The following is a 144,179-nucleotide window of genomic DNA, read 5'->3' on the forward strand; positions in this document are numbered from 1 at the left end:
ATGACATATCATTCTGGATAATGCTTTGCATAATCGAGTTGTAAGTATTAAGAGAGATCAGAATTGGTAATGAATAGTGGAATTCAAGACTTCCTCAATTGATAGAAAATGTAGGGTTTAAATAGCGTGTCAGAAGTATTGTAAGAGATCAGTTTTGGTAGTGAAAAGTGAATTTTAATAATATTTTCTCAATTATTCATAGAAAATTCAGGGTTCTAAAACAGTTTATTTGTTGCATCTCGATTATCATAGCCTAGGCTACTTGACTCAATTTAGGTAATCTCAATTCCCTTTTAATATGACATAGCATTCTAAATAATGCTATGCATAGTCGAGTTGTAAGTATTAAGAAAGATCAGAACTAATTGGTGATGAAAAGTGGAATTGAAGACTTTCTCAATTGATAGAAAATGTAGGGTTTAAATATCGTGTCAGAAGTAGGAGATCATTAACAAACAGTTTTGGTAGTGAAAAGTAAAATTATTGAATAATTTTCTCAATTATTGATAAAAAATTCTGGTTTCTAAAACATTTTTGACCGAGCGAAGTGAGGTCTAGGATTCAAGTCGACGGTTTGGCATTTCTCTTAATGTTTAAATGTTTATATGTTGCGCATTTACGGCGAAACGCGGTAATAGATTTTCATGAAATTTGACAGGTATGTTCCCTTTTCAATTGCGCGTCGACGTATATACAAGGTTTTTGGAAATTTTGCATTTCAAGGATAATATAAAAGAAAAAAGGAGCCTCCTTTATACGCCAATATTAGAGTAAAAATCAGACTGGAATTATTCTACATAAATCAGCTGACAAGTGATTACACAGATATGTGGAGAAGCCAGTCTATTGCTGTATTTCCTTAAGGTCTACAGGTTCAATCGGGTACTTGTGGATGAGAATACTTCGTGAGGTCTACTGGTCACAGAACTACTAGTATTTGTTGCATCTCGATTATCATAGCCTAGGCTACTTGACTCAATTTAGGTAATCTTACAATTTGAAGAAATGTGGACAATCATGCTAAAATCTTAGTTTCCATATACAAAAAGTATAGACAATTTTCAATAATTTTGAAAATAAATATACGAGATAAAACAGGAAAATGTTCTAGATAGTATACACATGAAGACTTCAAATTCGATTTATAAAAAATTGTAGAAAAATTACTCACTTGACGATTGTACCGGTTCGAAAAAAATGTTGACAACTCCAACAACAATCTCGATTCCGAGCCGATTTTCTCCGAAAATTTCCAACACACTATTGAGAGCAAAGCTTGGGGTGAACTGACTAAAACTGAAGCTTCGATGGAAAACAAGCTGCTGCTCGCATCTTCAGAAAAGAGACAGACGCTTCCCCCTCCATCGCAATTAGTCAATCCATCTCTCTCTGTTTGACGTCACCAAGCGCTCTCTTCCTCTCTCAAAAACTGACACACCCTCTCACTCTTACAAATACATATTCTCTCACTATCTGTTTCTCTCACACACACACACACACACACACACACACACACACACACACACACACACACACACACACACACACACACCACACACACACACACACATTAACCCTCCCATAATCTTTCACTATCACGCTCTCTCTCTCTCTCTCTCTCTCTCTCTCTCTCTCTCTCTCTCTCTCTCCTCTCTCTCTCTCTCTCTCGCTCTCTCTCTCTCTAACTCTTCACTCTTCATTCTTCTCCCTTCCTTTCCATTCTTCATTCCATTCATTCATCCATTTTCCACATCCCATCTCCATTTTACACAATACAATATATTTTTTTTCCTTTTTCCTTCGTCCTGGTACCCCCAAAAGAAGGGAGTTTATTATAGAAAATATAACAAACGAAAATGAAAAATACACTTATAAAAAGAAATCTTACAAACAAAACAAATGAAGAATAATAAAAAAAAGCAAGAATGACAGAAGATAAGAAAAATTCCTTTTCAGTGGAAAATTTCAAAAATTATAAACCAGACGAAATATAAATTCTCCAAAACCTTCTAAAGAAGGTTTGACTGGAGGAGTCAAGTTTTACATTATATTAAAAAAAACCATAGAAATAGTACATTGATATAATCAATCAGTGATCTTTAAAATAATAATTTTCAATTCAAATCATACCAAAAGAAGAAATAATTGGATCAATCTTGAGTAGAAAAAAAATTAATTGATACATTGATAATAATAATAATTTTTATTCCCATTAAGATGTGTACAAAAGAGCAAAAAACAATATTATATAAAATAATATTAATCAAACTGTATGAATAGTTAAGTGATACAAAAGTCTGTATATAGCTAATGTAATACATATTCATCTTCCCATCTCTGATTCTCTGTTCTTTAGTATTGTATATTGTCAATATTACTCAATCAATTTCTAAAATTTTAATTTAAATCCCACTCTATAACGTTTGATCAATTTATCTAATTTTATCAATGCAATATTGTATTCACTATTACTCACTCTAATTTCATTCATTCATTCATCCCATACTAACATTCAAATAAACTACTTTTCAACTTATTAAGTAGAGTTTCTTATTTGAACATTACTTGTTATGGGAGTTATAATTCCCAACAGCTCTAATTCATCACAACCCGGTCGTGTGTTGATAGGGAGGATATTATTTTATATCCTTCTCAAAGATCGACAATTATTTGTTGAAACACCACCGATTTATGAAGTTACATCACATTATTATATTATCGTCATTTTAATTGAATTCAATCTTTATTCTCATTGATAAATTATTTATACTTTGTAAAATTCTTTGAATAACTATCATTATCGTTATTTAATGTAAATTAGTGTATAACCCAGTAAATATTGTAACATACATAAATAAAGAAATCTAATCTAATCTAATCTCTCTCTCTCTCTAATATTCTGTCCGCAAAGTATCTTCCAAACAGCATTTGGTATATCAAACCTAGCCTAGACCGTCAGAATCTATTAGTGGCGCAATCCCAGAAATAATATGCACCAAGTTCCTTGCTCGACCTGTTAAGTACTCAATAAAGTACTCAATCAATCAATCAATCTCTCCCGGTCGTGTGTTGATGGGGAGGATATTATTTTATATCCTTCTTAGAGAATCGACAATTATTTGTTGAAACACCGCTGATTTATGAAGTTACATTACAATTTTATATTATCGTTATTCTAATTGAATTTAATCTTTATTCTCATTTTTTAATTATCTATACATACTTTGTAAAATTCGTTGAATAATTAGCATTACCGTCATTTAATGTAAATTAGTGTATAAGCCAGTAAATATTGTAACATACATAAATAAAGAAATCTAATCTCTCTCTCACTCTCTCACTCTCTCTCACACACACACACACACAAGCACACACTTAACCTCCCATAATCTTTCACACTCTCTCACTAGCCTTCACTCTATCACTCTACCCTCTCATAATCTTTCTCTCTCTAACTCTCACTCTATCAATCTCTCTCACTCTATCAATCTCTCTCTCCAACTCTCACTCTATCAATCTCTCTCTCACACACACTACCCCTCTCTTTCTGTCTCTCTAACTCCCACTCTAGCAATCTCTCTCTCTCTCTCTCTCTCTAACTCTCACTCTATCCATATCTCTCCCTCTCCAACTCCCACTCTAGCAATCTCTCTCTCTCTCACTCTATCAATCTCTCTCTCTCTCTCTCTAACTCTCACTCTATCAATCTCACTCTCACACACACTCTCTCTCTCACTCTATCAATCTCTCCCTCTCTCTAACTCTCACCCTATCCATCTCTCTCTCTCTCTCTCTCACTCTCTCTCTCTCTCTCTCTCTCTCTCTCTCTCTCTCTCTCTCTCTCTAACTCCCACTCTAGCAATCTCTCTCTCTCTAAATCTCACTCTCTCTCTCTTTCTCTAACTCCCACTCTATCAATCTCTCTCTCTCTAACTCCCACTCTAGCATTCTCTCTCTCACTCTCTCTCTTTCTCTCTTTCTCTATCCTCACCTGCTTCTCCAACAACAATTTCTTCCCCTTGTCTTCTTCTAATCACTCCCTACTACAGTGAGATTCACCTATCATTCTGTCAGCATTCCCCATAATAAGCTTCAATACTTCCTCCATTTAGCCAGTGCTGACAGGTGCAAGTGACTCACACTCTCCAGTTTTCATTCCTCCAGAGCAGACAGCCTGTAATCATCATTCGAAAGAAGATTCTGAAAAAAATCGAATCAAATGAGTTTTGTGTGTTCGAAACGACCAACAAGTCACGCTGCTACATTGTGCTCTTCTTTTTTGAAAAAATCAACTTTTTATTCATCTCTATTCAGTTCAAAATGTCAGCGTAGATTGAATTGAAAACATTGATATTTATTGATTAGGAATGCTGATGTGTGCTAGTTTAAGGTCAGGCTGTCAGTATTAGTCTAATGGAAAGCACTGTTGTTATTTGCAAGGAATTGCTGACAGTTTGAAGTCAATCTCACTATCCTCTAGATATGAAGACTCGCAGACATCTCTCGATTGTTGGGTGATGAGATGATAATAATGGCTCTCCAAGTTTGAATGAATCGGTAATGAAAGGAAATTATAGATTGTGGAGTAAGAATATCGAGTTTGTTCTATGCGAATTCGATTTTGAATTTTCTCAACAAGTCACACTTCTCCTGGACTAGTTTCAAGCTGTATAATGGTTTTGAAAGAATAGTGTACACTAGTTGAGCTGCCTGATTTAGTCATATATATGTTGAAATATTGTTCACTCAAATTAAAAGGGGGATCAAGATAATGCCAATGCTTCAAAATAAATATCTAGAAAATCTATATATATAAAAGCGAAATGTCACTCACTCACTGACTGACTGACTGACTGACTGACTCACTCACTCACTCGCATAACTAAAAATCTACCGGACCAAAAACGTTCAAATTTGGTAGGTATGTTCAATTGGCCCTTTAGAGGCGCACTAAGAAATCTTTTGGCAATATTTTAACTCTAAGGGTTGTTTGTAAGGGTTTAAAGTTCGTCTTTTAGCATGTATATTCTTCTTCTCCCAATCTCTCAATTATAATTGAAATTTCCATATCATATGTTACTATAGAACTATAATCTAGATAGAGTACCTCTTCGAAACAGTTGTTAACTGGCAACTAAATTAATAATTTTGACAGGTTGGCATTAAGTTGAGTTGACTTTGTTAGGTTGGTACCAAGTTGAAGATTTAAATGCATTTATCGCGGAAAAATTGATTGGGCACTGCTACTGCAATCCTGGGAATATTATATTACTAGACGTCAGGCTCGCTTCGCTCGCCATATCCGTTTAGCCAGACGTTTAGTCTGGACCCCCGACTGGATTGTCCTAACATAATTATGATAAAAATGCTCAAATGAAAAATGCGAAGCGAGCCTGCTGATCTCATTCTTGGACGATCCAGTCGGGGGTGCAGGGGGCGGAGCCCCCTGGCTAGACGGATATGCCGAGCGAAGCGAGCCTTACGGCTAGTCGATATATATAATAATGAGTGTCTGTGTTTGTTTTTTTTTTGCTCCCTATAGACTCGAAAACTACTTGACAGAACAGCATGAAACTTTTGGGAATATTTTGTGTATATATTAGGGATGGTTTCTGACCAGAAATTCTAATAGGGCAACTAATAATAATTATTTATTAATCCATTTTATAGCCCTATGTTTTCGAATATTTCGGCCGAGCGGCTACCTATGATTTAGCATCTAAAGTTAACAGCTGTATAATAAACACGTCACCCTGTGATAAATTGTGTACTGGTATTAAAACGGTAGTTTGGAGTTGAAGTTAGTGTAATTGATTGGTACCAGCTGTAGATAATCGTTCCTTAGAAGACCTATACAATTATCACTCCCCTGTCATTGAAAAACTGGAGAATGTTGGAAAAAATTATCCATCCCATGAAATAGAGTTGTTCGTATTGCATTCATCATTACTGGAGAATGACAGACTAAATTAATTTTTTTCGAATTTAGCTTAGCTTATATTCATCCTAAAATGGAAGATGGAACGAATATGGAATTCTGTGTAATACATCGTATATCGCATATTTCCTGTACTATCTATTGATAATCAACAACTATGAAAACATTAAATTCATCTTTGGATCACTGATTTAATCTATCTATTTTTTTTAATTAAACACTTTTACTGATAGACATTACTACCAATTGATTGAGAAGAATACGTTTTCGGAATAATAAATACTGCATGACTGCAGTATACTGCACATAGGAATTCTGTATTGAGATATAAATGAAAATATTGATTGTCAGATAAATTTCATGATTCACCAAATAAAGTCAAGTGTGACATGAGATACAATGACTTTTGTGCGGTTCGAAGTTCGCCGGGTAAGCTAGTATATCATATTTTTGGAGTTTCAATTTCAATTTATTTATTCACACACACACACACACACACACACACACACACACGCTTAAGATACATCAATATGAAATAAAAATTAATTACATCATAAAAAAAACATTACAGTATAAAATAAATAACATAAATATGAGAACACATTACAATAATAGAAGACAATTTATACATGTTATGTGGTGAAGAAGGGTAGAGGATCAAAAGTTCTTCCAACTATGGCTATCCATGTCATAGGAAGGCTTTTGATCCTTGGAATTTTTGGAAAGGATTGGGAAAGGGATGTGATAGAGCACAAGTAGGGGAAGTGAGCGCACTAATCAGAAAAGTTCTCTGTTAACTTATTATAGTTCTCAAAGTTTATATCAATACAATTGAATACAAATTTCTATTTAGACCTAATTTTAATTTTCTATTGATGTTGAGTTCCTATGATAACAGACTACTGTATCAGTGACATTTTTTCACTAGAAGACATTGAAAAAATAAACCAATTGAAATCCATACAATCAAAACCACACAATACATACAATCAAATTAACCTTACAGTTGTGTTGTGTTTTCATTACAATCAAAGCCACACAATACATACAATCAAATTAACCTTACAGTTGTGTTGTGTTTTCATTACAATCAAAGCCACACAATACATACAATCAAATTAACCTTACAGTTGTGTTGTGTTTTCATTACAATCAAAGCCACACAATACATACAATCAAATTAACCTTACAGTTGTGTTGTGTTTTCATTACAATCAAAGCCACACAATACATACAATCAAATTAACCTTACAGTTGTGTTGTGTTTTCATTACAATCAAATTTATTTGAAATCTACTGGTGGAGCTTTATGGACATCAGCCTTTCAATATTGATAATGTACTTCTTACTCCAAGTTATATCAAACTCAAAACACACTTTATCACTCGAAAAAATAGTATGCCTCCTATCATGGATATGATGAAGTTCTCCATTGTAACAGAATAGTTCAATAGTGCACACCAGAGAAACGCGTTTCGTGAAAAAAGTTTCAGGAAACGTGAAACGAAAGTTGCTCGCAATCGACTGATAAGATTAAGCAGGGAACGTTTCTTTTGTATTCATGCGCGAGTGAAACGGATTGCATGAAACAAGTTTCATGAAAGAGGGCTTCACGAAATGCGTTTTTCCGGTGTGCATCCCGCCTAACACTACCGTGAATAATCATCGACTTTGAAGCCGTGTCCACACTGTGTTTGACATACATGTTCGGCAAACATGTTTGTTGAGGAGCTCAGGGACAAACATTTTAGAAAGTATGGACAATCATTGTTTGTCAAACAAAAATTACTGTTTTTCCAAACATTTTTAGAGTTGACAGCTGTAAAACATAAAACCTGTTCTCCTCACTTACAAATATTGTTTTTGGTGAAGGTCCATACTGACCACAGTCGAACATTGTTTGTCAAACATAATGAAATTTACCCAAACTGTTTCAACAAACATGTTTGTCGAGCATTTGTTCAGTGTGGACATGGCTTTATAAATCAAATAAAATGTTTCATAGCCAACGATTTATTGCTATTAATGTTTCCTTCTAATGATGTATCATACAATATTTCATTATCAATCTTAGATTCCTTATACAAGAAAATGAAAATTCAACAAAGCAAGAAGAAGAGATTGAATATTGTCACAAAATATACAGTGTTCAGTTTAGAAAGAAAAATAAAAATTTTAGTACCCTTTTTGAAATATTTGATCAAATAGTGAATTAACTAAATAGTGATTAAGATTTTTATTTTTCTTTCTATTTCTATAAAAGTAGCCCTATATGGAAAAGAGATAAATAAGTGTTCATTTTGTATTAATTTATTAAAATTAAAGAGTAAACAGATTGGCTGGATTATTTTTTGTGTGATTCATTGAGCTAATCACAATAAAGGCCTTCAGTATGTCGATTCTAATTATTTTACTCTCCTCTCAAATATTTATTTTTCTTGATTGACTTCTTTTGAATATTTATCTTTTTCTCAGAGTGTCCATTCATGATATCAAGGCTTATTGAATTTTGTGAATATTTTGTACTAGCAGGTAACCCGTGCTTCGCAAGGGTCTATTTTAAAACTTGACGTAATGAAATCCAGAAGAATTGAAAATAGGCCTATAAGAATCCTCTGTTGATTAAGAATTTATAAGCTGCATTTCTAGTAAATCAGTCCAGTAGTTCAGACGTGATGATGCGTCAAACATAATTTCCCTATCCTCTACACGTGCATACGTCTTTAAGCCAGTTCTTTCCTCTATTATAGTAGGTATAGAAGATGATAGATAGATGGATATATCATCCATTTATCTATCATCTTCTATACTATAATAAAGGAAATGAATGAGAATAAATTTTGAAAGGTTGAGATATCAATGTGCGGTTTTCACCATACCTTTTCTCTGGAAATCCTATCATATGACCACCTTTCATTAAAAAAAAGAAGTTGAATTCAAAGTGTTGGTTCCAAAATGGCGGAAAAAATTTGGGTGTGACGGAAAACCTGTTTTTATCATTCGAAAAGGATCCCTAATCTTACCTATCTTCTAATTACCCTTTTAAGAGAAATGTTCTGAACTGAAAATTGATGTAATCAAATATTGAAGAATTTAAAATAGGTTTGTAACCATCCCCGGTTAAGCAAGAATCTATTTTATCTAAATTTATGCAAAATTTCAAGTTAATCAGTCCAGTAGTTCAGACGTGATGATGCGTCAAACATAATTTTCCTATACTACTTTACACCTGTATACCTGTTTAATAATATTTTTTAATTCCACCATATGATTTGGTAATTTTTTTATGAAATCGTATGTACTATTAATGAATTTTGAACATTAATTATGAAAAATCTAGAAGGAAAATTGAAATTCGGGCTTCCAGGTGCACGAGATTGATATTTTTAGAATCTATGTTCAAAATTTGGAGATCTAAATCATTCCCGTTTTTCCAGTATGCAATCCACAAGTTGACATGTCTTGATGCGAACAAACGAACAAACGAACACACGAACAAACACAACCCTACTCTCTCTTATTATATAGATGAATTTCGAGTGAATAAATTAGATTCGATTATATGTAGATTATAATGGGAAGGATGATAATAGGAGCTGAATACTTTTCCTTCAACGTTATTCAATTATAGTTGATTCCAACATATGGTAGCAATATAGATAATATTGTCAGAGTGTTAAATTATCTATCAAATAAACATGAGCTCAGATTATTTAACAAATAATACTATTCGTTGGCCTATCACGTAGAACACTACGCCTGTGCAACAGAGAATATTGTCAGACAAACACTCCTATCTTTCTGATAACAGATGGTTTTAATTCTTGGGAAATACTCTATCACTTTTACTTTATCACGGTGACACGTACATGAAATCACGTAAGTAAACTTTACATAAATAACATTAGAGTTGACTTTGATAAGCCGTTTTTTATCAGAAACGGAGACAGCCATGGAAAGTTTGAGACCGCCTTCACCTAAATTTTCATCAGCGGGAGGTGTTACTTTTATTTGAACTAGCTTGATCACATAATAGTGCAAAATTAGTCACATTCTTATCTAATACTGTACCAAAAAATATTGCATGAGGTAAGATATTTAATTCGCGTGAAGTTTGGCGGATGATAAAGAGTAGACTGAAACTTAGTTTGTTTAATTATTATTTTTCTTGATTGAGATTATTTAGTTGAAAAAATGGAAATTTTTAGGATTTGTTCTTCAAGGACACAAATTTTCCCCTGCATACAGAAATATATACTTCTAAGGGGATCAAAATACTTTATAAATCTTCGGATGGACACGTTAATCCGTCGATCCCGGCTGCCTAAAAAGCAGTCGTTAGGTCATGTCACAGACCCTGAAATTGATCAGTTGCGACCTGAAAACACTGACACCAGACCTGAGCCAGCCAGGTCACACGATATTATTATTATACTTTGGTTGTAAGACAGATATTAGTTATGTCAAATTTCTTGGCATCACATTGCAGAGTAATAAGAAATGGGAAAATCATATTTTTTCATTGAGTAAGAAAATATCTAGAGGCATTATTATGTTATGTAGATTAAGAAATATTGTTAGCATTGATGTGTTGGTAGCTGTATATTATGCTTACATTCAGTCACACCTGTTGTATGGTGTTTTAGCATGGGGGAGAGATACCAATATGAAGAAACTTTTTGTTGTACAAAAAAGGGCCATAAGGATCATTTGTAAAGTAGATAGTAGAGCACATTGTCGACCTCTGTTTAAAAAACTTAATATTATGACTGTTTATGCTTTGTATGTGTTTGAATGTCTGATGTATACCAGAAAAAATCTTTCCATCTTACCATAAATAGTAATATTCACAATCATTTTACAAGACAAGCAGAAGCACTCAGATTATCACAGTGCAATTACCATTAACTTTGAAAAGTTTTGTTGAATTTGGAAAGAGGTTATTTAATAAACTGCCTGCTAATATCAAAGAATGTGATATTAATAGTTTTAAGTTTTCCGTTAAAAAGATTCTAATTGACTGCTGTCCATATGGTTATGAGGATTTGTGGTGAGTCTGTGTATTTTCTTAACTGTGATATAACTGTTTTAAAAATGTTTATTATATTATATAGAATTTGCTTATCTTTGTCTTCTTTTGTATATATTACGATGTGACTGTGATGACTATTAATGTTTATGTTATAATTTTTAGAATTTTTTATTTAATTGTTGACTTTGTCTTGCATTTTTGTTTAAGTGTTCTGACAATAAATGAATCTTGAATCTATACTCTATGAATTTATATTTTCTCACTTTTGTTATTTTGGAATAATGAAATCAAATTTGACTTGTTTTCTCTTATCGTACTTGACTTTAAATTGCACTTTATCCTTAAGCATGATGCTTATTTATCCCTTAATAAGCATCTTTCTTCAAGTCAAATTTGGATGTGAAAAATTTATTTACATTTCAAATAAAAGTGAATGGGAATCTTTGGAATGAGGCACTTGTAATGTAGAATGTCAAATTATATAATAATATATAACAATAATCAAACTAATAAATTTATTAAAAGACGTGTGAGTATCATCTTTGAGTACATACCATGTACCATGTTTCACAATCCTAAACGTTATCACGGTTTCCGTTTGCATGAATACACATAAGAATAAATTATTTCGGTGCGTTGTTTTGTTTCATAATTATGATGTATGACCATTTTTCTGTATTATTACTAGACATATTTTATAAATTATTTTTCAATGCTGTAGAGGTTAAATTTTTTCCCGTAATGAAACAAATACTTTTATTTTTATTAAATAGAAACACATTCAACATAATAAGTAAGCTTATTAGTTTCTAATTGGATATATTTATTTCACACCAAACTTTAACATTAACCCTTGGTGTGTATGCTACAATTTTTCTAGCCAGACTGTATGCAGTGTCCAACATACACTGATTGAAATTCATTAGGTCTGAAATGATTGAAAGGGAAAAGAAAGTGAATGAAAAAGACTAGATTTATCAGGTAGGTATAATAATTAAAGAAAAACACATGGTAGAGAATATTTAAATAGAATAAGAAGAACAATGTAGGTAATGCACGTAAGATCAAGAATTAAAACCTGCCCATGCTGTTACATCTCATAAAAGATATAGATATGATATTAGATAAGTGTATGCAGTGTCTGATGGACACTGATTGTCACTGTACTTTTCAAAAGCGTCGTGAGCTCACACCACTGGGTCTGTCATTCAACTAACGACTACAATCAGTTCACAAAGAGTGAAAGAAAATATACTGGAAAAGGAGGAATCAGCATCCTACATAGTTTGACCAAAATACTCATTTAAAAATTGGTGAGTGACTGTCAGACACTGCATACACACCAAGGGTTAATGCACATGGCATCATATCATTACCAGTCTTGTAGGTTGAACAAAAAGTTGAGAGTTGTTGCAATATTCAATTTATTCAGTTGAATTATAAGTTAAATTTATAATTTTGATTCATAAGTTGTTCATCACAGAGCAATTCCATAATTTATATTCCATTGTGAGCCAAATTTTTAACACCATTCCTGAAAACAGTGTTCAATATATTTCAAATGTTTAAATTGTGATTATTAAGTTTTGAGAACAATATGCCAACTCAATAAATTCTGTAAGCTAGTGTCGAAATAACTGTAATGGTAAAGTAAATCGTACTTAGTCATCATTATCATTATTGGTATATTCGTAAATAAACAGGCGCATTTCGTTTCAATTAAAAATAACTCGCTTTGAATAAGGCTTATTAAATCAAGTACTATTCAATTAGGATACTGTATCAATTTATTGTAGAATGAATTTTCATCATTTATTGGATAATTCAGGTCTTAATTTGACTATAGTGAGGACCACGTTATAATGGCAGTGGATGGATAAAAGAATAGCGATGCCGATTCTCTGCATTAATTAATTATATTTCTACATTGTCAAAAACATAATTGGCATCGTTGTGACCTAGAAAAGGATAGTACCACCGGCTTTGTCGAATGATAGACAAGAATTTATAGCAAAACCAAAGTTGATCAAATACTGTCATTATAAAGTGGACCTCACTATAAGTCCATGGTGATGCTTCTCCAACCTTCATAATTATTTGCTTTGTTGGGCGGTTTTTATATAATTTGAACAGCATTAAAGGCAGTCGAATTTGAAGACATCCAAATTTTAAAGATCTCTTGAATTATTTTCAACTTTAATCAGAAAAATTCTTGCATTTCTTTCTTTTTAAAATCAATAAATAACGGAAACCTTTAGCAGGCAAGATTCCATGGCACGCGCTAAATTGAATTTACCGGTCAAAAACAGCTGACGATTAGACCATGAAATCATCTGTTTGTATTTCAAACTTCACATAACCTCAAGGTCGCTTCAATCTTGCTTTCTGCACTGTTGCTTCTCTTTGTTTGTACTTTGCACCTTGCAGATTGAGTGTCGATAATGTTAATTTTCTCAATTTATGTGAATTATGATAAATAGAATGTCTATGTGTCATTGACCACACGTATGAGGTGCTATAAACGTGCTTTCATAAATCTTGAATCAACAGATTTTAAACATCAATAACAACTTAACCTAAAAATATGAGGAGTCGAAGTAATTCTGGAGTCCGGCTGGACTATTACCAGCGAATTGTTCAAAATATTATTATGTGTCATCAAGTAAGTAGCTAAAAAATTTTGCAATACATGTTCTATAACCTTTAAAACATAAACAGAAAGTATTGGTTTAATTTATGAAGTTGCATTTTAGTTGGCTGCTTGTCCAACAGAAGTTTATCAGAAGATTCAGTTTACTTGATAACCAAAAAAATAAAGTCTTAATCATAAAAAAGAAAAATATTACGTGAACGATATCAATTATTGAACACCTATCTTTGGCTTGCATTAAAATTAGACCACCAGTGGGTCGCCAAGTGTCCAAACAATTCTGGGTTCATTTTTATTTTTCAAGCGGGTAATTCACTATCAGGTTTATTGGCCAACTAAGTTGTACCAGTAGTAAGATTAAGAGTTGTTTCTTCTATCACTCACGCTCCGATTGGTTTACCAAGAGCTAGTCTCAACCCTCATTCCTACTCATCTCTGACTAGGCGGCTGACCTTGAAATGTTGGTTAAGTCGGGTGAACTGTTCAAGAGAGTCATTTACTATCCGATTTATTGTCAAACTATGTTTATTCATTTATTGATACACAGAATACAATTCATTAAAATGATTAGGAAAGGACCAACAGACACAGCCCAAAACTGTTCCTTCCTCGAATGTTGGACCAATAGTAAGACCAAGTTTCGGTTGTACAAAAGCCGGTTAAAATTTAATCGTGATTAATTCCACGAGAACCAATCAGAGAAGCCTTCTGATTGATTCTCGTGAAATTAATCACAATTAAAATTTAACTGGCTCTTGTGCAACCGTGCACAAGAGTCGTATCTTTCACCACTCACACTTCAATCGGTTGTCCAAGAATTAGTCCAGCATTCCCACTCACGTTCCAACTTGACTCTGACTAGGCGGCTGAAATTTGGACTAGTCGGATCATGGTGATAGGAGGGGGAAAACCCGGCAACATTCGACCTAACATTAACAACTTCATACACAGTCCGACCTCAAATCCAGCATTGAATTTAGAACCTCAAGTTGGACCAGAAATCGGATAGTGATTGACTCACTCATTAGACTAGGATTGCCAGATTCTAGTGGCCACCCACCATATTTTGGCTGTCGACTGATATTTGAGCTTGCTTTACACTAGGCCAATGGTTGCTCTCTGGCGACCCACTGCCAACCGAGACTTGTAGCCCAATGTAATACGAAACACAAGGCATTACACAGACTTGCACTACTCTAATCGTGTTATCAGAGTTGCGGTTAATCAGTGCATCGGACCCTACGACTTGGACAGTCGCTTTTCATGCTCATCCCCACCCCACTACAATTAATTGCCAGTAGCGGTTCGACTTATTCCAAATTTTAATATCGACTTTAATACCTTCAGCTTCATCCATTACCCACAATTATAAATAAATAAATAATTTTATTTCCATCATAAATTTCACTTTGACAAGTTGTGTGGTCATTGTTAGTAATGTATTTAATTGTAATTACTAAATTGTTAAGACATAGATTAATTTTTTTGGAGTTCAGTTCATCACTAAATTACTAAATTATTCAATTACTAAATTGTTAAGACATAGATTAATTTTTTTTGGAGTTCAGTTCATCACTTCACAGACATTTTAGCACACAAAATTGTGTGCATAATTGTGGGATCGATGTCGGCAAAAAATCAAAACACATTCAAAAAACTGTAACAGTTCAGGTGGCAGTGATCCAGTGCTCGCACTCTCAATAAAAATTCAAATTATCACCCATAAATTTGTTACACTGTAATATGCCTTGTCACACAGTTGCTTCCGGACGGTTCTCCTGAAGGCGGCCTCATCCAATTGCTTCACTCTATCAGGCAGCTTGTTGTAGAATTTCAGGGCTGAAATCCTGTAACTGGCCTGTGATCGGTGAAGGCGTCTCCTGGGGATATCCAACAGCTCACTGCGCCTGGTTTTGTGGCGGTGGATGTCACTACGGGCAGCTAGAGTATGCTGTATCTTCTTGACATACACCAAGCACAGGAGGATGTAATGGCTGAAGACAGTCAGTACACCAAGGCGAGAAAAGATGGGCTTACAGTGGGCAAGATGGTCGCTGCCTGTTATAATTCTTAAAGCCCTCTTTTGCAGCCTCAGGACATCAGCAGCCCCACAGGAGCAATCCATAAGTGATGTGGCAATGGAAGAGAGCGTGATACATCATTAAGAGATACCTCTCCGTCACCAGGCCCCTCATCTTGAGCAGCAGGAAGCAAATGCGGGAGAGTGGCTGGTTACCTGCTGTAAATGACTGTTCCAGCTGAGTTTGCAATCCAAGACAAAACCCAGCAGCTTTAATGGATTCTGAGGGTCACGCAGTTCTCGTGACAAGCTGCAGATGATCCTTTGGGACTTGTCCTCATTCAGCTGGAATCGATTAGCGAGGAACCATGAAGTGACTTATATCTACCAACATTTTTTGTGATATTTATTTAATCATTTGGAAACTTTTGTACTTTCCAAAGAACATGATGATTGAACATGTGCTTGTTTATTTTGACGCTACTTTACTTCAATTCCTAATCTACTTTATTAAGAATAGGCTACACTAAGCTATACTTGGTCACTTGGCAACCAGCATGTCGAGTCGCTGAGTCGTAGAGTAGTCGATACGGGAATCGCCTATTGTGAGCGGCACCATGCTGCTTCGCCGAATATAGTATGTATTCTATGAATATAGAATATAGTTGACCGAGCGAAGTGAGGTCTAAGATTCAAGTCAACGGTTTGGCATTTCTCTTAATGTTTATATGTTTTTATGTTGCGCATTTACGGCGAAACGCGGTAATAGATTTTCATGAAATTTGACAGGTATGTTCCTTTTTTAATTGCGCGTCGACGTATATACAAGGTTTTTGGATATTTTGCATTTCAAGGATAATATAAAAGGAAAAAACGCCAATATTAGAGTAAAAATCAGGGAAAAGGAGCCTCCTTCATACGCCAATATTAGAGTAAAAATCAGACTACAGAATTATTAATCATAAATCAGCTGACAAGTGATTACACAGATGTGTGGAGAAGCCAGTCTATTGCTGGAATAGTCTTCGAATACGTATAATAATTTTTATCAATAATAATTAATTGTAATCAATAATAATTACAAATTACTAAATATTTTACAGAATCCAGTTACTGGTCTGTTTCCTGCTAGTCCGGAGAATGACCACGCATGGATTCGAGACAATGTCTACTGCATTCTGGCAGTTTGGGGCCTGTCGATGGCTTACAAGAAGACTGCCGATATGGATGAGGATCGTGCTAAGACTTATGAACTTGAGCAGGCAAGTAGGCTATACTAGTTGACAAGTTAACAGAGAGGCAAGTTGACAAGTCACCATTCAAATGAGTGACACCAGCTCCAAGTTGATGTAAGTTAATGTGACAATGAATAGGCCTAATAAAAAATATATGAATAAATATATTACAGTTATCAGGCAAATCATATTTCTATTCAACAAAGAACAAACTACAGTAATTTTATCAACAAAAGTCAAATTAGCATATAGCCTGAGCATCACTTCGCTGACGAACACTAACAATCAGGTGGCTATTTTCAATTCGATTGGTATTTTTACCAAATATGTAATCAAGGTATGCCTTCACCAATTATGTAAGGGGAAAAGAACTATGAATACAAGAAAAAGAACAGAATAACTAGAACTTTTTATTAATGAATCTTTAACATATATACATCTGAACAAAACAAGATTAATTTGATTATAAAATAATATTTGATATGAATTAATGGGGAAAACACTCGCTTGCTGCTAATGAGGATTCAATGTTGTGGCTATGAAAATTTAAGAACAAATGATTCAGTAGTCACCTACCTTTTTGAAATAGCTTCCACTTTGGCATCCACTGGTATTTCGCGACTTTAGTATTTTTAAAAAAAGAACAAATATTAACTGAACCAACGATTAGGCTCAGAACCCGTCTCCCTTAACAATACAATTATTTTTATACTGCCCGATCTGTGACAGAATAATTGAACTATTAAACGAACCGAAATCTAGCCTTTTTCACTGGATCAGCCGGACTTAACTCTCAGTCCTATCGAACGAGCTCACACACTGACCACCGAGTAAAAAAAAATTGGATAGAACTCTTAAACAACAGAAGCGAGCAATTAGAATAATGTTTAACCTCAGAAGAAGCGACTCAGTAAGATCACTATTCTCTCAACTTGGGGCTTTAACAATTTATGGTCAATATGTATTCGATGTGATCATGTTTTTCAGGAAGCCGTCCTATGTATTAGAGTTAAGAAATCAGACTCACAACTATAATACCCGTTTTGGCCTAATTATTGAGAGACATAGATTGGATCTTTTTGAGGAAAAAAACAATTTTTAAAGGAATAAATTTTTTATCAATCTACCAGGCAATTTAAAGTTAATTGAAGATATCAAAATATTTGGTAAGAATCTGAGGGAATATTTGGTGAGCTTATCTCTGAATTCTTTGCAGCAGTTTGACAACAGCAGTCATTGATTTATTTTGAATTTTATTTGTGTGCCAACTATAGTTAAGACTTGACGCTTTTCATATGTATTAGTACATGTCTGATGAATGAATATTTTTCTATTCTATTAAGATTGGTCACAGAATAACAGAGAAATTAATTCTTTTCGTACTACATGCATGACCATTGTGATGAATTTTTCAAATAGATCTCATGAGAAGAGAGAAAAATTGTGATTACCTTTTAAAATGAAAGAATTTGCTAAAGGAATAGTTAGCGACCGAGCGATAAAGCTTACTTATCAATAACTGTATATTAGATAAGAGTACCGTTCTGTACTGAATATTTTTCTAGGAAAATTATTCAATAAAATTATAATTATTTTGCGAATAAAGCACAAATTATTTACGAATTGCTCACCGATTTTGAGGTTACACTTGTTTACTATCGATCAGATGTTTTTAAAACAGTTCGAACGCAGCTGACTGATTCAAAGCATTGTCAAATATCATACCGGTTCTCATGCAAGGTAAAATATCACTCCTAAAAATTATAAAACTATCAATAAAGGATCAAGAATTTCAAATAAAAAAAATAAATGTATGTATTATTGTTGAAATTATTTATTATTTAAGAAATTGTATTATACGTCAGGTCTTATTGTAACTAAATAGGTCATAGCATGAAATTATATTATTGATAAAATGGCAGAAATTAATTATAATAATCTCAAACCTAATAAAAATTGTACAAGAATATTAATTTATTAATAATTTAATTCAACTGAACCACATGGTAATTAAATCTCTTGGTAGGTCTAAACCAATCACAGTGCATAGAAATAGCACCAAGACGGTGATCGTTTGAAAGCAACACATGTTAATCTATTATCAGACACCAACCCTGCCTTATCAGTACACTAGCACATGTACATTGTATGAGAGGAACTATGTCTATAAGATTAAGCAGTTTTAAGAATTACATAAATTAAATTATTATTGTAATTAAAGGAATTGTATTCTACTGCTTGCCACTGACGTCATGTTTACGTCACAAGCGTTCTACCAATGGCAAATTTTTATGCAAATTATTACATTGAGATTCCGAGAAGCAAGGTCTAGCCTAAAAGCTTAGAGAAAAGAGCAGCACTTCCCTTTTGAAATCCTTACCGTGTAGATCTCTTTCATAGTTACCAAAGACCTATTTGTAAAATTTCTTGTTCGATTTTTAAATGTTCTATTTGTGAGCCGATATTTTAGGCCAATCTATTTGTTATTTATAAATTTCTGTTTTCATCAATCGATAAATTTAAAAGCTTAAAGTAAACTATCCCTTAATTAATTCGGTGAAGGAGATATTTAAATTAAAATTCCCCACGTGCTGAAACCGAAGCCTGGATTGCCGCCGATCAAACGATTTTTTTTTTTTTTGATCTAAAGAAGAAAACCACGACGACCAAGGAATTTCACGTGAGTTATAAATCATAAGGGGCCCCAATCTACGCTTCGAAAATATTTCAGTGCAGAAAAACATAAATTTTTCTTCGTTAAATTATTGGCCACGCCGACAAGCGCTTTTAGTTATTAAGAGCCTAAAATTTATTCATATTAATTCCTAAGAATTTGTAGTTGATTAACTATCCTCCGCTGCCTGAACCACGACCCCGAACATTTTAAAATATTTTATAATTCATTTTTTCACTATTTTTTCAAAACTGTTCAATTTTATCAATTGTAAAATTCTGTTGAATCACGCATGGTATCATGCAAGCACAAGAAAATTTTTAACTATTCTGTTAATGCTAAATTATTATCAACCTGTGAATCAAATTCTGAACCTGCACTGTATGATTGCATATTTTATTGTAATATACTTCAGTTTTGTTAATTCGCTTTCTGAGTTCGATTATTTCTTAAGCCTGTCAATTATTGTGTCTGATACGTTCTATATTATCAAGAACCGATCGAATACGATCATTGGAATAATTGAATCAAGCTGGATATTGGAACAGGTCTAAGTGGATGTAGCGAGTGGGGTCAGATCGAGATATTTATTCTTTGTCCTTACCTGCTCATATATCAGCTTTTATCTGTTACCTACCTCGACTTAGGAGCGAATGCATCAATTGTACAGCAGAGGCAGCCATAGATCATATAAATTCCTACAATAGAGCTTAAAACCCGACAAGACTCTGTTCTCGAAGTATATTCTGAACGATATTGGTTCAAATACCGTATTTTTAATCCTTCAGAACTTATTAGAGACGCAGTCCCGTAAATTAGCTACATCGGGATTTTTGCTCGACCTGTATGATTTTGTATGCTCATTCTTCACAGGTAATAATTTTAAGGTATCCGTATTCAGTGTTTAGCGATCGCTACACTACTTATAAAAATTTCATCACTATACAATTTGTCATTAGAAGAATCAAGGGTGAGCGAGCGTTTAGGCCTCCCGCGATTCGACAATTGTATTGAATCTTGTAGTGAATCAATCAGTCTGGTGTACACTCAGCGTCCACACACGCAATTACAAAATTTATAGCCGCTACACCATTGACTCAGTACAAGATTCACTCTACATGTGTGAAGCCGTTAAAAAACGCACCACATGATTTGCCGGCCCAACGTGAGGCATTTAGATTCAGCACTACATGATTTGGCAAATCTCTCTACATATGTGAGGCGAGTAAAATACAAGCTTTACATGATTTTGGCGCCCAACGTGGGGCATTGAAGAGGTGGATAATCGACTACGAGGATTATTTAGTTGCTCAGTATACTATAGCGCTGACAACGGGAAAATTTGTGAAAAATTCATGGTTGTGAATTTCTTCGAATTTAGTATTAACTGTTCACTGTTATATAAAATAACAAGTCGTACCATACCCAATTTTTGAACAGAAAAGAAATTTATCGATTGATGAATTTTTAGAGAAAAAATCGAACTCAGAATTTTATTATCGTGTTATTCGAAAATTGGTCATACTATAAGTCATAGGTATAAGAGATATCATAAGAAAGGTCATATTATTTGAAGAATATTAGGTCTATATTGAAACAATTTATAAATATTTACAGAAAAGAGGATTGAAGTTATTTACATTTTTAAAATTTTTAAAGCATAAAGAGGGAAGTAAAATTAAATCACAGATATATTGTGGAATTCAAGCAGAGCATCACTGCTTTTGTATAAAATTTTGCAAAGAACACTAGCCTATATAGTGAATTGCGGCAAGAAATTATAAGAATAAAATATTTATAATAATAATAATAATAAATTATAAGAGGCGTACCTGTATTACCGCATAAGTGTTCACTGTGTATCCTGTGTGTTCGTGTCATTTTTATGTTAACGATATTGCTAACTTGACTCATTTTATCACTGAACACATTGCTAAACCACTTTTTCTGTATTTCACTCACTACGAAGCTATAACAATTTCTATTGGATTTCTTATTAATTATTTTGTATATCACATCAACACTTTCACGTTTTTTATTCACCGCACACGTTCGTCGCGTTATTCTCTCACAAACCATGGCAGGAAACGACCAGGTCAATCCAAGTCTGTCGGACACCGAGGACATCTCACCCGATTGTTCGCCGCCATCCGCATCCATCACCGCAGCCGCCGATTTCCATCCCAATGTACTGGATGATTTATCTTCGACACAGGTGGAGGAGAGATGCATCCTAGTGGAAGATCCGTCGGCAGCCCAAGAGCCGGAGGATGAAACATCGGGAGAGCATACGGACGACGACGCCCCCGAGACAGGAACTCCCATTTCTCGTACCGTTGCTCGGATAAAAAACCAGAAGGTAACCGTTCGCCATACACCCGCTCCCGCAATGGATATGGACACCCTCCTGAAAGCAATAACCAAGATGAGCGACCAAACAAAGGAAGCAATAAACAACTTAAATGAAAAAAGCGACCAAACAAGGGAAGCAATAAACAACTTAAATGAAAAAAGCGACCAAACAAAGGAAGAATTAAAAAAGGAAGTTCAAGAAGTAAAGAAGGTAAACGAACAGGGTTTGGAGAAATTGAGTCAGCGGATGGATGTAGCATTCCGTGACACAGATAAAACCATCAAAAAATTAGCTGAGTGTCTGGATAAATCAATTTTAGAAACAAATAACCGATTGGATAGGATATCTGAAGATATGCATATGGGAAAAATCAGCGTCGAAGTCAGCATTAAGAAACCTATACATGTGGAGAAGGATACAATAAAGGTGGTTAAAGTCAAACAAGCAAGCGAACATAACACATGTATGGAAAACCAACCCACCGAGAATGTCAGGATTGAAGTCGCGCCGCACCCCGCAGAACGCCGAGAGGGACCAGCCGACATCACCCGCCAGGCCGAGGACGACATCCATCAGGTAGAGGGACTGCCCGTACCACCGCGCGCTGGACACCAGGAGTCCAAGGACGTTGCCCGCCGCGTAGAAGAGCAGCCCGGACCGCCGACCGCCCACATCACCGTCCATCCACCGAAGACAGCGCCTGCAACATACAAACCCAATACTCATGAAGATAACCCACAAAACAATAGAAGTAAAACAGAAACCCACAACAAATCAAAATCAAAACAAAAACCGAAAAACTATGAATCAAAACCACAAACAAGAAGAATTACAATACGTCCAAAAAGAAAACCAACTAATAGAGTTCATTTACACCGCCGTCATATAAGGCTGAAATCCTACATCAAATCTTTTACCAGCATTCAAGAAAACAGGAAAATAATATTAAGAAGAATCTATTCACACCGCAGTCATGTCCGGTTGAAATCAAACAAACTGTACACCGGCATGCAAAAAAGAAAAGGATCATTTGAAAAAACACACAGACACCACCGGCATGTCAGATTTAAGGATATCAAACTGCATGTTACCGGCCAACAAAGAGGAAACGAGTTTGTAAGAATCGATCTACACCACAGGCACATTCGTTTTAAGCCAAGTTTGATAAAACGGATAGTTGCAAATCGGAATTGGACCTTGAATAACACCGGAATCAAATTTAGATGGGGGCTTGAGAAAGGAATAATATTTTAATTTACTGAAGCTACGTTGTGAATTACATGAATCATCAAACTTTTCATGGTCACAGCCTACCCACCGAATCATATCTTTGCAGACTAGCATCTTTCTACTGCAGCCTAGTTAATCAACATAACCTAAACTTCGCCACATCTCAGCTAATGAGGAAAATATTATAAATCCACATCAAATGAAGAACTTATTATCAACTTTAATAACAGAAGAAAATAAAACTACGAAACAACTTTAAAAAATTACCAACCTAATCAAGCCATCCGCCTCATGTTACAGTCATCACCGAAACAATCGCCTGGTATCATCTACACAACTGAAAAATAGAAACAAGAATTATATTATCCACGGAAAATAATTATAAATTAGAAATAACATGAAATTAGTAGTGAATAGGAGGAAAGAAAATAAACAAAGTTTATTTGAAAAAATGTGTAAATCTAACCTTGAAATACAGAATCGATAGAAAAATCTATTCGGAACCAAAGCCTGTTCGATAATTTTCTTCGTCCCACCAACCAATGTGTACGAAATCCTAGAGTCAATGTTAATAGAATTCAAGCAATATCGTTATTCAATCATTAATGTAACATATTATTTAATGTGAAATTATAAGCAAAAACGCAACCAAAAATATATATTTATGTTAATTTGCACGAAATGCGCATGTTCTATGTCATATAAATGTATTGCTAAAAAAGCTAAAAAGAAAATGAAATTCTTACCTTTAAATGTGAAATTTATTACTGTTGCATCAAAAGATCATGAATTGTAATTCAAATTGATAAATATAATCTTAAGGACTTAATATTTGTAACCAACATTGATAAAAATCAAGAAAGCCATTTCAAGTGTAACCCTGTTTGTACGCAACGTACTAAGCGCAAATAAGAAATTGCTCGAGTCAAACGGTAGACGATTGTCAAGTCACCGAAGTAAAATCACACTCTCACCCAATTTATGTAAAAGCCAAACCAAAGAGTCGAAACCTGTAATAACTATGAAAAAATGATGAAAGTCTATATTTGTTGCAAATACTATTCAAATCTTAAGAAGTAATATGTGAAATTTTGTATATTTGTTATAGTTATGGGTCTGCTCATAAGCCACCCGTGAATGGAAGTTGTGGAGTTGTTTTAATGAAGGATCCAAAGAGACCTCATTAATTATTGTATTTCGATTGTATCCAATGAAAGGAACAATCATTATTTATTTTTCGTAGCCAAAAGTGCACGATATATTGTTTTTAGTGTTAAGTGTGAGTTTTCGTAGAAGTAAGGAGATGAAATAGTGTATTCATCACAATATCGGATTTTTCAAATAGTCATTGTTTCGACTCGTCTCCCAATTACCTATTAAAATATCCTGGGGGCTTTTGTGTGATGAATTTTTCAAATAGATCTCATGAGAAGAGAGAAAAATTGTGATTACCTTTTAAAATGAAAGAATTTGCTAAAGGAATGGTTAGCGACCGAGCGATAAAGCTTACTTATCAATAACTGTATATTAGATAAGAGTACCGTTCTGTACTGAATATTTTTCTAGGAAAATTATTCAATAAAATTATAATTATTTTGCGAATAAAGCACAAATTATTTACGAATTGCTCACTGATTTTGAGGTTACACTTGTTTACTATCGATCAGATGTTTTTAAAACAGTTCGAACGCAGCTGACTGATTCAAAGCATTGTCAAATATCATACCGGTTCTCATGCAAGGTAAAATATCACTCTAAAAATTATAAAACTATCAATAAAGGATCAAGAATTTCAAATAAAAAAATAAATGTATGTATTATTGTTGAAATTATTTATTATTTAAGAAATTGTATTATACGTCAGGTCTTATTGTAACTAAATAGGTCATAGCATGAAATTATATTATTGATAAAATGGCAGAAATTAATTATAATAATCTCAAACCTAATAAAAATTGTACAAGAATATTAATTTATTAATAATTTAATTCAACTGAACCACATGGTAATTAAATCTCTTTGGTAGGTCTAAACCAATCACAGTGCATAGAAATAGCACCAAGACGGTGATCGTTTGAAAGCAACACATGTTAATCTATTATCAGACACCAACCCTGCCTTATCAGTTACACTAGCACATGTACATTGTATGAGAGAAACTATGTCTATAAGATTAAGCAGTTTTAAGAATTACATAAATTAAATTATTATTGTAATTAAAGGAATTGTATTCTACTGCTTGCCACTGACGTCATGTTTACGTCACAAGCGTTCTACCAATGGCAAATTTTTATGCAAATTATTACATTGAGATTCCGAGAAGCAAGGTCTAGCCTAAAAGCTTAGAGAAAAGAGCAGCACTTCCCTTTTGAAATCCTTACCGTGTAGATCTCTTTCATAGTTACCAAAGACCTATTTGTAAAATTTCTTGTTCGATTTTTAAATGTTCTATTTGTGAGCCGATATTTTAGGCCAATCTATTTGTTATTTATAAATTTCTGTTTTCATCAATCGATAAATTTAAAAGCTTAAAGTAAACTATCCCTTAATTAATTCGGTGAAGGAGATATTTAAATTAAAATTCCCCACGTGCTGAAACCGAAGCCTGGATTGCCGCCGATCAAACGATTTTTTTTTTTTTGATCTAAAGAAGAAAACCACGACGACCAAGGAATTTCACGTGAGTTATAAATCATAAGGGGCCCCAATCTACGCTTCGAAAATATTTCAGTGCAGAAAAACATAAATTTTTCTTCGTTAAATTATTGGCCACGCCGACAAGCGCTTTTAGTTATTAAGAGCCTAGAATTTATTCATATTGAATTTATAAGAATTTGTAGTTGATTAACTATCCTCCGCTGCCTGAACCACGACCCCGAACATTTTAAAATATTTTATAATTCATTTTTTCACTATTTTTTCAAAATTGTTCAATTTTATCAATTGTAAAATTCTGTTGAATCACGCATGGTATCATGCAGGCACAAGAAAATTTTTAACTATTCTATTAATGCTGAATTATTATCAACCTGTGAATCAAATTCTGAACCTGCACTGTATGATTGCATATTTTATTGTAATATATTTCAGTTTTGTTAATTCGCTTTCTGAGTTCGATTATTTCTTAAGCCTGTCAATTATTGTGTCTGATACGTTCTATATTATCAAGAACCGATCGAATACGATCATTGGAATAATTGAATCAAGCTGGATATTGGAACAGGTCTAAGTGGATGTAGCGAGTGGGGTCAGATCGAGATATTTATTCTTTGTCCTTACCTGCTCATACATCAGCTTTTATCTGTTACCTACCTCGACTTGGAACGAATGCATCAATTGTACAGCAGAGGCAGCCATAGATCATATAAATTCCTACAATAGAGCTTAAAACCCGACAAGACTCTGTTCTCGAAGTATATTCTGAACGATATTTGGTTCAAATACCGTATTTTTAATCCTTCAGAACTTATTAGAGACGCAGTCCCGTAAATTAGCTACATCGGGATTTTTGCTCGACCTGTATGATTTTGTATGCTCATTCTTCACAGGTAATAATTTTAAGGTATCCGTATTCAGTGTTTAGCGATCGCTACACTACTTATAAAAATTTCATCACAATACAATTTGTCATTAGAAGAATCAAGGGTGAGCGAGCGTTTAGGCCTCCCGCGATTCCGACAATTGTATTGAATCTTGTAGTGAATCAATCAGTCTGGTGTACACTCAGCGTCCACACACGCAATTACAAAATTTATAGCCGCTACACCATTGACTCAGTACAAGATTCACTCTACATGTGTGAAGCCGTTAAAAAAAAAACGCACCACATGATTTGCCGGCCCAACGTGAGGCATTTAGATTCAGCACTACATGATTTGGCAAATCTTCTACATATGTGAGGCGAGTAAAATACGCTTTACACCATGAACAAACAAGATAATCTGAAAAAGCATTATATAATCAGCTGTATGGCCATATGGAGCCATACCGAGTTTCAAAGATTCATCTTAAATACAATTGGAATTAGAAATTCAATATTGATGTTTGAATGGTGAAAAGTGGTCATGCATGCAGTACGAAAAGAATTAATTTCTCTGTTATTCTTTGACCAATCTTAATAAAAATAAGGTATCCTTGAAAACTTGATAAAATTTTCTTACTTTTTTGTCTCTAAATGTTCGACACTACTTCTGAAACACCTGTATATTACAGTTATGAAGCAAATCATATTTCTATCCAACAAAGAACAAACTACAGTAATTTTATAAACAAAAATCAAATTATGAAGTGTGAATTGTTATATGGTATTCATTAGCATTTTGATAAATGCAATAATCATATTTCAACTAAGAATAAAAACTGAAAGATCCCCAACCATTTCATATATGATAGTTGAACATTATTCCTTTAAAGCCTTTCAGGTTGTTAGTGCAGTAGACTTGGGCTAGTGTTACATTAGGAATTCGAATGGTTCTAACTACAAAGCTGTACATTCCTTCTAGAATAAATAACCAATTAAACTAGCTCGAGCTGTTCGAACGATGTTTGAATTGGACGTTCTCTTGAATTTATTAGAACTTGAACTAAAGCTATTGAAATTATTGATCTAAAACTAAAAAACCTTATTAGAATGTTCTAAACATACACCAATCAATCCAATTGTTTGGAAAATATAAGTGAATTTAATATCATTTATGAAGACAGCGTGAGGAGCTAGAAATAAATTGCCAATGCTAGAATTAGAAACTCGCGAAAAAATTCGCCATCACTCATTAATTTTTATTTTGTGATATCAATTACCTCCACTTTAACAGGAAGAGCTTGTGTTAAAAATAATCTACATAATTGAGTAAAGTATTTATTTTAAAATTTAATATTTTTGTTGATTTTCATTAATTTCACTCAAATGAATACAAATGAATTGTACAAAGCAGAAAACTGTAACATCCCCAACTGAAAAATTAACCTTTCTACTCGGTGGTAGATACAGATGCTATAATTGGTAATATAATATTAAGTTTCAACTCGTGAGACTGTCCGTTTAGGCTATCTCTCTTATCATTTTGTACATTAGCAATAAATCAGATAGACGCCCACTTCATGGCTGGACTCTCAACTCAGGAATAGAGAGTCCCATACAGGTGAGCTTAAGGTAACCGTCCACTGGAACCGTATGCAACTGATCCGTTCGGTCGTTGGATCGGACGAATCTGCCGGCCGTTAATTCGGCCGAATATGGTCGTCCATTGGAACCGTTTATGTCAGTCTAGTTCAGTAGTTGGCTGAACTATTGAATTAATTGAATAAATATTGAATTAACTACTATCATACCCACCAAAGTTTTCATAAACAATGATAAACACATATCCATTAAATTAGTTATTCATTACAATAATCTCATCTTCAGATCCTACTTCTTTCAGTAATCTTTGTCCACAGATTCCTTTGAACATCACGACGATTATATCTTTTATCTCGCATATCTCACGATGGAACATGCTCTTGAACCAAACTTATAAACTTTTCATTGTCCAAAGTTACTTTATAAAACAGGATGACTTCAAAAAACAAAAACAAACAAGACTGTGAAACAATTTTAGGTTAGGAACACTTTGTTGTCTCAGCTCGACTAGTTAGTTCGGCCGGATAGAGCCGGAAAATCCCATTCAATTCGGATCAAAAAATTGATCAGCCGGAGACGGCCGTGCACGGGGGTATGAACCTGTTGCAATGGACGAGCATCTATTCCTTTCTTTGTTGGGGGATCGTTCGGACGAGTTCGGTAATTTTCGGCCGATGCTAGTTCGGACGAAAACGGTTCTAGTGGACGGCCCACCTATTTATTATTTTCCTATTTAAATTCTTCATTATTAATTCATCCAAAAGCACATCATAAAAATTATAGGGAGAGAAAAAATAAGGTAACCTTGTGCTATTCCTCTCCCAACCTGAGCTTAGCTTGTTAGGTTAGCTGATGATATTAGCTAATTGATGATCTTAGCTATCTTTGCATGAATGTATTCTGCCGTCATTTATGAAAAAAAGATGGACGGTCGCTACTTGAACATATTTTTCACAGTCGTTGCGTGATTGACACAGTGGAACAAGCCTTAGTTACTAGTCTATCTACTGCCTTGTTCTATAAATATTTTCCTTAATCCCATTTGTCTAGTAACTTATAATATTTTTTGATAATTAACAGAGTTGTGTGAAACTGATGAGAGGCCTGCTGATGGGAATGATGCGTCAGAAGGAGAAGGTGGAGAAGTTCAAAAGCACTCAGAACCCACTGGATGCGTTGCATGCCAAGTACAGCTCCAAGTCGGGGCAATCTGTCGTGGGAGACTCAGAATGGGGCCATCTGCAAATTGATGCCATCTCCTTGTATCTTCTCATCCTTGCTCAAATGACCGCTTCAGGTAGATCTCAATGTAATTAGTTATCTTTAATGTTGTTTTCCATCACGAACTGCTTATTATTAAATCACTTTTCGCTATTAGAAAAAACGACTAGCAGTCAGATATTTTCCAATAAATGAATTAATCACTCACTGTGTCAACGCGATCTTTCGGTTGTCAACCAGGAAGATGGCGGACCTGCCGAAAGATCTCGTTGACACAGTGAGTGATTAATTCATTTATTGGAAAATATCTGACTGCTAGTCGTTTTTTCTAATAGAAAAAGTGATGTAACTAGTTACTTTCTAAAATTAGGTCTCAAGAAAAGGTTTAAATATTTACAGATGGAAATAGATTTGAAGTTGCATTTGTTCAAATGCTAAAGATAAAGTCAAGTTCTGTTTCTTGTAAAGTATGAATATGATTTTTCTTCATTTCATTAAACAATATTATAATACTTTTGTATAGTAAGTTGAGAAGTTGATATTGTGGTAGTTATTCATTTCAAATGATAAAGACTAAGAAATTGTCAAAAACCACTGATCTATTGATACTTAGAAAGACCGGTTTCGGTTATTAAACCATTGTCAATCTCTGATAAACTCACAGTTTAGTTATCAGAGATTGACAACGGTGTAATAACCGAAACCGGTCTTTCTGAGTATCAATAAATCTGTGGTTTTTTGACAATTTCATAGTCTTTTTCATATATAATATTATAATACTTTTCAAATGCGTATAAGTTCATTTCATATACTAAAGTGCAGCCTTCATTTCTTTCGACTTCACATAACAAAACATTTATTAACAGCATTCAATTGGAATTCTCGTTTAGTAATAATTATTTTGTTCAAATATTTGTTGACAAAAAGTGTTGAGGATTGGAGGTTTCTTAAATTGAAATAATAATGTAAATTATATTGGTTAATAAAACAATATAAAATCTTAAAAGCACCCTTAATTTTTTTTTAAAAACTTTGAAATAGTTGAACAACTAGTTTCGGTGATCACACCATCGTCAGGTTATAAAATAAATTTCAATAAATGTTTACTAATAGTTTTGTTAATTGATACTATATAATTTCATATTAACAAAACTATTAGTAAACATTTATTGAAATTTATTTTATAACCTGACGATGGTGTGATCACCGAAACTAGTTGTTCAACTATTTTAGAGTTTTTTTTCTTAAATAAAGGGTGTTTTAAGATTTTTATATTGTTTTATTAATTTAAGAAGTAGCCCATGTGAATAAAGTGTTTTTATTATATTGGTTTTATTTTCGTTGGTGCATTTTTTTCAAATTGAAATTTTCATATTATTTGGTGAAAATTCCACTTTGTTTCAGGTTTACAGATAATATTCAATCTGGACGAAGTGGCTTTCATCCAGAATCTAGTGTTCTACATTGAGTCTGCTTACTGTGTCCCCGTGAGTATATCATTCAATTTGGCAATTGATTTTGGATCTTATAACTCAGGTTTAGGATTCAAAACTATTAGGTTATCTAAGTTATATATAGGCCTACGTTATTGAAAAACGTATTCAGATTCTAGAGTATTGTAGTGAAGAATATTAGCTAGTGTAGCCTAATTATTTCTTGAAGAGTTGTCTCCAAAGAGATATTGTAAATAAATAAATAAATTTCAAAATGCGTATCCTAATGAATTAATTCAACAATATGAAATTCAATTAGCTGATCAATATATACATAAAGCTATAAAGAATAAATAAATAGAAATGCTCATTCTTGAAAATTATATCATTTCTACGGATTGAATCGGTCTGACTTGAGTTGGTAGTTAATGAAATATTGAATTGATTCCACTTCAGTTGATTGAAGCGATTTCACTCATAATATGATAATATTTATATATGAGAATTATATTATAATTCAATAATACTTCATTCTGTGGCTTTGGAAGCTCTATATCTCTATTGTTCTAAAAGGTCTCCTTATTCAATCATAATTATAGTCATTTTAAAATATGTAATTTTAAGAAGTCAATGTATTTTTTACTTTCCTTGCCCTATTACCATAGGTAAGGAAAGTATTGCTTTCCGAAAAAAAATCAAGGTACCCCAATTTGTAAATTTCTATTCGTTTCAAGGTCCCCTGAGTCCAAAAAAGTGGTATTTGGGTTGTGGGTGGATATGGTTGTGTGTGTGTTTGTGTGTATGAGTGTATGTGCGTCTGTGTACACGATATCTCTGTATGGTTGTGTGTGTGTTTGTGTGTGTGTGTGTGTGTGTGTGTGTGTGTGTGTGTGTGTGTGTGTGTGTGTGTGTGTGTATGAGTGTATGTGCGTCTGTGTACACGATATCTCATCTCACAATTAACGGAATGACTTGAAATTTGGAACTTAAGGTCCTTACAATATAAGGATCCGACACGAACAATTTCGATCCAATGCAATTCAAGATGGCGGATAAAATTGCGAAAATGTTGTCAAAAACAGGGTTTATTGCGATCTTCACGAAAACGGCTGCAACAATTTTGATCAAATTTATACCTAGAATAGTCATTGATAAGCTCTATCATCTGCCACAAGTCCTATATCTGTAAAAATTTCAGGAGCTGCGTCCCATCTATGCAAAGTTTGATTTTAAATTCCCAATTATCAGGCTTCAGTTACAATTTGAACAAAAAATTTCAAGTGGAAAAGATTGAGCATAAAAATCTCTACAATTAATGTTTTGTAACATTTTCACCTAAAATTGAAAATAATCTCGAAATTCGAGAAAATAAGATTATTCAATTGCAAACTGTTGGTAACTGTTGATTCTATTAAATCATTCACTATGAAGAGATAGCAGACTTCGTGTGTCTGCATCGCTATTGTCCTGTCACCAGCTGGCTCAGATCTTATAATTAGTAGACTTGAGATGCGCGATAACACTAGCATCAGGTGATCAATTTTCATAACGGCAAGGAAAGTTGTGTGAGTGCGCGACACCAGATTTTTGTAAATATTGAATGAATGATGAAATTCTATTCTATTCTTTTCTACTCTGTTGCACTCTATCCTACTCTGTTTCACTCTATTTTTCTTCTTCTTCCTTGCCTGTTTCCCATTATTTTGGGTCCGCTCCCTATTCTTCTCTGTTCTATTCTATTCAAGGGATGTGCTATCTATTATCGATAAAAAAATCCTATCAACACAAGTTTATACAGTCACCGGCTCAACTCACACTTATGCGACTCAGGTCGAGAAGAGACTCGACTCTAGTCGAGAAAATGTGTTTCCAAATGGTGACACTCAGACCAGTCGATTCTAGTCTCCGCGACGTCACCATTTGAAAACACATGCTCTCGACTAGAGTCGAGTCTGAGTGTCATAAGTGTGAGTTGAGCCGAAATCTTTGCTTTTGAAACAGTCGCTTCAGTTTATTGTTTTTATTTGAGGACTACGGTATGTGGGAGAGGGGTGATAAAGCCAACCACGGCTTGCCTGAACTGAACGCCAGCTCCATTGGCATGGCGAAGGCGGCCCTGGAGGCGATGAATGAGCTGGATCTGTTTGGAGCCAGAGGGGGGCCCTCCTCAGTCATCCATGTTCTCGCCGATGAGGCTCAGAAATGCCAAGCTGTTTTGCAGGTACGTTATCAAATTTTCAAAAGTCGTCTAGTTGATTAGGTTAATATATTTTTCATCCAGCGACTTCCTGTGGAAGGGTTATAAGGATTTGTCATTTTTTTTACTAAAATCCAGTTTCCTAATTAAACGAATTAATAAAGAGTCGTTAGAGTTGAAGTCGATTCTCTGGTGCCGGCAAAGTGCATGGAATAGAAGCAATGCTTCACCAGCTTCCTCTTCAATTCCATTTTGAATCATTTCGACTCCAGCCCCTTCATATTATCAGGTTTATAAAGGCCCTACATTATAAAGATTGAAACCTAAACTTTTAGATCCGGTTTCCGAGCTCGGGATTCAGCTAAGTTCTAATCTTTAAACAGCTGGAGTCAGAAAATTGGCAGTGGTAATTAGTGGGTAAATGAATAATTTCAAGTTTATCTAAATACAAATTATTTAAAAAAAAACAACTCAGTTATGTTATTTTATTATCTGCCGCCGAAGATATGAGTTCTAATACAACATGTGCGATTGGAAACATGTTGTACATTGCAGATGAATATGCACAATGTTATTCCAATCTTCGATTGTAACCTTCGGATTCGTGCTATTGAATTTTGGCATTTTTTGTTAATGCATGAGTGTTAAAGTGATTTTTATTATGTAATTTATAATGAATTTCGTGAGAAAAAATAAAGAATTGGAATTGAATTTTGTTAGATTAAACAAATCCAAATACGTTTTTCCTACTATTACACCTCGATATAAATATTTTCGCCACATATCTCGCATCCAATTCATTCAACTTTTAGTTTATTCCCAATTCAAAAATTAACTAATTAGAATGTGTTATCATAATTTAAATCTTCAATGTTTTCCGGGGGACATAGACTATGCCATAAAAAATTGGGGGGACGCGTTCCCCGTGTCCCCCCCAGGATCGACGCACATGGGTTACATTATATGTGTGCTTCTCGTTCAATGAATTTGTTTAATATGAATTGTGAAAATGTATGGTTAGATTATATGTGTGCTTCTTGTTCAATGGATCTGTTTTATATGAATTCTAAAAATGTATGGTTAGATTATATGTGTGCTTCTTGTTCAATGAATCTGTTTAATATGAATTGTAAAAATGTATGGTTAGATTATATGTGTGCTTCTTGTTCAATGAATCTGTTTAATATGAATTGTAAAAATGTATGGTTAGATTATATGTGTGCTTCTTGATCAATGAATTTGTTTAATATGAATTGTAAAAATGTATGGTTAGATAATATGTGTGCTTCTCGTTCAATAAATCTGTTAAATATGAATTGTAAAAATGTATGGTTAGATTATATTTGTGCTGCTTCTTGTTCAATAATTCTGTTTAATATGAATTGTAAAAATGTATGGTTGGATTATATGTGTGCTTCTCATTCAATGGATTAAAACTTGTATATAAATATTATCTTGGACTAGCTAAATAGTTCACTATTTCATTCCTACTAATCTGTGATAATACATGGGAAATTAATTAAAATGTTGATGATTTGTGAATGAATGTTGATTACAGTCGATGTTACCGCGAGAGTCGAGTTCGAAAGAGCTGGACAGCGGTCTGTTGTCAGTGATCAGCTTCCCTGCATTCGCCGTCGATGACCCATCGCTCATCCACCACACCAGGAGTGCCATCCGAACCAAACTGCAGGGCAAATACGGCTGCAAGCGCTTCCTAAGGGATGGTCACAAAACGCCCAAAGAAGTAAGCATCAAATTAGATTTTCAAATGTATGTAATATTTGTAACTTGTTTAAAAATTATAAACAACTAGCTTACCCGGCGAACTTCGTACCGCCAAAAAGTCAATGTATCTCATGTCACACCTGACTTTATTTGGTGAATCCATGAAATTTATCTGGCAATCAATATTTTTATTTGCATCTCACTACGGACATCCTATGAGCTTAGTCATGCAGCATTTATTATTCCGAAAACATATTCTTCTCAATCAATTGGTAGTAATATCTATCATTAAAGTGTTGAATTAAAAAAAAATAGATAGGTTAAATCAGTGTTTCAAAGATGAATTTAATGTTTTCATTAAACGATTCATTGTACGATTTATCACGGGGTGACGTGTTTATTACAGCTGGTAACTTTAGATGCTAAATTGTATGATCTCGAATCATGATCATCTTTCCGTTCTTCAGTAGCCGCTCGGCTGACAATTTCGTAAACATGGGTCTGTAAAATGGATTAATAAATAATTATTATTAGTCCCCTTATTAAAATTTCTGGTTAGAAACCATCCCCAATATTCACACAACATATTCCCAAAGTCTCATGCCATTCTGTCGAGTAGTTTTCATGTCTATAGGGAACAAACAAACACAAATACATTCATTTATATATAGATGTGCCAAGGTCATTTTCTTCAACCACCGATTGGCCATAAATAAAACACGAATGTATATAATATTATAGTTTTTTTCATATTAATGAAAAAATATTAATGATTGATCATATTAATAACTACCGATTGGCCATAAATAAAACACGAATGTATATAATATTATAGTTTTTTCATATTAAAAGTTTATTATGATTAATAGTTGGCTCGTTGGAGTAACTGATAACGCGCCGGTCAAGAGAACCCGAGTTCGAATCTCGACCGGGGCAAAAGTTTTTGACCACAGCACAATCACATAGATACGGCCACCCTGTCTTTCGGAGGAGACGATAAGCCGCCAATCCCGTCTACCTAAAAAGTAGTCGTCATCTCTCATCATCATCCCTCTCACTCATTACCCACGCACAAGCCTAAGATCTTAAGTGGACATCACCCTCAGTATTATTATTATTATTATTATTCAACACGATTGCAGTGAAGGTTGAGGCATTTGTCACACCAGTGGAACAGACTACCAAAACACACTCACAAAATGCTTCCACCAGATGAGTTAAACTGGGTTGTGACGTTGTTTTGGAGCTCATCGTTAGTTTGTAAGTTCTGCCCTCAAAGACATATTTTGAGTTTGTGGAAAGTATGAGTTACTAGCTGCCAAGTCAGGTTTGTACGATGGGTGATCGGAATTATACCATTTGATTTGCTGGAGAAGCACTTTGAGGTCGATTTGTCATGGATCACAACTATTTCGGAAGTAATTCCAACTGACGTCTTCAATCTTCTGACTCCATTCACGTACAATATCATCACATATAACGTTTCTGCGTAAACTTGAATAATTCTTCGTTAGATTTTTGCTTGCAAAAGCAAATAATGCTACGCAACTAGCACTTGGAGCAATGTTTCGGGGTCTACAACTTGACAAAAAAATTGACGATCTGGCACCACCGATCACGGGATGTTCGGCAGGAATGATAAGTGAAAAATATCCCCTACCTCTTATGTGTTATGATATGTGATCGGAGGTTGAAAATAAATGACGCTCGTATATCCTTCATATACAGGTTGACACAGAATAACGGGAACTTTTAAAAACGACATAAAACATTAGTGGGAAGGGCAAAAATGATTTTATTCAAACTAATGTAAAAGCTCAAGACTTGCCATTTGAGAATTATTAATAGCATCTATCACTTTTTGACAATTACCTCTTTAAGATGGCTTCCTCCTGAACGAATACACTCTTGAAATCTGTGTTGACGATTCCTCATTGATATCGCTGCAATATCTGCGTGTCCTAGTCCCATGATCTGTCCACCAGCGATTTTCTGTTTGTGGAGCTATCTCAAATCAAACGTTTTCACAACTCAACCAATAACTGTGGTTGAATCATAACAGACAATTCAAAATGAAATTAACAATATCCCAGCTGAAATGTTGCAGCAATCGTTCAGGAATCTCAACACAGATTTCAAGAGTGTATTCGTTCAGGAGGAAGCCATCTTGAAGAAGTAATTGTCAAAAAGTGATAGATGTTATTAATAATTCTCAAATGGCAAGTCTTTAACTTTACATTAGTTTGAATAAAATCATTTTTGTCCTTCCCACTAATGTTTTATAACGTTTTCAAATGTTCCCGTTATTCTGGGTGACCCGGTATGTTCGATTTGTATAAATAACAATTTTGAGCTTTTATGCCTGTTGTTTCCAAAATGAGTTCATGTAAATAAAATAAGTAAATCAGGTTCTCTGAATCATGAAAACCTCATTATTATTATTATTATATTTGTTTTTGGATTGGAAATTGGAAATAATTGTTGTGTGAATATAACCTTACTTTTGAATACGTTATTCTATAAAATGCTTTCTGGTTCTTTGCCGAGCACATTTTTTAAATCCAACGTTTTTTCAAGTTATAATAGGAGATTCAATATGTAATTGACCGAACGTAGTGAGGTCTATGTTTTAACTCGGATTTTCTTTTCTTGAGAAAACAAATAAAAGTTTTTAAGAGTTAATTATGATTCAACTGAATCAACTAGAACAGGTGACATCAGATTCTTGTGGATGAGAAAACTGCGTGAGGTCTACTGTTCACAGAACTACTAGAAGGTAGGAACCAACAGGAACGAGTTAGCGAAATCCAAATTATCTTTATAAAGACGGGCACACTTCCATTCAATTCTTGTGTTTTAAAAATCAATTAATAAATGAATTACATTTTGTTCCATTTTGTTTTCAAGGATCCAAATCGTCTCTACTACGACCCGTTCGAGCTACGAATGTTTGAGAAAATTGAATGCGAATGGCCGCTATTCTTCTGCTACTTGGTTCTCGATTACTGCTTCCAAGGAGATAAGGAGCTCACTGACGAATATGCACAGCTCTTGGATGATGTAAGTTCTGCCAACATTCCAAACATTACACCACTTTGACTATCTTGATTATTTTTGCTGTCATCATACAGGATGTTCTGAAAAAAGGTGGCAGGGAGTGATTCCTCACATCAAAAGAAGAAAAAAAATTCCAATTAACATAGGTTCGAAAATGCTTAGTTACCAAGTTATACAGGGTGAAAGATTTCGTCTGAATTTTTCAGTTCCCCTGCCCTACGGGTATTTGTTGGCTGTTAGTTAGGATGTTAATTTCAGCGAGCTTCATGTAAAATTAACTGAGAAATTGAATAAAACAGTTTCCAGACCGTTAGCTACAGTAATTTTCAAGATATGTGACGAAATATGCGAAACTTGATCCCGAAAAACAAGTTTCTTAAAGGTTTGAAGCAGATTTAATATGTTAAATGTACAATAAACACAATATAGTTTCTTACAGAACTTGGCTGTTAATTAAGATGCACAATTCAGCGTACTTTATGTGAAATTAACTTAGAAAATGAATAAAACCGTTTCCAGACCTGTAGCTACAGTAATTTTCAAAGTAGGTCGAAATACGCGATACTTGGCCCTGAAAAAACAAGTTCCTTCAAGGTTTGAATCAGATTTACCATGTTAAATGTACAATAAACACAAAATATTTTTTTACAGAACTTGTAGAAAATTTAATTTCTAAGAGAAAGATATAGAATAAGTCTATAATAGACAAATGCAACCTTAAAAAAATAATCCCTAATTACATACAAAACACATGAAAAATAGACAAAAATCTGTGAATTTCTTAGTTCATTTTACATAAAGTTTGCTGAATTTAACATCGTAATTGACAGCCAAAAAATACCCGTAGGACAGGGGAACTGAAATTCAGACGAAATATTTCACCCTGTATAACTAGGTAACTAAGCATTTTAGGACCTATGTTAATTAGAACTTTTTTTCTTCTTTTAATGTGAGAAATCAACCCGTTGGCTTATGGGCACCTTTTTTCAGAACACTCTGTATATACAGTTCAAAACTTTCTTCCAGTAACCAAAATGATATCAACCAGCAACTTCCAACGAGTAATGTTGATGATGTAAGTTTTACCTACTTAGAACATACCAAACAACACACCTATATTATTGTCTATAACAATAATAACAATTATTGTCACCTTGCTATTATTGTTTATAGCCACATCAAAACTTTCTCCCAGTAACTTGATTGATATCATCAGCAACTCCTAACGAGTCACTACTGATATATCAATTCATATTTTATAGTAACTGTACATACAGTTTCATAAAACCTCAATTTGTTTCGTTTCTAAGCTTATAAAGGATTAAATTATACATTCTTAACAGTATAGTTGATTCCAAAATATACAAGCGTTCGAGTAACATAAGAATTCTTCAATGTTGTTTTCCATCACGAACTGCTTATTATTGAATCACCTTTTTGATATTTAAAAGAACGACTAGCAGTCTGATTTTTTCCAATAATAGTATCTTACGTCACAAGGATGGGAAGGGGTCTTTTGCAGGCGAGAATGATGTTTCTAGTCGAGGCGTTAGCCGAGACTAGAATTACATTCGAGCACTGCAAAAGACATTCACATCCAAGTAACGTACACTATTTTTTGTCATAATAATTCAAAAAAAAAATGTAAAATAGAACATTACCTTCTTGTGCTGAAGTTACTACATGCATTCTATAAACATAACATAGTTTACAAATTCCGAACAGGAATTTTGTGGAAGTTGACAATAAAACTTCCACCTGGAGCGCTGAAGGTGATTTTTTTGTAGCAGTTTTGCTGTTCCTATTTCGGAACTAGGAAACATACTCGACTGTAAAGAAAACATGTGGTTTCATTACAGTACAGTATGCTGTAATGAGAATCATATGTTTATTTTTTCTGCAAACAGCTGTTTACCGGCTTGATTACATGCATGGAAAACAGCTGAGATTGAATGACTATGACAAAAATGAATTAATCACTCACTATGACAACTGAAAGATCTCGTTGTCACAGTGAGTGATTAATTCATTTATTGGAGAAAATCTGACTGTTAGTCGTTCTTTTTTTTAATAGCAAAAAGTGATTCATCATAAGAAATTTGAAACTACATTAGCCGTTTTCACATACAAAGATTTTCTGACGTTGACCCCTAGAGTGTCTTCCGATATGCCATACAGCTCTATTGATTAGAATAAGTCAATCGGAGGAGGGCATTCTGTATGTCTTATCGCAACCTTAAAGGAACTTGTTTTTCAGGACCAAGTTTCGCGTATTTCGTCACATAATTTAAAAATTACTGTAGCTACAGGTCTGGAAACGGTTTTATTCAATTTCTCGGTTAATTTTACTTAAAGTACGCTAAATTGTACATCTTAATGAAGAGCCAACAAATACCCGTAGGGCTTCATTTCGGCAGGGGAACTGAAATTCAGACGAAATCTGTTAAGCTCTCTTAATTTCTTAGTTCATTTTCCATAAAGTTCGCTGAATTAACATCGTAATTAACAGCCAACAAATACCCGTAGGGCAGGGGAACTGAAATTCATACGAAATTTTTCACTCTGTATAACTTGATAACCAAGCATTCTCGGACCTATGTTAATTAGTATTCTTTTTCTTTTGATGAGAGGATTCACTCCCTGACTTATGGGCACTTTTTTCAGAACACTCTGTATACATAGAATGATATTATTAGTATTTTAATGGCGGATTGTGGGAGTGATCAATTGAACTTTTTTCCGATCAGTATAACGATCAATCTGTTCAAACTGAATTTTTCGTGTTTTGTCCAGGTGATGATAAAAAACAAAGATGGCATGAAACTGGTGCCAGAGCTGTATGCAGTGCCGGGCGATAAGGTCAATGCTGAATACAAGGATCCCGGAAGCCAGAAACGTGTGGCTGTGGGTCGATGTCCTTTCATTTGGGCACAATCTCTCTACATCCTTGGGAGACTGTTGCAAGATGTAAGATATTATTTATTTATCCTTAATTTATTAATTTATTTTATGTATTCTTTTTTACAATGAAGCACAGATAGGGAGAGAAAAACTAAGAATACCTTGTACTATTTCTCTCCCAAATTTAGGTAACATTAAAAGTCCAAATAATGATGTTATATCTTCTAAATTTCCACAAAAATGTCTGTCCAAAAATATTTATACAAACCATTCTTTTGAATTTTGAGGTTCCAAATTAAAAAAAAATCTGGTGTGGTACACTCACACAACTTTCCTTGCTCATATTTGAAACTACGATCAGACTTTTGTATATGTGTATATATAATTGTTCTCAGAGTACTTTTTCCTTTTTGTAAATTGTGAAATTCGATGATTTTTTTTAGTCATCATTTTTTTAAAGTCGTCAAAACAGCTGTTCTACATATGAAATATCTTGACTATGTGTTCTTTTTATGAACTGCGCTACCTACCTATTTCATGCACGAGAAGAAGGTTACAAAGTCCATTTCTCAAGGATGGGGTGGACCCCCCATTAGTTTCCCAGTAAGGAGACTCATGCCAGTTGATAGAGCTGATAAATAACTATACAGAGTATGAATTTGAAAAAACCGGTCAAGTTATTTTGAGAAAATCGTGGAAAACTTGGTTTTTTTTAGTAATTATCCGCCATTTTTCACAAGAATATTACGGAGCTCCGGCAATTTTCCCAGAAATGAGACTCATGTCAGTTGATAGAGCTTATAAATAGCTATCCATGGTATAAATTTGAAGAAAATCGTTAGAGCCGTTTTCGAGAAAACCGTGAAAAACATGGTTTTTTAGTAATTATCCGCCATTTTTTCCGCCATTTTGAATTAAATTTCTTATTGTCAGATCCTCATGGTATAAGGACCTTAAGTTTAAAATTTCAAGTCAATCGGTTGATTAGGAATGGAGTTATCGTGTTCACAGACATACACACATACACACATACACACACACACACACACACCACACACACACCACACACACACACACACACACACACACACACACACACACACACACACACACACACACACACACACACACACACACACACACACACACACACACACACCACACACACACACACCACACACACACACACACAACACACACACACACACGCACACACACACACACACCACACACACACACACACACACACACACCACACACACACACACACACACACACACACCACACACACACACACACACACACACACACACACACACACACACACACACACACCAACACCAACACCAACACCAACACCAACACCAACACCAACACCCAAAAATCATAAAATCATGTTTTTGGACTCAGGGGACCTTGAAACGTATAGAAAACTTGAAATTAGGGAACCTTAATTTTTTTTGGAAAGCAATACTTTCCTTACCTATGGTAATAGGGCAAGGAAAGTAATAATAATAATTTATAACACTTAGTTATTTTGATAATTCGAGTTTCAAGATGAAACTTATTTCAATTCAATCACTCATTTAATTGTTTAAAAACTTATTTCAGTTTTAATCCGATATTGAGTTATGTGCTTGTCTATTCATCATCATCAGTATTCTGCCCTTGGGCAGGTCCATACATGATTTCTCCTTCACCATTCTTCTCTGTCCTGTGCTATTCTCTTCATCATGAAGTATTTCCCCTCCTCCCTGACATCATTCACCATCTTCACTCTATTATTGTCCATTATTCAAATGTAAATGTCCACTGTAACTCAACTGTACATCTCTCAATCCAACGACCCATTTCATAATAATAGTGTGGTAGTAGGCTACCTCGTAGCAAGCTTTATAATCGATATATCGTTCTAAGTATCTGTATGAACAAAAATTTAGAAAATATTACTATAGAGAACGTGATAAATGAGGTTATTCAACAGCAAAGCATAATACAATTTTACATGAAATATTCTTTCCAAAATTTATTTTTGAAAACGAAACAAGAGTAGAAGTTACGAAATACAGTACAGGATAACGTATTAAATAAAATTGACTTTGAGGGACAACTGTCGTTTTTATAGAATGACTAGCAGGTAACCCGTGCTCTGCAAGGGTCTGATTAAAAACTTGACAAACTGAAAACTTGACTTACTGAAATCTTGGAAGAATTTAAAGTAGGCCTATAGCCATCCTCGGTAAATTAAGAATCTATATGCAAAATTTCAAGTTAATCAGTCCATTAGTACAGACGTGATGATGTGTCAAACATAATTTTCCTATTAAAATAAAGTAGGCCTATAGCCATCCTCGGTAAATTAAGAATCTATATGCGAAATTTCAAGTTAATCAGTCCAGTAGTACAGACGTGATGATGTGTCAAACATAATTTTCCTATCCAGTGTATAAGCCAGTTCTTTCCTTTATTAATAATATTTTTTATTTCCATTAGGATGTATACAAAAGAACAAAAAACAATTATATAAAATAATATTAATTACACTGTATGAATAGTTAAGTGATACAAAAGTCTGTACATAGCTAATGTCGTAAAAAAAATATCACTTCTGCACACACAAACATCTGAAAGGAAATAATTAGATACTCCCGAGGCAAAGGCCTATATGGGAGTCCTAGCATAAAAAATTAAACCAGAAACACACTTATAATTTGTATACGAGCAAAAAGATAATAATGGGAGTCCTAGCATAAAAAATTAAACCAGAAACACACTTATAATTTGTATACGAGCAAAAAGATAATAATAAATTGAGGTAAACTTATGTACTATTTACATTAAAATATTATGTTTGACTTAATTTGTTATTTCGTAGTAACGGTGCTTGGTCGGGCTACAAATTATAATTTTGTGTCAACAGTATTATTCAGAATCAGTCCTTTACTTAAATTATACATTATTGGAATCAACTTTAGATTTCGGAGTCTAAGAAAATTATTTTAACAAATTTATTCCTATCAGGAAACTTTATTATAATATAGATTATTTCCATGGCAGGGATTCCTAGCACCCGGAGAATTGGACCCGCTGAACCGACGGCTGTGTTCGGAGAAGAAGCCCGACGTGGTGGTACAAGTGGTGATCCTAGCGGAGGATGCCGACATCAGAGACAAGCTGCTGCAACATGAGATATTTGTGCAGACCATCAGTGAAGTGGCTCCCATCGAAGTGCAGCCGGCGCGAGTGCTCAGTCATCTCTATTCTTACCTTGGTCAGTTTATAAATGTTTGAAATCAATCTTGATTCTTGATGTATTTTTAAGTGGAATTTATGTCAATTGTGTGTGGAATTATGTAAATTATGGAATTTAAGTGGCATTAAATATGTCTGGGAAAATGATGCTTTTTGCTGACGACTCCGCAATCTATTTTGAGGGGGACAGCTGGGAGCATGTCTACAGAATTGGTTGAAGTGAGCTGAGGCAATTGAAAAGTTGGTTCAATACAAATATACTCAGTATGAACACTAAAAAGACCAAATGTTTGCCTATTTTTCTACGTGACAGCCGTGCTCCTCCTACCAACATTAAACTGAGGGTTCATACATGCGTTGCTGATTGGTGTGACGATTGCAGCTGTGATGTGATAGAAACCGTGTATGATTACAAATACTTAGGTATATTATGCATAGATAGTCAACTAACATGGAGCACTCATGTTAGATATCTCAATAGTAGGTTGAGGAAGATGATTTATGTGTTCAGCCAGCTGAGGGGAATCTTAAGTATAAATCACCTGAGAACCGTTTATTTTGCATATGTCCAGTCTGACTTGTCCTATGGTATTGTTTTATGGGGAGGTGCGCCCAAAACCTTACTAGATGAATTATCAGTCACCCAGAAAACAATTATAAAAGCTGGCCTTGGCCTTTGCAGAAGATTTCCATCTGATCAGTTGTTCCTGACTTTTGATGTTTTCAGAATTAGGCAACTCTTCATCAAGGCAGTTCTTTTGTACATGTTTAAGAATAAAATATACTTCAATTCAGAGTCTAATCACCCTCATTTTACTAGGCATGCGCGATTTCATCACTCGGGTCTCCCGCGTAACTTACGTTCAGTTTGCGACGTGAATATATCATTTCTGTGTCACACCATTATGAATGATATTCCTCATGAAATTAGTCAGCCGGGCATATATAAAATATCCAAATACAAAAAAATCGTTTCAAACTGGCTGAAGACTATGGATGTAGATCAATGTGAGCGGCTGCTACAATCTGCCTACCAACACTAAATTGGCCTACCTAATTTCCTCTTTCTTTCCCCCTTTCTCTCTTTGTCAACAGACTGTCAAGTGTAGACCCTTTTCTCATGGATATATCCTATGCCATTGTGATTATTCAACGTGTCTGGGTGTGTGTGTGTGTGTGTGTGTGTGTGTGTGTGTCTTATATTATTATTAAATAAAATCTAATTATAAAATCTTCCACTGATCAAATAAAAATTAAAAACAGGAATAGACCTCTAAAAAACTGGATCACTCCAGGACTTATTAGATCTATTAGGGAAAGAGACAAAATGCATAAAAAATTAAATAGTCAACCGTTCAATCAACAACTGCGGAATAAATACAAAACATACAGAAATACATTAAATAAACTTATAAAACAACTAAATTCGATTATTATAGAAATAAAATATCGCTTTCCAAAGGTAATAGTAAGAAGACATGGGAATGTATTGAGGAAATTTTAGACAGAAAACGTGTGTATAAACCACCTGACATCGACCCGGAAACGCTGAATAAATATTTCTCTGAGGTAGGAAGAACTTATGCGGAGAGGATTGATACTGGGGATACATTGCAGTTGGTACATTCACAGAATTCACATTGTGATGCGACTAACACTCCAAATTCATTTTTTATGTACCCAACGAGCTCTGATGAGGTATTGCTTACTATTAAAGATTTAAAAACTAATTCTTCTCCTGGGGTGGATGGACTAGGAAATATATGCTTAAAAAATATATCAGAATACATAGCGAAGCCCTTGTCGATAATATTCAACAAATGTTTTGAATTAGGCCATTTTCCATCTCATTTCAAAATTGCAAAAATAATCCCTCTGTATAAATCAGGTGCCAAAAAAGCTCCTGAGAACTACCGTCCCATAAGTCTTATTACTAACCTATCTAAAATATTCGAGAAAATAATTAAAGTACGAATTATAAAATATCTAGAAAAATATCAATTTATAGCTGGTAATCAGTACGGTTTCCAGGAGGGTAAATCCACTGAAGACGCTATGACTGAACTGGTTAGAATAGTGACCGATAATTTCCAGAATAATAAAAAAACATTGTCAGTGTATCTGGACTTGGCTAAGGCCTATGATACCATTCCACACAATACCTTTCTGAACAAATTAGAGAGAATAGGTTTCCGTGGACCAGTGTTGAAGCTATTTAAAAGCTATTTGAGTAAAAGAATCCAGACTCTTGGTTCTAGTAAAGTTACACTGTCAGAATATGGCCTTCCACAGGGGACAGTAATCTCGCCGATTTTATTTTTGATCTATATTAATGATCTTTTGAGGATCCAAATGAATGGTTGTCATGCAATCTCCTTTGCTGATGATACAGCCCTAATATTTACAGCATCTAACTGGCGAGAGGTCAGGAGTTTGGCAGAATCTGGTCTGGCCCAAGTGAAGATGTGGCTAGATCACCACACTCTAACTTTAAATATAAGAAAAAGTGTTTTCATGATTTTCTCACCATCTGAAAGGTCCATACCTGCAGACATATTTCGTAACGGAATAGAAATTCACTCAGACTGCTGCGCCTATCATTATAACCATAGTGAAGGCTTACAGGAGGGAGGTGGAGACTGTGCATGTCAATCATTAGAGAGAGTGAGAGAGACCAAGTACTTAGGTGTGATATTAGATTCTCAACTAAAATGGAATACGCACATAAATAAGACTTGTCAAAAATTGAAACATATTATCCACAAGTTTTACAGATTGAACGGTCTGGGAGACTTATCTATTTTGAGATTAATATATTTCGCTTATGCTCAGTCTGTATTTCAGTATGGGATTAGGGTTTGGGGTGGAGCATTGGACACACATTTCAACAAAATTTCCTTGATTCAGAGACATATAATAAAAGCTGCCCTTGGTCGACCAGACGATACCCCACACATCTTATTTTTACAGAATTCCCAGTCTTAACAGTTAAACAACTTTATGTGAAAAATATTATACTTTATATAATTAAAAACAGAAACCTATTCACACCACAAATCAGAACTTATAATTTTCGAATGCAATCCAATTTCCAAATTAACAGAACTGACCTTACTGTATGCCGGAGACAATTCACATATATAAGCAATAGGTTGATCAATTTAATACCATCGAACCTAATTACAAGTAAGACAACAAAAACTAATATAAAAAAAATAGCAGACTGGATCAAATCAATAAACATAGCTCATTTTATACACATATGAAGTACTTTTAACAACTTTTTTTAAATAATTAGGTCCAGGTTCATTTCTTTTTTTCTTTTTCACTTCAATAAATTTGTTAGTGTTGTATTTTGTTATTGATACTCGCTGCCAGCACACAAACCTTAGAGGTTTTGCAGGCAGCGCCTATATAATAAGTTTTATTATCAAAGTTTATTTTTATGTACTTATAGAAATTGTTTATATTAATGTGTACAACTTTGTATTGTCTATTTTGATTTGTATTTTCGATATTATGGCAAATAAATTTGATTTGATTTGATTTGATTTGAAATAACATAAAATACTATCAGTAGAATAATAAATATTATACAGTTCTGAACTCATTGACCCACGAACAGGCCCATTAGGCCTATGTGGGCAATTATTATTTCATTATTAGGGTTCAGATTTACTAAGCAGTGCAATTTTCTCAGATCTAAGGATAAACTATAATAGTTTAAAGCTCTCTATTTATAACACTATTAATAGATATCAACCTTTATTATTTCTTATAAGATGTATCACTATTATAATTTAATATAATTATTGTATAGAATTATTGTATTACTCCTTAGGTCATTATGTATCAAGTTTTATTTTACACAATTGTTACGTTGTGCTGCTTGCATTTTGTGCCCTTTTAAAATATTATAATCATGTATAATTTGGCGAAATAAACAATTCAATTTTTATCGTAATTTGCATTTGTGTTAAGCCCGGTCCACACGATCAAACTTTAGGTGAGTTATGCCATAGAGAAACAATAGCATAAATAGATATCCCATGGTATAGGGCGTTTATGTCGCAAGTTTCACTGTTATCCCAAGCCGATAGTTCACGTAGTTCTCTCCCGTGAAGCTTTATGACGCTGGTAGTCTTTCATGTTGTGCCGTTCATACACTCTTGCCCGGTCAAAACAGTAAATATCGACAATAATCGACAGTAATCGGCTTGAGATAACAGTAAAAGTTGCGACATAAACGCCCTATACCATGGGATATCTACTTACGCTATTTTTTCTCTATGGTTATGCACAGTCATGCCAGATTTGACAAATATCAAGTCGAGAAGAGACTGCGACTCTAGCATGTGTTTTCAAATGGTGCCTCTCAGACCAGTCGATTAAAAAGTCTCCGCGACCTCACGACTGTGAGACTGAGTCGAGCGTCGACTCGACATGTTGATCGAGCCTCGATTTGAGTTGCAAAGTACCGTACATTTTCAATGAAACTGAGGTTATGTTTAAAAAAAGTGATGTTCATCATCACTAGACTAGACTTAAATTCTTAAGTCTTAATGTCCTTATCTACAACTTCAGACTAATTTTTCTGATTGCCTTCTCATTTTAAGCTTATAATAATTCTTAATTGAAAAATTGACTTCTATTCTAGGTCGTAATCAGAAGTTGGGATTGACTGGTCGAAAATCTAGAGATGTTGGAATTCTAAGCACTAGCAAACTCTACGCTCTACAAGACAGGATATTTGCTTTCACACCTCAGGTAAGAACAAGATCAAGTTTTACTTCAATCACTATGTATTCCAATACTAATCTAGTTGTAAAAGTGAAAAGTGAAGTAAGATTAAAATATGTTCAAAATTATTCATTCATAAACAATAGATGCAATGCCGACAGATTCATTTGTTCTTTATTCATTTATACAATGATTACATTATCAAAATGATAGGGAGAGGAAAAATAAGGTAACCTTGTGCTATTCCTCTCCCAAATTTAGATAACACATAGCCCGAAAAAATTAAATTAATTTCATTTTCGCCACACTGCACAGAAAGCAGCTGTTTTCCAGTCCCTACATAGATCTGAAAGACATTGTTTGCAGACGACTCTCGTCTGATGTCAGAACATGCTTCTTTCCGGCCTTAGCCGTACCCTTTCCGGCCGCTTTTTTAAAATGTGTTTGGACAACTGTGCCATATGGTGCATTGTGTTCAGGAGGGTGAGATCGGAAATTTTCACTCCACTTTGAGTACCCTATGATGTCTGGTTCTTGAGATATGAGACATCAAAGTTTCCCCCCCTCAAAAAACATTCTTATTTGATTTATTATTCTTATATAACTGATGCCAAAAAGTTAGGGGGCTTCGTGGGTCACATGGTGTAACCTACTCACAGCTGATGCAATGCATCTATTTATTGTCTCTTTTGATTTAAAAATCATCACCTAAGCCAAGCTAGATGACAACTCTACTTGACAACATCAGCTGTTAGGACGCACAAGAGACCCACGAAACCGCCTAACTTTTTGGCGTCAGCTATACCTATAGTGTGGCGAAAAATATCGTACGCGACTCTCTCAGAAAGGTGTTTACGGTATTCGGATAACATATTTCCGGGCTCTGCAAGCCTCGCCCGGGAAACTATCCTCATACCGTAAACACTAACTTTCTGTGCTTGTAGCGTAATATACTATTTTATTTCACCACCTACATCACAAGGATGAGGGACTCGTCAAGGAAGTCGCTACTTGTCAATCACACTCTTCACTGGAAATTCCTACGGTGAATTGAGTGGATTTTCTAAATTATATTTTTTTAGAGCTTGCTTGAATAGTTTAGGCTGTTCTATACTTTTTATCTCATGTGGCAGGCAATTATGAAAGCGAAGACCCTGTGTTTGTGTCTCTGTCTCTGCGTTTTCAGCAGCCTACTGTGTGGAAGGTCAAAATAGTTTTTTCCTCTTGTGTTATGTTTATGTATATTGTTCCTACATTGCCTAACCGTTTTATACTTTTTATATTTATAGAATCGTTTTGTAATACGGTTACGATACGATCCGATCTTGTAATACGATTGAAATATAGAGGGATACTACTATAAAAATCCTGTCTTTCCTGAAATAAGGTCTGCAGTGAGCATCATATTGCAAACAGTTCATAATCCTTATTGATTTATTTTGTAATATTATTAATTTGTTCTATGTATGTGTGTGGTGCGCTTCAACAGGCATTCATCCTCAACTGCTTCAGACCCTGATTTGAAATGAACAATAATTCATTCACTATCAATTATTTTGCTGATTCTACTTACCAAATTTAAAAATTAATTACTTACTCTTACTCCCAGGGCCATCTATTATCTAAGTTTATATTTGGCCGCACCAACAAACTGTCTCCAGCATCTCCTCAGCATCTTTTTCTGTCGCTTCAATAATTTAGAAATGGAATATCAATATTTTATTTTGTCCTGAGATTCAATAATCAATTTACAGTTTGAATAACGTTATGTGATATCCAAATTCATATAAATAATTCACAAATACATGAAAAAAACAAAATTAAGTTTCATACATTAGAAATTTACTAACAAAATTACAAAAGCTTTCATTGAAACTAAATAACAATCTAATATATAATATTGGTGTTGCCAGCAAAACAAAGTTTGTGCGCTAGCAACGAGCACTCCAATTAGAGAAAAATAGAAAAAAGTAACTTTATGAAACAAAAAATTAGCATACACTTTCAAAAAGGAAAAAACACGATAGTGGAGTAGTTCATAGCATAAACATAAACAAAATATAATTCGTTGAACAAATATTCATTTTGATATATCAAAAATTTGAAATACAGTACAGGATAACATTATATAAATTGAATTCGGTCTGAGAGACAACTTTCAGTTAGTAAAGGGGGGAAATAACTAAATTAAACATGAAAATAAAGAATTGATAATGTCTAGAATTGAAATATTTTAACTACAAATTTTCGGTCTTGATCCAGTTCTCAATTTTCGTTTCAAGTGCTTCTGAGGGTTTTATTTTTATAAAATGTTCAGGAAAATAATATTTATTAGTTTGTGTAGTTGAATTGTCTTCTGCATATAGTTAAGTCAGTTCGAGGAACAATATATCTATTTGCAGATCTGAAAATATAATTAGTTTGATGCAGTGTAAAGAGATCTATGATTGCTGATATATTTAATGAGATTTCTAATATATAGCTGTCTGACTGTCATAACTCCAATTTCCAGAAAAAGTTGGTGACTAGGGTATCGTCTGTGCACTCCCAAGGCTGCCTTGAGAATACCCTTTTGAATAATATTAATTTTTTTTTTAAATGAGCATTGAATGCACCACCCCACACCTTAATTCCATACTGGAAGATTTACTGAGAATATGCTAGGTATACCATTTTACTTAGACTTTTGTCTTTGAGTAAGCTCAAATTATAAAATTTCTGGATCATAAATGTGACGTTTCTTATTCTGTCCAGCTCACGGATCAAGGTCGTTACTACATTGCCTCTGACAATGAGCTGATGATTGACCGCTTTAAAAGTGAAATCAACTTCCTGAAATCGAGTTGGCAGAACATGCTAGGCCGACCTCTTGTCATAATGCCTATCAAGCGTATCTATCTAGGTATACCACAGTTGCAAATTTAGGTTTGGGATGGTTTTCAACATTTTTATTTTCATTTCTGCACTGTTGTGGATCAGTTTTTTTTATTTTCACCCTTATTTTTTGTAGTGATATTGTCACCGTATTGCTTCCCTACATACGTTTTTCATTATACGTTAATCTCTTTTATCAAACTCTATCAGGCTGTCTCCTCTTCAACTAATAATTCCCACAGTAGCTGGTTAAAGTAGTGTTGAGTTTCACTTTTCATATTTTTTTCAACATTTCTAATGACTTGGAATACTTTCTACCGGGTGTCTATAAATGAATATCGGGGTTTTAACGCTTTATAAGATTTATTACATTATACTTACAGTTATTAATGATATGTCAAATGAAAGAGCAACTCAAACAGTTTTTGTTCGTTGGTGAGCAAGATGGTGCGCCACCTCACTGGCATAACGAAGTAAGCGATTGGTTGAACGTAACTGTACCCCCGACCGCTGGATTGGCCGCAAGGGGCCCAATGACAGAGCTTGCTATGCGTGGCCTCCACGGTCACCCGACCTAACGCCATGCGATTTTTACCTTTGAGGTTTCATCAAGGATCGTATGTATGTGTCTCCGTTACCAGCTGACCTCCTTGAATTACGAAAGAGGATTGAAGCAGCTGTTGCAACAATTACAGAAGACACACTACTCAACGTTTGGGAAGAACTCGGCTATAGACTTGATGTGTGCCGTGTGTCAAATGGTGCTCACATAGAACACTTGTAAACTTGTATATAAAACTGTTTGAGTTGCTCTTTCATTTGACATATCATTAATAACTGTAAGTATAATGTAATAAATCTTATAAAGCGTTAAAACCCCGATATTCATTTTATAGACACCCAGTATTTATAAAGTTATGTATTTTAATAATGAATTCCCAGTATTAACCATTTTGGAATCATGAATATCAAAATAATTTCTTATTTGAAATTATCTCTTATATTATGAGAAGCCAACAATCATATTGTTGTCAATGAATTGTGGCCAATTCATATTAGCTGCCAAAATAACTTATTTGAACATTTCATTAAATTTTGTAAAGAGTTTTAGCTAAGGCTAACATATACGAGCGCTAATGCGGCGTTAACGCGGCGTTGGCAACGCTGAACCAAGTTATACATAGTGTTTTAGCGCGCACTATGGAAATATAATTGCTCAGTTAACGCGACGCTAAAAACGCCGCATTAACGCCCTGCCATTAGCGCTCGTATAACATGGGCCTCGAGCATATTTTGAATGCTAAATTGTCAATCGAAGGCTTGATTAGAAAGTTGAAATTGTTAGTACTTTAAATATAGTAGTTGTAAGATGCTAGAGTTGAGCTTCCTTAGTATGGGGTTTTGGTATGATTCTCTATTAGAAAATGTGTGCGTCAAGACAGAATCAGTTTGCTGCTTAGTATTTTTAGAGTGTATTTGGTGAGAATGTTCCGCTTGTAATGTATATTTTTAGTTGAAATTTTGATTCAATTTGTTTTCTTCCCATTTGTAGATTGCATGTTTGTTGAGATGTAAAAAATGTGTGAAATAAGGAAATATGTATTATTTAATTGTCATGCGAGATGTGTTATCTCAAGCTGATTCATAAAAGGAACAAGTTTAAAGTATGTTTTGACATTTCATTGATTGTTTTTATACTGTAAATGAAAAATAATATCATATAACACTATTCTCATCAACCTTGTGAATACTCATGAGTTGATTGATTCCAATACATGATTTGCTTTTACTATCAAGAGTTTTTCTCTAAATTTTTATAAATAAATAAATAATTGGACTTTTGTACATGGCGATTTGAGTGTTTTTCTGACTTGATTTTATTGTATTTAGATACAATCCAATTATTATTTTCATCAGTACCATAACCTCCACGAAAAGTTGCAATACAGCATAATCCTACTTTCAATTGAACTTTTATTGTACTTCATACGCTTTATTACTACATAATACCATAGAGAAACAATAGCATAAGTAGATACGTCCCATGGTATAGGACGTTCATGTCGCAAATTTTACTGTTATCTCAAGCAGATAGTCCATGTAGCTCTTTCCTGTGAAGCTTTGTGTCGCTGGTAGTCTCTCATATTGTGCCGTCCATACACTCTCACCCGGCCAAAACAGTAAAAATCGACAATAATCGACAGTAATCGGCTTGAGATAACAGTAAAAGTTGCGACATAAACGCCCTATACATGGGATATCTACTTACGCTATTGTTGTTTCTCTATGATAATAGAGAGTGAGTGCATTATGCACACCTCAACATTCAAGTGCATTATGCACTTCAACTCCTACATATTCATACCTACTTTGTGGAAATAAATTTAAATTTGAAAGTAATGTAATTCAATACGAATATACACCATGATTCCATCTAGGACCTTATTTGAATGCGTTTTATTTGAAAGTGTTTGATTTGTGTTGTGTTGTGTGTTGTTGGTTGATGGTTGGTGATTGATGCCCTCTAGACAGTTGACCTGGAGCACTACTATATGCGTAACGATGTATCACTGCTCGCTAACAATTTCATGATGGACCTCTCCTTCCTCACCATGAACTGGCGGCATATGCTTGGAAGGCCAACCTACACCATTATCGCATCTAACAACATGCTTGGTAATCATTTGCTGTCTTGAGATTATTTATTTTATTTATTTTCATTTTATTCATTTACAATGCAAAAGACACTCATGTAATAACATTGGAAGATAAAATAATAAGATAGTCCTTGTGCTATAGTAGTCTCATTGCTTTTCCAGTACATAGACACACAGCTCTAGAAAAAACTCCATTCTACTCTGGAATACGTTATTTTAATAAATTACCTGCAGCCATCAGAAATCTAGATTCAATAAACAAATTCAAACTAACAGTCAGAAAAATGCTAGTAGAGAAAGCCCTATACTCTGCTGCCGAATTTTAATTTATGAAAAGGGGCTGTAGAGTGTAACTTAACTTTTTGTGACTTTCATTTCCATGTGAATTTGATGAGATACATCATAGAGTGTATTTATTTATTTTACTTTTAAGAAGTTAGAACTAAGTCTTTTAGATATAATTTTGTTCTAGTATTGACATGTCACCAGTCAAATGAGTGTTACTCAAAAATTGATGTAATGTGACGATAAATAAATGAATGAATGAATGAATGTGCTATATACGTTGTGGTCTACCATACTGATTATAATAATTAATGGTCTTGTTGCGAGAGATAGGGAAGTTAATGTAGTCTACCATACTAATGAATTATGATCACAGGTTTTTCGAGTAATAGATGCTAAAGCGCATTCAATAGGTAACTATTATTCAAAAAGTTCAAATGAGGACGAAGCTTGCCTGTGGAATAAATCTATTGAATAATTAAGCATCTTATTTCACTTCTCATTACGAACTACTAACGTATAGTGAGGTCCACGCTATAATGGCAGTGGAGAAAGATAGGAGGACAGCGTTGTCGATTCCCTGCCTTCTATAGAAGATAGCTGATACCAGTATATCTGATGTAATATTAACTGTCCATGCTTGTTTGAAATATTTAATTATATTTCATTCGTAAAGAGAATATATCTCTCAATGATTACATGATACAATTTCATAATTGAGATTAAATATTTTGTTAATCTATATATATAAAAGCGAAATGGCACTCACTCACTGACTGACTGACTGACTCACTCACTCACTCACTCACTCACTCACTCACTCACTCGCATAACTAAAAATCTACCGGACCAAAAACGTTCAAATTTGGTAGGTATGTTCAGTTGGCCCTTTAGAGGCGCACTAAGAAATCTTTTGGCAATATTCCATCTCTAAGGGTTGTTTTTAAGGGTTTAAAGTTCGTCTTTCAGCATGTATATTCTTCTTCTCCCAATCTCTTAATTATAATTGAAATTTCCATATCATATGTTACCATAGAACTATAATCTAGATAGAGTACCTCTTCGAAACAGTTGTTAACTGGCAACTAAATTAATAATTTTGTCAGGTTGGCATTAAGTTGAGTTGACTTTGTTAGGTTGGCACCAAGTTGAAGATTTAAATGCATTTATCGCGGAAAAATAATTGATTGGGCACTGCTACTTCAATCCTGGGAATATTATATTACTAGCCGTCAGGCTCGCTTCGCTCGCCATATCCGTTTAGCCAGACGTTTAGTCTGAACCCCCGACTGGATTGTCCTAACATATGATAAAAATGCTCAAATGAAAAATGCAGGCGAGCGAAGCGAGCCTGCTGATCTCATTCTTGGACGATCCAGTCGGGGGTCCAGGGGGCGGAGCCCCCTGCCTAGATGGATATGGCGAGCGAAGCGAGCCTGACGGCTAGTTAATCATATTTCTACATTGTTGAAGAATGATCTGGCAACGTTACGGAACTAGAAAAAGATAACGTTATCTGCTTGGTCAAATGATAGACAAGGATGGCACCATCAATGTTAATCAAATATTATTAAAACAATAATAATAATAGTAATAAAAATAGTCAGAACAAATCTAAATAGTAATAATCTAACTAAATAGTAATAATAAAACATAAAAAACTATTAGTAATAATCAAAACAGAAATAATCACACAAAATAAAACATAATAGTAATAAAATTACTGTACCTGGAGCAATTCTCCAATAGGTTTCTTTTTTTATTCATATTTTGGTCGTGCTCCATTTGTTTGTCTAAATTATTGATACTATTGATTGAAGTATGCAATTCAAATATTGATTGTTAATTAATTAATATAACAATTGTAATTAAAGGGGTGTTTTTGATGTTGGAACTGTTAATATTATCAAGTGTTTTTTTTTTTCATATTTAGAGGATGTCAATTAGAGGTTGATTTCTTTTGTTTCGTATTCAGTTTTTAACTTTCTGATTGAATGTTAGGCTAAGTGAATTTTTCGAGAAGATTGTCCATGTAATACTGTTTCTTTTTGCTTCTTCTACTTTTGTTTTAGTTTTCCTTTTTCGAATTAAATTTCTAGCTAATATTGTATTTTAGTTTTATGAAATAGCACAACTCGCATCCGCGCTCAGATTCTTTCTATGCGGATGCTAATTTTTCCATAAAATTATAATTTATTGTAATATTAATCAAATACTGCCATTATAACGTGGACCTCACTATAGGAAAGTTCATTCAATTGGTAACTATTTATCAAGTTTAAATATACAGGTTGAAGCTTGCCTTCAAAACAAATCTACTTGATTTCGTACCTAAGCATATTCTTCAATTTTACTTCCAATGTAATAAAAAAATTCAAACTACTATAGTCTGTGCAAACTATCACCGTTGCCGTATTTCTGTCTAAATGACCTGTGCTCTCTATTCCGCTATTTCTCTCACACAATTAGCTCACAGGCTTACTGACTTCTGTGAAATCTGACAGCATGGTACTCTATAAACGCAATGCTGCAATCGTTAGGTTTGCACGGACTAGTTAGAATTGACTAGTTTGACAGTTTAGTTAGAATTCTATCACTTCTTTCACTAATGATTGTCGTCGTCAAAAAAGTGTTAGAAGTTGATTAAAAATAAGCATCAGAACAACATTTATTGTGTTACTAATTAGAATTTATTGCATAAATATTGATATTATAGTGAGGTCCACGTTAGAATGGAAGTGTGTGATTTGCATTGGTGTTGTTATGCTTGTCTATCCTTCAACAAAGCAGATTGCGCTATCCCTTTCACGCATTGCGATGTTGCCACATCGTTCATCAACAATGTAGAAATTCAACTAATTGACAAAATATTTAATCTCAATCATTAAAATTTATTATTACATCTTTAAAACATATATTTTCTTGACAAATAAAATATGATTAACTATTTTCAATGATATTATTAATAAGAAAACAAAGATATTGTCAAATTTCACTAAAAATGTATTAACAACTTTAAAACAAAACCATGGTTTCACGTAGTTAACCAACGCATCATCAGCTGTACTGTTCAACAATATTGAACAGTTAAATTGATCAGATAATACCAGTATCAGCTGTTTGGGTGGCAAGGCTGAGATCTGACAACCCTTTTCTCCTATCTTTCTACACTGCCATTATAACGTGCACCTCCCTATAGGAACTTTTCCATCATTGGAAAGCTTGGTACTTGTAGTAAGAAAAGTATATTGACTTAAGTATACTATTCAAAGTCTCTAGCATTTTTGTACTTTGAAATTGATAGATTAATCAATAAAGTAATGTAGCTTTTCCCAGATTTTAAACTGTTGCATTCCACTTTTTGGCCTTTATGTATCAATTTCAAGTACGTTTTTAATCATATGGATTTTCATTTACTAATTTGATTAAATTTTATCGTATTCATTATCATACTCTTGTATTGCAGATCAAGGAAAGCTTCCGCTGGCAATGGTATCAACAATGAAAAAACTGAAAAGTGGATATATCAATGGAACCAGGTAATTTTCGGTACCTACTTGAAAGTACATGCTCCGCAATTACTGTTTTGTTCGAATTTCTCAAATTGGAATAATAGAGGCTATTTAGTCACTATATCCACCTAAGTCATTGATATAATTAGTTTTGAATAGCTTAATTGTTGTTAATAAAAACAATATAAAAACCATGTAGTACCTTTCATTATTAAAAACTTTAAAATATTTCAACGACTAGTTTCGACCCTAACTTAGGTAATTTTCAAGTTTAAATCAAGTTAATTCAACATTTTCAAGTCTTAATTGTTGTGTACCAGTGAAGGTGATATTCTGATAGTTATACATAGAATATCTGTTCATTCAATACGTTACAGATTTTCAGTGCTTGACTTACTACTTTCCTTGTAAAAGATGGATGATGTTTAGTTCTTCTTCAATAATTCTATGAGTTTTTAATTAAATAAGAAGACTAAGAAATTGTCAAAAACCACGGATTTAATTGATAGTTAGAAAGACCGGTTTCGGTTGTTACACCATTGTCAATCTCGTGTTTATCAGAGATTGACAATGGTGTAACAACCGAAACCGGTCTTTCTGATTGAGTTTATCAGAGATTGACAATGGTGTAACAACCGAAACCGGTCTTTCTGATTGAGTTTATCAGAGATTGACAATGGTGTAACAACCTAAACCGGTCTTTCTGATTGAGTTTATCAGAGATTGACAATGGTGTAACAACCGAAACCGGTCTTTTTGATCGAGTTTATCAGAGATTGACAATGGTTTAACAACCGAAACCGGTCTTGCTAACTATCAATTAAATCTGTGGTTTTTGACAATTTCTTAGTCTTCTTATTTAATATGAATAATTACCACAATATCAACTTCTCAACTACACAAAAAGCTATGATTTTTTCATTATTGATGAATAAATAGATAACTTGAATAAAATGAATAGTCTGTAGCTTACTTATTTGGTAAACTTCAGCCTAAATCCAACCTTATATAGTATTTCTATCTTATACTGAATTTGAACCATTTTTTTTTCTAGAGTGACTCTTGGAAATCTCAACGATTTTCTCAGCACATCCTGCATCACGAATTTAAGTTTTCTTGGGAGCCAAGAGGACGGACATCCTGATAGTGAGTATCCAAAATAATATCACTCATCAATCATATTTATCCATTAAATGCCCAAGTACATTGAATATTGTCACATACACATGTTGTCACATTAAACAGAGAAAATTAAAAGAACAAACATCACACAAATACAGTCAATGTCGAAATAGCATAAAATTACTCCTGAACAAATTGCTGAAAGGAATACAAAGATAGTCCTTCAGATGAGCTTTAATTAACATCTTATATTTTCTTTTAACTTCAAATTACTAGGCAGCATGCTAAAGTATCTATCATCCATATAAGTTGTCCTCTTTTGCCTCTAATATCACTAATCAATTCTATTCGGCCTAGTCCAAAACCCAATACTTTGACAGTCGTTTTCTCAAAAACCTTTTTGTTTTTGTTAGATGGTGGTTTTTACAAGTGTGTAGGTAATGAGTTGAGATTGATAATAATTATAATTATAATAATTTTTCTGATTGCCAATGAATTGCAACCAGAGGAATTTATTGACAAAACGTATACATAATTATTATGTATATGTTTACTGCCCTAATCCTCCGAATCAACCACAGAGCTTCCTTTAAAAACAATACTTCTCTACCTATCCCTGTCCATGGCTCTGAGCACAACAAGAACTTGGACCAATGCTTCAAAGTCAAGGCTCTTGCCACCCTCCCTCCAACAGCCCCCTCCATAGATGTCAAGACAAAAGAATTTGCTTTTATTTGGTTGCCTGGAGCTACCTCCATCCCTGGTCTCAACAGACAGCAATAGTGCCATAGCTATCAACTGAATTTTCAATTAAAATAATATAAATTTAATCACAAAATTAATTTCACTGTTATCAACTCTATACAAGATTTTCAATTAAAATAAAATAAAATAAATTTCATTGCAGTTCTCAACATTGCATTTCATTCCCTGTTCTCAACAGACAGCAATAGTGTCATAGCTATCAACTGAATTTCCAATTAAAATAATATAAATTTCATTGCAGTTCACTTCTATAAATGGATTCCTTTTTCCAATTTTAGTATAATTTTGTTTTTATTTCTAATTTTAAATCTCCTATTTTCTATCAATTCATAAGCTACACCTTTCCTTATTCTTAACCCACTCAAATCTCAAATCTCCCGCTTGTAACCCATAATAGCCCCCTAAATACCCCCATAATATCCACTCAATCTGTACTCCTTTTCTCTCCATCCGTCTGTACCGCGTAATCTGTGGTCTCTACTTACTGCTACAATTGTCTCTCCGTGCTCTGTGGTCGTGACCGTTGGATTTCGAACTGCACCACTCTCTGCTCGGTCGAGAAAGGGGACTCAGTTCCTCAAAAATTTCCGATTATAATGTAAGTTTTTAAGTGTTTTTAATCTATTTCGTGTGTATCCTGTTTCAATTTACATAATTATTATAATATACATACAAAAGCTGCTAAGAATAAACTTAGTCCTTATCACGATACCCCATTGTAATAATATGTGTCGGGGTGATCATAATATTCTTTTCTAAAACATTTAGTTAGTAATTTTAGTTATAAAGGTTAGTTAGTTATTGAAGGTAGAATATAATACTTATAAGTATATAATAAAAATATGACAATAGATTGACAGCAGATTATAGCGTAGACAAACAAATATTGATTGGATTTTAAACCACAGCTCTTATTCATCACATAAAAGTTTGTTATTCGTTAAAATAACTTAGAATGCTCTCATAGATCTGAGCTCTTTTCTTGGATGATAATCTATAAAAAATGAAACTACTTCCTTGAAGTCTCCGATTCATTAATTAACAAATTCTCATTTTAGAATTAAGAAATTCGAATCGACAGATTCATCACAGGAAAAATTCAATGCACATTTCTGTAATTTAGGAAAACTAGCCAGCAAACTAACATGTGTACCTCTCAGAATTCTGTGCGAGTGTAATAATTGATAGAATCTTAGAAAAACAATTTCATAGCTTGTCAAACTATTTTATAAAATGGGAGAAATATTTTTATTGATTGTATTGCAAAACATATTTTGGTTGATTCTCAATTCCTGAGACGAATAGTTAGTTCTAAATCATCCCCGAATCATTAAGAATCCTATAATTGAAACTGAAATAAATTTCATCTACAGTATTTGATTCGACCACAGATTCTTTTCAAAAATAAGCCACAATGAGAAAGTGATTGTGTTCCTAAAATACTGATTGTATTACAATATAATTATATAATTGATTTTTATTGATAGAATTCCTCTCTAATTTTTTGAAGGAACGGATTGTAAGATCCAATGTTTCGAAGAACCTCACACGTCAACCGAAGCTTATTATGTGCCAAAAATTCCTCTCTATATTGATTAATTTGTTTTTTCAAAATACTATTTCAATATTACAATACTGATTGTGTACTTCAATATTTATATTGTTCGTTTTTGCTAGAATTTCTCTTCATAATAATGTTTTCGTTTGTTTTTTTTCTAGAGCTGAACCCACAGGTTGAACAGTACTTGGATGAACACATGATGAAATCTTCCACAAGGTCTTCATTTCTTGTGCGAAATAATCCAATCTCTCGCAATAGAATGTCGACTAGGAGGAGAATGTCTGTCAAAGGAGCTATCAAAAAGACTAGATCAATCATTCATCAAGACTCTGGTAAGTTATTAAACGTTAGTTAGTGAAAGAAACATAAGTTTGTTATTTCGAAAATAACTTGATCAGATATAAAAAGTTTATATTAGTTATTTGTGCAACTAGTGCGCAAAGTGACAGTTTGCTGCACCGAAAGAAACGTTTACGCACGAGCCGTAGGCGAGGGCGGAATGGTTTCTTGAGTGCAGCAGAGGAACTTTGCGCACGTATTTCACATTAAATTTTTCCTACAGTTACCATTGAATATGAAAAGTGGGTAATTATGGGTAAAATTCCCTGAAATACATCAAATGTTTTTCTGTGTAATTTTATTATTAATAAAAACCTTAATTTATTGTCAAATTGAATAATGTAGTAGTGTTTGAATGAAGGGGCGGCTGTGTGCTGAAAGTGGTGGCTGTCGCTGTCCTCGTTGTCCATCGTTATTATTATTATAACGTGCACCACAACACTATAGCAGCCCAGTCAGGGTTAGGCCTACCAACTTAATTTTGATTTTGCTGCACTGGTGCTCCATATAACCTACTAACTATTTTTCTTTGCCATGTTGCAAATCTGGAGTGCAGAAAAAAAATTTTCCGCACTAGAGCGGAAAATTGATTCTTTGCGTTCTGTAATCAGTGCAGGAATGGCCACTTTTCAAGGTAACTGTAGGAAAAATAAATTATCTTTGAATTAAAAACACTTTTGAAGTGGAAATACTTACTTTTTAGCAGTGGCGTCGTTTCTACCTGTTGCAGGTAAGTGTTTTTAATTCAAAGTTTAAATTAAGGTGTGATCACATTAAATGCATGACCAATGGTTATGCATGACCAACGATGAGAAAAAAATCTGAAAAAAGCAATAGGATCACTCACACTGAACGCTTGCACTTGCTGGTTGTGTCCAGTTTGAGCAAATTCACACAAACACATTCAAGTCACAACGTGTTTCAATGGCACTTTTTTGTTTTTTTGATCAAGCATAGCATGATCAGACGTGCACTTGCTCATATTCACATTAAATGTGATCACACCCTTAATAGTGGGAAGGAATGGATTTACAATACAATGAATTATGAATGAATTATATTTGTATCATTATAGGCTAATTTGTAATTTTCCAGTGGTTTATTTATTTTATGTTAGAAACAGCTGTTTTTTGTTCGAAGCCTCTCGCTGATGACACAACTTGTATGACACATGTGTTAATCATGTGTGTTTGACGCACATGTTTAACACACTTGTCCTATTGTTAGTGGCCATCCTTAAGGCCTTTCCACACAGCACGTAGCGTGCGTGGCTGGACGCACGCCACGCCGGCCACGCTAGCCACATGCCAATTCACACCGCCACGACAGTTGCGATGCTATACCGGCCACGTTTCCCGTCAGTATGCAGGAAGATGTCAACTCGTTGGTCCCGTGGTGTGAATCTGGATTTTCTTGTGGCTTACCTTGGTTTGATGACTCCAGCAGCAGCAGTAGTAGTGATATGAGCTGGTTTTATTGTATTCGGTGACAGCACGGGACCAGTGGGTACATCCAATCAATAAAAAAAGGAAGACCTATGGCGTATGAAGTACTTACTGTCTTTTAATAAAACTTCAGCGATTTCATCCCATGCTTTATCCTTTAATGTGTTGTATCTGTACAACTCTGATGTGGAGTCTCAAATCACTGGACGAGTACGGACCTCTTCAATAAGCTACTCCATATCGAACTCTGAAAAAAAGAGCCACTTTTAAATAAAAATCACTACAAACACAACAAACCAGTAGATACAACAGAGAAGCATGTGTGTTGGACCGCCGTTCTAAGTGAACTGTCTGTTTCCACGTGGTCTAGTATACGTTCTGCTCGGACCGAAACGTGGCCGGACACGTTTGAAAAGATCGCTCAGAGAGCGAACGGTAGCCACGCGTGGCTAGTATAGCAAGCGTTGCCGCGTGACCGTGGCTGCTATGTGAATTGCTTCATTTGATTAGCTGGGAAGCGATGTTTTGAAAAGTAGCTAGCGTGCGTCCAGCCATGCACGCCACGTACTGTGTGGAATGGCCTTTAGGATTAACAACTTTCAAACTCAATCATGTTGAATCAATGAATGTTTGAAAATGAATAACATTATAATATTTTTTCCAAGGAGAGTGCAACGTTGACGAGCGCCGTCCGCCGTCCGTCCACAGTGACAGGTCCTCATTAGAATGACAGAAACACTTCAAAAGCTAATGTTCAGTTTTTGTTGAATCAATATAAATGTTTGAAAATTGAATGTTGTTGAAGGAGAGTGCAACGTGGACGAGCGCCGATCAAGTACAGTGACAGGGCCGATGTTGCCAAGTCAGCAGCAGCTGCAGCAGCCGGGAGAGCTGTCTCCAGCCAGAACACAGCTGCACCGCAGCCCCTCCCCCGAAGACCTCATCCCCCTCTGGAAGCATGGCAGTGCGGTTCCCCGCTTCAGGTGACATTTTTACTGATTTCATATTAGAATTGTGCAACTTTTATCAATCAGTCAGTGAGGAATCAGAAAGAAGAAGTCAGTCACTCATTTATTTAGTTATTTTATGTTCAGTCCATAAGACCCCCAGGGACACGTCTTGATACTCAATAGGAACAGTAGGGCGAGTAAAATTATATTAAAAAGTCTTGAATTGAAATTTCAAATCCTTACTTGCCACAAACCAGTTTCTCAAATTCATCCCAATCGAAATCATATTTTATAATCTACTGACAATTCATCTTTCTTCCCAGGATCCCTGTGATTCTTATTGGGGGCAAACAAGAAAGGTTTGTTTGAAATTATCAGTCGTGATAGTAGATCAGGAAATAATAATGTAGATAGATTTGTGTCGAATCATATGATTGCCACCTGTGATGTTTTCAACTGGCATAGTTTGTTTATCACTCTTGTAATGGTTTATTTCAATATTTATCCAGAGTTCAATTTTGTCATTCCAACATTAAAAATATTTCATCATTCATCTAGTTTCATTTAATCAATTTCAACATCAACAAATTAAATTCCTATATTGGTGACCCCGACGTGATCGCGACAAAATTGAACTAAACAAGTGATAAACAAACTATGCCAGTTGAAAACATCACAGGTGGCAATCATATGATTCGCCACAGATTCCTGTAAATAGTTCATTACTAATCAATTCTATCAGTGATACTTATATTTCATGGCCTAGTATTTACTAGCTACTCTGGTAGAATCACTTGTAAATACCAACTACTGTATTCTCATCGGATAACTTATTAGTCCATTTCATGAAATATAATATAATTACTGTAGTTCATTTTATTAGCTCATCTCATTTGTACATAGTTCATTGTTTGTTAGCGTTATTTGCTTATTTGCTCCATTGCTCTAATTCATTATTTAGTTTATTCTTCATTCTTGTTCCAGTTCATTCTAATTAGTGCGTTCATTTGCATGAACATCATTTATTGTTCTGTTGTATTTCATGATTTTCAGTCATCAACCATTGTTAACAAACTAATACAATAGAGAAAACATAGGTAGGTACTAAGCACATTGGTTCATAGGTACTTTCTCTATTTATTCCATGCTAATACATTATGACATGAAATTTCTAACCTATCACATTTTTTGTATTGTAAAAATATTTGTTAGCTGGTCATCTACAAATTCATATACTTTCTCACTTTATAATAATAATTCTGAGGGTGATGCCCACATAAGCTCTTAGGCTTGTGCGTGGGTAATGAGTGAGCGGGATAATGATGACGACTACTTTTTAGGTAGTCGAGACCGACAGCTTATCGTCTTCTCCAAAAGACGGGGTGGCCGTAAATCTGTGATTGTGCTGTGGTAAAAAACGTTTGCCCCGGTTGAGATTGCTCACAATATTCATCCGCCATATTATCAGAAATGAAACATCTTCAAAATGTCATATTTCTATAAGTCAATCTCTATATTTCATTATTTTATAGAGTTTAAGATCATCCAAATCAAGTTAGTCTCGGTTTCCGTGCTATAGAAAAATTCATTAGAACTGTCAGGATTCCTTATCAATAACATCAACCCTTTCCATTCTAGCAGTGTTTAGTTTAAAATACCTAAATCTCAATATATAGAATCAAACATTTTCAATTTTTCAAAACATTGCAATAGATACTTATAGTCAGAGTGTTAATGTAAAGGATATTTTGAATATCCTCTCCAAAAATAAACGTTTATCTGATTAAACTCGTTTATATTAAACAAAGTAGTAATATAATACAGTCATATAATACACGTCATTTAATAAATTGGTCCTCCGCCGATAGGCAAAGCTACAGGACCCGGACTGTAAACTCCAAAAAGCTCCTTGTGTATCTTTTCTGATGCAACACGTTGCGTTTGAGAAGATACAAAATAGCATCTTTTGCTTATGGAAAGATACATTATTTTCAAAAATGTTCGATGTTCTTGAACTAGTGGACCTCCGCCGATAGGCAGGACCCGAACTGTAACTTGATATTGTGAAGGATAGTGACTTTTTCAGCTGTTTTGTGTATTCGTTAAACTTTTTTAACTCGTTGATTATTGTTGATAGGAGTGGTACTGAGCTTCAGTATGCAGACACCGAAGTGGAAGAGCTGCTCAGCATGCTTCGAGAGTCCGACCACCTTGAAGAGCAGGGCGACATTTTGCAGTATCTTGTCGACTCACAGGGCCTCAACTATAAAACTGGTAACTATAGTGAGCTCCACTTCATAATGGCCCTATTTAACATTGGTGTTGCTATCCTCGTCTATCATTCGACAAAGCAAATGGCACCATCCTTTTCTGGCTCCACGAGGTTGCCAGATTGTTTTTTAACAATGTAGAAATGTAATTAAGTAACAAAATATTTCATTTCAATTAAGAAAATTTATTATTAAACATATTAAATAATAATATGACAACAATGTTGTCATACATTACATCAAAACCCATTCAATATAATTGAAATATTATTTTGTGAAGTTGGAAATCTGTTCGCGGATTTAATTATTAAATGTAATTGATAAAGCGAGTAGATCTCCAATGTGCAAAGATGAAACGTGTGTTTTATCACGTTTCGTGAAGGCAATATTATGATTTTTAGCTCCATGCTATACAAACAACAGTGAGTCGACTTTTGGTCTGTGAATCAAGGCTGCATGTTTTTTACTTTCCTTGCCCTATTACCATAAGTAAGGAAAGTATTGCTTTCCAAAAAAAATTAAGGTACCCTAATTTCAAGTTTTCCATACGTTTCAAGGACCCCTGAGTCCAAAAACATGATTTTTGGGTGTTGGTCTGTGTGTGTGTATGTGTGTGTATGTGTGTATGTCTGTGAACACGATAACTCAAATCCTAATTAACCGATTGACTTGAAATTTTAAACTTAAGGTCCTTTATACCATGAGGATCCGACAATAAGAAATTCAATAAAATTCAATCCAAGATGGCGGAAAAAATGGCGGATAATCACTAAAAAACCATGTTTTTTACGGTTTTCTCGAAAACGGCTCTAACGATGTTCTTCAAATTTATACCATGGATAGCTATTTATAAACCCTATCAACTGACATGAGTCTAATTTCTGGGAAAATTCCAGGAGCTCCGTAATGTTATTGAGAAAAATGGCGAATAATCACTAAAAAACCATGTTTTTCACGGTTATCTCGAAAACGACTCTAACGATTTTCTTCAAATTTATACCATGGATAGCTATTTATAAACCCTATCAACTGACATGAGTCTAATTTCTGGGAAAATTCCAGGAGCTCCGTAATATTATTGAGAAAAATGGCGGATAATCACTAAAAAACCATGTTTTTCACGGTTTTCTCAAAAACGGCTCTAACGATTTTCTTCAAATTATACCATGGATAGCTATTTATAAGCCCTATCAACTGACATGAGTCTCATTTCTGGGAAAATTTCAGGGTCTCCGTAATATTATTGAGAAAAATGGCGGATAATCACTAAAAAAACATGTTTTTCACGATTTTCTCAAAAATGACTTGACCGATTATTTTCAATTCATACCCTGTATAGTCATTTATCTGCTCTATTAACTGGAATTAGTCTCATTTCTGGAAAACTAATGTGGGGTCCACCCCATCCTTGAGAAATGGACTTTGTAGCCTCCTTCTCGTGCATGAGGTAGGTAGGTAGAGCAGTTCATAAAAAGAACACATAGTCGAGATATTTCATCTGTAAAACAGCTGTTTTGAAGACTTTTAAAAAATATCGAATTTCACAATTTACAAAAAGAAAAAAGTACTTTGAAAACAATTATGCACATATACAGAAGTCTGATCGTAGTTTCAAATATTATGTTGCCGCCAATCGTCATTATGTTATTCCCCTAAATCATTCTCCTTTAAGAATGAGGCTTATAGTTCAATGAGCAAGGAAAGTTGTGTGAGTGTACCACACCAGATTTTTTTTCATGTAAATAGATTTTGAATTTTTCTTTCGAGGCCCGTATTCTTTGAACAGTTTGTGAAGTTTAGTTGTTGAGTTGAGGCATTGCTTACCTGAAGGATTCTGTCTTGAGAATTAAATTTTAGGCTGTCACAGTTCGAGCAGTTTAAACCTGGCAGTGGAACTCACGTAGGTCACGAGTTTTGGGTGGAGAGACCAAAACCCACCACTGCTCAAAGAAGGACGGCCATTTAGGCAAAACTTCTTGGGAGAGGTGAGGCTTCTGACCCTGCGAAGTTTCGGAGGGACAAAAAGAGAAAACCCAAGAGACCAGAGATGGGTGAAACTCCAGACACAAATGTTGGTCAAGAGGCTGAGTCAAGGGTGGCCGGGCGCCCTAGAGGCAACTTGGTCACCCCTTTCTCAGCAGTAGGCCAGGAGTGGAACTCACGTAGGTCACGAGGACTAATCAGTCTGAAGAGACTTCCAAGCATATCACACTGGATTGCAACAAGCAACCGGGTGATGAATGGGATGTTAGTATAGGGAAAAATCCTGGTTCTTGTAAAGAACACAGGTATTGGTTTGTTTAACTAACACACTACTTGGGAACACAATAAGCTTCGGTTGACGTGTGGGGTTTTGGTTTGCGTAACTAACATACTACTTGGGAACACAATAAGCTTCGGTTGACGTGTGGGGTTCTTTGAACCTTTGGATCCTTGAATCCGTCTCTTCAAAAACAATGAACAATAAAACATTGGATTCATACACTTTTGGATAATTTATCATATGCCTCTCATATGTCGGGTTGCTTCTATGAGGTTTTATGATAAAGAATTCGTGCTCTCAAATGTAATTGATGATTATTTTAACTATACACCTGAAGGATATGGGGTTAATACAAAATACTTTAATATTTATGTCATGAACATACGAAGTTTGAGTAAAAACTTTGACAGCTTTGTATATTGTCTGGAAAATTTCAAATTAATATATGATATAATAGTACTAACCGAAACATGGCTTGAAAAGTATGAACCCACTCTATTCAATCTAGATGGTTATCGAGTTGTAAACAAAAACGCTAAATATAATAAATGTGACGGTATAATAGTTTATATAAGAGAAGATCTATCTTTCACGAATATAGATTGTGATATCTGTGAAGCAAATGCAATCAATATAATTGTGAACACCGGGCTAGATAACTATATAAACTTTGTTGCTATCTATAGGTCTCCAAATAGGAATGCGATAAGATTCATTGAAAGTATTGATGATTACATCCAGAGAATGCCACAAAATCATAACATCTGTATAGCAGGAGACATTAACTTAAACTTGTTTTCTAACGATAATATTGTAACTTCATATATTAATACTCTAAATGGAAATGGCTTTAGATCTTGTATAAATGGTAGCACTAGAGTTACAAATCGAACAGAGTCGTCTATAGACCACATATTTCTTAAAACAACTGATAATGTATTTGACAGTGCGGTAGGAAACATATTTAAAACAACTATTACTGATCACTACTCAGTGACTTTACATTTAGGATTGAGTAATTTTAAACAAGATAAAAAAATCAACTATATAAGCAATAAGAAAATAATTAACTATACAAAATTAAAGGATTTATTGAGTAATAAAAAATGGGATAGTATTTATGAAAATCAATCCAATGACGTTAACGCTTTGCTAAAAATATTCTGTTCGGTTTTGACTAAGTGTATTGAAAATTCTAGTCAGGAAATAAAAATATCACACAGATATAAGCCTTTGAAGCCATGGATTACTTCTGGACTAATAAAATCAATAAGAACTAAAGATAAATTATATAAGAGATCAATAAAAGAACCTTTCAACACAAAACTGAAACATGATCTTAAAGCATATAAAAATGTATTAAATAGATTAATTGATGAAACAAAAACAAACTATTATCGATCAAAAATAGATGAATGCAGGAGTGATAAACGTAAACTATGGAATTACATAAATGAAATCATTGATGATACAAAAAATAAACATGATGAACCAGAAATAGATTCAGCTGAATTAAATAGATATTTTTCGCAAGTTGGTAAAAACTTGGCTGCTCAAATTGAACAAAATACCACCACATCAGATTTCCCATATAAGAGAACCAATGAATTGAATGCATCTTTTTTTCTCAGTCCCGTAAATCCACCGGAGGTGATAGAAACTATAAAAACTCTAAAAAATAACTCTTGTCCAGGTCCTGATAATATTAATAATAGAGCTCTAAAGCAGATAGCAGATCTAATAGCTGAACCCCTCTCTTACATTGTAAATAAATGTTTTGAAACAGCTGTATTTCCTGATTCATTCAAAATAGCAAACATTAAACCGATTCTTAAAAAAGGTGATAAAAATAATCCAGGTAACTATAGACCAATAAGCTTAATTAGCAACCTTGCCAAAATATTTGAAAAATTATTTAAAAAACGAATAATGAAGTTCATACAAAAAAATAACATTATTAATGAAAACCAATATGGTTTCCAACCTAATAAAAGTACTGAGGATGCGCTAGTGTATTTTGTAAACAATGTAACAGATATGTTAAATTCCAAGAAAAAACCACTTGCAGTCTTCATGGATTTATCTAAGGCTTTCGATACCATACCACATGATAAAATTTGCAACAAATTGGAGAAGTATGGTTTCAGAGGTCATTCATTAAAGTTTATAAGAAGTTACTTGGAAGATAGATTCCAAATTTTAACAATAAATAACAATAAAAGTATAGAGAAACTGTCATCTTACGGCCTGCCCCAGGGAACTGTTCTTTCACCAATATTTTTCATTCTTTATGTAAATGATTTGCTGAATATTAAGCTAAAGAATGGGAGAATTTCATCTTTTGCTGATGATTCAGTGATTATATTTTCAGAAAATAATTGGAATGATACTTTCATTGTTGCAGAGCAAGATATGAAAATTGTGAAGAACTGGATGGACTCTAATGCTTTGAGTTTAAATGTAGAAAAAACCAATTACATAGCTTTTTCAGCAAATAGAGAGGGTAAACCTAACAATCAATATAAGTTAAAAATCCATTCAAACTGTTCTTCAATAAATCAACCAAACATTAATAGATGTTCCTGCCCTGTTATTAATAGGAAATCAAACCTCAAATATCTTGGTATATGGATCGATGAGTGTCTCAAATGGGACATCCATGTTAACTTCCTATGTAAGAGACTAAAATACCTATCTTATAAATTTTATAAATTGAAAAATGTGCTATCTTTCTCAGAATGCAAACAGGTATATACGGCACTAGTAGAATCCCTAATGCGATATGGTTTAATAGTTTGGGGTGGGACTTTCGATACCCATATTAAAAACCTTTTTCTAATACAAAAATTCATCATAAAGACAATTTTAAAGAAACCTAGAACTTATGATAGTAAGATTTTGTTCAGTGAATTTGATGTTAAAACTATACGACAGTTATATCTTAGTTGCATAACAAATTACAGTTTCAAATACGAGCATAATTTCCCTCTAGCCGATGACATAAATTATAATCTTAGACCTAATACAATAAGAAAATATGAAATATATAACACCAACTCAGCTCTTCTTAGAAGGCAACTTTACTACATTAGCAGTAAATTCATAAATATACTAGAAAGTGAATTTCCACTTAATAATTTCCGAAATAATAAACACAGAAAAAGAGCCATAGAGGCATGGCTAAACTTGAATTATTTCCAATCGTTGACTTTTATACAATAATCAACTTCATATTATAAATTATATTTTCGAACACTTCATACGCTAGATTCAAGTTTGTATTTTACATGGCCCGATAAATTTGTCACACGAATTCTGTTATGATTGAAACACTAAATATCGCAAGTCGCTTCCTCAATTATTGAGTTGATGCACCTTGGAACTAAAATTTGGATTCTCCTTTTAGATTTTTTTAGAATGAATTGCTTTTATAGATTGATTATTATTATTCAAATAGTTGACCGAGCGAAGTGAGGTCTAAGATTCAAGTCGACGATTCAAATTTTAAGCTATATTGAATTATTTATGATTGTTTAATTTTGTCAAGGAAAAACGTTTCCAATTATAGAAATCTAGTGTCTACTAGTAGTTCTGTGAACAGTAGGCCTCACACAGTTTTCTCATCCACAAGTATCTGATGTTACCTGTTTGAAATGTTTACAAACTCAGTTCACGTTTGAATTTGTATTCCATATGATATAATTCATCCAGTTCCGTGATAATCTATCCATCTGATGAAAATCAATTTTTTACAATCAAAAATATTATAATTTCTTTAGCATTATTTAGTTCAATCACCTATAAAATTAGTTTTTCTCAAATGTGAGAATATTGATACTGATGGGCACGCATAATAAATAATATAATGACTGCAAAACCAAAGACCTTAAAGATGCATAACTCAAAGGTCTTTGATTGAAACTATAGACCTTATAGAAATAGACACGGCTTCTCAAGAACATCTGTGTGATCCACTTATCAGCTGATTGATTATGAATAATTCCATAGTCTGATCAATCCTATCTTCAGAGTAGATAGTATAAAATAGTGATATCAGAGTATGGAGGGATTCCTTTTCTTCTCATATAATCCTTAAAATGAAAATTTCAAAAAACCTTGTGTATACATCTACGCGCAGTTGGGAAAGGAATATTCCTGCCAAATCTCATCGAATTCTATTAACGCGTTTAGCCGTAATCGCGTTACATACAGACAGACAAATGAAAATCCGAGTTGAAACATAGACCTCACTACGTTTGGTCAACTACTACTGTTTTGGCCGGGTGAAAGTGTAAAGCTGCGTACAGATATACGCGCTTCGAACCCGCTCCGCACAAGCTCCGCCCTCGTACCGCCATCGCTCTGCAATCGCTCCGCCCCCGATCTGCAGTCGCACCGATCATGAACGTTACGGGAGATGTTAGCTCTTCTCGCGTTCCACTCTTGCTCCCCGGTCGATCATCAATCGCTCTGCTCGAGTGACGTTCGGTTGCGGAGCAGAGCGAAAGTCTGTACGCACCTTTAGAACAGCATAGTATGAGTTACTACCATCGTCACATAGCTTCACGAAAAAATAGTTTACTATAGTTACAATTATATATATATAATTGTAATATATATTGGGTATATAAATTGATATATATATTGTATAATTGTAATTGTATTATATATATATATATATATATAATAAGATAAAAATAGTTTACTATTGGGACTATCGGCTTGAGTTAGCAGTGAAATTTGGAACATAAACGCCCTATATGTTTGTAACAGCTGTGTCTAGTTAAAAGTTGTGTGTATATTTTTGGCTTCAAAATTCTCTGAAATAACTTAATTTATTCAAAGTGCGGTGATATTAAGTGCAAAATTTGACTATAATTTAGTTTTTTAATCATTCTAAATTCAAAATTTCTAGCTAATATATATTCTTGGACAGAACTTAGAACTTTAAATTTCCTCAGTAAGAACATAACCTATTTTTTTGGACAATTTCATTATTTATCAAAATTTGGGAACAGAATAGTTTTGGGCTATGCCTGTTGTTCTATCCCAACCATGAATATGATTTGTAATTATATCAACGAATAAATAATATATAAATAATAATATACCATGGGATATCTTCTTATGCTATCTTGCTATCCTTTCTCGATGGTAGAATTCAATTTCAATAGCTGTGATCAAATAAAATGATTGAACATAAAGATATATGTATTGGTTGTTTTCGCTTTAAAAATGGTCAACTTGAAGTTGTTTTTTTTCTTGTGGTGTAGAGAAAAATAGCGTTGGGAATTTTTTTCTGGATCTCGCACGCTTCAAGCTCTCAACTCCATCTCTAGCATGAAACTGCGATCTCGATCTGCCAATCCCTATTTCCAGCCCTAGGTACGAAATAAACCAATTTGGTTCTAATGGAATTCACATGGAATATGATCGTATTTATTGTGATTATTTGTTTCAGGTGACTGTAGGAATGCCTCCATTGAATGAGCACACTATCACGGCTCCGCTGCCAGAGAATGAACTGCGACAGCTGATTCATCAAGCTTATGGCGATGACGAGAGTACGGCCATGTTGACTCAGGCTAGTCGATCTTTTCCACTTTCAAGACAAAAGTTCTCTATTCGATGGATAGGAAACACTATTTCCAAACTTACAGGATGGCCCATGAGTCAGTTGACACGCTGTTCTGTTGTTAACATTATATTCATTGTTTATCGAATAACAATGAACACACTATCACGGACAACCATCAAACTGTGGTAAACAAAACTAAACAGCTGTGGTTTGGTTTGTAACAACAGCTGACTTATGGGTCATCCTGTATTATCTTATTGATAGATTATTTTTTTTGAATACAGTAGAACTCCAATTATCCGAATTAATGGGGACCGGGACCCATTCGAATAATATTCGGAGTTTTTTTTTAATTGCAATTGGAGAGAAAAAAAGCTACGTTTTGATATTGCACTATTTTTTATTGAATTGAATGAAAGAAACATGATATTTTTACATGTTTCTAATATAAATAAAATGTACTTATGTACAAGGGAAGGACAATAGTGAGCGAACGCGCAAACACTGGCATCGCAGGGGGAAGAATTATAGCGAACATACTGTACATATTCATTTTTTATTCAAATTCATTCATTTATTTATTGTACAAAATTCTACAATCATTATTATGAACGATAAACATTGAAGGATAAACTAGGCTGAGCCTGTACTATTTCTCTCCAAAAATTTTGATAAAAAGTTAATGTTGTCCAAAGTTTGAGGATATGATATCACACACTGCTTCGTCACTCGATTTTTGGTCCAGGAATAATGATTTGAAGATTTTGAATTTTGAAGGTTGACATAATACTTTAAATGAATCACAGAATGTATCACAATGAATAAAAAACTTGAGAAATATTGCACTTATTTTAAAAAATTGAATACAAAATCACAAATCTACCCACTATTAGTAAGTTACAGATGTTATATGTATACATACTGTATTATTTCATTCATTATGGAAATATCTATTAACAGTTTCTTACTTATAATTTCAGGAGCTACTCGTATACTTAGCCATGTTCATCAGAACAGAACCACAACTATTCCTTGAAATGCTACGACTTCGTGTTGGGCTGATAATCCAGGTAATTTCATTTCAGTATTTTTTTACTGTAGTCCGTTTTTAGAATCGGTATAGTTTTTCTCCAATAACAGCTTTAGGTTTTTTCAACATACGTATAGTTTTTCACTTACTTCAAAAAATTGGGTCCTATATAGCCTGATGTAAAGGCTATTTTAACCGGCCGCTAGTTAATTGATGGATTGATCAATGGAACACATAGATGGATGGAACATACGTATCTCAACATTCATAGCTTTGTAAATTCAGACATCCATGCTACCTATTTTCAAATTAAACTTTTGATTCTTATTTTGAAGTGTAAATAATTCAGTTCAAAATGTGACACAACCTATTTGACTGCGGTATAGTCCAATAATTATAGTCTATGGTAACTTTCAGCCTGTTGTTGGTCGTTTCCGAAAGTTTTTCAATTGTACATTATGTAATTGGAATAAATTAATGAATGGATATAATATTCAATTTGCCAATTTTTTGGTCCATTTTCAAGGTAATGGCAACGGAACTGTCGCGAACTCTTATATGTTCTGGCGAAGAGGCCACGGAACATTTACTCAACCTCTCGCCATTTGAAATGAAAAATCTTCTACATCACATCATGAGCGGAAAGGAGTTTGCTATAAGTAGTGGTAAGTTCCCGATCTTCATCATCTCTATGATCTATTCAATTTGAATAATTGACCGAGCGAAGTGAGGTCTAAGATTCAAGTCGCCGGTTTTGTATTTCTCTTTATGTTTATAATTATGTTTTTATGTACGGCGAAACGCGGTAATAGATTTTCATGAGATTTGACAGGTATGTTCCTTTTTAAATTGCGCGTCGAGGAATATACGAGGTTTTTGGAAATTTTGATTGAGATTATAAGATTATGCTGAAAATTACTATGGAGATGACATTTTCTCACACAATTATTTCAAAATTCAGAACTCAACTAACCTAAAACTCAATTCATGGATAGAGAACAGAGCAGATGACGCAAACACAAGCGGTGTTTATACTTGCATATTTAGCGCTTACGTGAGCTATAAAAACAAAGTAAGGCCAAAAAGGCGAATCAGCTGATGAAAAATCTTTGAAATACGTGTGCATTTGCTCCAGAGTTCAGGAGCATAAGGTAAGAGTATAAGGTAAAGCTTATTCATTTAAAAATGAGCAAATGCTTATGCTTCTACCTAATGCTCATGAGCAAAACTTTATGCTCCATGCTCATGAGCATATGCTCTGGTTTTATTCATGTGACATAATATCTTAATGTAACTCAGTGAAAAAACAGCTGTTGTGTGGACTATTAATTGCATGCAGTGAGGCATGCAATTGATAACTTGAAGTAGCATAGTATTTTCTCCCGACTTTTCTCTGCTTTCAACTCGGTAAGCTTTTGATGATAGCAGCATAGCTGTTTACATTGAATTATTAGTACTGTCGATACAACAACCCAAACAGCCATTAGTCGTTTATATACCGATATCTCGCCGACACGACAGGACAGGACAGAATTTACTCTGATGGACAGTATTAGAGGAGACTGTGGTTTATAACTGCGCGAGGTCTACTGTTCACAGAACTACTAGTTTAGTGTTGGATTCCTGATTCCATAGCTGTATTTTCTGTTTGAAGTAAATTTGTCAGACATGCAATACTCTGGATCATGGAAGTTCTGTAGTGAGATTCACTTTAAACTGTCAGCATGCCTTACATAAGACATCAATGCTTGTCATTTAACTAATGCTGACAGTTTAAAGTGAATCTCTTTCTATGATTTTTGCTATTATACAGTATTTTATTTTTTTATTACTTATCTACTATTTCTGTTGTTTTTCTACAGTTGGTCATGGTAATTTCTCTGTTATAAGCTGCAAATCGGGGCGTGTAAGCAAGGTATGAAAATCACATTACTTTATAATTTACAATTAAAAGTTGAAATAATTGAAAATTACTAAATTTTTTATTCTACATGAGAATGATATACTTCTGATTGATTGAGTACTTTATTAATGTAGATTACAATATATACTGGTTTATACACTTATATTATACAATAGCAATAGCTTACAATACAGCAAAATTATAGATGAATTTACATAATATAGACTAAGAGAATAATTATTAAAGTGTATATGATATGAAAAAAGCAATTTGGAATAACTATAGATAATATTGTTCTGCATCTACATAGATTGGCGGAGCTTGGACATATCAATGTCCATTCTTCGGAAAGAATATTCAATATATACTTCCTATTAACTCTCTACCAACTCTCTGATGACCTACAATAAACTTTAAAAATAATTACTTAGCATTCGTGGAAGAATATTTCAAAAAATATAAACTTCCTATCGAGTGTTGATTTAATGCGAATTCAAATTATTGTTTCTTTTGAGTTTTTAAATTATTATGAATTCATTGTAGTTCTTCTGCTCTCTTAGTATTTCACTCTTAGTACTTATTCTTTTCGGATTGAATTTTTTTTTCTAGTTTTTCATACATTCTATATGTTTCTTTTTTCTTTATTATATTTTTTCTATTTTCGACTGAATCTCAAGCCACTAATTATAGCCGACTGATTACTCGTTGCCATCGCTCAAACTACTTAGTTTTGCTGGTAACGCCAATGATAATATTATAATCGATTTTTAAATGGAAAATATTTTAATTTTAAGTTTTTGTAATGTATTGTATATGAAAATTTTTATATTTTTCACATTTGTAAAGTTTGTTTAATGATTTTGGCAATAAGTATTTCTTTCTTCTTTCTTCTCTTTCTTTCACGGTGAGTATACAACTATATTCTGAGTCACTTTGTCTAATGTTTTGTTAATATCAACTTGTAATCAGTGGTGATGATATTTTCTAATAATTATTATTATTTTCAGTTTCAAATAAGCATGATGTTGAGAATATTGTACTCTATTACCATTCTCTTTTAAATTGCCATGGCTATCAGTGGTAGGGAATATACTATTTATCCACCCTCTCATTCCGATTATCGTACCACAATTATATTATTTGTGTTTTAACTATTGTGAGTTAGTGACTATCATAAGTATTGCTTGGCAAAGTAAGAATAAATTATTCAACAAATTAATAACAGCTACTCGAAATTTAAATGGATCATCTTGTGTTTTTAGGGAGTTTATGAGAGACATTATGAGTATTCTCTATCTATCCTACCGCAGGAGACTCAGGTATAATTTATTTCAAAAGCAATGATCGAATTGGATGCAAAATTGCATGTCAGAAAGGTGCAGGTCTTCAACAGATATATAAGGTGGTGGTTCTGGTCACCAAGACAAATCTTACGCACATTTATTATTTGTCCTAATTTGTAAAATTATCTGTTTCCAATTATGTTTCTCTTTCTTCTTTTACCTATTGTACTATTGCAAAAAGCTTGAGGCTTGAATCATCTTATCAGGATATTCGATCGATGAAATTATTGGTGTGGTTATGGTCACAAAAACAAATCTGCACATTTTATTGCTTCTAAATTTGTGAATTCTTCTTTTTCCAATTATTCTGATACTCTTATTGCTTCCTCCCATTGCAAAACGCTTGAAGCTTCGATTTTTTATTAGGATAATAAATTGATGAATATGGTGGTGGTTTTGGTGACCAAGACAAATTCTTCTGCACATTTTAAGAAAATGTTTAGCAAAATTTTATTTGAAATTTTAAAATTCTATTTAAATTCTGATTTTTTACTGCTTCTACCTAATGCAAAAAGCTTGAGACTTCTTTTTGTTTCATAGGATATTCAATTGATAAATATGTTACGGTAGTGGTTATGATTACCAATACAAATCTTTTGCACAGTAGGCTATATTTGTCCTAAATCTATGTATTTCCATCTCTTCTCAATCTCTCTGCTTCTAACTATTGCAAACAACGTATTCTTTTGGTACATTTATGCATCCTAAATGTGTGTATTTATACAAGATGTTTATAATCCCCCTACCAGTACTCTAGGGCATTGTTCCTGGGTAAAATATCTGAATATCATTTATATAAATTGTCCGGAAATCTTCAGTTACTCACACAGCGGCCATTTTGCATTTTTTACGCATAATTTTTCTCACATAATGTTTGAACATACGAAATTGAAACTTTGCACAATCATTTATAACAACTAGACAAAGCTACAAAAAAATTATGATAATTTTTCAAATTCATAAAACGAAACGGTGGCCATTTAAAATGTTGTTTCTCAAATAACTCAGAAATCGTTGGTTTTAAAAAAATTACAAGGATAATCTTTTTTAGTAAATTCAATTACCTATCGATTGGTACAAGATTTTTCAAGATTGGACCAATATTAACTGAGATATGGCAGCCTTAGTGATAGGTGACCACTGAAAGTTTGTTGCAGTGCAAACCAACGCATGCTAATAGAGTCGCGTCAATGATGAAACAATCTCAGTTCGCATTGCATGTTAATAGTGAACGATTTTAGGTCATTTCAAACAATAAAATAACGTTACATAACGTTACAACCGACAAAAAACGTAACGTTACATAACACATTTTTGTATTTTATTTGTTTTATAATTCTTTTTTATTATGTTTTGTCTGTTTTAATAAATTGAAAAAAAAAACAGAATTACAAACAATTGCCAAAATATAACCCTCTAAAGGTGGGTCACCAACCACTGAAGCTGCTATATCTCAGTTAATATTGGTCCAACCTTAAAAAATCTGGTAGCAATCGATAAGCAATTCAATTTACTAAAAAAAGTTATTCATGTAAAGTTTTTGTTAAACCATCGGTTTCTGAGTTATTTAAGAAACAAAACTTTAAATGACCGCCATTTTGTTTTATGAATTTGAAAAATTATCATAATTTTTTTGTCGCTTTGTCTATTTGTTATAAACGATTGTGCAAAGTTTCAATTTCGTATGTCTCACCATTATTTAGAAAAAAATAATAAAAAGGCAAAATGGCCACTGTGTGAGTAACTGAAGGCTTCCGGACAATTTAAATATGATATTTAGATATGTTTTTTACCCAGGAACAATGCCCTAGAGTGGTAGGGAGTTCGTAAACACCCTGTATATTTCCAATTTCTCTGCCACTTGTCTTGCATATAGCTATCGCAAACAATAAATTCCTCTAATAATTCTGCTTTCATGATTACACATATACTTTATAATAATTGATTAATTATTTTCAATATTCAATAAATTCTTCTGACACGCTTCCTGCTTTAAACTATCGCGAAAACCTTCAAGCTTCACTGCTATCAGCGTAAGGAATGCTCGGGTTGCACCAACCAGCAACAACTAAAGCTTTCTTATGTCTTGCTCATATTTCTATCCGAATTTAATAGTTTTTTATCAGGTTTATGACAATTTTTTACTACAATCTCAATTTCCTAGAACTTCTTCGTGATTATAAGAGTATTACATCTTTGTTTCACTCCTTCGCTTTCTATATTTTCAAATAACTTCTGCTACCACTTCCCCTTCAGCTTCCCTGTACTTCAGAACAGCATGTCTACAACCTTGAATGTAATTTAGATGATTTGTCTTCAATTTTCATGCAAATGTTCAATTTAATTCAATCATTATTGTTCATTCCCTATAAACATTCATCGTTCTCCATAATCATATATTATTAATTTATTGTATCCAAAGGATTATTATAAAAAAGTAATTCCCTCATTGACCCTGTAATAAATAACTTATTCAAGTATTCCGTTACACATATAGGACTAATAGTCTATTCTCTGTTTAGGGCTACTTTTAAAATAATATTATGATAAAATAATTCAAAAAGGGTACTGAGATTTGTATTTCTATTTATAGAACTAATAGAGATATATTGATCATGAAAAAGGAACTCAACTATGCTGTATTTCAGCTCCATCCACACAAAAGTCGAGTTGCAAAGCTCGTGGTGTCAAGCTAAATCATGTCTGACAACAGTACTCAAACAATGTATGTGGAGAAGTTAACAGATTCAATGAAAAGTGTAAATGGAACTCTGTTCAGGTTAAGACACTTTGTTTATAATTCTTAACTTCAACAGAGTTGAAATTGAGGGTTTTATCTCAGTCTCTTCTCAAGGAAAACAACCTCAATTCAAATTAAATATCTGTGAAATCACTTCGCTTATATGCGCTACTTGATCCAAATAAAAACAATATAAAAAATTTTAGTACCCTTTTGCCTCGACCATAGGTCATTTTCAAGTTAAAATTTAACTTTGAAAACAATATAACTTAGTAAATAACCTATGGTCGAAACTAGTCGTTGAAATATTTTAAAGTTTTTATATTGTTTTTATTTAAATATCAGTTTTATCTATACTATAATAAAGTAAAAAACTGGCTTATACACTTACGGGATAGGAAAATATTATGTTTGACGCATCATCACGTCTGAACTACTGGACTAATTAACTTTGCATATAGATTCTTAATTAACCGAGGATGCTTATAGGCCTATTTTCAATTCTTCAAGATTTCATTACGCCAAGTTTTCAGTTTGTCATGTTTTAATATAGGAGCACGGGTTCCTGCTAGTAAATGATAGATTCGTAGATTTCGTTACCCATATATTACTGTTATTGCTCATTGCTTTTTCTCATTGCATTTTTGTGTGTTGTGGATAAATTGAATTTGAAATTGATGTGGATAAATTGAATTTAAAATTGATGTTTATAGAAAAGTCAGATCGGAGGCTTCCTGGGGACGGATTCGGTTGACGGCAGCATTGCTAGCAACAGCGGGGGTGGTGGGGGCGGGGGTGAGGAGGACAGACAGGGTCAGTGGCTGCGGAGGCGGCGACTGGATGGGGCTCTCAACCGGGTGCCCAGGGACTTCTACCCTAGGGTGTGGTCTGTGCTAGAACGGGTAAGCAATCCACTCCACTCATTTCGATTATAATTATTCTATACGATCGCATACAATCTATATGAATAAAAATCGAGCCTCAAATTTTGACATTCAATAACTTTTTTATGTGTGCACCGAATTTGATTATTGTTTTTTAGTTGTGTTTGGTATGTTCAAGACCAGGTTTATGGCCTATCAAATTCATAATCCGACTTCAAGACTCTTTCATACGTTTCTTCAAAGTTTACATACATCTTATAGTTTATTATAATAGACCTTGCTATAAACCAAAGTCTATAAATACAGGTCATGACACAATCCCGTGATGCATTGCATAATTGCCATTTTATGGGGTTCTAGTTCACCAATTTTCAAATTTATCAGCTGTTATCATTATAGATTGAACAACATGTGTTATTTTTTATTTTGTTTAAGGGATATTGCTTGGCTTTGAATTGCAAAATAAACTGTTCCGACAGAATAATAATATTTAGATTCTAACTATGAACTGAATTGTTTATTTTCAGATTGGGGACTTTAAACTCTTTTTGAGGTTTGCCTTTTGTCCCAATTCCTTATGAAACATAAGTTACAAGAATAAGAACAGTTTTTAATAATAACAAAATGAATTATTGAACCATTTATTATTGAAATTCCATTATAAAAAAATCGAAAACTTGAATTTACATATTATCTGAACCAGAATATTGTGTTTAAAAAGCATAATGCATGATTTTGTTATGAGCAGATTGGAATATTTCAAATGGACCGCCATAAAGACCCCACATAATGGCCGCTCCATAAGGAACACGAGTGTCATGACCTGTATTTAAAGACCTTGCTATAAGCAAACTGCAATAGCACTCCAATCGGATAATGTTGTGTAACTCAAAGTTTATAACCTCACTTTTGCTACCAAATATGACCAAAACAAATATGGCAGCCGTTTTAACAGAGTTAGCGGACTCATACCTGCGCTATCTGCTATATCGTCTGCTATTTTTTCTAACGTTCTAGTATAGTGTTGAGTTAACACAGACTTAGCAAATAGCAGGAGTTAGCGAATAGCTCGACTTAGCCAGCTATAACTCCAACATTGTGAATAACCCTTATGTTGTTGAAGTGCCAAGGCCTAGCGATCTACATTAAATCTAGTGTTGACTTACGCTTTTCAAATCCTGAAATGTTGTTTTAGTATCAAGGCCTAGCGTTCTACATTAAATCTAGTGTTTTCATGAGTTACGTTTTCAAACTGTTTCCTGTTTTTGCATCAAGTGCCAAGGCTTGGCGATCGAAGGCCGCCTACTGCCGCAGAACCTGACGCAGGAGATGACGTCGGGCGAACTGAAGTTCGCGTTGGCGGTCGAAACGGTGCTGAACGCCATCCCTCAACCCGAGTACCGGCAGCTGATTGTCGAGGCTCTCATGGTGCTCACACTCGTCACCGAACACAATGTCGTCGACTCGCTCGGTGACGTCATCGCCGTCGAGCAGCTTGTGCACTCGGCCAACCAGATATTTCTACAGGATCAGGTCAGTATTGTAAGTGATGTATAACGAGGTCCATTCGTTTCCTTCAATATTTTAAAGTAGGATGAACAACTTAAATTTAAGTTTTTAAATTTAAAAATTTAAGAGAATTCTGTTCTTAGTGAGAATTTGTGTGTATTTTGGCTTCAAAATTCATAAAATAACTTAATTAATACAATGTGCAGTTATAATTAAGTGTAATATTTAACTATAATTTGGTGTTTTAATTTTTCTAAATTTAAAATTTGCATCTCATATTTATTTTTGGACGAAAGTTGAGCTTGAACTTCTTACAGAAGAAACATAACCTATTTTTTGGACATGTAATCAAAATTTGGGAATGGAATAGTTTTGGGCCAAGCCTGTTGTTCCTTCCCAATCATATTTATATGATTTGTTATTGTATCCACGTATAAATAAATAAATAAATAAACAAAGCCTCAAATCCTTCAATTTTTACCAGATTGGCACTTGTTATTTTGCTTGCTAGCCACAGATATGTGCGGTCGCTTATCAAGAGTTGACACATCATTGGAAACCTTATTCCAAGGATGAAACCTTACTGAAAGCTTTAACATTATTAGACAAAGATGTATCAGATTTGTCACCTGGTAATATGGGACATATATATGAATCATACATTTATCTCATATTGATCAGGATTTTAGAGTTTTAAATTAAAAAAGTTCAATGAACAATGTTTTTGTCTTTGAACAATCTTTGTCATCGACAGAAATATTGTTTATTTCATTTGTTGTCAAAATTAACGTAGCTTCTCTTTTGTTTTTAATAACAAACGTGCCGCTTGTGCGACAGATAAAAATATGTACTTGAAATGGCTTTCATGTTTGGCATTGACTGAGTTTATATTTAATACCCAAAATTTAACTTTTGGTCTGAGTGAGCTCGTTCGATAGGACTGAAAGTTAAGTCCGGTTGATCCAGTGAAAAAGGCTAGATTTCGGTTCGTTTAAAAATACAGTTATTCTGTCACAGATCGGGCAGTATAAAAATAATTGTATTGTTAAGGGAGACGGGTTCTGAGCCTATTCATTGGTTCAGTTAATATTTGTTCTTTTAAAATACTAAAGTCGCGATTAACCAGTGGATGCCAAAGGGGGAAGCCATTTCAAAAAGGTAGGTGACTACTGAATCATTGTTCTTAAATTTTCATAACCACAAATATTGAATCATCATTGGCCGCAAACGAGTGTTTTCCCCATTAATTCATATCAAATATTGTTTTTATAATCAAATTAATCTTGTTTTGTTCAAATGTACATTATGTTAAAGATTCATTAATTAAAGTTCTAGTTAGCCTATTCTGTTCTTTTTTTGTTATAATAGTTTTTCCCCTCACAAAAGTTATCATAGTTCTTTTCCCCCCTTACATATTAACTTATTTATTGGCATCAAAATTATGAAACTAAAGGAGAAAAAAATAAAGCTAATAAGAAGAAAAAAGGACAAGAAGCGGGAGCCTATTAATCTGAAGGTATGCTCTTCATAACCGATTAAGGCGGGAAAACACTTGTCATGCATCGTTTCAATCGAGCTCATAACGCCAATCAACTCATTTCCGATTTTTCTGTTGAGTGAATTAGTGTTGGTATAACAAACCATATGAAGGACAGGTGAGGCTTGCCGCATTCAAATCCGTTGTCTATTTCGCTGTCATACAGTCGTCCGCCTGTACGATTAGAACGCTGCATGACAGGTGTACCCCCTGAGCATGAACAGGATTATGGAGGTTATTTTATGTGTTTTTTAATCTATTTTATGTGTTTTTTTAATCTATTTTATGTGTTTTTTAATCTATTTTTATGTGTTTTTAATGTATTCCATGTGTTTTTAATGCATTTTCTGTGGTTTTAAGGAGGTACCACTTTATAAGTGATTTGATAACGTTGTTTCAGATGAAAGTGAACGGCGACGCGACCCTGTGTTGCGCCAAGACCAATCAGGAGCGAGACCTGACGTCGACTGGAGGTTTGCTGTGCGGCGGCGCCGGTTATATATGCCAGCACTTCTATGACAGCGCGCCTAGCGGCAGTTTCGGAACTATGACCTACATTATGCGCGCATGCGCAACTGTTTTGACGTGCCTGCCGCAGGATGGTGAAATCGAGTGCAATATTCATTGATGGATCTTGTCTTATAAATTACATAAATTACAACACTCATTGGTGATTATCAGTACTAATTATATATCATATTGAGAGTTGAGAAACGCAACGAGTTGAATTTCGTATCAGGTTTTTCTCATATGATATGCATAAATTTCATTTATTCCTAGTGGTATCTCAAAGAAAATAAAAAGGTACTACAGTAGTAATTCTATGTACATACCTAAACAAACAACTTGATTTTTTCTCAGAGCTATCAATAAGTTTCAAAATATTTAGAATGTCGTTATTTCTTCTTTATATTTTTTACAATAACAATAATTTCTTAGCGTTATGAAAACATAATATTTTGTCCAACTTAGGAGATTGTTGTTTTTTATATTTAACAAAAGATGACAACCTGATTAAAAACCGGCGCATTCTTCATATTATTAGAGTGATGTATCGTAGCAGTTTTATCATTATAGCCTTCAATTATTTAAAAAAAAAGATTTATATCATCGTTCAATTGTGTTCAATTTGAATTTTCCAAATTTTAGATTATTGAGATTAGCACAGCTGTAGAATCCTAGCTCTTTTATTAAATCGATCTAGTCATACTGAATTTTTATAGATTTGTTGCCTAGTTTTCACATAACATTATATTTTGTATATTCTATCTATTTTAGCATGCGATTATGTTGTTGAAATACTTTCCAGGTTAGTTGAATGCTCAAATATAGTGTTGTTGAAAATTGTGTTTCTCCTTTATCTTTCAACCATGCTTTCACAAAACATCCAAAATATCAGTGATCAAATTTACTTTCTGAAGTGTCAAATTTAGTGTTATCCAATACAATTTTAAATTTAGATGCGATCTGTGCGAAAAAAAGGTTATCCTACTTGTGCGGATTCTATTTGCTTACAAATACAGTTAATTGGATAATAGATGGAGGTAGATAGTAACGTAGTCTATCAGCGGGTTTTTATCAATGAAGTTTATCAATGAAGGCCCCAACTATACAAGCTTAATAGGATTTTTCGTAATTTTTTCAGCTCGTTTACAAGATGACTCTTATGAGCTCTTATGACTCTAATAGACGCGTCCCATACGAGGCAAAGCATTCTAAAGACGCGCGGAATAAATTTAGCGCGTCTATTACACCTATGTAGTTAGTCCAACGATGGAGGCGGCGGAAAATTTGAATAGTGAAAACAGTGCTTTGTATTGTACAAGTTCAACTGGTACTGTTTCTTATATTTGTTCTATTTCAACTTGTAATTGAAGTTTCCAAGTTTACAAATTTCTTGATATTTCTTAAGCCGTGTCCACACTGAACAAATGTTCGACAAACATGTTTGTGGAAAAAGTTTGGGCAAATTTTATTATGTTTGACAAACAATGTTTGCCCGTGGCTAGTGTGGACGCGTCACCAAACAAAATATTTGTAAGTGGGAAGAACAGGTTTTATGTTTTACAGCTGTCAAAACTGAATGTTTGGAAAAACAGTAATTTTTTGTTTGACAAACAATGATGATCCAATCTTTATAAAATGTTTGTCCCTGAGCTCCTCAACAAACATGTATGTCGAATATTTGTTCCGTGTGGAAACGGCTATAGATTGAGTTGAAGAGGAGAGTCTTTAAATGGACATGAAATTGAAAAGAAAATTGATTTCTTGTATGTAAAGTTAGTTGATTTAATAAATAGTACAGCTTAATATCACACGTCATCATACTATTCATAAATTTTCCAAAATAAATATCACTCTTGTATCTTGTATTATACACATCTAAAAATAAATGAATAGAAGTGAATTTTCTAAAATAAGAAAATAAATTAAATTATAATAATAGATACGGAAATGGTAAGGTTTATAATACATGATACCATAGAGAAACAATAGCGTAAGTAGATATCCCATGGTATAGGGCGTTTATGTCGCAACTTTTACTGTTATCTCAAGTTGATTACTATCGATTATTGTAGATTTTTACTGTTTTGGCCGGGTGAGAGTGTATGAACGGCACAATATGAGAGACTAGCGTCACACACCTTTTTGGGAAAGAAATACGTGGACTATGGGCTTGAGATAACAGTAATAGTTGCGACATAAACGCCCTATATCATGGGATATCTACTTAAGCTATTGTTTCTCTATGATGATACTCAAGAATCGTCCACTTATCAGTCTTGGAATTCATCACAATCCGCACTGAAGTTGACCATGTTATGAGGCACTTGAAACTGGTCCAACACCTGTGCCATAGACAGGCTGTATCCTTTCTCATTGATCAGAGATTGAATTTCACGCAACGCATCTTGGCATCCTTGTTTCCATTTGATTATAAGTCCTCTCAGCTCGTCTGGATTATGCTGTAAGAATTGAGCTTGATGAGAAAACAGCTTCAGAATGATGACATAACCATAAGTTTAGTCTATTATATTTTTACAGTCTGTACAAAAGCACTATAGGATAGATGACAAATAGTATTTTTTCTATAACTGCGCGTAAAAAAAGAATTTACATACTCAACTCTCCTAGTAAAACAGCTTATTTCTGAGGAGAATCTACTTTTTCGCTCGCTAACCATCCAAGCATGCGCAGTAAATTTTCTTTACGCTCGCTAATCATTCGCGCATGCGCAGAAGAGTTTCTTTACGCTCGCTAATCAGCTGATTGTAAGCAGCTCGCCAAAAGCTCAGATCTTAACCTAAGAAGTCGGTAATTGTAACTCCACCGTAATTTAACAGGTTTGGTAAGTAATTTTTTAAAGTTTTTCGTAAGTAATTTAACAGGTTTGGGCAGTTGTAGAAAAAATTGTGTATGTAATTCGCGCGTAATGCTTCTTTATCGCTCTTGCAAAATTATCACGCTCCGCTTCGCGTCGCGTGATAACTGTTTTGCGCGAGCGATAAAGTTGCGCATTACGCTCTTAATACATAAATAGCTATTTATCAATAAAACGTTAATGAGAAAATGCATGCCTGATAATAAGAGATTGTAACTTAGAAATAAATCTTTTAAACTTTTTTCAAAGGTTCTCAAACACGGAAATATGTAGCTTGTTTTCTAATAAAGTATTTCAATGGGGCTACTTAATTTGTAATTTAATAAAGAGATAATTTTATACACTTGAAAGCCGAAACTAGTTGTTGTGTTTAGTATAATTTTTTTTTTTGAAAACGAAAGGGTGCAATGAAATTATTTCTTTATTAATGTTGTTTGTTATTCAATACTTATAAAAAGTTGTTAGAAGAAATCAGCATCCTTTGCAATGAATATATTCTGGTCTGTGGACACAAGTAGCTTCAATGCTATCATTTATTTATTGGCAACTTCTTAAGTTTTTAATTTATTGTGATTCATTATTTTAGAGTATAACATCAACCTTCAAAATTTTCAAATCATTATTCCTGGACCGAAAATCAAGTGACAGAGCAGTAAATAAATTACAATATATAATATGATTGGGAGAAGACAACAGGCATAGCACAAAACTGTTCAATGTTTATACGGTAGATATGATTGGACAGTAGATAACTATTATATTCAACTAATATAGCTTAATTCCATACAAGCCAACTAATCCACACTATATTTTGTGAGATTAACATATAAAAATCCTTTAAATGTAAATTAAATTTCAACATTTGAGAACATAGTTTGATTGCAAACGTTCATCAGATTGGAGATACTTTAAATTTGAAATTATTTATGAAGAGAGACGTAGGTCAGCATCAGTAGTACACTTTTGAATCAGTCATCAGTAGAATTATACAAATTAAAGTACATATTGATAGTTTGTATTTTTATGACAAATGAATTTGAAATGCATTAAATTGGCTTTATATGAAAATTCTAAGTTTGATCAATTCTGACAATGTCATTGTATTAATTTTAATCAATGTTACAAAAAAACATTGGGTAACGCTAAATGGACTAGCAAATAATGGCGGTCAAACTTAATGTCTCCTGACCAAAAACTACACACAACATCTCAAAGAATATAGAAATATACAGTGTATATCTAGGCATTTGAGACTCATGAGCTATATATTTGGTGTGTATCTGCCATACGCTAAATAAATAAATGAACATTCTCCATTAGTACCTAATGCGATGGGTTTGGGAGTTTGTCAAGTTCAGTATGTCACCGAATTGTTTAAATATGATATTGTTCTAGTACATCCAATATAAATTTAACATTCAGAAGAATAAAATGTCTCCCTCATGGCTTCTCAGTCATGCATACATTGAAGAAAATGCACCATATCCTCCCTAGTGTAATATCTCGGGTAGATTAGATATTAATGAACTGTTTTACCAAGGGTAGACGTGGTTAAAGAAAGCTAATTTTTACTCTATGAACTTTTGTTATAATTAAACATTTTCTCTACCAAATTTTTACAACAATTTTGACTCTACTCTGGCTACCTAGCCTAATACAAAAAAAAACATTGAAAGAGATTTGGAATGGTACAAATAAACAAGAAAAACCTATCGTTATGCAAATAAAGTTCGATCGCCCCTTGTCATTTGAGTAGGATTAATATTCGGGACTCACCCATAATGAAGACGCTGAAGAAATCCATTAAACGATGATTTTGGTGATCCAAACTCCCGAAAAGAATTAATGTCTGAGCGCGCTGTGTTCGCTTCAACGGTTAAAACAAGAGTGCACGGAAAGAATGCAATTTTTGTCTCAGGTCCGACTCTTCCTAGGCCTACACGTGGAAAACTAGACTACGGCAGGGGAGAAGAAGAGCCGGAAACTGTTGATGGGACGAGTGGATGGAAACTATCTTTCCCAGGCTGGGATGCAAGCTAGGCAGTTCCCAACCCTGAGAAAAATCCTCACCTCGTCCATCGGTTGAAAAATGCAAGCTTTCCGTAGCCTATGCTAGGCAGCCAGCAAATAAAATATTACGTTCTAAATTTTCACTAATTTCAATAACACTACTTTCAATTGCTTCCATTACATCAGAAACATTAAATTATTAATGGTTCAATATATAATCTTCTCACATTTAATGTATTGTAATTCTGTTACAACAATATGCAAGTCACTCTGAATGATAAACTACAGCGATGCCAAAATTATTGTCTACGTTTCGTCTACTCTCTCCAACGCCATGATCATATCACCCCAGCCCACATTGCTAGTTCCACATTAAAGCTTCCCGATCAAAGGCTTTTTCAAATAGTCAAGCTTGTTAGAGATATCTTGAAAAATGGAAATCCGAACTATTTTGAATATGATTTCAAATTTGTCTCTGAAGGTAGGAGGATAGATGCTTCACATACTAGAACCGGAGGAAGTACTTTAAGGATACCCAACCATCGAACTACTATTTTCACAAAATCCTTTCTAGTTAGTGCCTGTCGAGCATGGAATGCACTTCCCGTTACCATCAGGTCCATCGAGAGCCGAGCGAGCTTCATCCTGACTTTAAGAAAATATCTTTTGGAGCAAATGACTGAAACTATCCAGCCCTAGAACGATCACATGACAACCATCCCCCACCCATCCCACAAATACAAACCTATAAACCTGTTATACATTATATAAACTCATGTTATTTTAATAATTATACACTGCATATACGGCTGTATATTACTGAAAGTTGATTACCCTGATCTACTTTCAGCCTACTCCATTTTAATAAATTAATGATTTGATCTTACTTACTTATATAATCATTTTACTTTATTAATTTTCTGTTTTTTCCTCTTAAATCTTCATACTAATTAAAACTTTTACAATATTTTCATTTGTAAATAAATCAGTTGAATTAATGAAATTAACGTTTTGGTAGAGAGTTAGTGGGAAGAATAATTCGAATATTCTTTCCAAAGAATGGACATTGATATGTCCAAAGCTCCGCCAATTTATGTAGATGCCTAACAATATTATCTATTTTATCTATAGTTATTACAAAATTGTTTTTTTTTCATATTATATACAGCTCAATAATTATTTTCTTAATTTATATTTTGTAAATTCATCCATAATTTTGCTGTATTGTAAGCTATTGTATATAAGTGTATAAGCGAGTATATATTGTAATCTACATAAATAAAGTACTCAAATCAATCAATCAATCATCATAGATGAATAGTGTAAACCCTTACCTTTTTAGCATAAATGTTAGTTTCTTCTAGAGAACGAAGTTTCAGTTCTTTTTTCCTGATATTATCAATAAGTTCCAAAATCATATCATTTGAGATTTCAGGAGGCACCGCAAATTTCTCAACAGCAGTCTTCACATCAATTTGAGATGAGGTATCATCTTTGTGGGTGTTATTTGAGGAGTTGATGGAAGAAGCACAACCCACGTCTGTTTCTATTACACCCTTAGTCATGCAGTCAATAGTTTCCTCATCACCATTATCTTTTGAGGATAGATCGAGCTTTCGTTTCTTCAATTTATCACGAATATTGGATCCAAGATGTTTTCTACTAGTGCTGGGATTTGGTGTACACCTCCATACTGCAGGTGAATCAGTACTTTGTTGAACAATTGGTGAATTCGTACTTTTTCGAAGTAATGGTGAATCTGTTGATGGTGTACATTTCAACAGTGAGCTTGAGCTGGACTTCCGCTTGAGTCCAACTGACCTGCATGGTGTCAGTAACGTCTTAGTTGCACACTTGCTGGCAGAATCTTTGCAGGAAGATGGAGTCGACAACACTTTATCATTGGGTTCCATTTTCCATGCAGTGTTTCAAGATTCACTTTACATTCTCTTGGTTCACATTATCGCTTCTATATTATACCCTCTAATATATTTACGTTCCTGCAAAAAAATACAGAAAATAATTAGAGATTGAGAAATAAAATAACCAATTTATTTATTTATGTCAAGAGATTTGTAATGGAATGTGAGTGTATAGATACTTTTTTTAGAATTCTCATGTAGACTTGTATATAATAATATTGTACAATATACTTCGAAGCTAAAAATGATAAATCATCGATACTGTTATGTAATATGTGTCACTTCATATGCGACTGTCGGCCTCAGTAACTACATGTTAGCGCTATAGTTTTGTAATCAATTTTATATCACAATCTCAAACAGGTTTAGTACCTCGAGATGCAAATACTCTATTGGCATTGCATTTTATTTTGTAATAGTATTTACTCATGTTATAAAATTTGTATTGCTTTTATTGTGTATTTTCTAAGATGTTGTAATTTTATATTTCTGCCAATAAAACATTTTCATTTGCAATGCAAATTACACTAATGTAATAACATTAAAAGATAAAATAATAAGGTAGTCCTTGTGCTATTTTTCTTCCAAATTTATAGGTGACAAAGACCAAGATAAGGTTAGAATTCCACGTCTACAATTTTTATAAAATGTGTAAACAAGATCTGGACGGCAGGATAAACCTCCATCAAATATGTAAGCAATATGTGCCTACACCGAGTATGTAAAGGTGGGGAAATGAAAACAAGAAATGATCGTACTGGTTTTGATAATTAAAACAAAACAATAATTATTTGTACAAAAATTAGAATTATAATTATAAATTATGAAATAACAATAAAAATATGAATATTTTCAAGGGCTACTCGCTGGCTGCTAGTGAAGATTAAATTTGTTGTGAATATGGAAATTTTAAAACAATGACTCAGTAGTCACCTACCTTTATGATAATGGCCCCCAATTTGGCATCCACTGGTTAATCGCGACGTTAATTAATAATGAAAAATAAATAAAAAACTGATCTAATGAAGTGGGTTCAGATCCCTTCTTCTTCAATAATACAATTCTCTTTAAACTGCCCGAACTGTGACAGGAAAACTGTATTATAAAACAAGAATAAAATCTATCCCCTTCACCAGAACAGCCGGACTTTTACTCTCAGTCCTAACGAACGAGCTCACACACCACTAGTAAAATTTTTGGGTATTAATATATAACTCAGTCAATGCCAACATGAAGCCATTTCAAATACATATTTTTTATCAGTCGCACAAGCCGAGCACGTTTGTTTTCAAAAACAAAAGAGAAACTACAATAATTTTGATAACAAGTGAAATAAACAATCTTTCTGTCGATGACAAAACCTGTTCAAAGGCAGAAACACCGTTCATTAAACTTTTCGTAAAATAAAACTCTAAAATCCTGATCAATATGAGATAAATATATGAATCATATATATGTCCCATATGACCAGGTGACAAATGTTACAGTAGTCCAAAATAAACATTAAAACTATAAATTTTTACTTTCCTTGCCCTATTACCATAGGTAAGGAGAGTATTGCTTTCCGAAAAAAATTAAGGTACCCAAATTTCTATACGTTTCAAGGTCCCCTGGGTCCAAAAAAGTGGTTTTTGGGTATTGGTCTGTATGTGTGTGTGTGTAAGAGTGTATGTGCGTCTGTGTATACGATATCTCATCTCCCAATTAACGGAATGACTTGAATTTTGGAACTTAAGGTCCTTACACTATAAGGATCCGACACGAACAATTTCTATCAAATGCAATTCAAGATGACGGCTAAAATGTTGTCAAAAACAGGGTTTTTCGCGATTTTCTCAAAAACGGCTCCAACGATTTTGATCAAATTCATACCTTAAAAAGTCATTGATAAGCTCTATGGACTGCCACAAGTCCCATATCTGAGAAAATTTCAGGAGCACCGCCCCATCTATGCAAAGTTTGATTTTAGATTCCCAATTATCAGGCTTCAGATACAATTTAAACAAAAAAATTCAAGTGGAAAAGATTCAGCATGAAAATCTCTACAATTTATGTTTAGTAACATTTTCACCTAAAATTGAAAATAAGCTCGAAATGCGAGAAAATAAGATTATTCAATTGCAAACTGTTGGTAACTGTTGATTCTATTAAATCATTCACTATGAAGAGATAGCAGATTTCGTGTGTCTGCAGCGCTATTGTCCTGTCACCAGCTGTCTCAGATCTTAGAATAGTAGATTTGATATGCACTGGAATACTAGCGTCAATTGATCAATTTTCATAACGGCAAGGAAAGTTGTGTGAGTGCGCCACACCAGATTTTTGATTTAGATGACTTGAATTAATGAATTAATTAGAAATATTCCACTCAATTACCACTTATATTGAGTTATTTAAGAAAATTTGGAACCATTCAAGAAACACATACTGTGTTATTTATAAACCAATACAATACAACACCAATGAGAGTTATTTATTCATGGAAGACTAGATCGCCTCTTGCTTTGTTCAAATTTTTCACTTCCTTATTTATTTTTCTAACTATGGTCCTTGCAAACCTCAGTTATCTGTACGGGGCTTGATGCTCAGTGCTATTTCAATACAACAATAGAAGCACTAGAAGCACATTGTTGCTGTTTTTTATATTGATTCTATCGAACAGACCTACGCTCTCTTTTTCGCTCTTCCTCTCACACATTTTTTTCTTAGGCTCTCTCTAGATTCTGTTAAATCAGGCAGAAGTGTACTCCATAAGAGCAATGCTGCAATGTAAGGTTTGTACAGAGTATAGTGTCAGTTCTGATTCCCACCAGCAAGCAAGTTTTACTTTTGCTGGTGGTGCCATGGGAATATTGTTTTGTTAAAGAAAAAAAATGTATTCTTATTCATAATAATCACTTGTTAAGAATTTTTAACGAAATTGTATTTTGTTTTTTATGGCAATAAATTTGATTTTGATTTGAAGCAGTTCGATCAAAAAGCAGAGAGATTCCGCCAACATTTAGTTTTTATCCTCTACTTGTTACGGATATTTTAGTTAATTCCTCAAAGAGTGGTGCTTAAAGGTGCGTACAGACTTTCACTCTGCTCCGCAACCGAACGTCACTCCAGCAGAGCGATTGATGATCGACCGGCGAGCAACAGTGGTTCGACCGGGGAACGCGAGAAACATCTTCCGTAACGTTCATGATGGGTGCGTGGGCGGAGCGACTGTGGTTCGATGGTGGTACGAGGGCGGTACGAGGGAGGAGCGTGCTCGGTGCGGGTTGGAAGTACGAATATGTGTACGCAGCTTAACTGGTAACTTATTTGATGTCAAACACATGTGAATAAACCCTATATTAGTGTTTCTTTATTCTGATTGATTGAATATTCAGAGAAAAATATAGGAGATGTGGATTCCGGGAAAACAGGGACATCTGATCAGATTTTTGTCATGAGACAGATTCTGGAGAAGATTTATAAACACAAGTTAGATGTTCACACTGTTCATTGACTTCTGAAGAGCATTTGACAGTGTTGAAAGAATACCTCTGTTCAATATTTACTCGACATGGCGCACCGGCAAAGTTGGTCAGAATGATTCGGATCACTTTGAATGACACAAGAGGTATGATAAAGGTGGACAAAAGATTTAGTGAGACATTTAAATTCAATGGCGGAGTGAAACAAGGAGATGGCTTGTCGGCGAATCTCTTCAATATTGCTCTACACAGTGTATTAAAGGATATAGACCAGGGGGTCACCCTCTTCCACAATGCAACTCAAATATGTATCTTTGAAAGAAGAGTACTGCGGAAAAAGTTGCTCAGTACGACAGAGTTTGGAATGGCTAATCCGTCCTAACAAGGAATTGGAAGACCTGAGAAAAGGACAGACCATAGTTCGATTTATAAATGCTCAAAGAATCAGGTGGTTGGGTCATGTGGAGAGGGTGACTGCGGCCAGAATCCCTTAAATTGTAATGTGGGAAAGGCTTCACAGTAGGAGACAAGGAGGGGAGCCCAGAAAAAGATAACTGGATGAGGTGTTGAATGATGTTCGGTGTTTGAGAGTGGGGGGATGGAGAGGCATAGTCAACGATAGAGATGCGTGGAGGTTGATAGTTGCGGAGGCCAAGGCTCACCATGGGCTGTAGCGCCATTCAAGAAGGATTAGTGTTTCTGTGGCAGCAACTGCTTTTCAAATGCCTCTTTCTTATCACAGGTTATAATTCCTTCTCGCGTTTGTAATTGGGAGGGAAAAACTTGATGAGAAAATGTAGTATACAGTAGTAGTACCAGCAGTAAGGTAGTATGAAGATAACCGTATCCAAGCTCAGATTTTTCTTTACGGATGCAATTTTCCTAATACATATTGAAATGTGATTTTAATTGAGAGTTGGATCTCAAGTACTGCCATCTTAATCTATAGCCTGGGCAAGACTTAGTTTGCAGCATTCATTGCACTTATGGAGTACTGATTTTAAAGGAGCCAGAAAGCCTGTGAGCTAATTCCGTGAAATATTCTATATTATTCGTTATATTTAACATTGCCAGGTCTGATAAGACCTACGGCAAACATTTAATCATAATGAGCAAGAAATAACACACTGATGCTAAGTGATGTAGTGAGGTCCACGTTATAATGGCAGTGTTCGATTAACAATGGTATTGCTATCCTTGTCTATCAGTCAACAAAGCGGATAGCGCTATCTCTTTCTAGCTTTCCTCTGTTGCCAGATCGTCTTTTAACAATGTAGAATTAATAATTAATAAGCAAAATATTTTATCTTAAATAAGAACTTTTTGAAAAATATAATTGCTTGCTTAATAAAATATAATTAATTATTCTAAACGAGAATGAACAGTTAATATTACATCAATAAACCTGTATCAGCTACCGTTTATAGAAGGCATTGACAGGACAGAGGTTCGGCAACGTTGTTTGCCTATCTTTCTCCACTGCTATTATAACGTGGACCTTACTATAGCTAAGAATAGCAAGTGATGAATATCTGTGCAAATGCATACACATAAAGAATCATATGGGATGAAGTGATAAAAAATTATTTTAATGAACAGAAGTGAAAAGGAAAGTGGAAATATGAAAGGTTGAAGTGGAAGGATTGTAAGGATGGGGGATATAAAGGTACCAGGATTTTTGGTGGTAAGAGAAAAAGCAAAACAGAGAGCGTGGGTCATCTAGATAGAATAAACATAACGACAACAGTGTGCTTCTATTTTTGTAAGAAATAAAATTGGTCATAAGGCACCATGCTGCAAACTAAGATTTGCATAGACTAATTTCCTTTAATGTTATTTTATGACGCCATCATCCATCCCATAAGTATGGGTAGTTAATAAAGGAAATGGTACGGTAAGATTTTATAATATATATATGTGAGGATGATGAGTAAATGACACACAAAAACTTATTAACTCAACAAAAATTCTTTCTCGCCCAAATTATGCTGTTACGTTTGTATAGTAATTGTTTAATAGTCTATGTAATCAGAAGAATACGTAATATATCCAACGAAGGCACAGCTCTTGTGGCCTATCACTCACTCTTTGCCTCGCACCTGAGATATGGTATAACTGCCTGGGGATCCTCAGCTCAAGCGAACCTTGTTAGCTCAAGGATTAGTGTTTCTGTGGCAGCAACTGCTTTTCAAATGCCTCTTTCTTATCACAGGTTATAATTCCTTCTCGCGTTTGTAATTGGGAGGGAAAAACTTGATGAGAAAATGTAGTATACAGTAGTAGTACCAGCAGTAAGGTAGTATGAAGATAACCGTATCCAAGCTCAGATTTTTCTTTACGGATGCAATTTTCCTAATACATATTGAAATGTGATTTTAATTGAGAGTTGGATCTCAAGTACTGCCATCTTAATCTATAGCCTGGGCAAGACTTAGTTTGCAGCATTCATTGCACTTATGGAGTACTGATTTTGATATAACCTAGTACTAACCTAGTGAGGATACTCCGGGTACAAAAGAGTGCTATAAGAACCATACTGAGAGTTGACAGAATTGAGCACTGCAGAGCCCTTTTCGTAAAAGACAAAATCCTCACAGTTACATCATTGTTTTCCTGGAATCTATTATCCTAATGAAGAAACCAACCCAAGAGCTCAGATCGGACCGACACAGTTACAACACTAGAAACAGACAGAACATAGACCTCCCTCAGTACAGACTCCAGAAGTACAGTTGGTTCTTTATGTACTCCAGGCCCCACCTCTACAACAGCTGCCATCTAGCCTAAAAATATCCAAGACAGGAAAGTCTTCATCAGGAAACTAAAGCACTACCTAAGCAATAGACCATGTTACAACCTGGACGAGTACACCTACAGACCATAAGGGATAAACAAACCCCTACAAAAGGAAAAATGAAATGACGATTCCCGCAGCCCTGGCTGCTAAATATAAATTGAAATATAAATTTTATCATTGTCAACAATATGTAGGCCTACTGTCAAACTGTAAGGAAGTTTTATTCTTCCTATCTCTACCTGGAAAAAAATTCAACAGAGTGTTAACTCAAAAAAATTTCATAGACTAATTAAGGCTGTTCTATGGTGGATTTAGTTCTAGTTATGTGCTTGGAGCTTCGGAAGAAAAGCAGTACCGTAGGTTTACACTCGTCGAGTCGTCGGTTGACACTTTGTGATCTCACAAAGTATTTGACTGGGTCTCTAATAAACAATAATTGTGAAATGGTTGAAGAATAATGCTTTTGTGGAATGCTTTTGAGAAGCTTTCAAAAGGAAGTGTCTAATATAAATAGCATCCAAGTTCTTAATTTAACAAAATCTGTACTGCAATTGCAAGTTATGGATGAAAACTAATAAATAATAGAAGTATAAAATAGTAGTATTGTTCTATCAGTTAAGTTTGTAAAGTTCTACGAAACCATACATTATTCGTCTTTTACCTACAATTCCTTGATTTGAGATTTGAAACAGGATTACTTAAACTTAACTCAACTCAAACTATGAAGAAAAACCTTTATTTTCATAAACCGTTTTAAACTCAGAGAGAATAAGAAAATTTATCACTATAGAAAAAGGAAGGTACCTTGAATTTGATGAAAAATGAAATATTGAAAATTGAATTCTCATATCACATGGACAAGGTTAAGATGTTGACAGTTCAAAGTTGAATTTAAAAATTAAGGTTATGTTATGATCTGACTTCTGAGTGCAGTGTTGCCAAAATAATTATATTTTGTTGTATTTTGAAATTTCTGAATATGAAAATATTATATCATACTATACTATTTACTTGAATCACTAATAATTTTATGATTTGATTTTTCCCAGAATAGAATAATCAACTTTGATTAAAAGAGTAGGCCCTAAACGCTCAAAATCAGAATTATTGTAATTGAACAAGCCAGAAGTATAGTGATTGAATTCTCAATCGTAACGTTTGACCGCTTTATATGTTTTTGAAAGAGTTACAAGTGAGCCTTAATCAGTATCGCCTTAAACTCGCCTTATTCAGTATCGGCCACAATATTATAGTAACAATATTATAGTAACAGTAATATTCAGCTGTTTCCATAACTTTAATCAACTCTATATACGCATTTCAAGTTTCGGCTACCAATAATTTCGAGCATGTTATATAATCTTTTCTCAGTTTGATCAATTTTTATTTTGTTACGTTAAAACTGGACGCTCTGAAAAAGGTCTCTGGAAATCAGCTGTTGATGAAGTACGTGTGCGCTTGCATGATCGCGTGCAGACGCGATAACAACGCCATTGCTTTTGCTTTTGTTTCTTATCCAAGTTGAAATAGTAGTCAATTTTTTTGATACGCCGGATTTACTACAGACAGGTTGTTTGCTTTGTTTTCTGGGCGTTGGTTATATAATAGACTACTTTTCCATCCTCAACTTCATATTAACAACACCCTTCTGCTAGAAACCTAGATATTATATTTCTAAAAATGTTGAGAATTGGTTTTGGAGTGGTTAAAAGAAACCTTATCTCACTTCGACAACGTACGTATTCTTCAGCGGTACCTCAACCAATTACATCACCAGAAATAAATCTTACAGGGGTAAGTAATTTAAAACACCCATCAATTTACAATATTAATTGTAGGCAACCAATGTAATTTAAAGTTTTCCATTTGCTTTTCTTCACAAGTTGCCGATTTAACACAAGAAAGCATACCGGCATTTTGTCAGAATGCTTATCATCAATTAAAAATAATATAATTTTGACCTTCTTCATTAATTTTCACTTTCATTGCGGCCACATGTTTATCGTTATATAATACTATATTATCCTATTCCATATCTATGGCTCTTATCACATTTCAGGCCACGAGTTGGTCGCCAAGTGTTTAAAAGAAAAAGGTGCGGGGCATATCTATTCTAAATAGATAAAACACTTGTCATATCAATGATTAGTGTGTGATCACATTGAATGCGTACATTAACAAGTGCACGTTTGGTTATGCAAGACCAAGCGTGCAGATGATAAACAAGATCTGGAAAAAGCAATATAGGAACACTCACACTGACCGCGTGCACTTGCTGGTTGCGTTCAGTGTGAGTAGCTACATGCAAGTAACATGCAGCAAATATTCTTGAAAGAGTCAAGCAGTAGTTCACCTTCAACGATCTGATGCTGAATGAGAATAAAACACAGTAAACTACATGTAGTCTTGGGCGGAGCCCAAGGAGCATCATTTACAGATGTAAAGCTTTTGGGTTTCACTCAAGATACAAGATTTAGCTGTTTATTGTTTTAAACTTTGACAAAGTCTGTCTAGCGACTGCCGGTCATGGACTGAATATACTGAATTAGCTAGAGTAGTCACATCAACAATGTCTGCTTGAAACTGTCCAGTTTAATAATTCTTCTCTGACGACTGAAGCCTTTGATTCCCTGGAAGCATCTGATAGACATATAGTTTATCAAGTTTCATAGCCATATCAATTATGATCTTCAGTTCTGGGGACATGCACCTGGCTGAAAAGAGGTATTACTCATCCAGATTCCAGATAAAAAGCACTCAGGATATTGAATTCAGCAGGTTACCTGGACCATTGTCGACCCATTTCCGTCAGGCTGGAAATATTCACTGTTTTTAATCAATATAATAATATATCATCTTGCTTTTCTTGTGACCATCACTTGCTGACAAGAAGAGCTGATAAACACTCGTATAGCACAAGAGAAAGAGTGAAATTAGACATAATTATCATTCTGCAGGCTGAGCAAGAAAGAGGATTGTTTTCTGGTGCTAGCCCTGAGGATGTACAACGCTCTACCTGATGGAGTGAGGAGCTTCGACATCAGGTTTTTCAGAACACGAATTAAGAAGTAGTTAGTGAACTCACCATTCTACACTTTACAATAATATTTAGAGGACAACAAAAACACCATCTGAACTTGTGATGCTTTTACTGGCGGGCCATCTCGAAAAACTATTCATTTTTAATTGTTTTATATGTTTGACTTGGTGAATAAGTGGTATTTCTGACATAACTTATAAGTTATGTCAATCCGATGACAAGCACTATGTCAGGTCCACTTCCAGACACAGTCAATCCATATCATTCTTTGGTCATAGATAAGAAAAGAAGTATGAAGTAAGTAAGTACAACTTGTCTCAATGACACTTGAAGTAAATACACAAGTGAAGTATTATTCACTCGAAATGTATTTATTTATAAATAACTTGATTTCTAATTTGATATCATTTTATTACAGAAACTGGTTTCGTTTGTTTACAGCTGAAGATGTGGCTGGTGAAGCCTTGAAACCAGGTTCTGTTCATATAGTATTATATAATAATGAAAGGGGTTGACAATTCCAATTTGTGTTTTCATTATGGAAAAGTATCACAAAATCACTCACAACACAACTGTAATGGTAAAATAAAGTTTTACGTTTGTTAGAAACATCAGACTTACTCCTCTTATCATTCTAAAATGATATATTTCATATCAATTATATCATATCGTATATGACGTCTTTCTCAAATTGTCATCAAGAATCATATTATAGTATAATATGAATAATTGATCTTGTGATCAATCCAATTCCATAATCCAATAATACTGTTTGTATTATTTGTATTATTCCACTTTCTTGCTTATGGCTCCTTGAATTTTATGCCTACCGGTATATAAGATTCAAAGTATCCATTTCAACAATTTTTACTTTCCTTGTCCTATTACCATAGGTAAGGAAAGTATTGCTTTCCGAAAAAAAATTAAGGTAACCCAATTTCTACATTTCTATTCGTTTCAAGGTCCCCTGAGTCCGAAAAAGTGGTTTTTGGGTATTGGTCTGTATGTGTGTGTGTATGAGTGTATGTACGTCTGTGTACACGATATATCATCTCCCAATTAACAGAATTACTTGAAATTTGGAACTTAAGGTCCTTACAATATAAGGATCCGACACGAACAATTTCGATCAAATGCAATTCAAGATGGCGGCTAGAATGGCGAAAATGTTGTCAAAAACAGGGTTTTTCGCGATTTTCTCGAAATCGGCTCCAACGATTTTGATTAAATTCATACCTGGAATAGTCATTGATGAGCTCTATCAATTGCCACAAGTCCCATATCTGTAAAAATTTTAGGAGCTCCGCCCCATCTATGCAAAGTTGGATTTCAGATTCCCAATTATCAGGCTTCAGATACAATTTAAACAAAAAAAATTCGAGTGGAGAAGATTGAGAATAAAAATCTCTACAAATTATGTTGAGTAACATTCTCACCTAAAATTGAAATTGAGCTCGAAATTAGAGAAAATGTGATTATCCAATTGCAAACTGTTGTCTATTAAATCATTCACTATGAAGAGATAGAAAGATTGAGCATGTAAATCTCTTAAATTAATGTCCTAAAATTGAAAATAAGCTTGAAATTTGAGAAAATGTGATTATTCAATTGTAAACTGTTGGCAACTGTTGATTCTATTAAATCATTCACTATGAAGAGATATCAGACCTCGTATATCTCCAGCGTTATTGTCCTGTCACCAGCTGGCTTAGATCTTTGTTTATAAGTAGACTTGTGATGCGCGTGAACACTAGCGTCAGGTGATCAATTCTAATAACGGGAAGGAAAGTTGTGTGAGTGCGCCACACCAGATTTTTCAAATAATCTTGTAACTTATACCGTAATTTAATTTCGATGATAACTATTATATTGTCAAAAAATATATACAGCTCAGTTATAATAGAATATTCACAAACAAACAAAAAACCGCAAATAACAAAATAATGTGAATTGTTTTTAAGTTTAATTGATTGATGTACTTTTTTTTTAATCAGAATAGAAATTTGTTATTCATTGTGTTTCATTGTATCATTTTCTTATTAATTTTCAGATTTTCATCAACAATAATTGGGAACACTCAGCATCAGGCAAAACATTTCCTACCATCAATCCTGCCACTGGAGAAGTAATAGCAAATGTGCAGCAGGGACAGAAGGTGAGACGATTTTTAAGTAATTTTCTTTCCACTATCTGAAAGTATTTTCCGATAATAAAATTAGTAGAATTGATTAATTCTTATTATTTTCCGATACTTTCTGATCATAATCTAATAAATTTATTTTAATAAATAAAAATCGAGCCTCAAATTTTGACATTCAATAACTTTTACATGTGTGCACCAAATTTGATGATTTTTTTTCGGTTGTGTTCGTTATGTTCAGGACCAGGTTTATGGCCTATCAAATTTATAATCCGACTTCAGGACTCTTTCCTATGGTCCTTCAAAGTATACATGTAACCTAATGCTTATGGGAGAAGATTTGTGATCTTACCCAATACCTACTATTACTTATCAATAGTAGGTATTGGCTGGCCACACACAGACATAAAAATCAGCTGATATAATCATTGCGTCATCCAACAGCCTTCTGTAGATAGTAGACAAGAGTCTGCTCCATAACCGCCCATGTATTTTATTCTACACGTCCCGACTAAAAACAAAATGACTTCTGTCATTTACACGTACGGGATAGGACATTCACGAATGACGCATCATCACGTCTCAACTGATTAACTTGAAATTTTGCATATAGATTCTTAATTATTTGAGGATGGTTATAGGCCTATTTCCAATTCTTCAAGATTCCATTACGTCAAGTTTTCAGTTTGTAAAGTTTTTAATTTTAGACCCCTGCGGAGCGCGGGTTACCTGCTATAGTGAAGCCCACGTTATAATGGCAGTGGAGAAAGATAGCAGAACAACGTTGCCAACCCTCTGTCTTGTCAATGCCCTCTATAGACGGTAGCTAATACAGGTTTATTGATGTAATATTAACTGTTCATTCTCGTTTAAAATAATCAATTATATTCAATTAAGCAAGAAATTATATTTTTCAATAATTCCATAATGCATTTTAATGATTAAGATGAATTATTTTGTTAATTAATTATTAGTTTTAAATTTTTGAAAGACGATCTAGCAACACTTGTTGTGTAGTTGAGAAGTTGATATTGTGGTAATTATTCACATTGAATGAAAAAGACTGAGAAATTGTCAAAAAACTACTGATTTATTGATAATTAGAAAGACCGGTTTCGGTTATTACACCATTGTCAATCTCTGATAAACTAAAACTAAATACAAGAGCAGCAGAATTTATACTAGTAGGCGAGTACTGCTATTGGTCACGGGCATGAACGCCTACCATTGGCCCAGCTAGACAGTCTCCTCCCACTCAACGGTGTGACAAAATGGCGGCTTAAGCAACAGAATCGCCACATCAACAGATCTAGCAACAGTGCACATCGAGAAAGAGATAGCGCTATCTGCTTTGTTGAATGATAGACAAGGATAGCAATTTCATTGCTAAATAAACACTGCCATCATAACAAGTTTACTGAGGGTAAACAAACAATATCAAAAACTGGTACTAAGATGAAATATTTTTTATTTCTCATTTGAATCATGTCTATAGTGTGATCCACGTTATAATGGCAGTGTTTGTTTGTTTAGCAATGGTATTGCTATCCTTGTCCATCATTCAACAAAGCAGATAGCGCTATCTCTTTCTCGCTTTGCTCTGTTGCCAGATCGTCTTTTACAATTTAGAATCAATAATTAATCAACAAAATATTGAATCTAGATTATGTAAATTCATTATAGAATTATTGGAGAATATAATATCTTGCTTAATAAATTAAAATTAATTATTTAACCTTCCGGTAGTCGCGCTCTACTCAATCACACGAGCAGGCGTGTTCAAATTTTCCAAATGTTATGCACTCTTTTTACCGTAAAAACATATCAATCAATTGTATAATTACTTTTTCCATCTTCTTAGATTATTTTACGGCTATGAACACTTTGGATGATTATCATGTCATAGCCCAGTAAGGTACATTAAGCACAGCCATCAATTCTGTGTTATTGGTTCGTATACAGTCTTTCCCTATCTTATGCACTTCGTGACTAAATGGCACCTAAAGACTGAACCATTGCTCGGTTGATACTGCAACTCAGTGGAGTGATGGGGGGAAAGTTCTATTGTACATTTCAAGATTAAGTAATGATTTTTATAATAAGGGGTTACCTAGATACTTTGAAGAAAATTACTTTGAATATAGAAATTGGTCATTTTTTGTATATTGGAATATGGGCTTAAGTACACTCAACAATAAATTTTTCATTTTTTGACCGAATTTGACTTATGATGCATGATTTTAGACCGCCTTGACGAGCCGAGAAGAATAAGGTGTAGTACGATGAAATTTGAGCATTGTGTCAAAAGTTATGAGTGTTTGAAATGTTGATCCTTGAGGTGTCCTTAAGCGCGCCTCTCCACTAGGAAATACTGAAATGTGTGTGTGTGTGTGTGTGTGTGTGTGTGTGTGTGTGTGTGTGTATGAGTGTATGTGCGTCTGTGTACACGATATCTCATCTCCCAATTAACGGAATGACTTGAAATTTGGAACTTAAGGTCCTTACAATATAGGGATCCGACACGAACAATTTTGATATAAAGCAATTCAAGATGGCGGATAAAATGTTGAAAATGTTGTCAAAAAACGGGGTTTTCAAGATTTTCTCGAAAACGCCATGTCGTCAATAAGTGTTTTACAAGAATAGTGCTATCTGCTTTGTCAAATTATAGAACACTTCCGCCTTATACCATTTATATCAAATGCTGTCTGAACCTCACTATGATTTAATTATTGACATCAGATCTGATTAATATCATCTTACAATAAATTATTTTATTAATTTAACATTAACAATCTAGTACCTAGCTGTATTGCATTCTGTTGCATGTTGTATGATACAGTATCACAGTGGTTTGTATCATGTTTGCTGCCTGCGCTATCTAGCGTCACTTTAAACAACTACATTAAGCTTTTCTCTACTCAATTTTCCGTCAGTGTAACTTTGTTCACTGCTTTTCATCAAATTTGAAGATGAGTTTTACAAAATTTACTATCAATAAACCTTCTTTGATGCGTGGAGAGCTAACAAAATGAATTTCAATGCAATTGGTACATAATAAATTACTGTAACTGACTTCAAAGGTGCTGCCTCTCGCCAGAGTTTTGTGCGAATGTTTGTATGGAAACGCACTGAACAACCAAAATTATGCCAAAATTATTAAGTTTTTAACTGTAGTATGATTTTTTGGAGGATCATTGTGATTTAAAGTAATTAATCATTACTTTCACAATGATTCCATATTTCAATAATTGAAGCGAATTTTTTTTTCCTACTGAATCAGTGAATGACATTGAAGGAATATTAGAGCTCGGTTCTCGCTCGATAGGCAAAACGCGCCAACTATATTGAGGTCCACGTTATAATGACAGTATTGGATCAACTTTGGTTTTTCACTATCCTTGTCTGTCATTCGACAAAGCCGGTGGTACTATCCTTTTCTAGGTCCACACCGATGATAATTATGTTTTCCTACAGTTACGTTGAAAAGTGGCCATTGCTGCACTGATTACAGAACGCAAAGAATCACTTTTCCGCTCTAGTGTGGGAAAAATTTTTCTGCACTCCAGATTTGCAACATGGAAACGCAAAATACTTAGTAGGTTATATGGAGCAACAGTGCAGCAAAATCAAAATGAAGTTGGTAACAGTGACTGCTGTGGCTGCTATAGTGAGCAGAGGTGCAACGAAGCACAACGCGCTAATTATTACATTATATATTATAACCAAGGACAACGAGGACTTTAGGATTTTAGGATTAAGGTTTTTATCAATAATAAAATTACACCGAAAAACATTTGATGCATTTCAGGCAATTTTACCCATAATTACCCACTTTTCATATTCAATGGTAACTGTAGGAAAAACTTTATGTGAAATACGTGCGCAAAGTTCCTCTGCTGCACTCAAGAAACCATTCCGCCCTCGCCTACGGCTCGGGCGTAAACGTTTCTTTCGGTGCAGCAAACTGTCACTTTGCGCACTAGTTGCACAAATAACTATTTTGACAGTACAGAAATATAATTAATAAATGCAGATAATCGGCATCGCTATTCTTCTATCTTTATCCACTGCCATTATAAGGTGGACCACACCCTAAAAAAGTTATTGAATGTCAAAATTTGAGGCTCGATTTTTATTTATATAGATAATTAATAAATATATTAAACATTTTATAATTCTTTATTGTTATTTGTCCTGTGGAATTTCTATGTACGCTGATGTAGACTACTGTTTTAGTAGGCCTACCTACTGTTACGGTGGTTTGTTTTATCATGATTATTTTAGTGTTCTCTGTTTTATTCTGTGGAATTCTGATGTTTAGTTGTGGTGTGTTGCAGGCAGATATTGATAGAGCAGTTGAGGCAGCCAACAAGGCATTCAGACTGAACTCGCCATGGCGGACAATGGATGCCTCGGAACGCGGCAGACTCATCTACCGGCTGGCCGATCTCATCGAAGGGATGCCACCTACCTGGCTGTGAGCATCTATCTAAGTTACTTGTCATAGCCTCGTTTCCCATTCAAATTTATTTTTCCTACAGTTACGTTGAAAAGTGGTCATTGCTGCACTGATTACAGAACGCAAAGAATCACTTTTCCGCTCTAGTGCGGGAAAAATTTTTCTGCACTCCAGATTTGCAACATGGCAACGCAAAATACTTAGTAGGTTATATGGAGCAACAGTGCAGCAAAATCAAAATGAAGTTGGTAACAGTGACTGGGCTGCTATAGTGAGCAGAGGTGCAACCAAGCACAACGCGCTAATTATTACTATTATATATTATAACCAAGGACAGCGACAGCACAGTGCCACCACAGCACACACCACACAGCTGCTGCCCCCCGCCATTCAAACACTACTACATTATTCAGGCAATTTTACCCATAATTACCCACTTTTCATATTCAATGGTAACTTTAATGGTACCATTGTTAATGGTAACAATGGAAAAACTTAATGTTAAATACGTGCGCAAAGTTCCTCTGCTGCACTCAAGAAACCATTCCGCCCTCGCCTACGGCTCGGGCGTAAACGTTTCTTTCGGTGCAGCAAACTATCACTTTGCGCACTAGTTGCACAAATAACTAATTTAATTTATTTATTTACATTACAATATGAGGGCACCAGGAAGAAGTACTTCCCATAATAGCCCTCTTGACACAACCAAAAATTACAATTTTAATATATTAATAGTATAATACAATATAGTATAAGCCTAATCCAATATAGAAAATTCACTAAATTAAATTATAGAATCCACATTCATCTCAAGATGATTCACCGCACACCACAATGAAGCCCTGTCAACATCAATCTGCAACTGATAGCAAATCTTCAGGACCTCGGACCACTCGATAAATCTGGATATCATCAGCAAAAACTAGACATTCCGAGGACAATAGTTGGTCGAATCACCTATTGATTACAATATGTATAAGCACTTGTATCGATTATACTGTAATATGCATCAATACTGTAATCTAAGCTAATCTGGAAAAATTCACTCTTTTGATGGAGGTGCTCTCCCCTCTTCTCCCAGCCTGCCGCTCACTGGGCCCTATTCTCTAGTCATTGAAAAGCGTTTCACTTGCAGAGTGTAGAAAGTAAAGTAAATTCGTACTGCTGTTCAATGCTAGGGATTCTTTTGCGGGAAGGTCGCACGTGGCCTGAATTTATAATCAACCTTGAATAACAGCTGATCGTGCCCGAGTATGCAAATTTTTATTCAAGCTTCTAATCTGACAAGTTTTTAATTCTTCTAGTTTTCAGTTGTTTTGTGGCGAAAAAATAGCGTTTGCAACGCTGGCAAAAATGTTTTGCCGGCTCTCGAACGGAGCTCCAGGTTCTCGTCTTGGTCTCGAACTAGGAAACTGCGATCTCGAACCGGCAAACACACATTTTCTGCCCTAGATGCGAAACATACTATGAATATATTCATTGAATAAATAATATTCTATTTATTTCCTATTAAGTATTATTTTGACGTACTGAAAAATCTTGAAGAATTAAAAATAGGTCTACAACCATCATCGGTAAATTGAGAATCTATATGCAACATTTCAAGCTATGTTATGTTATTGAAGGGACGGAATCAAGGATGCAAAGGTTCAAAGAACCTCACACGTCAACTGAAGCTTATTGTGTGTCTCAAGTATGTTAGTTAGGCAAACCAATACCTGTGTCCTTTACAAGAACCAGGAGTTTTTTCTCTATACATCCCATTTGTGGCGAATCATATGATTGCCACCTCCACCTGTGATGTTTTCAACTGATATAGTTTGTTTATCACTTGTAACATTTTTATTTCAATATTTTATCTAGAGTTCAATTTTGTCATTCCAACATTAAAATTATTTCATCGTTCATCAAGTTTCATTTAATCAATTTAAACATAGGAATCAACAAATTAAATTCATATACATCCCATTCATCACCAGGTCACTAACAGCCAAACAGAGCCCTTAACTCTTAGCCTCTTAGCCCCTAGTCTTTCGCAATCCAGTTTGATATGCTTGGCAGTCTCTTCAGACTGATTACAAAGCCTAAACATCTGACTTTCATTTCTGAATCCAATTGTGTGGATATGTTTCCTGAAGTGACCGTGTCCAGTTATCAGGGCAGTCAACTGCTTGACCTGACCTCTACCCAAACTCACCAGCCAGCTGGTAAAGTAAGATCTTGACCAGGGTGATCTTGTCATTGCTGGTGGTGTAAGTCCCTGGACCATTTACTTATTGTATGGAAGGCAGTTCAATTCAATTCAAAATTCTTTATTCTTAAAAATGCACTATACAATAAAATTAATAGTATTATTATTACTAGAATACAGTTGTTTTGCTTATGCCACAGCTTGGCTCTGTACCAAAGAATGGCATACTGGAACCCCGCTTAGCAAGCTCATCTGCACGCTCGTTACCTCTTATTCCTACAAGGCCAGGTACCCAACCAAAATGCACAGAGTTGCGTGTTGCAAGCCTGCTGAGTGATTTAAATCACTCCACACCAATTTAGACTTGATTTCATTGGAGTCAAGAGCCTTAAACTTAGCGCCGCAGTGCAGGATGGTTTCTCACAGCTTGGCGTTGTTGTCGTTTGAGATGGGTGTCTGGCTTGGAAGTGTTTCGGCCGCATTGCAGGATGACTGTTAACGGTTGCCGGAAGATCAACAGCTGGGTTTTTTCGTGATAGAGAAATTCTGATTGCAGATTCGTTCTCAGCGACCCCAAGTTTAGCCTGAAGGCTCAGAATGTCAACATTGTTTTTAAATAATTAAAAATCATCATGAAAAGTCATCAATATGGTAGTACACCACGTTTCTGAAAAATTTTTACTGGCGAGTGGAGTTATTATTGATTATAGGTAACACAAAAATCAAAATAATCGTGAGAAAGAAAACTGCTGATGAACGCGAATAAGACCGTCACTCCATTGTTCTATTGTCTCGGCTGCTTGGCTGAGCCTGGCTGGAGGGATGAAATAACCGACTGGATTGATCTTTCGTCTGTCCGCTAGGCAGAACTACGCCGACCATTGCTGGGTGGAAGAGCTTACTGCGGCCGCTCGCATTCCCACCAACGCTGCTATTATTTGCTGTCTCAGCGCCTAGTCCGAGTCAGACAAGCATCCAGCCTGCACTGCGGAGCTAGGTTGAGGGCTGTCTGACAAATCAAATCAAATTTTATTGTCTTACAAAAAATATTCACAAATGAATACAGATTACAAAAAGTAATATTTTAGAATAAGAATATTTTAGAAGTATAATTTTTTAACATATTAATATACTAATTCGGCGAAACCAGCAAAACCACAGTTTGAGTGCCGGTGACGAGTACCAAAAAGAAAACGATACTATTACTTCCAATAGAAAAACTTTGATTCAACAAGGTAAGCTCAACTATAATATTATAAGTATACAATTCAATCAAGGTGAAAGTGGGGAAAACACAAATATATATACTGTATGTAAGTTTGATGGCAATACTAGAGAAAAAAAATCAAATTGTGTTGTGAATTAGGTGAAAAACATTTGTTGATTTAATCCAATCAATTATTTGTTTTGTACTTGATTTAGTGATGCTATCTAAAATTAAATTTTCGGGTAACAGGTTAATCAATTTATTTACTACATAGGGGAACTGTCTACGGCATACTATTAGGTCTGTCCTGGAAACACGGTAATTTGATGATGATCTGAAATTGTAAGCTGGAAAGTATGAAGTGAAAGTATTTTTGGATCTATTGATATAAAGTATTAAATTTTCTATATAGAGTTGTCTCACTGTTAGAACCGGGAATTCTTCATAAAGTAAGTGACTGGGATATCGTCTCGGCCTTTGGAGAGCAGCTTTTAGTATGTGCCTCTGAATCACACCTATTTTATTGAAATGAGTGTCTGAGGCTCTGTTATGAAATGAGTGTTAAGACAAGATTAACATTTCAAGTTAATCAGTTGAGTAGTTCTGATGTGATGATGCGTCATTCGTAAATTTCCTATCCCGTACGTGTATAATAAGCCGATTCTTTCCTTTATTATAGTATAGATTTTTTTCCAACTAACTGTTCTATTTGTTTAGAGCCTGGAGACGCTGGACAACGGCAAGCCGTACGCGCAGTCTTACGCGGTGGACGTGAACCTGAGCGTGAAGGCGCTGCGTTACTACGCGGGATGGGCCGACAAGAACAACGGCAAGGTGGTGCCTATGGACGGCGCTTTCTTCGCCTACACGCGTCACGAGCCAGTCGGCGTCTGCGGCCAGATCATCCCCTGGAACTTCCCCATCCTCATGATGGCCTGGAAGCTGGCGCCTTGTCTTGCCACCGGTAGGCTACTCATAACTTATGCATCAACTCTTACATTCCATCATTGAACTTTCATGCATTTAATCACTTGCTATGCATTGCAGTAGTTTCTCCATTTACAGATGGAATTAAATGGAGAATGCATTTATTTAAATGCTAATTAATATATAATTATTATTTAACGAAAATCCTAAATAAATGCTGTAAATCACCCCGAAGACTTCTGCTACTGCAGACATTGACAACAGGGTTAACAGCTAGATGGAAATTCGATGAGAACTACTATCCAAAAATTAGTTTCCAGCCCGGGAATCGAACCCGGTACCTCCCAATTGCTAGTCAGGAATGCTTGGATTTTTGGATAGTAGTTCTCATCGAATTTCCATCTAGCTGTTAACCCTGTTGTCAATGTCTGCAGTAGCAGAAGTCTTCGGGGTGATTTGCAGCATTTATTTAGGATTTTCGTTAAATAATAATTATAAGTTTCTCCATTTATTAAAATCAAATTTATTTTTTATCAAATTGAAAACAATACAATAGAGGCATATTATAATGTATGGTCTATCAGAGAATTGTTAAAGAGGCTGTTGCTTGAAAGGCCATACTATGGCCATACTAGACAATCCATGGAATCCAATCTGAAGAATTAAACAATTCAAAAACTCTGTGATTGATAATGATAGAAAGGTAGCCTACAGTAGGAACAAATCAATTGAATTTTGAATTGATATTATCAGTTTGATATTGTTTGTGAACTCAGGAAACACGTTGGTGCTGAAGCCAGCAGAACAAACGCCGTTGACTGCGCTGTACATCGCACAGCTCACCCAGGAGGCCGGCTTCCCTGACGGCGTCGTCAACGTCGTCCCCGGATATGGAGACGCTGGCGAGGCACTCACTCTGCATCACCATGTCGACAAAGTGGCCTTCACTGGATCAACTGAGGTGCGTGCCGTAGCTCATAGCTGATTGCAGAAAGACTTGAATATGCATTTGAAGCATGAACAATACTTGAAATCAACTTTAGTAGACAGAAGGTTGAACACTCACAGGTGTAAGATTCAAAGTGGTGGGGGGAACGCCAGCGTGACGTCACGTGTAGTAAAAAAGTGATGAGTAACCACACTGAGCATACAGTTTATTCACTGTAGCTTCAAATACATCGTCGTTTAACACCCTTACAATTGAGATCATTAAAATGATCTGTTATTCTAGCGAATGAATCACCGATTATAATGATAATGTTAAATATTTCAAGTTCCATCTAGCTGTTAACCCTGTTGTCAATGTCTGCAGTTGCAGAAGTCTTCGGGGTGATTTACAGCATTTATTTAGGATTTTCGTTGAATAATAATTATATATTAATTAACATTTGAATAAATGCATTCTCTATTTAATTCCATCTGTAAACTGGTTGGCCGCTATGGCTTCGTATAAAATGAGCGCTGCTATCCAGAGATTGTCAGTTTGGTGTAAGGGTAAGCATTCCTGACTGGCAATTGGGAGGTTCCGGGTTCGATTCCCGGGCTGGCAAATAATTTTTGGATAGTAGTTCTCATCGAATTTCCATCTAGCTGTTAACCCTGTTGTCAATGTCTGCAGTTGCAGAAGTCTTCGGGGTGATTTACAGCATTTATTTAGGATTTTCGTTGAATAATAATTATTTCAAGTTCATTTAACTTGTATAAATAACATGAAGTAGTGAAAGTTTTTCAAGAATCTAAAAACGTGACATGAAAAAGTCAATAAGCTGGAAAAGCGTTAGTAGACAGACAACGTTATACTATTTAATTTCAGATTAATCAATAAAACAATCTTGAGAAACCAATGCATTGCAATAAACCGATCCCGATAAATCCGAAGCATTGCATTCATATGAGTTCAAAAAACACATGCTGGTATCAAGCACGTGTTCTACGAGAATCAAAATATCTCATCCCCGGAATTCACAAGCTGATGTATAGCCAAACTACAAAATATAAACACGACCTAGAAGATGGAGAAACCTTAAGGGTTTGAAAGAGTTGCTTAGGAGGTGGGGTTTTCGATTTTAAATGGCAAAATGCTTGTATTATTCGAATGTTCTGATAATTATTGTAAAACAGAAACAGAAAGCTTTCATGTCAGAATATGTTTGTGTCATATAATTTGACTATACGTCACCGTATGATTTTCAAGAATGCGATATTCTGCCTTCTCTGTACTACAGCCTACGTCACGGCTGCAGTTCCCCCACTCCAATTGCATGTCAACTTGAATACTATAGATGAGTGACCAACCTTCTGTCTACTAATTTTGACTTGAAATCATTTTTCTCAAAAACAACTTGAAGACGTAGTGACTTGAATATGAAATACCCGTCACAATATGGGTCTGAAATTTAATTATAAATTACCATCATATATTAAAGAATCTGAGAACATAGTCATCTTCAAAAGACAGTTATTTTATTAATATTTAATTGAAGGTGTACACTACAGTGTGCAAGAATTTATGGATCAGTATGTTCCAGGATGTTGATCCTATTAGGTTTTATATTCTCATGTATCAATATGTACAGAAAACACTTTAAAGTTTGTAATATAAATTAAAACAGGAGACACAAGACATAAATAGATTAGGGTAGGGTGTCAACCCCTACATGGTTCAGGAAAGCGACTCAGCTTGTCAAAAATTTCTGTTTATAATGTAAGTTTTTAAGTGTTTCCAATCTATCTATGTCTTGTATCTCCTATTTTAATATATATGTACATATTTTCTGGACTATTGTTCCACTCTTGATGATTTCCTATACTCTTCAAGAGTCACCAGGAAGAAAAATTAAACAAATGAATTTCTGATATGAAATCTATTTCCTATAAAAACTTAAACATCAATTTGAGGCATGAACAACATTGAATCTATCTTCTCATGCCCTTTTTCAAAGCGCTAAAACAGCAACTGATTCATGCTACATGTTTAATATTTGTTTTAATATGTTTGTCTATGTTTGTCTAATCTACATGTTTTAATACTTTGTCATAATACAAGTGTGTGCTTCATCGAAAACACGAGTCTAGAAAAAGCGAATGTGTAAAAAGCGAATATGATAGTTTTTCTTTCCAATGTCAAGAAAGGTATGATCTCTACTGTTGAGAAGATATGATTTCAACTGTGTTTCATTTCTGATTATGTAAAACGACTGTAAGACACTATTTATAACTGTTGATGATTTTAAGACATAATTATTTAACTCAATACATACAACATTTTAAACTGGTGAAAAGATAAATGATCTCAACTGTGTTTCATTTCTAATGATGAAAGATGACTGTATAGTAAATAATTCATTATTAATAAAGGCAGAAAATGGTTTCCTTATGAATCTGTCTGGAGTCATTGAGTGCTGTGGAAGAGGATCTTGATATAATTGAAGATATGGCAGTAGCTGCTGTACTAATAATCCATTGATGCTTATTATATTAATGTATTTATTTATATAATGTATTTATTTATATGCATTTATTATATTAATGTAGGCATTTATAACTTGAAATTTAAAATCTCACAGTACTGTAGCTGTTGAATTAATAATCCATTGATGCTACTTTGCTTCTAAAGGAGAAATATTTGCATTTAATTATATTAATGTAGGCATTTATAACTTGAAATTTAAGATCTGACAGTGCTGTTGCATAAATGATCCATCACTTGGCGCTACTTTCCTACTAATCTACAAGTGTTTGTATCCAATCAAATGCAGGCATTCAGTATTACCATAGAGAAACAATAGCGTAAGTAGATATCCCATGGTATAGGGAATTTATGTCGCAACTTTTACTGTTATCTCAAGCCGATTACTGTCGATTATTATCAATTTTTACTGTTTTGTTGGGGTGATAGTGTATGAACGGCACCATTTGAGAGACTACCAGCATCACACAGCTGCATAGGAAAGAACTACGTGAACTATCAGCTTGGGATAACAGTAAAAGTTGCGACATAAACGCCCTATACCTTGGGATATCTACTTGTGCTATCGTTTCTCTATGGTATTACTCATTTTTCATTCAATTATATTAATGTAGGCATTAATAACTTGAAATTTAAAATCTGACAGTACTGTAGCTGTTGAATTAATAATCCATCACTTGGCGTTTCTTTCCTTCTAACTTACAAGTATTTTTATCCAAATGCAGACATTCTTTATAATCAATTTTTTAATTAATTCACTGTTTGAGTATAACATTGAATCTTTCTTCGGCTTTTTGCAGGTTGGAAAGAAAATCAAACAGGGTGCCGGAGCCTCAAACTTGAAAAGAGTCACCCTTGAATTAGGAGGAAAATCTCCCAACATTATTCTAGAAGATTCCGATCTCGACTTTGCTGTTGAAGGAGCCCATTCCGCTCTGTTCTTCAACATGGTAAAGTAATAAACATCTTACCTTACCTAAGTTGTTGAAATAAAACTCGAATTAATACTATTTAATCATAATCTATAATTGATAAAGTCTTCATCGAATAAAAACACACATATGTTGTCAAATTCTACGTAGTTCAAACTGATTAAGTTTAATCTGTATAAGTTTAATCTGATTAAGTTTAATCTGTATAAGTTTAATCTGATTAAGTTTAATCTGTATAAGTTTAATCTGATTAAGTTTAAACTGTGTAGAATTTGACAACATATGTGTGTTTTTATTCAATTATGGAACGGTTCTACAATATTGACAATGACTCAGTCGAAAGGCATCATCATTGTTGTGTGGCCCAGTGGAGATTACTGTGCAGACTTTGCTTGGTCATTAGATATAGAAAGTCATTATTTTCTATCTTTAGAACACTAGTGATCTCGGCTAACTATTTCGGCTGGAGATATCCAGCTCAAAATGCCGCTAATATACTGTCAGCTGTTCTGTTGAAAGCAATGGAAAGACAAGAGGAATATTACAAGTTGCTTAGAGTTATTAATAATTGAGTTATAAATAATTCCCGGCCAGACTAAGGAGTTGCACCCTTCAGTCTGCTAGTGCTACCTGGTCGTGGGTTCGAATCCCGCCGAATCCCATTAAATAGGCATGGATGTTTGATCGTCTCAAAATTCACCCTCGCACTTCCCATTACCCACGCACAAGCAACAAGCTCATGTGGGCATCATCCGCAGTAAAAAATCAGCTGAATTGTAATATGTAATGAAATTACTAAATTTTTTTCTTACTCTAAATGTTATCTTGTTCCTCAAGAATGTATGATAAGTTATGTTCAATCTAATAGAATCTATAAGGACAGAAAAATAAACATTTTGTTAATAACTTTGGTGTAAACGCAGGTTTACACTTATTGACATTCAATACCGGTGATTCTGCACTATAGTGAGGTCCACGTTATAATGGCAGTAGAGAAAGATAGGAGAACAACGTTGCCAATCCTCTGTCTTGTCAATGCCTTCTATAGACGGTAGCTGATACAGGTTTATTGATGTAATATTAACTGTTCAAGAAGGTCGGAGTGAGTCAGTTCCTTTGACTAACGGGTTCGATCTGTATACTGGTTCAAAGAATATATGTTGAGAATTTGACGTTGTTTTATAAAAGCATTAGAAAGTTATTGTCGAACATGCAAACAAACTGTCCTCATACATTCAATTAATACATCTCTAAATAAACGCAATTATTATTCAATTCCAAAACTTGATTCAAATCCAAAAACCGACAATGAAGCGAACCTCAAATCAAAAGTAGTAACTCGCTTCGCTTGTTACAATACAATTCGAGTGACACAAAAGTGTTGCTTAGTTCCCATGTTTTTTTTTGGACTGAAATTATAAAGAAATTGTTCGTGAAAGTCTAACCTCATCTTGGACTGTGTCATCATCTAAATTTGGAAGAAAAATAGCACAAGGACTACCCCATCATCTTATCTACCAATGTTACTTGAAACCTAGATGATAAAAATTTACAATTTACGATACAAATGACACTGATGTAATCAAAGCTAAATAAACAGAGCTGAGTTTAATCTAAAGCAAACAAACTGATTTAATCAGTGTCATTTTAATAAAAACTTGTAGTATCCTTTATTATTAAAAACTTTAAAATATTTCAACGACTAGTCTCGACCATAACTTAGGTCATTTTCAAGTTGAAATTTTGAAATGTGATTATTCAATTGCAAACTATTGGCAACTGTTGATTCTATTAAATCATTCACTACGAAGAGATAGCAGATCTCGTGTGTCTCCAGCGTTATTGTCCTGTAACCAGCTGGCTCAGATCTTTGAATAGTAGACTTGAGATGCGAGTGAACACTAGCGTCAGGTGATTAATTTTCATAACGGCAAGGAAAGTTGTGTGAGTGCGCCACACCAGATTTTTTATATTTTTTTATTAAATTTGTACAAAAGTAGCATATAAATGAAGTGTTTTCAGTGTCATTTGTATCGTAAATTGTATATTTTTATCAACTAGGTTTCAAGTACGGACAATCAGCAGCCAGTGTTTGTAGTAAGGTAGGAAATAATTAGAAGTAGGTATAGTAGATATACATTTGTAAATAATTTGAAAAATTGAGTAAGTATAGAAATAGTAGATGTATCATTTGTGGTGTGATGTACAGGGCCAGTGCTGTTGTGCTGGTTCGCGAACATTCGTCCAGGAATCAATTTACGACGAGTTTGTCGCTCGCAGTGCGGCCAGAGCCAAGAAGAGGGTCGTTGGCAATCCTTTCGATATGAATGTCGAACAAGGTCCACAGGTAATTTATCAATTCACTATGATTAACTAGTAGTTCTGCGAACAGAAGACCTCGCTCATGAATACAACTTTCAAATCAAAGTGAAGGGCCCTTATGAAAGTACAGTATATTGTGAAGATTTAGCAATGTCATCTATTATTTTTCCATTGAAATGCTAGTGACAATGTTTCCAGGGACATCGGACTTATAAATTTATTTTGAGGAAGTACTTTCACATTGTCCCCATATTTACAATATTAACCTATATTACAACTTTTTAATAATTAATTATAAGATATTGTCAACTGACGGAGAAATGGAATATGCAGTAGGCAATTTATACGATGAATCGTCTTACAGACAATAGTGAGACAATGACAGGAGATAGCTAATGATGGTTTTAATTTTGATGGAAAGTGGTTCTAATGTTATGGCTTGTTATGATATGCAGAATGTTAAGTGCTCAGAACTCGGTTTCAGATCTCATACTAAAAACAAAAGCAAATAGTTTTCCAGAAACTATTCGTCTATGAAACAGGGAAATTTCGTGTTGAAAAGGGGAAAAAATGTGCAGTCAAGTGAGACGTTTTCTACAATTATTAATAAATACAGCACATTTTAGAGCGGCACTAGTTCTATTATAAAAAATGAGAGCAAATGCTCTTATTTATATCTATTTTGGAAAAGATTTACTCTTAACATATTGTAAATACAATGATCTTTCATTTTGAAAAGAATAAAAATTGCTGTATCTTGCAAAATAACGACACTAGATACGGATAAGTTACTTTCTGGAAGGAGGTTTGTCTGCGGTTTATCAAATTACAAAAAAACCGGTGGTCTTATCAAAAATCGTTACACATACGTTTCTGCGCCTTGTTTCAAAGAACTTGTATACCAAATTTTATCCAAATCGGACAATAACTGCGACCGTAACTGCGGTACAAACAAACAAACAGACAAAATCCGATCGAGTCGAAACTAAGACCTCAGGTTCGCTTCGGTCAATTATCAGGTAATTATCAATTATCAGGTAATTCATCAATCGATCCATTATGATCATATAATTCTATTTCAATAATGAAGTAGAGCAAAATTTCATCTATTCAATGATACAAAACTCTTTAAGATGAATGGGGAGACCCAACAGGTACAATCCAAAACTGTTCTCCCCTGGAGTTTCATGATCTGCCTTCTCTGAACTCAACAAATAATAATAATAATATCGAGTGACCTGGCTGGCTCAGGTCTGGTGTCAGAGTTTTTCAGGTCGCAACTGATCAACTCAACAAATGATGGAATAGAACGGTATTTCAAAAAGTACGATCTAAGTAAAATATCTGAGGCTCATCAAATAAATTTTTTTCCAAGCATCGATCGAAAAATATATTCTGCCAAAAAGAGGAATTCTCCTTGTAAAATCGTTCAATTATTGTACGTTAATGAATATAGTAGTTCCCAAATTAATATTCATTTAGAAATTATATTTTTTCTAATTCACTTGTCAATTCTTGTGGCGTTTCTCCAGTGAATGAATCTTTTGTCAATCTAATTTTAGATTTATTTATGTCGTGAGATTATTGAAATGAATACTGGAGAATCACGCTGGGAATTCAACTATATCAATGTCATAAGAATCAATTAATTGTGATCTGTCACAATATTGTAGTTGAACTAATACAATATAATGTATGAATTCATAAATATCAATTTAGCTGTATTACATTACTGATTTCATAGTTTTCTGGTGGTCATTATTGGGAAACTAAAAGTTATTGACATCAATGTCAATAAAATTATATTAAATGACATCTTCAATTAAATGACATTACTGTCATCTAGTACAAAGTCATTCTATTCTATTCTGTCATTGAAATAGTTTTACCATTTCTATTATTTTATCTTTTAGGGCCAGACCATATTAAGCATTTTTTCAAGCGGGTTTTTCAGGCGCCAACTCAATCAGCCAATCACATATCTTTCTGCCCTGCCGACTCTAAAAATGCCGCCTGAAAACGCTTAATATGGTCTCGTAGCCTATTGAATTATTTTCCCGTCTGGAGTAAATGATTTTATAGGCGCAGTATTTCAGTAACATACTTTTCAATTGAATTTATTGCCAAAAATCACAAATACATATTTTTACAATAAGAGCATACAATAATAGACATTGATTATAACTTGAGGGTAGCAATAACATCTATGTTAATATTTGGCACTGCCAACATAAGATTCCTTGTGTGTTGGCAGTGAGTTGTATACTATAATACAGCAAATGTATTGTTGAAATTTGTGTTAAGGAAACTCTCTCTGGTTTCAGGTTGATGAAGAACAAATGAACAAGATTCTTGACCTGATTGAAAGCGGTAAAAAGGAGGGAGCCAAGGTTGTCAGTGGCGGAAATAAAGTGAACTCAAAAGGGTATTTCATCGAGCCCACTGTATTCGCTGATGTCACCGATAACATGAGGATTGCTCGGGAAGAGGTTCGTTCAATAAAGCTTGACTTCAAAGTTAATTGTACAACTTTGAGTAAGATTCACATGTTTCTTCAGGTTAAAGGGTATTCTACATCATATATCAAATAGCCCATAATATTGCAATATTTTTCAAACCAATCATTGGTAATTTTTTCAATTATTTCTATTAAAACTATTCACTAGAATTAACCATTAATTTTGTTCTCTTATTTCTTATCCTAAAATATTAATTTTTATTGCTAAAGTCTTCCAGTGAAGCCTACAGTTCTAATCTATAATTTCACTACTTTAAATTCGTTCACTACACATTTATTTTATATACTTTTTCGATTCACTAGCACTACACCAACTCGAAGGGCGTTGTTATCTTCAACCTCCTTGTGAGTTCAGTGCTGTCTAGTAGTTGGATGACTTCGGTGTTGTCGTGTTGATGAAGACGTGACTCATGATGGGCTGCCAATCGTCTTATCTCACTGGTCACTTAGGGGTTGTGCAGATCTCGGTGCAAATCGCTGTTCCTTATGTACCAGGGCGCATTCACCATGTTCCGCAGTACTTTGTTCTGAAATGTTTGAATCTGATTGATGTTAAAGTTCTAGAGCATCCCCAAACCTGGATTCCATACGTCCAGACAGGTTTTAGAATTTGTTTGTAGATCAATATTTTGTTGTCCTATGAGAGTTGTGATTGTCGGCCCACAGCCAGTAGATTTTACTGTATTGTTTGGTAATTTAAACACAATAAAAATATCAAGTTCCCTCCATTTTACTGCAATTGAAAATTACTATTACTATGGTTGTTAATAATGTATATTGTGTTTCAGTGATCAGTACCCCTAAAAAAATGAATATTGGTGTTTATTATAAACTTGTAACTTGAAATAATATTGCAATCGTTTGTGGTTGGTTTCCTAAGCCAGACTATCTGGTTTAAAATTTTCTTTTCTTTGAAGAACATCAACAATAATCAAATCGATATTTTCAATATGAAGTTGAAAAATGGGTTTTCATGTCATGTGCTGAGTTTATTGAAACGACAAAAAGTACCTTTTGCTTAATTCTATACTTGAAATTTCAAGATTTTGAAAGGCTGAAGGTTTTTCTAAAGCTTTAATAAAAAACCAAGATTCTGTTTCAAATTTGGAGCATTGATCTTTTACAGAGATTCTTGGATTTTTGTTAGTTTTCATCATCTCTTTCTCGCTTTTATGAATTCAATCAATATGTATATGTGTCTAGTTTTCGATGACAAGATAAATTGCATAGAAGCCTTGTAACCATTAATTTTGTTCTCTTATTTCTTATCCTAAAATATTAATTTTTATTGCTAAAGTCTTCCAGTGAAGCCTACAGTTCTAATCTATAATTTCACTACTTTAAATTCGTTCACTACACATTTATTTTATATACTTTTTCGATTCACTAGCACTACACCAACTCGAAGGGCGTTGTTATCTTCAACCTCCTTGTGAGTTCAGTGCTGTCTAGTAGTTGGATGACTTCGGTGTTGTCGTGTTGATGAAGACGTGACTCATGATGGGCTGCCAATCGTCTTATCTCACTGGTCACTTAGGGGTTGTGCAGATCTCGGTGCAAATCGCTGTTCCTTATGTACCAGGGCGCATTCACCATGTTCCGCAGTACTTTGTTCTGAAATGTTTGAATCTGATTGATGTTTAAAGTTCTAGAGCATCCCCAAACCTGGATTCCATACGTCCAGACAGGTTTTAGAATTTGTTTGTAGATCAATATTTTGTTGTCCTATGAGAGTTGTGATTGTCGGCCCAACAGCCAGTAGATTTTACTGTATTTGTTTGGTAATTTAAACACAATAAAAATATCAAGTTCCCTCCATTTTTACTGCAATTGAAAATTACTATTACTATGGTTGTTAATAATGTATATTGTGTTTCAGTGATCAGTACCCCTAAAAAAATGAATATTGGTGGTTTATTATAAACTTGTAACTTGAAATAATATTGCAATCGTTTGTGGTTGGTTTCCTAAGCCCAGACTATCTGGTTTAAAATTTTCTTTTCTTTGAAGAACATCAACAATAATCAAATCGATATTTTCAATATGAAGTTGAAAAATGGGTTTTCATGTCATGTGCTGAGTTTATTGAAACGACAAAAAGTACCTTTTGCTTAATTCTATACTTGAAATTTCAAGATTTTGAAAGGCTGAAGGTTTTTCTAAAGCTTTAATAAAAAACCAAGATTCTGTTTCAAATTTGGAGCATTGATCTTTTACAGAGATTCTTGGATTTTTGTTAGTTTTCATCATCTCTTTCTCGCTTTTATGAATTCAATCAATATGTATATGTGTCTAGTTTTTCGATGACAAGATAAATTGCATAGAAGCCTTGTAAGCATTCATAGTAGGCCTATATTTCTTATTGAAAATCTATTTTTCTGCTTTTTTTTTAGATATTTAGTCCGGTTCAACAAATATTGAAGTTCAAAACACTGGATGAAGTGATTGAGCGAACCAACGAATCTATGTATGGATTAGGATTTATATGTATGGATTTTTATGTATGCCTATATTTTAAAATTGAAATTTATTCATTCTGCTTTCTTCGTAGATATTCGGTCCGGTTCAACAAATATTGAAGTTCAAAACCCTGGACGAAGTGATTGAGCGCGCCAACGATTCTATGTATGGATTAGCAGCTGCCGTCTATACAAATAACATAGATAATGCAAACACTATTGTACAGGGCGTCAGAGCTGGAACTGTTTGGTGAGTTAGCATTTTTTCTTTTTGAGGGTAATGTTCACGTGAGCTCTATAGTCAGATTCAGGTTATAAAGTCATCATAATCTGATAACCATTGGTTTGTTATCCTTGTCTGCCATTAGGCTAATCTCTTTCCTTCTCTTACTCCACACCGTGGCCAAATTGTTTCTAGACTATGTAGAAGTATAATGAACTACAAAAATTTCACATCTAAATTATGCTAATTTATATAGATATTTATTTGAGATAGAATTGATTAATATTTTGTGCTAGGGTAATGAAAGGAATGATGATGATGATGATAATAAGTATAATTTATTTCATTTATAATACTAATACAAATCATATTATTTATTCAATTTATTGACATTCACAATTATTATACTTATTTATTATACAATGATTGATAGAGATGATGAGATATGAGTGTACCTACAGTTTTATGTGGGTTTCGAAACATCGGGAGGCGACCTTTAGACTCTTATATTCATTTATTTGTATCTAAAGATATAGGCTACATAATATGTATTAATTATAACAATTAGTTTTTTGTACGGTTATCTATTTATTTATTTATTCATTTATACATTGATAAATACAATATCATTCTCAACTATGAATGATTTGGGAAAGGAAAACAACAGGCTTAAAGCCCAAAACTGTTCCTTTCCCAAATTTAGATAGAAATTGACCAAAAATAGGTTATGCTTATCACTTCATTGGCTAAGTTTTGTCTAATTTTGAGTCCAAAATATATATAAACTAGGAATTTAGAATTTAGATAACAGATGGAAATTACTGAGATATTGCAATTATTCAAATGCTAATGAATTGATTATTACAATAAATTATTAAAAATTACAGCATTTAATTTGGATTTTCGTTTGATAATAATAATGAATTTAGATAAGTTGAAAACCAAATTGAATAAATTATTTCACCTAATCATCACTGATAAATACTGGAAAATACTGTATTAATTATTGAAAATTTTTTAACTTGAAAAGAAACTCAGACTTGTGCAGCAGAAAATCTAGTGCAGCAGAACAGCTTAGAAATTGCCTTAGTATGCTGCACACGTCAGGATGGTAGCTGAGTTGAAGTTCAGTCGAAGCTCTCTCGAAGGGCACTCAGCATCCTCGTGAAGTCGATTTGTGGTAAACAAAAGTCAATATCAGGTGACAAAATGTTGGATATCTGGGTGCATCTTTCGACTGGAGAGACGTCACTTTTGATGCCTGGCTTGAAGGGTCGGTGCCTCCTGAACGCATGAGATGGTACAACAATCCCAACACTCTCCACAGAGTGTCCCTGAACTCCATGCAAAGATTTTTGGAAAAAGTTTGCTTTAAATTTCCTCCTTCTCCACTGCAAGGACTCTAAATTTGCCAAGTTTCGGGCCTCCCGGTACTGGAACTGCAGTCCTTGAAATTGAGAGAAACATCTTCCACACAACATTCTGACAAATTGTCTTTGGACAGCCTCGATTTTTTGTGATGAAGTGATCCTTTCTCTCTGCCAGATCACTGAGGCATACTCCAGTACACTCCTCACTAATGTGCAGTAGAGCAAACAAAAGGAACGTGGGGACTTGAATTCTCTGGTGAATCAGCTCATCATACCAAGTTGTCTCCGTGCCTTCCTAACCATTTTATCAACATAAAAAGGAGTTTGAAAAGTTTTTTGCTCGTTGAAAAGAAGTTTTGAGTCACGTGTAACTCCAAGGTCAACCACTGTGTTTTATATATGATAATTAGTGGAGTCATAGAAGAAGTCATTAGTGGAGTCAAAGAAGTTTGAGAAGTTTTTTGCTCGTTGAAAAGAAGTTTTGAGTCACATGTAACTCCAAGGTCAACCACTGTGTTTTGTATATGATAATTAGTGGAGTCATAGAAGAAGTCATTAGTGGAGTCAAAGAAGTTTGAGAAGTTTTTTGCTCGTTGAAAAGAAGTTTTGAGTCACGTGTAACTCCAAGGTTAACCACTGTGTTTTATATCATCATCATCATCATCATCATCATCGTCATGGATTAGGCTTTTCAAGCCTGTTCCGGCGTCCATCTCTTCCTTGGTCTACCAATACTTCTTCTGCCTATTGGCTTGTGGAGTGGGGCATTCAATGGGAAACGGTCTTCAGGCATTCTAAGGACATGATCTGACCACTTATTTCTATATGTTTTCATCAAACTCAACACTGGTTGGACATCACATTCTCTTCTTATATTTTCATTCCGAATCCGATCCTCTCTTGTGCATCCTTTGACTTGTCTAAGGAATCGCATCTCTGCTCTCTGTATTCTTGATTCAAGCTTAAATAAATAAAATAAATAAATATATTATTGGTCATAAATATTACAATAATACATGGACCATTGTCAGACAACATAAAACAATGAAAGGTTCACAACAAAACTTAAAGCTATTAGTAAAAAATATACTAAATGTTAGGATGTATGCTACAGCATTGTAACACCTAACTCCAGTCAAACTCAAAATATTCGCCTATAGTGTACAAGCACTTAGCAAGTAATACTTCTTTTAAAACCCGCTTAAATTTATTGAGTGGCAGCTGCTTTAGATGGTCAGGAGTATGATTGTATAACTTGACTGACATATAATATACATTGTTTTGTGATTTTGTGTGTGAGTATTGTTGAACTCTCAGTTTATGACTGTTTCTTGTATTAAAGTGGTGGAAGGTACTGTTTCTTTTATATCTATTCAAATTACTATGCACATAACATAATACATATAGGACATATAATGATGGTACAGTTAATATCCGAAGGCTGACAAAAAGCGGCTTACAGTGTGTTTTAGATGGCATATTGGAAATTATTCTTACTGCCTTTTTTTGGAGGATAAATATTGATTTGGCTTTCACACTGTTCCCCCAAAGAGTTATACCATACATTAAAACACTTTGGATGTGTGCAAAATAAACATTCAGTAGAACAGATGAATTAACAGTTGCACTGATTCTTCGTAACATGTACATGCCCTTGGCCAATCTGCCAGATATATAATCTAGGTGAGCATTCCATGACAAACATTGGTCTAAGTGAAGACCCAAAAATTTAAGGGAAGGCTCATTTGAATTTCTATTAAAACTGAAATTGATGTCAGTTGTTTTATTTTTATTGACTTCCTTGTCAGCACCCATGCTTCACTTCCGTAAGTCAAAGTGGGTATCGCCATGGCTCTATAAAATTTAATCAAGGTTTTCTTCCGGGCTCTACCTTTAAGGGATCGAGTGATTGCTCCGCATACCAGGTTGAATTTTGATATCTTTTTTTTGGACATTCTGGTCGTAATCATATGTGATGTCGCAGCCTAAATATTTGAAATTTGAAATCTGCTCCAGAATCCTGTCTTCTAACACTATTTTTTTGATCGTATCGGCCACTTGCCATATGTTTATATATGATAAATAATTAGTGGAGTCGGATTCTCAAGTGTTTACTCTTATAACGAGATTAGCAGACATATAAATATTAACTTATACGAATGAAAACTTCAGATCATCCAGCGCGAACCCTAAACTCTATTATATAGAGCTTTATAAATAATAAATATCTTCCTTGTTTCAGGGTGAACTGTTACAATGTTATTGAAGCTCAAGGTCCATTCGGCGGCTTCAAGATGTCTGGAAATGGCAGAGAACTGGCTGAGTATGGCCTGCAAGCTTACACTGAAGTCAAAACTGTGATAACCAAAGTGCCCACAAAAAATAGCTAGATATAATTAACGGCAACGAGATTAAAATAAACAAGTAAACGCTACAAACATGATACATGTATGATACTGACTGGATTTTTTAAAAATAATATTTTTATCTAAAGTGAACTGATTTCCCACTGATTGATGTGTATGAAAGATTCAAAGAAGTGTGTTACATTCAAATAACGTTTTTGTTAAATGTAACTCATATATTCATGCTGCATGATTTTTTATAAACCATGTTTCTGTTGAATGCAGGTACCTCATATATTTTAAGTTGTATGATTAAGAATAACGTATTTCCAGTATACTGAATTCAATTGCATTTACTTTCCGTTGTATATTTTTTGCAATAATAATATTTAAACTTTTGTCTTTATGTGGACTATCTGAATAATTTTTATCATTGATGAGAAGACTGTTTGTTAGAATAATATGTTTGTGAGCCTCAATGTTTTTATGGATGTTAAAGAGCCAAGCTAGTAATAAATTTCACCTTTTACATACCGGTTGTTTTGACTTGCATCTTGCATAATCCTCTCCAACAATAACCTCCACGTACCTGCCAATATATATATATATATATATATATATATATATATATATATATATATATATTTAATTTTTAATATTATCCAATAAATATACTCATATTTATATTTACTTGTCACGAATGTGGGGACATACTTAAGGTAGGCGCACACAGATCGTCATCGGACGGACGGCACGCATCGGACGGTTAGATTTGAGGCATTGTTTTCAAATGGAGTGCGCATACCTATACGATGCGGATATGTATGCGCACTCCAATTGAAAACATTGCATCAAACCTAACCGTCCGATGCGTGCCGTCCGTCCGATGACGATCTGTGTGCGCCTACCTTTATCATGCAGCATTTCGATCATACAGGCGAAAGACTGTATGACGGAAAAATAAACAACGGACTTGAATGCGGCAAGTCTCTCCCTTCCATCATATTACTACAGAAAAATCGAACATGAGTCGGATCGGAACGCTGCATGACAAGTGTGTACCCGGCTTATAAGCAGTTAGTGGAAGGTGCGTTTAGTTACCAGTTTGCGATTAAAAAGACCTGATGCTGCTTATATAATGATATATTTGTTTGGTGTGTCTGAGTTCTATATCTGTACCCTGGAAATATAGCTAGGCTATGTTTATCCTATTTGAAAATAGAATAGTATCGTAGATAAAAGATGCGGTAACCCTCTTTTCTAGATAGATGATAATATTTAATAATAAATATAAACAATAGTTAGTCGCTTCTAAAACTGTCATGAAAACAGTATTATGATACGGTACTAGCGGTTTTTTCCTGCGCTAAAGCGCGATAATCCAAGGATTTTCCCGTCTCCAACCAGCGTGCAGATTGCAAAATTACCTAAGATATTGGGAGACCGATTTATCGATATCGGTCTCCAACATAGCAACATATCGATGGTGGAAGATATCGATAAATTTTCAATACCAAAATATCGGAAGTAAAATGATCGATATATCTGGGCCCTAAACCCCGCTATCTCGATATTTTTGAAAATACAAACATCCTACCATTTTTACGAATATCAAAATAAATTGATCCATATTCCAAAACAATAGTATTTTATATTACAAGCAACTCTTCAATATATAGATATATCTGTAACCAAAGACCTTAAAGAGATATGCATCTTTAAGGTATTTGTCTATAACAGTAAAAAATATTGGTATAGTGTGGTCCAAGTTATAATGACAGTATTCGATCAACTTTGGTTTTGCTATCCTTGTCTATCATTCAAGGAAGCCGGTGGCACGATCCTTTTCTAGGTCTACAACGATGACAATTATGCTTCTGACAGTGTAGAAGTATAATAAATTAATGTAAAGAATCGGCTTCGCTATTCTTCTATCTTTATTCACTGCCATTATAACGTGAACCACACTATAGCTAATTGGTAGAGTAATATCGATACTAGAATTTGAAAATTGATAAAAATATATCGATTTATTGGCCCTAAAATATTGATACTTGCTATGTATCAATAGTTTCAACTTCGATCCAGTATTTTGTTGTTATTTCCTGCAAGATTGCAATTTGCAACAGTTGCTCAGTGTTCTGTGTAGCTGTTGCTTTCTGCCTTGAATTATCACGTTATCAGAGCCTATTGTATCAGTGAACGTGCTTGTGTATAGTGAAACTTGGAAGTCTGTTTTCTGTTTTAGCTTGTACTTTGTAGGTTAGGAGCAAATGTAAACGTAAACACAAATTAGCGGCGTGTTCAGTCTCCTTACTTTGTTCGATTCTCAAATCTTTTAGTTTTTGTTGTGATTTTCTAGAAACTATGACCAATATAGATAAAGAAAGCGTCTTCATTGGTGGGATTGAGGGGTAATTATCAACATTTTGTTTCTATCAATTTGAATGATTGTGTACAGAAAGTATTATGAAATGTTAACTTAATTTACAGCATGTTACCTTATGCTAGCTGTAATAATACATTTTCATGACATTGGATCGAGTGATTTACATGAATTTAGCCTGATTTAGATTTGTTACTATAAATTTTGACTGTTATTTCAATAATCCCATTCCACATAAGTTTTAAACATTAGTAAGATGTGTTTAAAAATGAGGCAAATGAGAATAAATTACCTACATTGATAATATTGTTTTCTTAATTACGAGTTAAATTGGTATGTTAGCCTTGACAAAACGTGTTTGTGTTAGGCATGCTTTATTGAATCAACTTTATAAAAGGACAACATTCTATTGATCTCAGTGCTCCGCTGTTGCACCTATATAGGCCTATTATTATCTCTATAATCCTGTATTAAAATATTGACATGGCTTCATCCTTTGTCTGTGCCAACATCATCGAACTTCTCTCAGGAGTTTTTGTTAATGTGGATAAATTGTAAATGTCAGTTGTCAAAACCTATAATCAGCGTTTTCATTCGTCTTAGACTGTGGAATTCTGCTTCTATAGACATGGATAATATGCCTCAAGCCATTAGAATGAAAATGCTTGATTGACAGGAGTTTATACAAAATCATCTATTTTTATAGAGCATCCTGCTTTGAAGTTTGAAACCAACCCTTACTCACTTTCGATGATTGTCATTCTCGCTGACTGTGGTGGGAAGGTGAGAGTCAGACAGCCAATTCCATTATTTTTAAATCAGCCTCCTAATCTTGTTCAGTAGGTGGCCCCTCAGAAGAATCAGAAGAGGGACTCATCAACAAGTCCTTCAAGAATAAAGTAGCCTGGTGATTGGTTTCTCCTTTAACGCTCACAAAATTTCCTCACTCGGTGCACTCTTATCCACCAGTTAACATGTAAAAAACCTTTTGTCTGATAATATTCCAATAGTTACTGTGTACGGTACCTGCTACATAAAGTCTTTAGGTCATCAATCTACTAGGTTATTAATCTGCTGCATAGAGACTCTGCTTCCTATTCCCTGGAATATTATTTATCAGAAGGATGAAAAGCAAGGGTCAAGTACTGTGCCTTGCGGAACACCATGCTCCACTTACTTGTTACTTGCTCAGTGCCGGTTGCAGAAAAGCCGGTTAAATTTTAACCGTAATTAGTTTCACGAGAACCAATCAGAGAAGGCGTTTTTGAAAAGACGGTTAAATTTTAACCGTGATCAATATCACGAGAACCAATCAGAGAAGCAGTCTTTTCAAAAACGCCTTTTCTGATTGGTTCTCGTGAAATTAATTACGGTTAAAATTTAACCGGTTGTTGTGCAACCGGACCTCAGTCTTCTCCGCAGTCAGAAACCGTGGAATCTTCCCTCATTTTTAAGGGAGTCTTATAATATCAGCTGCTCGTCCCGCTTCTCCAGGAGAGACGCCACTCTAAACTCTCTCGTGATGTAGCTCCCTTAAGAGAGGGAGTTTTTTCCTGTTTTGCAAATAGTTATGATTGTTTTGAACACAGTTGCAGCACTGCCATACACTTATCAAGCTCTGCAGTCCATATTGAATGTGGCACACAATCAAAAGCCGTTATTTTGCTGGTCAGGGTGAGCAATGCACTTGGTAAGCCTCCACTAACCCATGCTGTGATTAAGAAAGTTTTACCAATGTGGTAGGGCTGATGGACAGTATGAATATATTTTATATACAGTAGTTTTGATCCGACTTTCATAATCTACCTGGAAATGGACTTCACTTTTCTAGCATCACTAAAATAAAAATAAGTTGAAAAATTACCAGAGCTGTTACCAGGGCTATCACTAAATTAATGATTTGTGATTGCATGAAGTAAATATTGAATTTTTCAACTATTACTATAGTAAGTTGGTTCTGCCTCTATAGTCTACATTGATTCTAATCACAGTTACTTTATAGAATCAAAGCACTTATATATATATATGGTTTAGTCTTGTGGGGCTTCGCTCCAGAGGTTCAAAAAGTATTCTTGCTCCAGAAGAAGGCTTCAAGATTTAAGAATTATATACAATGTTGCTTATCTGGAACATTGCAAGCCTCTATTTATAAAACAGAAAATCATGACAGTTTACAGTATGGTCGCTTTCAAACTTCTCCTACAAATAAAAAAGAATTTAGGCTCATATAGCTGCAGAACCGACATTCACAGTCATAACACTAGGAACAAATCAAAAATAGATGTACCATATACTAGATTGAATATGATAGCAACCAGCCCAAATCATGTATCATTGAAATTATTCAATAAATTGCCCATACTAGCCAGGAACCTACCAGCTGAAACTTATAAACATAACATAGAGCGCCTCCTATTGGAAAATCCATTGTACTCACTTTCAGATTTCTTTAATCTACCATTTGACAACTATTTTAATTGAAGCAGGGAAGAATATTTCTTTAAGTATAAGTGTTCTCAATATTTGTATTGTTATGTTTTTGATGTATTATCTATTTTATCAATCAATGACTTTATTCTATTATGTTATATGACTTTATCCTATTTGATGTTATATTCTTTATTCTATTGAAAGATAACTTGTATAGATGAATTATTACTATTATGTACATTTTACTGTTGTAAAATTGAAACCTGAAGTTATGTACGGTATTATTATCAAATTGACGTTTCCGATAGCATTGTTATGCATTGAAGGAATAAAATTATTCTTATTCTTATAGTACGGTAATATTCTATCTTGACATATTTATGACAAGCGCAGTGTCGCTCAGTTCGAATAACCAATCTAGTCTTAGTTCTCCCACAGAAAAAAGGACAAAAGAAGAAGAAGAAGAAGAAAAGGACTCCTTAGGTCAATTGGAACATTATTAAAAATGTAAGGTTATTAGCCTATAGATCGCTATTGACTTTTGGGTTGTATAACATATTTTAGTGTTCTATAGCTCTATTCCCAAATTTCCAGTCTCCGTGTAAAATAGAATGCCGGCCGGGTTGGTCTAGTGGTAATGCAAAAGATCGTCTCGTATGGTCTACCTGTTGAGAAGACTGAGGTGCTTGAGGAGCATTTGATTATGGCCTATTATTCACTGTTCCATAGCCACATTATCTATGGTACGGGGAGACTCTTCACACTGTGAAAGTATTCTTCTGCTGCAGAAAAATGCAGTTCGGATATTGTCATCCAGTGGTCATTTGGAGCACTGTAGGCCACTCTTCGCCAGACTCGGGATTCTTATAGTTTTTAGCCAGTTCATCTTTGCTTCCCGGGTTGGTATTAGGAATACCAATCTGACAGTGAATCTGAGGGGGTTTCAGAGTGCCTACTCACTTCGAAATGCTCTCGAAGTCAATATTCCTTGATTTAGGCTCAGAACTGTTATCCTAATATTGCTATTAAAATGTTTAACATGCTACCTCCATCTGTACGTCATTTGAGTGACAGTGAGTTTAATAGGAGACTCAAGTCCTGGCTGCGTGCCAGACTATACTACTCTTGAGTGAATTTTTTCAGGAGTCCATAGTTGATATTTAATTCAATTTAATATTGAATTCATTTAAGTGGCCATCACCGTGTTTAGCCATCAATGCCATTATGTTTTATCTTTTGACGTGACAGTGTTGTCAAAAACTTTTGTGTGAAATATGTGTTTTGACTCAGCGCATCTGGCTGGCTACGAATGAAGATTTGGTATTGAGAGTTTCAAACTTCAGTCTGCTTGCACCGCTTGGCTCGTGGTTTCGAATCCCGCCAGTTCCGTGGTCATTTTGATCATCTCATCGAAATAACCCACGCGCATTCCATTACGCACGCACAGGCAAAGAGCCATTCTGATTTTTTTATGGAACAAGATCTGTCTTTTTTAATACCCAATCCCAACATATCAACCCACATTGCATTCTTGAATGATTTTAGACGTAGTAAAAGTACTAAAGTAAACGTAATATACAAGTATTATGTTCCTGAGAAAATAAGAATTTTCTATTTGAATTGCAAATATTTCTATATGATAAATATGTTTCTTCCATGACATTTTCTCGTCATATTAATGTTACATATTTAAAAAAATGGCAGTTATTTTGATAAATACATATTTGAGTAGACAAATAAAATGGCTTGAAATCAAAATTGACAGACTTCGTTTTTGATGAAACATTTACTTTCATTTTGTTATTGAAACATAAATCCTGTCCTCATCATACAAACAATACATCATTACTTTTTATTGTTTCCTTATCTCTTTGTGAAGGCAAGATATTATGATTGGTAAAGCTTTAGTATGTCCATTGAATGTTTCTTAAGCTACTAGTTGATGAAGATAATAAACAGACTGGCTGAGGACAGTGACAGACAGGTAGTGAACTTTATAAAAATTTATTAAGAGACCTGTTATTTTGTTGATATTATTTAAGCTTGTGCCCGTTGAATTTGTGAAACTCACTTCACTCCACAATAATAATTTATTGATTCTTCTTCACTTTCACAACAATTGAAAAAAACACACAATTATTTGTATACATCATAAAATATAAAAAGAATTAAATGGCTCACAAATCTTTCATCTAATCGTGAACCTAAGGAAAATACAATAACAAAATACAAAAAAAGGTAAATACAACTAAGCAATTGAAGAAGAACAAGAGGTTTGAAAAACTTAATAAACGATAGTAAAATTATAGATGTTAACAAAAGAGAGAAACAAAACTAGTAGAGTGTCGAAAGATGAACAGAAACTGATACTAATTAGGAGAAAAGTACCTGAATATTTTGTCCTGCAGAACTCAAAAGAGCAACTTCTGCTACTTTTCTCAATGACAACCGAATTGTTTTTTGAGAAATGTTACTCTAGATTGTCAATTATTCTAATAAATTTCTCCAAGATATTTTATCTTATGCCATGCAATTTTAATGAGATCTCGTTCTTAAGGTTGAGTACCGCTCTTTAGAAACTTTTTACTGGTGACATTTTTCGAAGCATTTCTATTTGGATACTATTAAGTTACCAAAAAGAAATAAATTTTCAAGGGAAAACTTTTATATGATTTTTAGTTTTTGAGATACAGTTTGAGAGCGTAATTTGAAATCCTTAGGGTGACCTATTTCAGAATTGGTAGCGAATAAATTCATGAAATTTTATGAAAAAGTTCTTCAAGCTATTTTTTTAATTGAAAATGTAAGAATGAAAAATAAGAACTTTAAACATTATTCTAAACTCAAGTAATGTATCCTAAGCATGACGAACTTAACCAGGATTGAATTTAAAATGAGTAGAAGATTTCCTAGTCAACCAATAATCTAGTAGACTTTTTGAGTTGAAGAAGTCTTAACTGATCGGTAACTTGTGCATTCACATCCTATTATGAAAATTCAAAAACTGTATTCGAACTCCCGAAAAAACTGAAGAATTAAACTCCCCTACGAACTTGACCAGGATTGAATTAAAAATGAGTAGAAGATTTTCTAGTCAACCAATAATCTAGTAGACTTTTTCAGTTGAAGAAGTCTTAACTGGTCGGTAACTTGTGTGCTTTCACATCCTATTATGGAAATTCAAAAACTGTATTCGAACTCCCAAAAAAACTAAAGAATCAAACTCCCCTAAATACGTGTGTATTTTTGTATAGCTTGGATGAAAAATATAATGCGGGCCAGTAAAATGAGATTATGATATTACATGCTAAACTCTCATTGTTTTTGCCAAACAGTGGTGTTTTTTCGTAACATAATGATTGGTCACAGTATCAGTCAGCTGTAAGGATTATAGTGGACGTAATTTCTGGTTTGTCAATAGTGTTAGGCGATTACTATCTCGGACAATAACTTGTCACTTTACAGGAATTATTTTTTTCAGTTTTTCATCTGGATACCTACCGTTAACTGCCATTGCCCACTATTGGCTACTTTCGACATGGTTTATTAGTTCCACTGACAAAATTCTGTGTCTTTTTTTGTGTGTAAACAGTTTTTTACTAGCCTCGGTCTATTCTTGATTCGGCAATAAATTATGGAGTAGACTTTTATTGACCGAAAAAAACTATAGAATAGGCTAGATGAATCACTCTAGAATGATTCTCAACTCAAAAATGTTGGCATATACACTGGTAATGTTATAATGAGTAATATCATAGATGTAGAATAAGAATAGAGAATTATTACATTTTTTTCTCTATGGTAATAATAGACCTACCAATTCCGATTTCAATAATCTACAATTTTGTGAAAAGGCTCGAGCTCCATACAAACAGATAAACATGATATTTGATTGATAGCATTATATAGTGTTCTGCTATACAATACAATTATTTTAAAATGCAGCAAATTTTTTGAAATCTCCTAATTTTAGAAATTTCATTTTCAGTTTTATGTTGTCTTTTAGTGAAGTAATCAGTCCTTAATTTCTACTTTAATTCTTCTAATAAAACTTCTACCTTAATTTGTCAAAAAATTCCAACTAGCCCATATTCTACAACTTTTTCCATTTTTCCTCATTACTGGACTTCAAACCTCGTTGGCTCCAAATAATTATTTCAAATTCTAATTTGTCAAGAGTTTTTCAGTGCAACATTTTTTCCTTGTGTTTGAGTTTAATTTATTGTTTGGTTCAACCTTGAATAATTGTTTTATAAAAAAACTGTTCACACATTAGAGACAATCATGTCTATTTAAAATTTAGTACTTAATCTTGTCAGTTGAACTAAAATGAACTGTGTCAAAAATAGTCAGCATTAGAGAATTGAATACCTATTAACTTGCCTGAAGAAATTCTAATTTATCTCGAAGTTTTAGCTTATCTGTGCGAATTTTTGTAAACATGAAAACTAAATTTCCAGCATCAATAACTTTAAGAAATTAGGGATTTGTAATAATAATAATAATAATGATAATTATTAGATCATCCTATATATTATTCATACGGTATTTGATAATAGATTGCTCTAATTAAATTAATTAAATTACTGTAGTATGACCTGGTTAGCATACAGATTTATATAATAAGAATAATAATAGATGTAATGGATACTGATCGTATGTATTGCAAAAATGAAACCATTCAATTTCCCAATAAATAGTTAGACGATAATATAAAAATTTCCAATATGATTCATATCAGTCCATTTAACCTACATAGCCTAATTATATAATACCGTATTTTAAACTCATTGAACTCAATTATAATTCATCAAAACTGGATTATAATATTGATTTTTCTTAAATTATTTCATCATATATCAAGATGTTGATTGCTTGCTTTCCACTATTTGATTGATTTTTGACCATTATTCAGTTGATTATAATTAAGTCATTATTTCAGTTAATTTATTCTGTTACCAATCTGTAATATCGTTATAAACAAAATAGCTATTCTGTTGTTAGTAAAATTCTTATTACCAGTGACCCAGTGTGATAAATAAAATGTTCGTTGAAAATACTGTACCCTAATTGCAATAGAATGTTGAAGGGAAGAAGCTAAATTATAATAACAGTAGCTGCATATCATTATCATCCAATAAATGGAAATAAAAATAAAAATCTTAGTACCCTTTTTTTTTAATTATATTACAAGTAGCCCTATACAGAAAAGAGACATTATCATCCACTATTATTATATTACTACTGTTCCAGCAAAAATGCTTCATTGAAAAATGTATTGTTTCTATTCATTCGATATAACTATTATTCCAATCAATGCTGTAAATCTATTTTCAAGACTTCGAATTGTAGCCTATTATTATCTATTTCCATTTTAGAGGTGCCAGTTCATCGACAGCTGTAATTTATGATGGCAGTGGAAACTTGTTATCAGAGTGCACAGGACCAAGCTTGAACCATTGGGTAAGATCTTGCTTCATCTGCATTATAAGAAGTTTCAAATCAATTTTACATTTGCTTTGTAAGTACTGATATATATGTGTAAATTAACGCTGTACTGGTCAATCGCTTATAACACTTTTACAATATTAATATTGGAACGAATAATGTAATCAATAAACTAATATTAGGATGAAAATGAAGATACTCGGTTTTATTATTTTTGTTGATCTTGTAAGAGTAATTTTTATCACATATCTTTTCGAAGAATTCAGAGTTAAAAAAAGCGTCAGAAACTGAATACTTCTTGTCCCCCTTCTTTACCAGCACATCGCAAAAATTTTGAGTCATTGATGCCCGGTTGCAGAGTTGTTACATAAAATCAAACATAGCTATGTGAGACATAGTTTAAAATCACTGACATAAATGGTTGGTCGTTGCACAGTCGTTTGCGGGAGCCCATTTAGCTATATCTCGAATTAGTATCACACATAAGTCACACTGCAGCTCTATTCACTTTTTTCTGTACATTTCCGTACATGCTTCTAACCAACCAATGTCTTGCCATCGGGGGAAAGTTTCGATCGACATTACTGTGAACAGACCTAAAAGAACTCTTATAAAATTTATAAACCATACGGTGAATCTTGGCTTTTGGCGAGATTTATCACCAAATTTAGCGATAATATTACATATGGTTTTTAATAAACATCTTTCAAAAAAATCTGGTGTGGCACACTCACACAACTTTCCTTGCCATTATGAAAATTGATCACCTGACGCTAGTGTTCCCGCACATCTCAAGTCTACTATCCAAAGATTTGAGCCAGCTGGTGACAAGGCAATAACGCTGGAGACACACGAGGCCTGCTATCTCTTCATAGTGAATCATTTAATAGAATCAACAGTTTGCAATTGGATAATCACATTTTCTTGAATTTCGAGCTTATTTTCAATTTTAGGTGAAAATGTTACAGAACATTAAATTGTAGAGATTCTCATTCCCAATCTTCTCCACTCGAAATTTTTTCTTTAAATTGTATCTGAAGCCTGATAATTGGGAATCTAAAATCACACTTTGCATTGATGGGGCGGAGCTCCTGAAATTTTTACAGATATGGGACTTGTGACAGTTGGTAGAGCTTATCAATGACTATTGTAGGTATAAATGTGATCAAAATCGTTGGTGCCGTTTTCGAGAAAATCGCGAAAAACGCTGTTTTTGACAACATTTTCGCCATTTTAGCCGCCATCTTGAATCGCATTTGATCAAAATTGTTCGTGTCGGATACTTATAGGAGAAGGACCTTACGTTCCAAATTTCAAGTCATTCCGTTAATTGGGAGATGAGATATTGTGTACACAGACGCACATACACTAATACACACACACACGCACATACACACACACACACACACACACACACACACACACACACACACACACCACACACACACACACACACACACACACACACACACACACACACACACACACACACACACACACACACACACACCACACACACACACACACACACACCACACACACACACACACACACACCACACCACACACACACACACACACACACACACACACACACACACACCACACACACACACACACCACACACACACACACACCACACACACACACACACACACACACACACCACACACACACACCACACCACACACACACACCACAACACACACACACACACACACACACACACACACACACACCACACACACACACACACACACACACACACCACACACACACACAACACACACACACACCACACCACACACACACAACCACACACACACACACACACACACACCACACACACACACACCACACACACCACACACACAACACACACACACACACACACACACACACACACACCACACCACACACACACCACACACACACACACACACACACACCACACACACACACACATACAGACCAATATCCAAAAACCACTTTTTTCAGGGGACCTTGAAACGTATAGAAATTTGGAAATTGGGGTACCTTAATTTTTTTTGGAAAGCAATACTTTCCTTACCTATGGTAATAGGGCAAGGAAAGTAAAAAGCGATCACAACCTCTAAAATGCATTTGGCGAGTGTAGATATTGGATAACAACACGACTTCGGGCCCATAACTTAAATTACCATTAATTTTAGCGATTGGAGACATAAATAGGTTCTATTTGACGACTCTGCAACGAATTCATGTGTCTAATTGGACGTTTTTAGTTTTATAGGAGCAATAGTTTACTTTTACATCTGTATGGCTCCATAAATAAGGCAAATGCCTGATTTTAACTTTATGTGACGACCCTGCAACCGGCCACGAGTCTTTAATGTAGGTCGACATGTATTGAATTGAATTCTTTATTGTCATTAAACACATAGTGCAATAGACTTGTGTTTATGTGGATGCACATAGGCTAAATACGAGCCAATAAAGTTATGTGACAACTCTGCAACCGGCCAATAGTCATCAGGAAACATAAAACATACAACAGTCACACAGACAAATACAAAATAAACCGTTTAATATGAATCTAGATCTGAAATGATATGAAATAGATCAATTTAAACAATGTTGGTAAAGTACCGGTATCTAAACATTTTTTCGTAACTCTCAAAGATATTCTGCATTGCGGAATGCGAATAATAAGGCTTCTACCGAATTTTAATTCTATTCTGAAGCTGTTGCTTATCAAGAATAAAATATTCAGTTGAAGAAGATAATGAAATTTCATCTCGAGTTGCTACTGTATTCGACGTCATGAAAAATGTGATTATTGCTCAACGACTAGTCTCAACGGAAAATCTGTTGAGATCGTTGCGTTAGATTGATTATACACAGTAATGTTGTCAAAATGATTGCCATAATTTATGACTGCTCTGCTCTAGTTTGATTTTAGCACATGGCCTTGCATTCTGTTTCCTTTATCATCTTCAAACTCACTGAACAAACCAGTATCTCGTCTTCAAATAATGATTTCTTTGTATTAATTCATCCATCCATTCTTGATTTTTGATGAGTCATCGTATCATCTTACCTTTATCAATGGAAAATTATTTAATGGCTACAGATCGCAATCCAAGATAAGCGACTCATCTAATTGAGTCCAGTGCCGGGTCAATTACTTTTTCATCAGATTAGTATTCATTGCAACTAACTCTTTTTTGAAGAATGAGAGAATGAAATAGCTCATTGTATAAAACCTATGCAAATTTGAGTTAATGATTATCTTTTAATTTATTTGTAAAGAATGGACCCGCATCAAAATGGATCATCTTAAACCGTGCGTAACTATGTGGTTATATAATGAGATAACTCATTATTTTTATTTTATAAAACCTATGCAAATTAGTTCACCATTATTTTTAAATTTACTTGGAAAGAATGGATCCACTTTAAAACTGAGTATCAATGATAACCGATAACTAAACCGGATATTGAAATGTTCACTTTTACATTTTTAAAGCAACAAACAGATTAAATTTCTAGTAGCCTAGATGATAAATTAATAAAAATAATCATTCACAATGTCGAGCATTTTCGGACATGAGGTCCATCTTCCACAGGTTGAGTGATGGTTTTAGCTATTAGTTACTAAAAATTTAGACTGCTACGTCTTTATAAAACTGATTCATCAAACTATAGCAGCTTGGAAGTGGAATAGTTTAGTTTAAGCACGGAATAAGCATAGTGTTTCTTTCCTCTGTGGTTTAAGTTATATTCTAAATCATTGACCAGCGCTGCTTGATAGACTATGTCAAGGGTTTATAAAACTCTGACACCAGACCTGAGCCAGCAGGTCACTCGATATTCACTTTTGTGTAGTTGAGAAGTTGATATTGTGGTAATTATTCATATTAAATAAAAAATTTGGAAATTGTTGAAAAACACAAATTATTGATTCTTAGAAAAAACCGGTTTCGGTCGTTGGTAATGACCATTGCTGCCAGACCTGAGCCAGCCTCGATATTCACTTTATGTGTAGTTGAGAAGTTGATATTGTGGTAATTATTCATATTAAATAAAAATACTTAGAAATAGTCAAAAACCACAGTTTTATTGATAGTTAGAAAGACCGGTTTCGGTTGTTACACCATTGTCAATCTCTGATAAACTATCAGTTTATCTGATGAACTAAAAGTTTATCTGATGAGATTGACAATGGTGTAACAACCGAAACCGGTCTTTCTAAGTATCAATAAACTAACAGTTTATCAGAGATTGACAATGGTGTAACAACCGAAACCGGTCTTTCTAAGTATCAATAAATCTGTGATTTTTGACAATTTCTAAGTATTTTTATTTAATCACTCGATATTATATTATTATATTATTATATTATTATTATTATTATTATTATTATTATTATTATTATTATTATATTATTATTATTATTATTATTATTATTATTATTATTATATTATTGGAATTGAAGAGTTTGAAAATGTGGTTTAAAATAATAGAAGTTAAACATTTTAGCTATTAATTGTAATTGTATTAAATATATCGATTGTTATTTTATATAAAATAATAATTAAAATAATATAAAATAATATAATTTTAATACTGTACTATCATAATTTCTGATTATGTGTAATGTATAAATTATTTTTACAGTTTAATTTTTCTGCTCAAAATTTTCAAGTTTATTTCAATATTATTGAAACTTTCGGATTGTTTAGTGTTATTTCCGGCTCTTATCAACCCTTCGAAATTCAAAATTCATCAGTCATATCTCGAATACGTATTCTCTGAGTGTTAATCTTTGTGTGAAAACAGAAATTTTAAACTTAACCTCACTTTGGACTATTATGTGCCAAAATCAAGGAATTGAAGAAGTTTTGGGCAATTGCCTGTTTCTCTTTCCAAATATTGTATTTGGGACTTTTCTAATAATAAATAAATTGGAAGAATAAATGAATTTATTATTATTATTGTTATTTAAGTCTGATATTTCAAACTTCGTTTAAAAAGTGTATATGCTAAAAGATGTTCAGGATGGATGAATATCCCCATAACATTTATTTGTATGATGAGAATATCTTGAAAAATAATATATTTGTGTTGTGGATATGAGCAATTGATTGCTACAGCTATTGGCTGTAGCCTAATTGATTTGAAAAAAACGATAATTATTGTTATTTTTCTAGATAATCGGGATGGAAGAATGTCAGAAAAGAATAAACGATTTGATACAAGATGCCAAAAAGAAAGCCAATATTCCATCCGAGCTCTCATTAAGCTCTCTGGTAAGTGCAAATACACTCTATACTAATTGCACTACTCAAGTAGTGTACTCTTGTTCAGACATTGACCTTGAAGCCTTCGTTAAATCGATTTTTGG

General features: G+C 34.2%; 6 protein-coding genes across 8 annotated transcripts in view; 3 read left to right on the top strand and 3 right to left on the bottom strand.

Moving 5' to 3' along the window:
* LOC120351486 (sodium-coupled monocarboxylate transporter 1-like) overlaps positions 1 to 1,317 on the bottom strand; it is a gene marked incomplete at its 3' end in the record, with an annotated part of 99,116 nt that extends 97,799 nt beyond the window's left edge. The window contains 1 exon segment of the mRNA XM_039429049.1: positions 1,172 to 1,317.
* A 12,025-nt stretch (positions 1,318 to 13,342) lies between these two features.
* On the top strand, positions 13,343 to 86,689 carry LOC111043371 (probable phosphorylase b kinase regulatory subunit alpha). The gene is made up of 25 exons (XM_039419869.1): positions 13,343 to 13,632; positions 16,744 to 16,902; positions 29,335 to 29,551; positions 30,880 to 30,962; positions 32,938 to 33,129; positions 34,664 to 34,852; positions 37,741 to 37,893; positions 40,684 to 40,857; positions 43,849 to 44,062; positions 48,701 to 48,810; positions 54,186 to 54,333; positions 58,066 to 58,138; positions 59,166 to 59,257; positions 61,718 to 61,891; positions 64,149 to 64,326; positions 64,617 to 64,652; positions 66,431 to 66,650; positions 74,288 to 74,410; positions 75,385 to 75,474; positions 75,961 to 76,099; positions 77,297 to 77,349; positions 78,600 to 78,656; positions 82,134 to 82,322; positions 83,580 to 83,837; positions 85,751 to 86,689. Exons 1-25 carry the CDS (start codon positions 13,555 to 13,557, stop codon positions 85,976 to 85,978), a joined length of 3,627 nt encoding a protein of 1,208 aa, XP_039275803.1. The 5' UTR covers positions 13,343 to 13,554; the 3' UTR covers positions 85,979 to 86,689.
* On the bottom strand, positions 21,121 to 23,651 carry LOC120351487. 2 transcript variants are annotated; one of them, XM_039429069.1, is made up of 3 exons: positions 23,404 to 23,651; positions 22,385 to 22,602; positions 21,121 to 21,956 (listed from the first exon to the last, which is right to left on the bottom strand). In XM_039429069.1, exons 2-3 carry the CDS (start codon positions 22,584 to 22,586, stop codon positions 21,709 to 21,711), a joined length of 450 nt encoding a protein of 149 aa, XP_039285003.1. In that variant the 5' UTR covers positions 22,587 to 22,602; positions 23,404 to 23,651; the 3' UTR covers positions 21,121 to 21,708. The 2 variants fall into 2 exon arrangements, with proteins under 2 accessions (XP_039285003.1, XP_039284995.1); XM_039429061.1 differs by lacking the exon at positions 23,404 to 23,651 and having other exon boundaries at positions 21,382 to 21,956; positions 22,385 to 23,087.
* A 921-nt stretch (positions 86,690 to 87,610) lies between the features above and the next one.
* On the bottom strand, positions 87,611 to 99,838 carry LOC111043374. 2 transcript variants are annotated; one of them, XM_022328306.2, is made up of 3 exons: positions 99,730 to 99,838; positions 92,077 to 92,742; positions 87,611 to 88,316 (listed from the first exon to the last, which is right to left on the bottom strand). In XM_022328306.2, exons 2-3 carry the CDS (start codon positions 92,653 to 92,655, stop codon positions 88,128 to 88,130), a joined length of 768 nt encoding a protein of 255 aa, XP_022183998.2. In that variant the 5' UTR covers positions 92,656 to 92,742; positions 99,730 to 99,838; the 3' UTR covers positions 87,611 to 88,127. The 2 variants fall into 2 exon arrangements, with proteins under 2 accessions (XP_022183998.2, XP_039285029.1); XM_039429095.1 differs by having other exon boundaries at positions 99,587 to 99,807.
* A 538-nt stretch (positions 99,839 to 100,376) lies between these two features.
* Positions 100,377 to 129,063, top strand: LOC111063401 (aldehyde dehydrogenase, mitochondrial-like). The gene is given in 11 exon segments (XM_039429080.1): positions 100,377 to 100,719; positions 104,016 to 104,120; positions 108,446 to 108,560; positions 108,563 to 108,585; positions 112,683 to 112,929; positions 113,669 to 113,853; positions 117,162 to 117,311; positions 119,503 to 119,640; positions 121,940 to 122,104; positions 124,685 to 124,842; positions 128,428 to 129,063. Coding segments are annotated over 11 exon segments (1,548 nt in total). The 5' UTR covers positions 100,377 to 100,605; the 3' UTR covers positions 128,576 to 129,063.
* A 1,536-nt stretch (positions 129,064 to 130,599) lies between these two features.
* The window catches only part of LOC111056581 (N-acetyl-D-glucosamine kinase), a 41,371-nt gene continuing 27,791 nt past the window's right edge, over positions 130,600 to 144,179 (top strand). Inside the window, exons 1-3 of the mRNA XM_039429105.1 lie at positions 130,600 to 130,944; positions 138,725 to 138,809; positions 143,986 to 144,084. Coding sequence (XP_039285039.1) covers positions 130,898 to 130,944; positions 138,725 to 138,809; positions 143,986 to 144,084 — 231 coding nt within the window. The 5' untranslated portion in view covers positions 130,600 to 130,897. The remainder of the gene's footprint in view (positions 130,945 to 138,724; positions 138,810 to 143,985; positions 144,085 to 144,179) is intronic.

This window comes from Nilaparvata lugens, chromosome 1, assembly GCF_014356525.2.
Source record: "Nilaparvata lugens isolate BPH chromosome 1, ASM1435652v1, whole genome shotgun sequence".
Taxonomy (NCBI): domain Eukaryota; kingdom Metazoa; phylum Arthropoda; class Insecta; order Hemiptera; family Delphacidae; genus Nilaparvata; species Nilaparvata lugens.

Coding starts and splice junctions, on each gene's coding strand:
- LOC120351487 (XM_039429061.1), bottom strand. CDS start 22,628: ATGAGTATTGGGTTTGTATGTTGCAGGCGCTGTCTTCGGTGGATGGAC. Junction 21,957..22,384: donor CTTCAATCCTGACATTCTCG/GTGGGTTGGTTT, acceptor TATTGCTTTCAG/GAGGGTGTCCATATCCATTG.
- LOC111043371 (XM_039419869.1), top strand. CDS start 13,555: ATGAGGAGTCGAAGTAATTCTGGAGTCCGGCTGGACTATTACCAGCGA. Junction 30,963..32,937: donor AGTCTGCTTACTGTGTCCCC/GTGAGTATATCA, acceptor TTTTTATTTGAG/GACTACGGTATGTGGGAGAG. Junction 76,100..77,296: donor GGAGTTTGCTATAAGTAGTG/GTAAGTTCCCGA, acceptor GTTTTTCTACAG/TTGGTCATGGTAATTTCTCT.
- LOC111043374 (XM_022328306.2), bottom strand. CDS start 92,655: ATGGAACCCAATGATAAAGTGTTGTCGACTCCATCTTCCTGCAAAGAT. Junction 88,317..92,076: donor CTAACATTTATGCTAAAAAG/GTAAGGGTTTAC, acceptor CAATTCTTACAG/CATAATCCAGACGAGCTGAG.